Raw genomic sequence first — 144,179 nt, 5'->3', positions numbered from 1 at the left:
TTGAATGCCCAATACAGTGTAATTCACCTTAGTTTTTCATGTGATGTTATGTAAGGAAGTAAGATCAGCAGATCTTAAACATATTCTTAAATTTGGATTCTTCAGTCCCCCGTTTGAGAGTTCTTAAAAACTCTCACAAAATACAAATTTAAACACATAAAGTTAATTCTTGTAACTGGTGTAAGTTACAGGCACATCACATAAGTTCATTCTTGTAACTTGTGTAAGTTACAGGCACATATAACTTGCTCTGTGTTGTGTCCTTGATTTACATGAGTGTCATAGTTCTTCTCAAAACCATAACTGTTGACACCTGCGACGCAGGGTGTAAAATGTCACATGATTACACAGAAAACCATGTAGCATAAGAGTGGAAGTCTTGAAAGTCCATGGCGCCTGAATAGCTGTGAAGTCTGTTTCCTGTAGAGTCCATTTGTCATGTAGAGTCGCTCTGATGACTCATGGCATACATCATGGCATACACACATACCTGCAACACAATAAAACAAAGAAACGGCAGACCAGCAGTATTCATGCATGGACTTCATTCTTCCATAAGTCGCACATGTTCTGTGTTGATTTTCTGTAATTGCATGTTGACACAGAAACGAACATGCGATTAGGGTCCGTGGTGTCTCTGCGCTGTGTATTTTTCATTTTCTTTTATGGTTGGAACTAATTTTCTCGTGAACAAGTTTCTGAACCATGAAGAATTATCTTCAGTCATCTGAGGTGTAATTTTGTTGAAAGATCAAAATTGCTTGTTGGTTAACTTGACATTAACCCGGTGCAGCACTCAGATAATGGTGCAGGCTTGTAGTCTTGATCATATCGATGGATGACTGAAGGTTCTTTATCTCTGCGTTGTGTATTTTTTTCTTTTTTCTTTTGTGATTGGCTCGTTCAGCAATGGGTGTAGTTGTCTTCTTGAGGTTGTGGCTTCATATGCAGGTGAGACGTCATTGCATATGGATTTTTGGAACAGCCATCAAGTGTTTATCTGCACAGAGGAAGAAAGAAAACAAAACAGAGCAGTATTTCTTCAAAACACTACGGTTGTAGCAGTTTAAACACTATGGTTCTATCGTTTTCAGAGTCTACTGTTGTCGTTTCATTCTTTCCCTATTTCTTAATTTATTTGACACCTATGGACCAGTGAGGTAAGGATGGACTAAATGGGGAAAGGCCTATGAGGTTGTCTTCACCCTGGATTGGCCCCTGAGGCCTGTTGCGTCAGTTCTTTCCAGGGCCCTCACTGAACCGTGTCCTATTCTGTCCCTGTTGTGTGCACACTGTACAGTGTGTGAGAAAATTGGCACATCTCCATTCTCCAGTGAAACATCAGTCCTAATAAACATCATTAACAGAGGATGGTTGTCTAACTGCAATATTCTGTGGTATAACATTTTAAGGCTGTGAGTTTTCTGAATGTCCCCCAAACAAAGACTGTGACAGTCACTTTCCTTTTGTTCTATTAAACAAAAAAATAAGTCTTTCATCTTTGTTGTGAGTTACTGGGGAAATTAAGCAATCACAGCCCAAATTGTTAACACCTCAAAAAGCTTACCCACGAGTCCAGTGACGAGGGGAGGGGTTGCTTCAAAGTAGCAAACAAATGTAGTAAGAGCTGCATAACATTGTTAACTTGTCTTAAGTTATTTTTATTTTTTCGACATTCTTTTCCAAAATGTCCGTGCTTGCCACAGTAAGAACAACTGGCTTCTCTAGGACTTTTGCGTTTCTTTGGCTTCTCTGAGTTAACCTTAAAGGATGCTGCTGCAATTTTTACTCTTGCCTTGACATCAAAGTCTCTTTCCCAAATAGCTAAACTGTCCAAGTTGTCTTGCAGGGTTCTATTTGACCATGTAAGATCTAAGAAAGGCAATGCATTTCTATGTTCTGACAAAAGACCATCGGACCATGCGCGAACTAGAGGACCATTATGACCTAGCACCTTCTCTGAAGTGTCAGCAATCCCGCTGTAAGCGGCAGCGGTCTGGCAAAATCTGTCTGTGTACTCACAAACAGTTTCATCCTTCTTCTGTACACAATTAGTGAGCTTTGACCAGTCCACTTTCGGTCCAACAATGTTTTTTAACACTTTAACAACTTCCTCTCTTAATTCATCTTTACTGGCCTGTTGCAGTTCAGAATTATTTACAGCACTTTCAAAATCATTGAATTCTGACTCAGTCAAGATCTGTGATATTAGCTGGGTGACTTCAGCTAGAGTCATATCATAGAGCCGCATTTTGCTGATCAATGCTCTTCTAAACTTAGAAAAATTTCTTTGCACTGATGGCAAACTTTCAGCAATTCTCTCAATCTCTTTAGGACCTAAAGATGTTTTGATTGCTTGTGGCTGCAATATGGGGGTTGCACATGGAACTGTATCAACACCTTTTCCCTGAGGCTTTTGTCTGGCTACGCACACTTCAACTGCATTTACATCTGCATTGACATTGTCCTCTATACTATCAAAAGACTGTAAATCAGGATAGCTTTCATCTGACTGTTGGTCTTCTAAATCACATTTGGTTGAGGCTTTGTTATGGCCCACCTTTGTCTTGAGACAGGACATGTGAGTCTGCAATTGTTTGTTCTGATCGTTTAACGTAGCAATACAACGAGCTTGTTCTTGTGCAATGGATAAGCTAAATTCTCGGTAACAACAGATAATAGCTTTCATATCGTTCTTGCGAATACTTGCTCCTAGTACCTTCTTACAATCTTCAATTGACCAAACTTTGACTGCATCAATGCCAAATTTCTTTGTTAAATTCAATCTGACTTCCTCAGTCACGATTGAGTCCATGCATTCTCCTAACAAGGACTTAAACTCATTGTCTGTCCATAACGGGCTAGCTAATCCACCTTTCTCTGTCGTGGGTATCAGCCTAGCATTCCTTCTAACCATTTTGTGACTTCCTTTCTTACTTAATCACAAAACACTAAAAAAACTTCTCTCTACTGTCTTGCAAACAGAGGGTACAATCTTATTAGCACATGAGGCTAATCTAATTCTAAAGCTAATTCTCTAGCTTACAGATAGGTCTTCTCTAGCAAGAGCATACACACAATATTAACATGTAACTGTTAATCTTCCCTGTCAACAACAGAGGATCAATTTCATCTCTAAAAGAAAACTTTTTAGAGGCTTATCTTTAGTTAACCAAACTCTACAGCTGTTTGTTAACTACTTCTCTGAACGGCGCAGAGGAAAACATTTGTACTGGTCTGCATTGGTTCTTTTAATGGAGTGAAACTCACCGAGTCTTTCATTTGTAGAGAAAGATTCCGTCTGGAAAAATTCAGTCTTTGAGATTTTTTTGGAGCTTGAAGTTTCAAGATGCAGTCTGGGACTCAGTCACCTTTGTTAAGATCTTTGAGCTTGAAGTTTTCAAGGTTCCGTCTGGAAAGTTCATTCTTTGTTGAGTTTCAGTTTCTCCATCCGGGTCACGGCACCAAATTGTTGAAAACCTTTTTCTTTGTCGAAGCAAGAGACCAGGAGACGTTGGGGATCACGTTCAAACAAAGTTATTCTTTATTGAGGACTTTGCGTTGACGCGGCTGCAGTTCTTCCCAAATCAGTCTAACTAACATACTTCACATGGTTTCTTTATAGGCCTTTCAGTGGGCTGTCTTTAAAGGTGCTAAACATACACACAGCCTTAGAGGTAACCACTAAATCTAATCATCTAAAGACAATAGAGGTAATTGCCCCCAACTGACTTCCCCAAATGTTATAAACACAAATGGTCCCGAGAACTAAGACTAGGTAACATTCACACACAGTCCAACTCTTAGTTGGAAGATCAAAGGCTAACAAAACCCCTGACTATTACAATGTTTAGACAGCTGACTTAAAGCTGACTTCTGATCAGTAAATTGATGCCATCATGTTCACCTTGAATGCCCAATACAGTGTAATTCACCTTAGTTTTTCATGTGATGTTATGTAAGGAAGTAAGATCAGCAGATCTTAAACATATTCTTAAATTTGGATTCTTTACGTTTTACCACAGATTTTTAGTGACAGTCGATATGCATGGGCCACTGGCTTTGACCACAGCCACTCTCCTCTCTTCTTCTCACAGCCACCACGCCCATTTAAGTTGCTTTTTTCAAAAAGATTGTGAGCTAGACTTGAGCTGAAAGAGGGGGGTTTCATGACCCTTTAAGGTGGCAGTTCAAGGAGGGGTCATAATATTGTTATCATAATTATTGTTTATTATAATTATTATTAAATCATAATTTAAAGGTCACTATTATGAGTTAAAAAGTCTATTTAGAATTATAAATGTCTGTAACCAAATTGCAAAATGAAATTTTATAATTTTGACGTCATAATTATGACTTTATCTGTACCAGTAAAATTTTATATCAAGGGTTTGTTGACCCAAAAATTTAAATTCTGTCATCATTTACTCACCATCATCTTTCCTTCTTAAAGGTATAGCGGAGAATTTTTTACTTCCAGGTGGATAGCCTATACTATTGGTCCTCCTAATTGTCAATCATTCTGGTGATTCAATCAAACTTTTCAAAAAGTGGAGAGGGCGGGTCTTATCTAAAATTCGGAAAGATCCTCCACTATACCTTTAAGTTGAACATAAAATAAGATGTTTTAAAGAATGTTGTTAAAGTATTAGTTCACCTCAAAAATAAATTAAGTATTTTGAGGAAAACATTTCAGGATTTTTCTACACACAATTGACTTCAATGGCAACCAGAATGTTGAATTTCAAATCAATTCCGTTCGTTTCAAAGGGCTTTGAAGTGCTTCAAAGGGCTCTACATGATCCCAGTCGTAAAAAAATATATATATACTTTTTAACCTCAATTGTTCGTCTTGTGCTGGTCTGCAACGCGCCACGTACATATTACATCATCACGTTGGAAAGGTCACGAAAAAAAAGAAGAAAATATTTTACATTTTGAAGTTGAAAGAGAAAATGAGATGGAATTTTTCATCCTTTCCTACCTTTTTGAACCGGAGTTCACAGACAAATAACTTAGAAAGATGGCGTGACTCGTGACCTTTCCAACGTGATGACGCAATGCGTGGTGCATCGCAGACCAACACAAGACAAACAATTGTGGTTAAAGTATATACATTTTTTTTTTTTTTTTTTTAAATGATCGATCGTTTCGCTAGATAAGACCCCATTCCTCAGCTGGGATCATGCAGAGTCCTTTGAAGCACTTCAAAGCCCTTTGAAACTACATTGATTTGAACTTCAACATTCTGGTTGCCATTGAAGTCCATTGTGTGGAGAAAAATCCTGAAATGTTTTCATCAAAATGGCTTTGGATGGCAAAATCTTGGATGGCATTGGCGTGAGTAAATTATCAGGCAATTTTAATTTTGAGGTGAACTAATCCTTTAACCAAACCGTTTCAGTGACAATTGGCTTCCATTGTATGGACAAAAAATACAAACAAAACAAAATGATGAGCCATTTCTCAAAATATGTTTTAAGTTCAACAGAAGAAAGTCATACAGGTTTGAAACAACATTATTCCTCTTGACAGAGATGGGCATAAATACATAGAAATGTATTTAAAATACAAATACAAAATACTGTGTGAAAAAAATGTATTTAAATACAAATACAGTATTTTGTATTTTAAAACTACATAAAATACATGTGAAATTAGCCATCCAGTGCAGGTATAGGTCACAGTGAATGAAGAAACTGCATGGGCCTACTGATTTTTCATTCCTAACCACATCTCTGCCCTCTCTTTCTCTTTTTCTTTCTTTCTTTCTTTCTTTCTTTCTTTCTTTCTTTCTTTCTTTCTTTCTTTCTTTCTTTCTTTCTTTCGTTTCTTTTTTGCAATTACAAATAAACTAAGCAAAATAGCAGCCATTTATATAGGCTACTTATTTCTGGTTACATTGTAGTCTATTACTTGTGGTGAACACTATTAAAAAATTCATACTGTATGTAAAACTGTGGGAACCTTTTCTGCTATATCTAGCAAAGAATATGGATGGGCGATATGACCAAAATCTCAGATTAGTTTATTTGTTTCTATAAGTTTATTAAAATTAGAAAGTGTAACTTAGAATTAATTTAGATTCATTTAACACTATTTACCCCTTTTTAATTATTATTTTTTTATTTACAATAAAACTAAAAGCTGAAGATTTTTGTGGTGTATCATTCATCAGTGCTTCTTTGTCCACTCCAGCGTTCCAGTAATTCCTGCCCACTAAAAGCTGCACGGATAAATTTGCCTACCCCACAAATAGGTCCATCTATGTAAATGATTTAGAAAAAGTTCCATCAATTCAAACTTTATATCATCGCTATGATATGTAGTGTCATATCACCCAGCCCTAACATGCAGTAATGCTTTAAACACATTTGACAAGCTAGTTGATAAAAATTAACAACCAGTCAAGACTGATTGGCTTACGCTATTTTCCGTCTTGTCTGTGCTCTTTTATTCTTTCATGTTAATTTAAGTAATTTAATAATGCACTATATTTAACTTCAATCATCAAGTAGAATTGATCAAGACATTCTCACCTTATAAAAAAAAGAAAAAAAAAATCACTGATCCAATGCTGAGCTAGTGAATGTCAGAACTAGTTGATGCACAAAATCAGTACCCTGATAAAGAGGTTGACTGGCATAAAGTACAAAAATACTCATCTTAAATGTATTTAAATACAAATTACATTTGATTTTTTTCAAAGGCTTGAAAATACAAAATAGTATTTTGTATTTCAAATACGTATTTTAAATACATGTATCTGAAATACTGCCCATCCCTGCCTCTCGATCACCAAGCTTAAAGACCAATACTGAATAGATGAAGGAGATCAGGAAATGAAGGTATACTTCACTGCTGGAACGATGAATGTGTATTTAAATTGGGTCATTTATGTAGTAGTAAAGTTTTACTGTCGCTAGTGTTCAATTCCGCTGGAAACTGCAGTGAATTGTATGTATAAGTACGTTTCTGGAGTTTTACATAGGTGGGGGAGCGTTTTTCCAGTGACTTAAATATTGCTATTATCTTTATGTCAGGTTTTCATATAGCAATTATCTGTATCCAAACATCACAAAGTGACTGTGGAAGCACATAATCTAAAGTAAAGAATATGATCCCCATCTTTTTCAAATGTAAAATTGCTATACTCATAATATGACAAATACCTGTGTGTTTCTGCAGTCGACGGAGAGCTGTGGAAATTCTGATGCTCTTTCCAATGAAGACACTGGGATAGTGATGAGACTGTGAGAATAAGCACGGATATGGCCGAAAGAAGGGGTGGAGCTGAATCACTGATATAAAGGCTGATGCAAATGTGTTTTCAGAAGTTCCTCATGAAATCATGCAAAATAAACTGAGTTCCTGATGGAATGACCAGGGGGAACATGTTCCCAAAACACCTTGATATCCAGTACTATAACAGCTCCTCCAGTGTCCCATCTCATCCCAACCATGCTTACACCAGTCAACTTATCCAGTTTTGCTCAATCTCAGACTGTTGGCCTTTATATTCTCTCAAATGCTTGACAAACACAATAAAAAGAGGACTGCGTGCCAAACGTTATTCAGATAAACCCCATATTTTTGATGGAAGAGGTTCAGTTACAACCTGTAATGTGCACAATGTTTGTTTTGCATGTATCCTGGTAACAAATGAACACTTATCTCAACCACTGCACTGAGATGTTACTCCAGGCAGTGAGGACAGGTAATGTTGGTTACCACTATTGCTTTCAAAAGAGTTTTTATTACAATTCATTCAGCATCTTTCACCCTCTAGTGTTTATAATGCAGTGTGAATCTCACAACATGAATAAAAACAGAAATGACAAGTCTTTGTTGCTGAACACTCACCTGTATTGACCAGAACCTCAGTGAGCTGGACTGTGGTGGACGGACGGAGAACCATATGGAGATGTTTAATGGGGCGAAATGAAGCTGACAGATCTGTAAAAGGCCCAACTCTTACGGAAAGAACCCTTTTGACCCTTAAAGGGGTCATGACATGGTTTTTTGTTTTGTTTTATTTTATTATGTTGCCTTAGGTACAATTATATTATTACTATAGTTTTTTGGACAAAAAAACTTTAAAATGTAGTGATTTATGATCATTCCCCATAGGGCTGGGCGATATATCGCGCGATATTGTTATGCGCATCTCGTCAGTAAAGCCGGTTCTTTGATTAGTAGTAAATCACCATCACCTGCTTTCAGATGGAGCGGCATTTACTACAAAGAGCCGTAATTAACTGACAAGCTGAGCCATATCGCATTAATATCGCGGACGTGTCGGCAGCAATAATTAATGCGATATGGATCAGCTTGTCAGTTAACTACGGCTCTTTGTACACGGCAAAAACTCCTGTCAAATTAACACTCCTGGGAGTGTATGAGTCCACACTCAAGAGTGTTTAAGTTAATGAGATAATTAAGTGATTAATTTAGTGATGATTGAGCATTATTGAAGACACCTGATGTTAACAAGCAGAATCACAGAAGGAGAAAATCACAAATTGTAAGTTACCATTATTGTGATGGGTGTTTGCTTTAGTTGGGCTCTTGACCATTATATGTTTACTTTAGACTTTGTTTGTCTGCTATATCTGAGTTATAACTGCCAGATGAGCAAAGAAAAAAAAGTGATCTGATGGTGTTGGTTATATTATGATAATCATCATTTGAACTTGATCTCTGAACTCATTAAGATCCTTCTTTCTGACTTTGATGTTTGGTTTTGTTTACAGCATAACTGTGACTGCATAAATGCCCAGAATTTTTTTATATAATATGAAGGATTTCTTAACAGTTGTTTAAAAAAGTCTTTCTTTTAGGCACACACAGATGTCAAGATTCAGTCAATGTATCTCAACAATGGTGACGAGCAGAATATTCAATTAGGAAAAGTAAATTACATAGACAATTCAGATCATAATTTATTCATACCGCAATGCATGATGGGAGCCATTAATGAGTTGTGATTGGTGGCAGCCACTGCAACATGCTTTATTATTGTCACCATTGTTGAGATTCACAGGCTGATTATTGAAGTCTGTGTTTCTAAATAAATTCATTTGAAAGTCTTTTGATCAGAACAATGTTTATTAAATATTTTGAATAAGTAGAGTACTTTTAATCATAGGCTGAAGAATCACAAAACTGCTGCTATCAAGTTAAACCAAGCAATTTCAATAAATTTCATTTTTCAGATCACAGAATGATTATGTCAAAACATAACCAACACTATCAGATCACACTTTACTTTGTTCATTTAACTGTTATAAATCAATAACAACAGTCAAACAACAGTAAAAGTTAAAGTAAACATGTAATGGTCTAGAGCCCAACTAAAGCAAACACCCATCACCTTAATGGTAACTTACAATTTGTGATTTTCTCCTTCAGTGATTCTGCTTGTTAACATCAGGTGTCTTCAATAATGCTCAATCATCACTTAATTAATCTCTTAATTATCTCATTAACTTTAACACTCTTGAGTGTTCATTTAACACTCTTATTTTAACACTTTACACTCTTGAGTGTGGACTCATATACACTCACAGCCCCAGGAGTGTTAATTTAACACCGCTCCATCTGAAAGCAGGTGATGGCGATTTACTACTAATCAAGGAACCGGCTTTACTGATGAGATGCGCATAACAATATCGCGCGATATATCGCCCAGCCCTAATTCCCCATCCTGTTTCTCATCCTCTGATTCAAACAGTCTGTTTTAGGGGTGTTTCCCCTTTAAGAGTTAAGTGTTAACGCCCACTGTTATGATTGGCTAACGTCAGCGCTTATGCATCAGTTATTAACATAGATATAGAAAGCCAGAAAATGAACCATCTGTCCACCACTAACAACTAAGAATGGATTACCCCGTGTCCACATGGACAGTGTGAAGCTATTTTGAATTAATATGTCAGATTTGTAACCTGAGACACTTGAATACGGGTTATTTTGATGCATATGCGCGAGGGAGGGAGGGAGAGAGAGAGAAAGACAGTGAGAGTGCACGCGCGGCCGGGGCGCTCTCGCTCGCTCTCTCTGCTCGTTCAGTAACATGCGCCCTGTCACAATCGTCTCTACACATCACTCACCGATCAAATAAGGCTTTGGCGGCCCCATAGCAATCTTGTAAAGAGACCCACTCGCTGCACGTCGACGACTGAACTCCTGTGGGGCGCGTGACAACGAATCATGCGACGATGCGAAATGACTATGAGGCACAGTAGTTTTGTGCTGGAGGCGGAAATATGCAAACGACTGGTGCGTCACTTCGTACCGTGACGTCACTTCTTACCATGTATCCAGAACGAGCTGTATTTAGAGCTTGATTAAATAAATTATTTGTTTATAATGGGGAGGGCGTCTAAAGCTATGAAACTTGCAGGAAGTTTTAATGGTACAAAGACCTCTTATATGCCAAAAGATCAAGGCAATTTTGGTTTCTCATGTCATGAGTTTATCTCTGTCTATTGTGACTCACTGTTTTTAAAATACAATCATTAAGGCAAAAAAATAAATAAAAATAAAATAAATCTTGGGTATTTATTGATGATGATATTATAACAAACTCATACTTCTATGAGTAAATGTTTACTATAAATCTGAATAAATCAGAGGGGTCTACATACCAACTTGTCACAAACATTAAACTGGTTGCGGTCAAGAAAACAATAGAACAGAAAACTGATTTTCTTAGCAGAGATATATTATGGGGAAAAACAACAGTGAAGTTACAATAATAATCCAACAGTACAAATGACTCAAAAAATAAAATAATAATAAATACAAAAAGAATAGTCATGTTATAAAAATGTTGGATGCAATGAATGTGGTGATACTTATATGCCACAGTCCAGATGAAAGAACCCTTCTAGACAATATAGCTCTTCAACCTTGGTAACAGTCCAGAACAAATCCAATACTCCACACAGCAATTCTAGACACAAGCAGGAAACAGTTCCTCTTGATTAATATCCCATTTCGATGACCAAAGGCAATGAGATGTGAGATATAATGCAGGTAAATGAAGCCTAGCGCAAGTTCTGCCTGGAAGACTCAATCGTTCACGTCATGTATTACCTTCTCGGTTTATTAAAAATCTTTAAATTAACTGGCCTTTTATTAATGTAATGACAAGCGTCTGCGGTCTCCCAGTGGATTAGTGTTAAGTGATTAATTTACAACAAAACAAAAGATAACGTATGCCTCCGAAAACATGATTTGTGTCTTACATTTCATAATGAACTCAGATAAACTCAGTGCTGACTCGTTTTCCGTCAGATCTTTTTCATGAATAGGAATGTGTGCAAAGGATTGTGGGGGATTTAAGGATACAAAGGAAATTCTTATTGAATGAGCTCCTTTTGAAGTTGTTAAGCCTCATAAATTTGGTTAATGGCAAACTCTAGCATTCTCTTTCAAATTTATGAACAAACGTTCTTTAAGTAATATTTTAAGAACATTTGTTCAAAGTTATCTGGTCTTTAAAGGGTTAGTTCACCCAAAAATGAAAATTCTGTCAGTAATTACTCACCCTCATGTTGTTCCAACCGCGTAAGACCTTCGTTCATCTTCGGAACACAAATTAAGATATTTTTGATGAAATCTGAGCTACAGTATGTCTCACTCCTCCATAGGCTGCTATGTGACCGAAACTTGCTGGCCCAGAAAAGTCATTAAAGAGATCGTTAATATAGTCCAAGTGACTCCAGTAGCTCAATCTTAAGTATATCAAGCGACGAGAATACTTTTTGTGCACAAAAACAATGACTTTATTCCACTATTTATTTCCTTCTCTCTGGGCCTCTAGTTGGTTCGCGTAGTGTTTTTGCGCAGCACGTCTGTGTTACACGTCACCACGTAGGCTCACTATTGGCCGACGCCGGTCATGTGTGTGATGCGTGATGACGTGCAACACAGACGCGCAGCGCAAAAACACTACGAGGCCCAGAGAGAAGGAAATGAAAAGTGGAATAAAGTCGTTATTTTTGTTTGTTTTTGCGCACAAAAAGTATTCTCGTCGCTTGATATACTTAAGATTGAGCCACTGGAGTCACTTGGACTATATTAACGATCTTTTTAATAACTTTTCTGGGCCAGCAAGTTTCGGTCACATAGCAGCCTATGGAGGAGTGAGACATGGCTCAGATTTCATCAATAATATCTTAATTTGTGTTCCGAAGATGAACGAAGGTCTTACGCGGTTGGAACAACATGAGGGTGAGTAATTACTGACATAATTTTCATTTTTGGGTGAACTAACCCTTTAATAATGTTCTCAGAATGTTATTTATACATTGTTCTGAAACGTTGTAGTTGGACCAATGTATTTAAATGTTACTACTGTAACGTTTCCTGGGTCTGTGTTTATCAATGTTGTCATATGATACATTTCTGTGCCCATTGTCCATATATTCTCTTCCTGTGTTTAGTTCCTGTTTGTCTCCGTAGTTACCCTCATTAGTTTCCATAGTAACATATTATCCACACCTGTTCATCATTAGCCCTTGTGTTCCCGGTGTATTTATACCCCTGTGTTTCAGTTGTCTTTTGTTGGTAGTTGTTCTTGCATGTCTCTTTTGTAAGATGTTGTGTTCCCGGTTTCCCCTGTCTGGTTTATATCTTGGTGGTTCCCCTCCCCTTTTTGGAATATGTTCCTGTCTCTTTTTTGGATTATCTTGGTTTGTGTTTTTTTTGGATAAACTGCTGCTGCTGCTATAACAATTAAAAAAAAAACTGTACAATTTGAACGTTCAGAAAACATTTAGAAATAACATTTTCACACCTTAAAGGGAACGTTAGCAAAAGTTCTTTGAACGTTTTTTGTTGGCTGGGATGATTGATATATGCACACAACACCAGTTTAATCTTGATATTTATAGGTTTAATTCCTTATTGTAATTCTTATTCATTTATAGTAGTGTTTATATTAGTGTTTATTGGTTGACAAGTTTGAAAAGTTCATTCATCATCATTGAATCATGCATACTGTTTATTAAAACATATAAACAGTATATGTATATTGCACAGGAAATTAACAAGCTAATATTCCATTCTTCATTTTGTCTGCTGTTTTTTTTTTAATCCATTTTTTTTTTTTTTTTTTTACTAGCCTGACATATTTATTTTTGATGGTATACAGAAGTGAGCCAACGCTATCAGGGGCCTGTTTCAGAAAGGAGGTTAAGTGAAAACTCTGAGTATGTTAACCCTGAAATGAGGGAAACTTTGAGTTTTCTGTTTCAGAATGGGAAGTATGTTAAACCTGAGAAAGCAGAGTAAGTCAAGCCAGTTTCTGAAAGAGAGGTAACTTATACTCCGAGTCAGTTACCATGGTAACTTACTCTTCGAACCTAACCTGGTCGGGAGCAGGTTTTCATCGGTAAACCCAGAGTTTCTATCGGTCTCCTCCCCTTTTTTAAAGGGGAAGCGGTGTTTAAACACCTCATTCATTCTTTCAGTAAATTTTTATTACTAAAATTTATATTTTATTAATAAATAAAATATTGCTATTTTTACTGCAGTTTTTTTCAATTTTTTTTATAAGATGAAGTTTATATAACTCCTTAACTGGCAACTGAAAATACAGTAGTAGATTAGAGTTATATAATGTAGTTCTAAACAAATTCTACAGAATTAAACTGTGACATTTACTGGAAATCACTGAAATGTGTTCATCTGTGCAAGTGCAACAGAAGTTGATGGACCGTCCTCCTGCTGTTCTTCCACACACTGAGGGCACGGGGAGAGATAAGAATACCTGTTTATACTTAGATTTAAACTTAGATTATCCACATAAAAATTGGAAAAAATCTGAATGTGTAGATTGTTTGATGTGTAGACACATAATATTAACATTACCTCTGAAGGCCTCTCTGTGGCAGCATAAACTCTTTATCCTCATCGTCCTGTGAAGACGAGCATTTGGTCGAGTGCACTTTATAACACTATTTAATTTCTGGTGTATTGAGTAGGCGACTTACAACTGCCTGGGGTTCTGTTGGGACAGGAGGCTCCAAAAGACAGATATTACCATCAGAATCTGTTAGGACCAACAAAAAACCCAACCTCAAAGTAAAATAAATGGAAATATCAAAAATAGCCTATATAAAAAAATAACACATATGTAAACCTCTTACATTTTATGAAGGCCCTTGTATCTTCAGGAGTGACTGGCTCTGAAGTCCCTCCAGGAATTCCCTCAGCTGTAAATGCTGCTGCACTGCTAGACACTGGATGCTATTTAGTTATTTAATATGTCACATGTTTGTAAAGTCAGGTAGCCTTCACCCATGATATGCTCAAGCCTTACCTGATTGAATTATGTTTTTATATTTAATTTTCAGCTGCTGCCATGTTCGTTTAATGCCTGCAGGATTGCTCCACATGAAAATTAAAATTAGGTTGAATAACATACTGTTCTTCCAGTTTCACCTCTGATATTATAACAGTTGGGTAAGTTACTCTAAAATAGTTATCAATGTTATCTTCAACAGTGTAATTAGATTAATGTAATAATTACTATCTTTAGAAAGTTTTGGTCTACTTGTTACTAATTAATTACTAAATCCCATATCAACCTCAACCACTTGAACAATACAAGGAGAGACAAGTCATGATCCTGTCACGATTCTGGCTTTTCCTATCCTTTTCCGCCCTCTTCTGGTCACTTCATTCTTTACACTCACTTGTTTTACGCACGCAATCAATCACCCACTCTCTTTGTCCCAGCTGTTTCCTATCTTCTCCTGTTCTACCCTAAGTGCATCGCACCTGTCCCCTTTTCTCTCTGATTACGTTTGCTACTTCTTCTCTCTCTTTCTCCTGCCTCTTTGTCGGATTGTTCGATGACTTCAGTTGAATGAAGGACTGTGTTACTATCTCGCTCAACCTAAGTCCTGTCGTGTCCTGTCGGAGAATTCATCTAGCAGCAGGGGCGGATCTAGAAAAAATTTTATGGGGTGGCGAGAGGGGGGCAGGAATTTTTGAGGGGTGGCAACATATGGCAGACGTATACTGAATTTAATCACAGTTAAATTGGCCATAACTTGTAATTCATTGCTGCCAATAGGGATGGGTATCGTTAAGGTTTTAACGGTATTACTACTCTTACCGATACTCAGGGGCGCAACTACCCAGAGTGTCAGAGGGCAGAGCAGTGATGAATCCACTGCTGAGTGGACCTCTCTCCCTCTAGGGGGGTTCGGGGGCATGCTCCCCCGTAAGAAAATTTTGTGCTTTTTAATGTTTAATTCATCAATCTGGTGCACTTTGAGAGTTCAAAATTAAAAGCTCCAACCCATATTCAGTGTGCAAATTAAACAAAGAAAAATTCAAACCTTTTTTTTAGTAACAGTGTCTGTCTAGATTACACTACTATAATAATAGTTATAATATTAATCCCATGATAGTAATAGCCATATATTGCAAAACAAATGCACTGAAAAATAAAGGAAACTTTCATAATTAGTTTTGTACTAATTTCTATACTTCACATTAAAGATGTGATTGGGCCAGCCCAGTGTCAATTAAGAAAAGAACCAATGGGCCGCTGATCTACGGGTTTAATTAAAAATGTCAAAAAAACGCCTCGGTTACGACTGTAACCTCGGTTCCCTGAAGAGGGAACGAGCGTTGCGTCGAGAATGACGCTATGGGGAACGCTTTGCGTGATGACGTCTTGAAGCACATGTAAAATCAGTCCAATGGTGTGGCGGAACGTCAGAGGCGGGTGACGTCACGTACCAGGAAACTATAAAAGCCGGCCCGAAACAGAAAACGAAAGCTTCGTAAAAGTCTGAAGTCGAGCTGACAGGCATGAAGGAGATATGGCAAGGCGACGCAACGCTCGTTCCCTCTTCAGGGAACCGAGGTTACAGTCGTAACCGAGGCGTTCCCTTTCAAGGGAACTCCCGTTGCGTCGAGAATGACGCTATGGGGAACGTCTATACCAACGCCTCCATAGCTACGAATGTCTGTCCTGTGTGTAATCTAATAGAGCAGCACTAGGATGACAAAACATGAGACCCTGGAGCAGAGTCTAGATCCAGAGAGTAAAACCTGACGAACGTGTGCGGTGAGGACCAGCCTGCCGCATCACAGACGTCCTGTAAGGAAACTCCTGAAATAAGGGCCTTAGAGGCCGCCATACTCCTCGTCGAGTGCGACCGGACAGCCAAAGGAGAAGGCTGCCCAGCCGCCTCATAAGCAAGTGAGATAGCCTCGACCACCCACTTGCTCATCCTTTGCTTAGACACTGGACCTCCTTTGTTAGGGGACCCAAAGCACACAAATAATTGATCACTTTTACGCCACAGGGCAGCTCTGTGGACATACGCGTCTAACGCCCGCACAGGGCAAAGCAAATTATTAGCCTCCTGGTCAGCATTTTGAAAGGGAGGAGGACAGAAGGCCTGCAGGACAATAGGTCTGACCACATTAGTGGGGACCTTGGGGATATAACCCGGTCTCGGATGTAGAAAAGCTTTCACCATACCCGGAGCAAACTCTAAGCATGACGGAGCAACCGACAATGCTTGAAGATCCCCAATTCTCTTGAGAGAAGAGATAGCCAGAAGAAAAAGAGCTTTCAAAGTTAGAAACTTCTCAGGAACCTCCTCAATGGGCTCAAAGGGGGCCAGGGACAGGCCTTGAAGTGCAATGGACAAGTCCCATGGTGGCACCCTAGAGCGAACTGCAGGCCTCAGCCTCCAAGTGCCACGAAGGAAACGAGATACCAAAGGGTCTTTCCCCACAGACATTCCACCCAAAGGAATGTGGTAAGCACCTATGGCCGCCACATAAACCTTTAAGGTGGACGGGGTCAGACCTGCAGTGAACCGGTCCTGCAGGAACTCCAGAACTGTACCAATTGGGCAGTTGACTGGATCCAACCGACGGTCACTACACCAAGAAGTGAAGACTCTCCACTTCAGGGCATAAAGTTTCCTCGTGGAGGGAGCTCTGGACTGTAGAATGGTCTCCACAACCTCAGTTGAGAGACCTGACTCTATGAGCTGGGCCCCCTCAGAGGCCAAGCCCACAGGTTCCACAGTTCTGGGCGGGGGTGAAATATCGAGCCCTCCGCCTGGGACAGAAGGTCCCTCCTGACGGGTAGCTCCAGAGGAGGCCCGTCGAGGAGCGACACAAGATCGGGAAACCATACTCTGCCCGGCCAGCGCGGGGCTATAAGAAGCAGGCAAACCCGGTCCCTGCGAACTCTCTCCAGAACTCCCGGGAGCAGAGCAACTGGGGGAAAAGCGTACAGACGTAGCCTCGGCCATGTCTGCACCATAGCATCCAGTCCCAGAGGAGCTGGATGCGTGAGGGAGAACCAAAGTGGACAGTGAGACGTCTCTCGAGACGCAAACAGATCCACTTGTGCTTGGCCGAACTCCCTCCATATCAGCTCCACCACCTCGGGGTGGAGCCTCCATTCCCCGGGCCTCGGCCCCTGCCTCGACAGAGTGTCTGCTCCTATATTCTGGACCCCGGGGATGTAAGCTGCCCTGAGTGACAGTAACTTCCCCTGGGACCACAAGAGGATATGGCGTGCCAAGTTGGATAACGGGCGCGAGCGCAAACCCCCTTGGTGGTTGATATAGGCGACTACCGAAGTGTTGTCCGTATGTACTAGCACATGGTGTCCCCTGAGATCTGTGATAAAGCTCCTCAGAGCCCGGAAGACAGCTAACATCTCTAGGCGATTGATATGCCAGGAACGATGATGGTCTTCCCACAGACCTTGAGATGAGCGACCCTCCAGGATCGCTCCCCAACCCGTGAGGGAAGCATCCGTCGTTAGCAGTTTGCGACGACAAGGAGCTCCCAACACTGGGCCCTGGGACAGGAACCAAGGTTTCTTCCACATAACCAGGGCACGTAAGCATCGCCGCGTGACCCTGATTGTGCGAAATGGGTTGCCCCTCGGGGAAAACCCCCTGGTCCTGAGCCACCACTGCAGGGGCCTCATGTGCAGCAGTCCAAAAGGTATCACGTTGGAAGCTGCTGCCATGAGACCCAACAGTCTCTGGAACTGTTTGACAGTGAGTAGCTAGCCTAGCTTTACACTTTTCACAGCTGCAAGAATGGACTCTATACGTGGCGGTGACAGGCGCGCCTGCATCGACACTGAATCCCACACCACGCCTAAAAAAGTGGTCCTCTGTAGTGGAGAAAGCACACTCTTCTTGGCGTTCAGCCGTAACCCCAGCTCTTTCATATGGGCGAGAACAACATCTCGATGTTGAACCGCCATCTGCTGCGACTGAGCTAAAATCAACCAATCGTCGATGTAGTTCATAATGCGAATGCCCTGGAGGCGCAGTGGCGCCAGAGCTGCATCCATGCATTTGGTGAAAGTGCGGGGTGATAAAGCTAGGCCGAATGGAAGAACACGATATTGGTATGCTTTGCCCCCGAAAGCAAACCTCAGGAACTTCCAATGACACGGACGGATGGAAATATGGAAATATGCGGCCTTGAGATCTATCGTGACGAACCAGTCCTCGGACCTGATCTGTGGCACGATCTGTCTCAATGTCAACATTTTGAACTTGAGCTGCATGACTGACTCGTTCAGAACTCGAAGATCCAAAATGGGACGCAATCCCCCGTCCTTTTTTGGAACTATGAAGTACCGGCTGTAAAACCCGGTTTCCCTGTCGGAGGGAGGTACATATTCTATGGCCCCTTTCTCTAACAAAGTGTTTACTTCCTGTTCCATAACCAGAACCTGCTCGGGGCCCACCACTGTGGGCAGGACCCCCATAAACCGAGGTGGGCGTTTCTTGAATTGTATCTGATACCCTTTTTCTACGGTCTGCAGGACCCAACGAGAAACATTTGACAGTAGCTTCCACGCTGTCAAAGATTCTACTAGAGGTACCAGCCTCTCGAGACTGGTTTCTGGATTTTGTTGTTGTTGAGCAGTCAATTCGACGCCCTGTAACGGCGCACCGGCAGGGAGCGACCGAACAGACTGCTCTAACACCCTCCTCGGAGGGGGCGGGCATCCCGAGGCCACTACGTTTCCGGGTGGTCCTTGAGATATGTGCTCGCCGGAGACCGCTGCGCCCTGTAACACCGATGGCGGCAGGGTTGGCAGAACGGTCCCCTGAGGGTACCGAAGAGAGACGGGCACCGTAAAAAGAGGTGTTAACCGCTCTGCTCCGGGGGGAACTACCCTCATTAATCCTGAGCCCTCGGACATCAGGATTTCTTCCCAGCAGCCTTCTTGGCGGTAATAACGGTCCGCAGATCCGCTCTACCCCTCGAAGACTGCTGGGTTTGAGCGCGCCCTCCGTGTCCCCGAGATTTTTGTGGGGGAGCACGGGAGGACACACTCTGCTTTTGAGTGGCACGATGATCAGCGCTCTTTTTAGAGGAGTGAGGCTGCTCCCGCTCAGCAGCCTCAATGAATGAGCGGCGGGGGAGAAGTTTCTGGAGTGCAGCAGCCTGTTTTGAAGCTTCTTGCGATTTAGCTACCGCACTGTTCACTGCATCTCCAAATAGCCCAACAGTAGAAACCGGAGCATCTAAAAGAACATGTTTTTCTCTATCTTTGATGTCACTCAGATTGAGCCACAGATGCCTCTCAGTGGCCACCAGGGCTGCCATAGACCGCCCGATTGATTTAGCGGTCTCCTTGGTGGCCCTGAGAGACAAATCTGTGGCTCTACGCAGTTCGGCTACTGTGTCGGGACCAATACCCCCGCCCTCCTCTAAATCACCCAGTAATTCTGCCTGATATGCTTGCATAAGGGACATCGTATGCAGACACGCTGCAGCTTGACCAGCGGCTGCATACGATTTATGAATCAGGGAGGAAGTGAATTTAACTGGTTTGGTGGGAAGTGTAGGAGCCTTCAGGGAAGATGCCGTTGCTGGAGAGAGATAGCTAGCAAGCGTCTCTTCCACCTTCGGCATCTCCCCATAACCATCTAACAAGGACAGATTTCAACACAGAGCGCGACTGAAGACTCAGAAAGCTTTCGTTTTCTGTTTCGGGCCGGCTTTTATAGTTTCCTGGTACGTGACGTCACCCGCCTCTGACGTTCCGCCACACCATTGGACTGATTTTACATGTGCTTCAAGACGTCATCACGCAAAGCGTTCCCCATAGCGTCATTCTCGACGCAACGGGAGTTCCCTTGAAAGGGAACCTAACGCTGACTTTTTTTCTTTTTTTCTTGGCCAATGCAGTACAACGGCACTAACCCAGCGTTGCCAATTAAGCAAAACAAAACTAAACGAATGGGCCACAGATGTACGAGTTTTATGGGCCGTTAAGACAAAGACAAAAAAAAAAAAAAAAAATAGCCTATTAGATGTATCGGCCCAAAAAGCACGTTGACCCACCGGGAATCTCCTAGCCTACATGCGTGGACGTCACTTTAAATCGTACCTGTTGCCTTTGACCATCCACTTATTTAGCTGCTGGCGCATCAGTTGACATGCCATCTCATTTTCCCTCTTTATTTTTCTATTTTTAGTCCCGACAGCTTTTTTGCTTTATCCATCTTTTTCGACTCGTACCTGCTCGCTCAGCGCTCACTTTGCCTTTTGTTGTTTGATTCACATTAATGGAGCAACCGTCAGCAGGTTTATTAGACTGCTGCCTCTTTAAGACCAAATGGAGATCTATCATTATTACGCATCATATTTTCTCCTAACTATTAACGCCCATTTAAGACACAAACTGTATTTAAGTGAATAAACTGTTTAAGTGAATCTCCAAGACAGCCATTTTGACATATTTGATCGTTTAGATGTGCACACGAAGCCCAAAATATACATTACTTGTCTCGTTGCGGTGTGTTTCGGAGCGCGCGCCGCATTTGGAACAGCGTCTATTGCGTCAATTTTGGTACTTTTAATAGCCTTTTATTATCAAACGCATCCCGCAGTTTAGCAACAGTATAGACTAAATTTTACAACAATCACCGATCATGCAGATTCTGACGTTATGTTTGGGTTTTAGGGAGAAATGACAGTGCACCGCTGAAGGGAAGGAAGTTGCGCTAGAGAGAATGCAGCTTTAGTTTTTAATGGTATACCTCAAATACTGTATATTCTTTTTATAATCATTGGAAGCCAAAATCTAAATCTAAAATAAAATTTGTTTAATATCAAAGAAAGTGTAACCATTTAAATGTTTAGTTCTGTCCTCAATAACACATATAAAATCAGAAAGATTGATCACATGCACTTAGGCTATGTTAAGACTACTTAATCCTATTGTATTTCTTATTTCCCCATTAACCTGGTTTCATTGCTGTGATATCTGAGAGAAATTGGATTTAGGACTGCTTATCTAATCAAATGATCGATCTTCTAACTGACACTGTATTGTGTGTTGTAACGTAACGTCGGCGTAACGGCGACCATCAGTAAACACAAACAATATTTTATATTTTTTATTAAGCTGTTCTTGTCTTTACTAAAATCAAAATTAGGCTAATCAAAGGGAAGAGTGCTCTTACAAATCACGAGGGAGCGATTTGACAGCTGATTTTGGCTAACGTAATAGACTCGCTGTTTTTGCTGATGCTGAATCGTCTTTAGCATACAATACATTCATTACAAATGTAACTTTAAGTTAAACGTGTGTTTAAACTACACCTGGGGAAACTCACTTCACCTTCAGAGGCTCTGGGGCAGCTCAGTCTCTCCAGTCGGGTTGCAGGGCCACCGCACCGCAGCAGACTCGCTGTGTGTGAGCCAGACTGAGCGAACGCTCTGCACGTTTGAATCAGGGACGTAAGTATTTTCTACTCAAGTCATGATGCGTTTAGGGGCGCCCAGGAAACAAAGGTTTTTACTGTAAATGCCGTCTTATTTTCAGCCGGCCTGGCTGACATCAATGGGGTGGCAGCTGGGGTGGCAGCTGGGGTGGCAAGACCTTTACTAGGGGTGGCAGCTGCCACCCCGTGCCACCCCAGTAGATCCGCCCCTGTCTAGCAGCAAGTATTTTACAACTCATGCTCTAACCAGCTCTCTGTGTCCAGTGAAACGCTTGACTGTGCTGCTGCTGTTCCCCGCTGTGTGTCTACTATGCATCCATCTCTGTGACCCGAGGCTAGCCAGTAGCCACCTGCTGTGTTCTCGCATCGCCGCTGCCCGCTGTCTAAATACTGTTTGCAAGAGGATTATTTCTGTTGGCCGTATTTTTGGCTCTTTCTGTTGTCTGGTATCTACAAAGAAGATTTCTGTTAGACTGCTCTGCTGGAGGCTACCTCATTTACTTTCTATTAAAAGATTGATTCACTGTCACTCGCTATTGGGTCTTTTCTCACCTCATAACATTTCCATAATATTTATACGAGATCTATGCTGTGTCAGTGACATCCACATGTAAGAGAAGTTTAATTCTGTCACAGTCAAAGAATTGTTTATTTTCCTTGACTCATAATGTATTTAAGAGAATGCAGCGTAGAGGAACATACAAAAAAGGCATGAATGTTAATTGTCTTTACTGAGAATAGTTGCAGTCAAATAAAAAGAGCCAAATAATATAAAAGTTGTCTTGTATAAATATCTATCCGAAATACCCTGTCATAATCTAATAATCTAATATAATCATTTTTTTTTTTTTATTATTGTTGGGTACAAAAGTTTATATTCTGTTTGATTACATAACATTATCATACAGACATAAATCATATGGAGAATCAGTATACAACTGGACTTCCTAATTCAAAGAAAAATAACACCCATGACGTGACGAGACCATATGGGTTTCATTTTCCTTCTTAAAGAATGTCTTTTCATGACATGGTGTTATTTGTCTTTGAATTAGGAGGTCCAGTAATGTCCAGATGATGCTGGCTGAAAAGTTTTCTTTGCTTCAGAGAACCAGCTACATGCGTCTGTACACATGGACGAGGCTTTTACAGCTTGGACAGTGATGCTCTACGTCCTTGCAGGCATTCACACAGAAAGGAATCAAACAACATGGCCAGATCCTGCACAGAAAAAACAGAGGAGAATTAGCACGTTCTTAAAGTTCTTAAAGTGTTCCTTGTTAGCTGGGAATAGTTCCTTACCCAAAGATGGCAAGAACACCACAGATTACCCACACCATCGTCCCATTGATGTATGTCGTCTGTGTGACGATCTGCTGCTGGCAGTAAGGACATTTCATCTGCCCAGGAGTTTCAGTCAGATGTGGTGACACTATCACTTTACATAAAGAGATCATATTGATATGATCATAAACCTCTAACATACTATTCTATTCATATGCATCATGCATGAACTTCTAGTGTTTGACTGAAGCAGAGTCTTAGAGCTTTTCTGCTCACCCGGGGCAGGCGCACACTGGACCACCTGAGTGACGGTGTTCATGACGGGCGGTTGGTTGTAAATTACCATTGGAGCTGAAAGAGAAAAAAAGCTCATGATGAAAACCTACAAAATCAATCTGGCTTCTGATGTGCCCTTTATGTGTTGTTGAGTGTTTTAAAAGCTTTAAAAAATCCCTGAGATAAGGACATTTAGCCTGTAATCAGTTTTTATTCATGTTATAGTCTTCTATTAAGGGGTTCTGGTTGTCATTTAAAGGGGTCGTGACATGAGAAATCAAATTTGCCCTGATCTTTTGACATATAAGAGGTATCGTTTGTATCATTAAAACATTCTGCATAAAACCTCCATCATAGCTTTAAATATTCTCCTCAGTATAAGGGATCTGTGACGCCACATGGGAAAATACATTTGCATATGACTGCCTCTAAAGCAAGTTATTGACGAATAGTTATAAATCTTTGCATCAGAATGCCCCGCCCACTGGCGTTCAGTCTCCTAACAAATGACATTTGCTTACAACGGATGTGAGCGTCACATCAAGAGCAAAAAGAATCCATTATAATCACTGACGCTGTCTACACTGGAGGCTCCTTCAGTTTCTGCATCACAAACTATAAGCAAATGATTTCGTAATGGTTTGTCTGTAAATGACTCCGTATATATATATAAAGCCTATTTGTTTTTTGTGCAAACATTAAAAGTAAACCTCTTGAAATATAATAAAATAGTAAAATAATCCATGTCATGACCCCTTTAAACAGAGAGTCTCAAATCACAAGACATCAACACTCACCAACAGTTGAAGACTGGACTGATGGGTTAGCGGCCATTGGAGCTGGAAAACAGAAAGCCATGATTTACAAATGGCGGCACAACTTGAGGTTTATAAGTCAGAATTGAAAAGGCTTTTTCTCCAAGTTCTCTATTAATCTGCATTTGATCATTATTTATTTTTATTGTGTTTTGAGGTCATATTTATGGAAGCCCATTTCCGCCACATAAAAAAAATCATACATCATAATTATTGTTTATTATAATTATTGTTAAATCATAATTTAAAGGTCACAATTATGAGATAAAAAGTCTATTTAGAATTAGAAATGTCTATAAACAAATTGCAAAATGAAATTTCATAATTATGACTTTTTATCTGTACCAGTAAAAATTAATATTAAAGGTTTTGTTGATCCAAAAATTAAAATTCTGTGATCATTTACTCACCCTCATGTTTTTTCCAAACCTATGAGTTTCTTTCTTAAGTTGAACATAAAAGAAGATGTTTTAAAGAATGTTGTTAAAGGATTAGTTCACCTCAAAATGAAAATTTCCTGATAATTTACTCACCCCAGTGCCATCCAAGATGTTCATGTCTTTCTTTCTTCAGTGGAAAATAAATTAAGTATTTTGAGGAAAACATTTCAGGATTTTTCTACACACAGTGGACTTCAATGGCAACCAGAATGTTGACGTTCAAATCAATGCTGTTTCAAATGGCTTTGAAGTGCTTCAAAGGACTCTGCACGATCGCCAGTCAAGAAATAAGGCAATGAGGTATTACATCATCACGTTGGAAAGGTCACGAAAAAAAAGAAGAAAATAATATTAAGAAATTTAAACAAAGATGTCGGACAATTTTTAAATGTGGAAGAGAAAATGATATGGAATTTTTCGCCCTTCCCTACCTTTTTGAACCGGAGTACACAGACAAATAACTTAGAAAGGCAGACCAACACAAGATGAGCAATTGGGGTTAAAAAGTATATATATTTTTATTTATTTTTAGAAAATGACCGATTGTTTCGCCAGATAAGACCCCATTCATGCTGGGATCGTGCAGAGCCCTCTGAAACTGCATTGATTTGAACTTCAACATTTTGGTTGCCATTGAAGTCCATTGTGTGTAGAAAAATCCTGAAATGTTTTCCTCAAAAAAGACATGGACATCTTGGATGGCATTGGGGTGAGTAAGTTATCAGGAAATTTTCATTTTGAGGTGAGCTAATCCTTTAACCAAACCGTTTCCATTGGCTTCCATTGTATGGACAAAAAATACAAACAAAACAAAACAATGAGACATTTCCCAAAATACGTTTTAAGTTCAACAGAAGAAAGTCATACAGGTTTGAAACGACATTATTCCTCTCGATCACCAATATACTGAACAGATGAAGGAGATCAGGAAATGAAGGTATACTTCACTGCTGGAACGATGAATGTGTATTTAAATTGGGTCATTTATGTAGTAGAAAATTTTACTGTCGCTAGTGTTCAATTCCGCTGGAAACTGCAGTGAATTGTAAGTACATTTCAGGAGTTTTGCAAAAGTGTAGGTGGGGGAGCGTTTTTCCAGTGACTTTAATATTGCTATATCTTGATCTCAGGTTTTCATATAGCAATTATCTGTATCCAAACATCACAAAGTGACTGTGGAAGCACATAATCTAAAGTAAAGAATATGATCCCCATCTTTTTAAAATGTAAAATTGCAATACTCATAATATGACACATACCTGTGTGTTTCTGCAGTCGACGGAGAGCTGTGGAAATTCTGATGCTCTTTCCAATGAAGACACTGGGATAGTGATGAGACTGTGAGAATAAGCACGGATATGGCCGAAAGAAGGGGTGGAGCTGAATCACTGATATGAAGGCTGATGCAAATGCGTTTTCAGAAGTTTCTCATCATAATGCAAAATAAACTGAGTTCCTGGTGGAATGACCATAGGGAACATGTTCCCAAAACACCTCGATATCCAGTACTAACAGCTCCTCCAGTGTCCCATCTCATCCCAACCATGCTTACACCAGTCAACTTATCCAGTTTTGCTCAATCTCAGACTGTTGGCCTTTATATTCTCTCAAATGCTTGACATAAACACAATAAAAAGAGGACTGCGTGCCAAACGTTATTCAGATAAACCCCATATTTTGATGGAAGAGGTTCAGTTACAACCTGTTATGTGCACAATGTTTGTTTTGCATGTATCCTGGTAACAAATGAACACTTGTATTTGGACAGTAAGACTGGACAATGAAACTGGATACATGAATACCAATGGATGCGAAGACAATAATGTATTTGTCTTTGTGGGTTTGGTGTTTTATTCTGCTGTTCTACAGGAAGATCTCATGACCTGATCTGGGGTAATGACATTTCTATATGGAGAGTGTATAATAAATATTTTTTTAAGCGAAGTACAATGATGCACAGATTGAGCAACCACTGAGATGTTACTCCAGGTAGTGAGGACAGGTAATGTTGGTAACCACTATTGCTTTCAAAAGAGTTTTTATTACAATTCATTCAGCATCTTTCACCCTCTAGTGTTTATAATGAAGTGTATATAATAATAATGAAGTTTATAATGAAGTGTATTATAATCTCACAACATGAATAAAAACAGAAATGACGAGTCTTTGTTGCTGAACACTCACCTGTATTGACCAGAACCTCAGTGAGCTGGACTGTGGTGGACGGAGAACCATATGGAGATGTTTAATGGGGCGAAATGAAGCTGACAGATCTGTAAAAGGCCCAACTCTTACGGAAAGAACCCTTTTGACCCTTAACTTTTTAACATTCTATTGTGACTCACTGTTTTTAAAATACAATCATTACGGCAAAAAAAAAAAAAAAAACATCTCTTGGGTATTTATTGAAGATGATATTATAACAAACTCGTACTTCTATGAGTAAATGTTTACTATAAATCTGAACAAATCAGAGGGATCTACATACCAACTTGTCACAAACATTAAGAAAACAAGAAAACAATAGAACAGAAAACTGATTTTCTTAGCAGAGATTTATGGGGAAAAACAACAGTGAAGTTACAATAATAATCCAACAGTACAAATGACTCAAAAAATAAAATAATAATAAATACAAAAAGAATAGTCATAATATAAGAATGATGGATGCAATGAATGTGGTGATACTTATATGCCACAGTCCAGATGAAAGAACCCTTCTAGACAATATAGCTCTTCAACCTTGGTAACAGTCCAGAACAAATCCAATACTCCACACAGCAATTCTAGACACAAGCAGGAAACAGTTCCTCTTGATTAATATCCCATTTCGATGACCCAAGGCAATGAGATATGAGATATAATGCAGGTAAATGAAGCCTAGCGCAAGTTCTGCCTGGAAGCCTCAATCGTTCACGTCATGTATTACCTTCTCATCTATCCAATCATATCCTAATAGCCAGTATAATTGGGTGGTACTTACACATGTCTGAGTTCGCAGATGCTGTCGCTCCAACCACCTCCATCCTCCCCATCCACCACCAAGACGGGACTTTTCCTTCATCTCCCTAACATTTCTATGCTGGGTCCTCCCCTCCATCCTCCCCATCACCTCCAGATGGCCCCCTTCCTTATTTCGCAGGGGGTGAACTGCACCCCTGCCTTCGTCTTCAGGCAGGATATGCAGGTTCCGAACCCTAGGAATGCGAGTTACGGACGGGGCCTACGCCAAAGAATTTGATTGTTTGCTGAGCTCTTAAATAAATGTTCATTGTCACAGTATTAATTCTCCCGAGTCTTTCTGGTAGAAATTAGTCCTTTCTATTCCCAACATGGACCAAGCAGTAGCAACTGCACCATTGGTACAATTAAAGAGGGTAAGTCAAAGGAGTCCTTTTACAAACAAAATATTAAACATTAGTCTAAACCTCAACAATGGAATACATTTTATACAGCCACCATTGAATATGAAACAAAGGAACCTTACTTTTATTGAGCATAAAACGGTACGTTTCCCAATCAGGATATCAGTAAAGGGAAGGTTACCAGGCTTACCAAACAGCTCTCTCTTCTTCTACTCCCTACCTGTATTTAATCGTAGCCTAAAGGAACAATAGTGTCCCCTGCTAATGGGGGTAGTAGAATAGCACCATAAGTAACATTTAACTGTTACAATATCATCGAGTATTCTAGATCCTCACAGCTCTCATCCCAAGGTTTATCACTGATCGGTCATTAAACACAATCAAACACTTATTGTTTGTGTATTATAAACACTGTGATACTATAGCAATAGGTCCGGCACTGTTGTGGTAATCAGTTCCACATTGTGCATAAAACATTTTGAACTGCTACTATATTTAGACACACAGAGACCTCAAGAATCAGTGTATGAATCTCAACAACAGTGACATAATGTATGCTGGGAGCTACCATAGTATAAAACTGGTATCCAGCATGCATTACAATATATATATATATATGCACAAACACACACATACCAGTTATTTGTGATAAATAACGGTAATGTTATGAGTTTAGGTAAAAAAACAAACATTTATTTGGTTATTGTCACAATTAAGTTCTGTCTTGTCTGCACCTGTTCTCATTAGTCTCTGTGGTTTCCAATTAGTTAAGTCTTGTCAGCTGTTCCTTGTTTAGTCTGCTTGTGTATTTTTAATGGGCCATGTTTGGCTCTTCCAACAGGACAATGATCCAAAACAAACATAAAAATGTGTCAATGAGCACAAAATGAAGCTTCTGCCATGGTTGTCCCAGTCCCCTGACCTGAACCATACAGAAAATGAGTGGGCTGAACTGAAGAGAAGAAGCGCCAACATGGATCTGGGAATCTGAAGGATCTGGAGAGATTCTGTGTGGAGGAATGGTCTCTGATCTCTTGTCAGTTATTCTCCAAACTCATCAGGCATTATAGGAGAAGACTCAGAGCTGTTATCTTGGCAAAAGGAGGTTGCCAAAAAGGATTTAATAAAAGGGTGCCAATATTTGTGGCCAACGTGTTTTGGAGAAAAACATTCATTTCATAATGTGATTCCCCAGCACTTTCAATTCTTTTACTTCAATGAAAGGTTTGATTTTTGCACATTTTTTGAACGAAAGATCAAAAGGATAAGCAATGCAGATTTATTTTTTACAGCCATTTTTGATTAAATTTACCAGGGGTGCCATTAATTCTGACCACAACTGTGCATGCAGAATACCTTCAACCAAGCCAGTGAATAGCGTCATTGAAATACCATGCTTTATTGTTACTAGATAATCTTAATCTGATACAACAAATCTTGTTTTTTTAAGGATTTTTGAGAAAAAAATAGGCTTTGCAGAAGAAGAACATTTAATCAAATAAACAAAACACTGAAGTAAACATATGGGTTGAACAAAAATGGCAATAAGTAGTAAGATGTGCAATACATAATGAACTCTGCAGGATCTTGTATTGTTATCAGTAAGAAAATAGATATCATATTCAGTATCAATATATATATTTGCATGAATAAGGAAAGAGAAACCCACGTCGTTACATTATTTTTCTTTAAATTAGGAAGTCCAGGAATGTCCAAAAGATGATGCCTGTAAAGTTTTTTGTTTGGTCGTTCAGATTTTCTTTGCTTCCGAGAAGCAGCTACATGCGTCTGTACACATAGACGAGGCTTTGACAGCTCGGACAGTGATGCTCCACGTCCTTGCAGGCATTCACACAGAAAGGAATCAAACAACATGGCCAGATCCTGGACAGAAAAAAATAAGTTTAAAAAATTTAATTTTCTTTTCTCCTGGTATACCTTTGTGGTTAGTGGGTCATCATTAATTCAATCAGCAACGAAATAGAGATTTCTTTCTCTCCATTGACAGTCTATGCAACTACTACTCTGACGTTTCAAGAAGTTCATCAAGTAAAACTAATCCATATGGATTGAGCGATTTAGTCCAAAATGTCCTGAAGAGACACAATCACTTTATATTATGAGAATATTGAATTTAGGCTCAGATTTCATTAAAAATATCTTAATTTGTGTTCCGAAGATGAATGAAAGTCTTACGGGTTTGAAACAACATGAGGGTGAGAAATTAATGACACTAGTTTAATTTTTTGGATTAATTAACCCTTTAAACGGGTAATTCATCGCTCGCAAAATTTGCTTTAAATAAAAATTTGGCTGCCTATACAGTAGAAAGACGAAAACGTTTTTGCTGCCTGAATAGAGGAAACTTTTGCCAAATAGGTAGGAAAACTTCAACACCCATAATGCACTGGGCATATAAGCGTCCAAGGCCACTCCCACCAGTCTGCTATGGATACGCCTGACCAGAGTCAAATACCACCTTGCTTTAGTAGGAAATAGTTCTTAGCAAACTTTTAGTTATAATGCTGTCGACTTGTGTTGAATTCAAAGAGTACATGCTTAGCGAGGGTGATTTACTTTCGGTTTCCAATGAAGGATCCAGTGCGTTTTAGGCAGTGGCTAAAGGCTGCAAAGAATCATAAATATGCGCGCACTATGCACTATGCATTCAAAGGCGCATGTCTATAGACAAGACACGTAATATGCATGTGCATGCTGTCACCCTTTTCACAGATGCACGTTTTGAAGTTTACACCCGTTTTTAAAAACTTGCACTTTGAAATCTACTTTAAAGTTCACGTTATCAGGCCACCACGGCCAGAATGTTCATTCGTTCAATCAATCAATCAATCAATCAATCAATCAATCAATCAATCAATCAATCAATCAATCAATCAATCAATCAATCAATCAATCAATCAATCAATCAATCAATCAGCTTTAATAAACTTTTGTCATGCTGTAAAGAAGTACACATATTTTGATGTGTTGACTAACATACAGAACATTTAAAGGACTTGATTAACATTGTAACTCTAGTGTGTTATTTGATATTATATTTAAAGTAAATATATTTGAAATGTACTAATTTTCAAATTCATCATTATAAATGTGTAAATACAAATATATTAAAACACATGATATACAAGTTTCAATATATGTCTGAATCAGATTTTCTGTACATGAGAATTTGATGAATACAGTTCCTTACCCTAAAATGCCAAGAGTTCCACAGATTACCCACGCCATCATTCCGTTGATGTATGTCGTCTGTGTGACGATCTGCTGCTGGCAGAAAGGACATTTCATCTGCCCAGGAGTTTCAGACAGATGTGGGGGCATAATCACCACTGTGGCTACATATGCAGAGGAAAAAGGTAATACTGATGAAAATTTCTAATAATATGATCATAAACCTCCAGAATAGTATCCTGTACAGGTGCATAATGTGCATGCTGTAAACAGTGTTCGAATTGTGTCAAAGCCCCCCCCCCCCCCAAAACGTAATAATATACATATTTTCATTTATTTATTTCATATAATACTATAATTTCATTTACTTAACTTTTAGTGTTTCAGAACATGTTTTTGCAGCTGAGCATTAACTCTGTGAATAACTGATGAAGAAAGACTTTTCTCCACCCAAAATCTATATGCATAATCTATCCATTTATTCGCCAAAAATAGTTTTTGCATGCATATGATACGCACTTTATGGTGTGATACGCACTTTATGGTGTAATACGCACGTACTCCACACCCCTAATCCTACCCAAGGGGTTTGCAGTGCGTATCATTTACATGCAAAAAAAAAATAAAAATTATATATGTTTTTGGCGTATAAATGGCACGATAAATAAAATGTATCTGACGCAAATCTAATTTGAATTACTTTCTAATGGGAGCGGCAGCGCAATTCTTTGATAAAAAAAAAAAAAAAAAAAAAAAAATATATATATATATATATATATATATATATATATATATATATATATTACCTAATAAATTATGTTTCTATAATTTTAGTTTTAATGAAAAACCAGGGGACCCCCCAGGTAATTTTTTTGGGCCTTATGGGGGGTCCCTTGATGCTTATGGGAGATCCCAGCCCCCCCCAGCCCCCCCTCAATTCGAACACTGGCTGTAAATGTCTAGAGTTTGAGCGCATAAGTCTTAGTCTTAAGCTCACGCTGGGCAGGTGCAGACTGGACCATCTGAGTGACGGTAGACATGACGGGTTGTTGGTTGTAAATTACCGTTGGAGCTGAAAAAGAAAACACACAGAACCAGAAATTCCTTCAAACTTGAGATAAGGGAAATATTATCCTGTAAACTTTTAAAAACCTGTCAAACAGAGAGTCTCATAAATCAAGACATCGACACTCACCAACGGAAGGCATACTTGAAGAATGGACTGTTTGAGTTACGGTGGATGAAGACATGGGCTGTTGTGCTGTGAAACAAAACATGAGTTTTATAAGTCAGAACTGCCAAGGCCCAAATTTCCCCAAGTTCAAAACTGCATTTGGAGATTCTTCATTGTTTTTGGGGTCATATCTATGGAAGCTGATTTCCACCACATAAGAAAAAAAGCCAATGTTGGTGAAAATTGGACAAAACTTCTAGGATGAGTTCGAAAAAGTAATTTTTTATTCATCGTTCAAAATGCCGGAAGAATTTTAATGACGGAAAATTACGTCATAGGTTGCAAATTTGCACAGTTGGTTACGCTAGAGGGATTGAGGTAGAGACTCTGAATTTGCTGTGGATAACGTTCAAACTATGGGCTGCCATAAACTTCAAGAGTGGAAGAAGAAGAGCAGTATTGGATACAACAGGTGCTCGGCCCCTAACTACTTGTACATATTTATATCTTAAGGAAAACAACGCAGTTGGACAGAACAATATGTCATGTTTTTATGACTTGTCCCTTAATGTTTAGAAAGTATCGGCAGTGTTTTGGAATGCTGTAGGACTTGATACTTATTGTGACACGCAGAGACGTTCAAGTTTCCCTCTAAACACTGTAAACATCAGCTCTCACCCATGACAGAGGACTGGACCGTTTGGGATACGTTGGTTGACATGACTGACGTCTGTTGGGGCGGTGGATTGTATACAGTGGCCATTGGACCTGCAAAATAGATCATTATTGAAGCACTGTAGTTAGCTACCAATGACCAATAGTCTCTGAACTGAACATCAGTGTAAGGGGGCGCTGACCTGGTTGGGTTTGATAGAAAACCTGCTGTGGCTGGTTAGGAAAGTTGGTCTGGATTTGCGGTCCAGGATATGGAGGGGGGAACTGTCCTTTATCCATAATCAACAATCTGAGAATAAGAAAAACATAAGTGCTTTAATGGTATGTTGTAAAGGTTTTACAAACAACACTGGCAAAGCAACAATAAAAATAACAAATAGACTGACTGCTGCCTTTGTCACAAATCAGGAAGTAATGAAGTGGTTGGATTGTACAGATTCTTGTGGTTGCATCAATCAGTTGTTCTCAGTGATCAATCACACAGCATTTATCGGTGAATGGATCAAAAATACTTTCGAAATCAAACAGGTTTGCATACTTTCTGGGTTCACGAGGTCATGCTATTGAGACGAACAGGAATGCCAACAGTCTGATTTTACCACGTACGTTTGGTTAATGTACCATGTTACAATCAAAGCAGTGATTGGTTGGGCATTCAGATATGTATTTTGCTGCACCTTCGAACAGCAGCACTAACATTTGTTTTTTAGTGGACATTAAGTATCAACTTGATCCGCTAACGCTTCACAATACTTTTTGTCTTCATTTTGAACAATAAATATATTAAATCATTATTATATAGTATAACTTTATTCATTTAAAACCTGAAAAAATATTTTTTACTGTCATGACTTATGTCATGACTCTTTTAAGTGTGACTTACAGTAATTGTCCAGTGTTCATCATTGTCTAACCGTGTTATCATGAAATCTGATTTCCTGAAAGAAGAGCTCCTGATCAGCCAGTTTGACAACATTTTATCTTTCAGGAGTTGACAGATGAGTCAGCGGAATATGTGTTCGGATAAAGTGATAGACTGTAAAACCTACCAGTAATTTGTACTAAATTAAACTGAGTTCACTGCACTCAAATATTAACGAAACTTGTGTGGACACAATGACTGAAACAGAACTCAAACTGAATGAGCTATAGAACATTTCTAGATTCCAGAATGATAATCGAATAATAATTGTATAATCAAGTGATCAATTAAGTAGTGATTGAGCATTAGTGATGAACATCTGCTGTTAACAAACAAAATCACTGCAGGAGGAAAGAGAAACACAAGAACTACAATTGACTTCAGACACAGCCTTAGATGAAATCAACTGAAGAGAAAAGAAGACAGCAGAGGAGGATTAAACAACTCCACAAACAGCATTACAGCTTCACTTGTTACTAACCAGACTGACTTTATTTCTGACAGACGTCTACAGAAGTTCTTAGAATTAACAGAGGTTTAGAAGTTGATGATTTGAGTTTCATTTGATAGAGATCAGCGTTTGCTTTAGTTGGGCTCTTGACCCTTGACTATGGCACATATGTTTTTCTTTGGCTGCTGTAATTGAGTGTTTATAAAACACATTTGTTATGGCACTAAAGGAAAAGTATGATCGGGTGTTAAGGATTGATGATGACAATCATCATTCAGTGACTTGATTCTCTGATCTAATTCAGAATGTCGAATCTCTGATTAACAGGCAAAAATTTATTTGTTTTATTCAAAACTGTGGTTCTACAGCATAAAAGCCAGCAATGTTGTGACCATCTGATAATATGAAGGATTTAAAATCAAGTCTGTGCACAAAAAGTTGATTGAATTACAAACTCACACAGACATCAAGAATCAGCATATGAATCTCCAACAATGGTGACCATTAAAAAAATCGATTAATGCTGCAATGCATGCTGGGTACTAGCATAATACAAAACTTATCTATTTCTCCCAGCATGCATTGTGGCATGAATCATTTTTCAATGGTCACCATTGTTGAGATTCATATGCTGATTCTTGATGTCTTTGTAAGTCAGCATGATACCATAGAGGTTTTATAATCTGATTGTCACAACAATGGACCTTACAGCAGAATCAGTTCTATTATAATTAATAATATAATTAATACAATATCTTGCTCTGGAAAAGATCAGTAAATTAAGTCACTAAATGAAGATTTTCATAATTAAAACAACCATTGACACATGCTCATATTCTCTTTTGGCTTTTGAGTCATAACAAAAATGTTTTATAAACACTCAGTTACAGCAGCCAGAGGAAAAACTGGTATTACAAAGCCAATGGTCAAGAGCCCAACGAAATCAAACACTGATCTCCATAATGGTGACCTTAAACGAAACTCAAATCATCAACTTCTAAACCTCTTTTAATTCTCAATTACAACTTCAGTAGACGCATGCAAAAAGTCAAACTGGTTAGTAATAAGTGAAGCTGGTAATGCTGTTTGTGGAGTTGTTTAAACGTCCTCTGCTGAGATCTTCAGAGATTTAACGTCGTTTTTCTTCGGTTGATTTCATCTAAGGCTGTGTTGCCATAGAAATGCATAATTCCTTGCCCAACCCTGCATTCCAGTTCACCGATGTACACTATGCTATTTGTAAAGATAAAGTACATACTTTAGAGTATGTAGCAGAAGAGTAGGCAAGCAGGATATACTACTTCGTCATCAATGTATGTCTAGGACCGCTGTCACTTAGTTACATGCATCTGGCAGCTGACACCGTCCCGCTACAGGATGCTTGGCTCTCTTTTTTTATTGAGCAAATTTTTTTCCTATCACATATTTGAGTAATCATCACATATTAGGTATCATTCATAATGAAATCGGACATTGCTTTACCATGGTAACAGGGATTAAAAAAAAAGCTCCTCCTAGTGGGTGGAGTCACTTTTTACATAGTCTCGCGTTGCCAGACCTTCAGACTGACGGCTGAAGGTCTGGAATTCATGGCAGCTTTCTTTGGCCAAGGCCCGCCCATAAGGCCGTTTGACCGACATGTCAAACAACCAATTACAGTTTGTTTCGTTCAGCGTCACGTTTCGGGGCGTTGAAATGTCCCCACAACAACAGACCGGCGTGCAACATCCAACGTTCCGTGGGCGTGACGTCTGAGGCTGAGACTACTTTTTACATAACAAAATTTATTTAGTCAAATTGTTTTCTAATCTCAACAAAACACATATTGTCAGAAAGGCCTGAGACTTACATATTTGGCGACTGTTTTGTAATAGAAGTGATATTGTGACAGAAATGTATTAATTTGTTACAGGAGAACGCATTTAAAAAAAATGGAATGGAATGGAGGTGTCAATTTCAATAGAAGGTGTCTTATCCGGTGACTTTTATTGGCATTACGCCTAAACAAAATCTCATAGGAACTAACATTTTTGTGATATCAACTTCAAATTTGAAACACGACTTGGTCACGACATCTATCGGCTGACTAACCACTTCCGGAGAGATTCTGAAGTTGCATCCAATGGACACTTTACTATCCCATGAGGCTACATGAAGAGGGTTTGTGGATGGCAGTGAAGCGACGCAATGGCAGTGAAGTCACATGATAATGACAACATGTGGATGTAGAACATAGAACATACTTTTCAACAGTCGCGAAGTAAGTTTCAAACCAGACGGGGTCAGTATGCCATATTCAGACAGTATTTTTATTTGTGCTTATACTAATTCAAATCAGATCCTCGTACAACACGCAATGGGTTGTGGAAATTATTATCTGTTATCTGAGTGTGCACAAATCTCCACTTCGAATTTCCACCAAAACTAGTAAACCAACCAGTTACTTTTGGATAATCATTTCACCATACTACTATTTGGGACACAATAATTCCCAATACTATTTAGGATAATATACCAACTGGAACAAAGCACAAGAACATGAACAACTGAACAGATGCTGTGTTTAAACCATGACATGGTTTAAACACAGCATCTGTGTTTAACATTTCAAATCTGAACATTATAAAAGTGAGCAGGTTTTGACAATCGCAAAGGAAACAAGTACTAACATGTATTAAACACTACAACAAACTAATGGACAGGTATACTAAAGTGATCACTTTAGGCCACTTTTGACATTTACCTGATCTGTTAAGAAGTTCAACCTTCTTAATATTAAACTTAAAACACAGGTCAGAATTTGAACATCAGGTTTTATTATTTTATTATATATCCCAGGATTTCATATAACAACCTGTATCTGTATCCAAACATCACAAATTTGCAGTGGAAGCAAATAATCCAAGGTAAAGAATATCTAAAACACCCAAACTTATATTATGACACATACCTGCAGTTGGTGGAGAGGTGTGGAGATTCTGATGCCCGTCCCTATAAAGACACTTGGACAGATAGAGAGACTTTCAGAATATCCACTGACATGGCAGAAATAAGGGGTGGAGCTGAAAACTGATTCTACTGCCTAATCAGAAGTCCTGTACGTTACCTAAACCGCTTCCTGATTGAATGATCAGGTGGGAACATGTTCACAAAACACTTTGATATCCAGTACTAACACCTCCTCCAGTGTCCCGTCTCATCCCGACCATGCTTACACCAGTCAACTTATCTAGTTTTGCTCAATCTCAGACTGTTGACCTCTATATTCTCTTAAATGCTTGACATAAACACTAAAAAGAGGACTGCGTGAATTACGATATTCAGAAAAACAAACATATTTTTGTTGGAAGAGGTTCAGTTACAACCTTTAATGCACAAAATGTTTGTTTTGCATGTATCCTGGTAACAAATGAACACTCTTGTATTTGTACAGTAAGACTGGACAATGAAAGTGGATATACCACTAATGGATGCGAAGACAACAATGTATTTGTCTTTGTGGGTTTGATGTTTTATTCTGCTGTTCTACAGGACCATCTAATAAAAGCCTCCCATTCTATAAAGCACTCTTTAACTGCCTTTCTATCAAAGAGAGATTAATATTTATTTTTTAAGTGAAGTACAATGAGATATTCCTCCAGGCAGTGAGGACCGGTAATGTTGCTACTAGTTAGAAGCTAGTGTGCCATCTAATGTTTAAGCAAGGAAGCACATTAAATATTCAGTCACATTAACCTGTGAAATTTCTGCCTGAATTTGAAAGTGACTTCTGCGCTTTATACATCACTACAGTGTTGACAATGGAAAATGCCCTCGAAATTTCACCTAAAGTTTCTCTAATGTAATAGCATCTCAATGCTTTCAAAATGTGTTTTTTTAAAACATTACAAAATAAACAAACAACACATACTGCTAGAAGTGAACCAAAAATAAGTTCAGCAGCACAGATAAAACCAACAAGAATCAAGAAACTCCACAGCATAATCTATTCATGCCGCACTGCATGCTGGGTACCTTAATAGTAGGCTACATGTGCACTGTAGAAATACAGTAAGATATTGTATAAAGAAATTTCCTAGAGTGCAGTTAGATACATGAGAAGTCCTGCTGTGGAATTACTGTGAAAATCATGCAATTATTAACCTGGAATGTACTGTAATTTCACACAAAACTGTTTAACAGAGCACTAGACACAGGAGTTCAAATGTAAGAAACAAAAATGACACACTAGGACAATCTAGTGGCTGACAAATGAAACAGCAACAAAAGAAACTTTACTACAAACCTCAATCTGTTTTATTGTTTCGTTTGTATTCACCATCATGGTGATCAGTGTTTGTGTTTGGTGCGGGTGGACATTTTTCTGGGATTTGGCAACCCTGCGGTTAAGTTAGTTTTATATTTGGCATTCGCGTAAATGCCCATTATATTTTCAATTTCTATCGCATACTCAAGATAAACTAACCTGTAAATGCATGACTAGGTTTTCTTTGCCCAGCACAAAGTGGAACGTTAAAAAAAAAAAAAAAAAAAAAAAAAATTCATATAAATTTTAAGATCCCTATAAATCTATTAATTTAACCCTTTCTCATTATGATTGTGGAATTTACATTCTATTTGTTTTTAAAATAAATATAGTAGTGTAAATGTAATTCATTAATATAATTCTATTAAACTCAGTGACTGTTTGACCATGAAACCAACTGTAAAACACAGAATATTCTTTATTTAGCACAAGGCTTGTTATGGGTTGTACACCTTTAGTAATTTAATACAGACTCGTTAGTTATATAGTTATTCCTGTTAATCTATTTAACTCAATAACCATTTGACCTAGAGACATGAAACTGTAGGGATGAGCAAATATGGGCAGAACTCTTTACTGCCCTAGTACTTCAGAAATCCTTTTAAAGGTATAAACGTGGCACAATGGCCTTCATCGTCACAGCTAATACCTATCTAGTGCAAGGGATTTCATCAATATGCTGATTGAGGACAGTTGGGACACTCCAGGCACAGACATACTGTCTGCAAATTTAAACATGTAACTTAATAAATAAATTTGCCTGCTTTAAAGGCTTTGAGAATCTTTCCTTTTATCACTGATGATGTTTAAAGCTAAAGTGATTATAACTTTCGTTATCTAAACGTTCAGGTTAAATCCTACGTTTTCCTATCAATTATAAGAAAGACCTTTACAGAATGAGAGGTTAAAGAATAACAACAACTTTAATGGAGATAAATATTTGAATTAAACACGTCATCTTTCAACTGCCTTTTGTTCCGATTATTGGTTCAAAATAGCAGCGTAAGCTTCCAGCCTTACAAAACCAACTGTAAAAAGAAACTATTATTGTTTATATGGCATAAGAAGTCAGAGTTGTTTAGCTAGTTCTGTCAGTCAAATGATGTATACATGGATACATGACTTCAGAGGTTAGTTATTAAGAGAATGCAGCATAAAGGGAACACATATGCATGAATGATAGTCTTTACTGAGCATAGTTGAAATGTCATGATGACAGGAAATTGGGTGGGTAGAGGGGCACAGTAAAATCCTAAGGAGGCACTAAAATTTGGTCTATTTGTACTTGATCTAACTAACAAAAATTACTTTGTCGTTGATTGTAATTTGGGTTGATATAGCCAGATTAAATTACTTTTTTGACTTGCATGAAATCAGTTCATTTAGATGTTACCATACAAAGCACACCACATCAGAAAAAAAACTTTTCTTTATTTCCCAAGATTGTAATAACTGTGTTTACACCACCTAACAATAATAAGGTATACCACCATACGTTAAATATTCTGTGAAATGTGTCTTTTGATTTCAAACCGTATTCAACGCTTCAGATGCTCCATTCCTCTGTTTGATGAAAATCTAATATATTTTAGTATTAAAGGGGCTATATGTAAGAATTATCATGTATTAATCGCCAATTTCATTACCCATATGGGAACGGCTTGTAACAAAACTTAAAAAAACAAGACTTCCCTGACTTAGGGTGTCTATGAAAGCCTGTAGACTCATTTTTATGTGAAGGACTCTTCTGGGAAAATAAAAAAATATGACATTTATACACGCTCTCAAGAGCCTCTCTTCCATAATATGACACATAAAATGCTTCAGAAATTATGCTAAAAAGGATTTACTCATTTATGTAGTTTTTGTTGTGTTTATTTTGTTACTGAGAGGAATGCGCAGCACATATACGTATTCATAGAAACGTCTTTCTCAGCAGCTTTTACGCATTCTCATCCTAGGGCGTCATATACTGACGCTTTTGACATTTCGTCTACAAGGAACGCACATGGCACCCTTTAGCGTCAATATGAGACGCACAGAGCTGTGTTAGGTTATGGGTAGGTAGGTCTGGGGTAGGGTTAGGGTTAGACCACTAGGAGGCGCCTTCTGGCCCATATCTATCTGCATCTCATTTTGACGCTAAAGGGTGCTATGTGCGTTGGATGTAGACAAAATGTCAAAAGCGTCAGTATATGACGCCTTGGGATGAGAACGGGTATATCGCTTCAAGTAAGCTGCTGGTTGCAGTTCACTTAACAGCCACCAGTGTTATGGTGTGAACAGCAAGAGAAAATGTGATCAAGTATGTTGGCTTATTATTATAGTAAAGATATTATCATCTTGTAGCAGTCAGATTTAATCTAGTATCAAAACTCTGATATCAATTTTACATGATAATAACAATCCTGGGATTCTACATCATGAGATCCAGCAGTATTTTAACCAGAATATCTGGAGGCTTCAATATGAAAAAAAAAAAAAAAACTGTGCACAATAAGTGCGAATAAGTGTGAATCTCAATAACGGCGACACGCTTCGGTGCTCAGTGTTTTCTGGGTGCATAATACAAAACTCATCAGTGGCTCCCAGAATGCATTGTGGCATGAAGCATGTCACCATTTGTGTTGTGCTAATTCTTGAGGTTTGAGTGTGTCTAAGCCAGGGTTTCTCAAACTCGGTCCTGGAGGGCCACTGTCCTGCACAGTTTAGCTCCAACCCTGATCAAACACACCTGAGCAATCTAATCAGTGTCTTCAGGATCACTAGAAACTCACAGCTAGGTGTGTTTGATCAGGGTTGGAGCTAAACTGTGCAGGACAGTGGCCCTCCAGGACCGAGTTTGAGAAACCCTGGTCTAAGCAAAGGAGTAGTTCAAAATGTTTGATTATATCGTATTAAAACACCATTGAATCTCATGCTGTAGAAACATTCATTTAATCAGATATATGAAATTAGTAGCACATATGACGGTCTAGATGAGATCAGCTGATCAGAGCACTTCATGATGATTAAATCTTTATCATTAAATTGCTGACATTATCTTATCACAATTTATAACAAACAGTTATAGCAGCCAGAGAAAAACATCAAGAGTAAAACTGCCCAACTAAAGCAAACACTGATCACCACAATGGTGACACCAAACCAAAGTATTATTTTCAGTAAAACATCTAAACCTCTGTTAAACTCAATAAGAACTTTTCTACACATATGACAGAAAAAAAAGTAAATCTGCTTTGTAATCAGTGAAGCTGGTAATGCTGTTTTTGGAGTTGTTTAATGACGTTGGAGTCTGACGTCAAACAAATGTTTAGACATTTCTGGGATGAGCTCACATTGTGACCAAATGGTGAGATCACTGTGAGACAAATTGTTGACTGTAATAGGTAATGTTAATAGTGTGTAATAGTTTGAAAGAGTAACACCGCACTCACGAAAAACAAGGTGCCAGACAAACAAAACTGAAGATCTCAAAAGATAAATAAAACTGTCTGCACACTTGAATCCTTTCAGCAAATTTAATAGCCAAGCTTTCGGTCAGACGACCATCCTCAGGGCATACAAACAATCAATGTAACAATCAACTTAACTGTGTTCAAACACATCAGGACAATTAACAGTGATGACCACACCTGTGGAAGCCAGGTAGGAGAGTTGTAGTCCAATGGTGGGAGTTGTAGTTTTTCTTTAACCTACCCAACATATTGAGTCATCTACATAATTTACACATTTACTCCCCATAGTGAAAATCCCCAATACAAGAAACAAACATAAGTACAAATATACAAAAATACAGAAATACAAGCACATATATACATACATGCTGTATAAGTACATGGAGACTGCAAGGACATCAGTAAAAACCTTCATAAACGGCAGTATTCAAGACTTATAAAAACAGTACAGCTGTGACTATAGCATGACACTCATGTCGAAATCCACATTTAAACCTTTGGGATATAAGGCATCCAAAGTATGAATCCAGTACAGTTCCCTTTGGCATAGCACTTTGTCAATGTTGCCACCTCTAGATAATTTAATCTGCTCAATTCCCTGAAAACGGAGAGAAGAGACTGAGTGAGCACACTCTGTAAAGTGACAGGCCACAGGGTAGTTAGGATCAGCACGTCTGATAGAGCTTTTATGCTCACTTATCCTCTGTTTTAAACTACGTGTGGTCTTTCCCACATGCACTGACCACAACAGGAGCTGAGACCTTTGCCTACTCCATGTCAGATGCAGAGAGAATCCTGTTTCCTACTATCAGCCTTACAGGTATCCATTCTCTCTCAGCAGAAGATATGAAAATGAAACTGACACACTTAAAGAAGAAAGAAATTCGTATGAAACTTCATGGAAGTACACTGAGTGAGTACTGGAGAAGCAAACGCATTCCACAAGGTCTACGTATCCAAAAAGCACCTACAATCGGCAAAGAAAATGAAGATTTTAATAAGAAATGGTGTGAGATACTTAATAAATGCTCCATGGATTTAATGCTTTTAATAATTGAAGAGGTCACAAAACAAAAAGAGGACATTGAAAAAGACATTGTAAAACAAGAAACATTCATGAAAGAAAAGTTGGGTGTTGATTTTGCCCATGTCTGTGACTCAATTAAACAGACACTGAAAGAATTTGAAGACAACATGTTGACCACTAAACTGAGGAAATACAGGAGAGATGCCAACGATTATCAGACTGGAAAGGTGTATAAATGGTTGTTTGGAGAGGAGACCCAACGAGACATGTTAAGAGGACACCGTGTACAACAGTTTGGCTTTACATCGGATAGTGACTTCCCTAGCGACTCCGATTCCTCCCGCAGTGCCCATCGCTTTCAAACACGCCAGTTTCCAAAAAACGACCAATGGAACAAGGGAAGGAAGTCACAGAAAAACGGTCAAAAAAACAAGACAGGAAACCAAGGAAGACGAGGAGAGGACAAAAGAAACGGACTGGAGATGGGGCCAGTGACACGCCAACAGGCCAGAGTCCGGTCGTGAACTTGTCTGATAAGGTACTTACTCCTCAACATCTCTCGGCCCTAAGTAAGGGTTTGAGCTTTGTTCCCACTAGCCATACAAACTCTTTTGAAATTAAGACTGATTTGTTCCTTTTTTTTAGAAGGGTTAAATTGAGACATCTTTTTGGGACTGTGAATGAAAACCAGAGTTTAATTAAACCTAGGTTTAAGCCTAAAAGTACATTTGTACCTCATGTAAACCACCCCTCGATCGATACATTCTGTAGGGTTGTTGAACAAGAGATTTTTGAGAAGCTACAGACTACGCCTTACTCCCATCAGCAAAATTTATGTCAGGATGAAAGAAATGCCATTCAAGAGCTTGCTAAAGATACAGACATTATAATAAAACCAGCAGATAAGGGAGGGGCTATTGTTATCCTTAATACAACTGACTATGTAACTGAGGCATATCGTCAACTGAATGATGAAACATTCTATAGGAAGCTTAAGTGTGACCCTACGGCTGATTTTCAAAAAATAATTAGTGAGCTGATTACTCAAGCCCTAGAACAAAATTGGATAACCAAAGAAGAATTCAGTTATCTCAATAGACAACATCCGGTCATTCCGGCATTCTATATGCTTCCTAAAATACACAAAAGCCTTATTAAACCCAAGGGCAGACCCATAGTTGCGAGTAACGAGTCACTATTAGAGCCATTATCAAACTTTGTGGATTATTTCATCAAACCTTTTGTAAAAAATCTGCCTGCTTATGTACAAGACTCTACAGATGTTATTAATAAAATCTCTGAACTTCGGGATCTCCCTCCTGATACCATTTTAGCTACATTTGATGTAGAAAGTCTCTATACCAATATTTCCCATGAACGAGGTATTACAGCACTAGAATATTATTTGCAGAATCGCCCTGAGGATGTTAATCCTCCTAATACTTTCATCTGTGATCTGGCATCATCAATTCTCAGATTAAATTTCTTTGCCTTCCACCAGGGAGAATATTACCTCCAAGTTAAAGGCACAAGTATGGGGAGTACTTTTGCCCCCAGTTATGCGAACTTGTATGTTGGATTCTTTGAACAACAGTTTATTTTTAACGAGGACAGAAATCCCTTCTACAGTAATATCATCAGATATTTCAGATACTTAGATGATGTCTTGTGTGTTTTTAAAGGGTCCCAAGATGAGCTGAATGAATTCACTACTCACCTCAATAGGATGAGCTCAGATCTAAAATTTACTGTAGAATCTGACTCCAAATGTGTGCATTTCCTAGACATGTGGATCAAACTAGAAGATGGTAGATTGACCACAACCCTCTATCGTAAAGAGACGGATCGCAATTCGTTCCTTTTGGCAAGCAGCTCGCATCCCAGTGCCCTAAAAAACGGCCTGCCTAAGAGTCAATTCTATAGACTTAGACGGATTTGCCATTCAATTGAAGAGTTCAAGGAGAATGCTATAGATATGAAGCAAAGATTTCTAGCCAGGGGGTATCCCATTAAAAGTATTGAAGAGGCATATAATATCGCCCTCTCCACACCACGGCCACACCTTTTGAAAAAGAGTGTTAAAAAGGATAAAAAGTTTTCTGTCTCTTGCATAACTACTTTTACTCCAAGATCCTTTATTATTAAAAACACCATTATGAAATACTGGCACCTAATATCTGATGATTCTTCTCTTCAGGATAAATTTAAGGATCCACCTTTGTTTGTGTCCAGACGGGGCCCTAACCTCCGCAACAGGCTAGTAAAAGCATGCATAAGATCAGCTCCTACCCAAACACTCTTAGCACCTCTTAGGGATGGTAACTATCCCTGTGGCAGTTGTGCCCAATGTAATAATACACACAAGACCTGTAACTTTAAACATCCCAGATCCGGTAAGAGCTACAATGTGAAGGGCATTATTACATGTAAAACTAAGAATGTTATTTACATTTTAAGATGTCCTTGTGACATGGTGTATGTGGGAAAGACCACACGTAGTTTAAAACAGAGGATAAGTGAGCATAAAAGCTCTATCAGACGTGCTGATCCTAACTACCCTGTGGCCTGTCACTTTACAGAGTGTGCTCACTCAGTCTCTTCTCTCCGTTTTCAGGGAATTGAGCAGATTAAATTATCTAGAGGTGGCAACATTGACAAAGTGCTATGCCAAAGGGAACTGTACTGGATTCATACTTTGGATGCCTTATATCCCAAAGGTTTAAATGTGGATTTCGACATGAGTGTCATGCTATAGTCACAGCTGTACTGTTTTTATAAGTCTTGAATACTGCAGTTTATGAAGGTTTTTACTGATGTCCTTGCAGTCTCCATGTACTTATACAGCATGTATGTATATATGTGCTTGTATTTCTGTATTTTTGTATATTTGTACTTATGTTTGTTTCTTGTATTGGGGATTTTCACTATGGGGAGTAAATGTGTAAATTATGTAGATGACTCAATATGTTGGGTAGGTTAAAGAAAAACTACAACTCCCACCATTGGACTACAACTCTCCTACCTGGCTTCCACAGGTGTGGTAATCACTGTTAATTGTCCTGATGTGTTTGAACACAGTTAAGTTGATTGTTACATTGATTGTTTGTATGCCCTGAGGATGGTCGTCTGACCGAAAGCTTGGCTATTAAATTTGCTGAAAGGATTCAAGTGTGCAGACAATAGTGTGTAATAGTAAAATGGTGTGTAAATGTTTTTAACCAGTTGCTTGTTTTATGTTTATATGTTTTTTGTTTTTTTTGTATTTCGTAACTTTGATATATAACTGTATATGCAAACTCAACTGTCTATCTTGGCCAGGACTCTCCTGTAAAAGAGATTTTAATCTCAGTGAGTCTTCTGTCCCGGTTAAATAAAGGTTCATGATAGAACGTCATTTAAAGGTTGTTATGATGTTCCTGAAACATTCTGTCAGTCATTCGAACACCTGATGTTAACAAGCTGAATCACTGAAGAAAAGAGAAACAACAAGAACAGGAACTACAACTGACTTCAGTCACAATCAGCTGAAGAAAAAAGAAGACATTAAATCTCTCAAGATCTGATCAAACAATTCCACAAACAGCATTACCAGCTTCAATTACAAACCAGATTGGCAGATCAAAAGCCAAAAATGACATTTCTGTCATTAATTACTCACTCGCTCTCATGTCGTTCCAAGCCCGTAAGACCTTCGTCCATCTTCGGAACACAAATTAAGATATTTTTGATGAAATCCGAGAGGTTTCTGATCCGGTTTTCATCTCTTCCATGTCACTCTGCTATGCTGATCCTTTCGTTAACACAGTACAGCATTTCCTGGTTCTACGTCAGAACATATTAAAAAAAATTAATAACAAAACATACTTCTGAGCAGTGATTAGACTTCAGATATGATCAGTGAATCAGACCACTTTCTAATGATGTCACCATTAATTAAAAGTCAACATCTGGATTCTTCCGACAGAGTAAATGTGTTTTCTGAACAAACTAATACTGCAGCCAGAGAAAAGTTAGTGACCCTTAATATTTAAAGGACTTTTGAAGAATGTTGTTCAAAGGATGTTTTCTGCCAAGATTATGAGGTCAACTACACCACCATCACAGAGCTTCAGTACGTGGACGATAATGTCATCGCAGTGCACTCAGCAGAAGATCTCCAGGACATCCTATATGCCTTTGCCAAGACATCATTAGAAACTGACCTGATTTATATTTGAATATTTTTTGATTGTCACCATTGTTAAGGTTTTTATGATGTCAGCGTGTGTCTCAGCTATTACACAAGAGGTTGTGACACTAAAATGTAACATCAAGAAGACCCAAGTTCTATCAATCTCCACAAAAACCAGCCAGCTACCCAGCCAACCATAAAAGTGGACAACACCTCTTGAAAACATGGACCACTTCCCCTACCTCGGCAGTTTTCTCACCTCAAAAGCTGACATAGACTTTGAGGTTAAACCATCGTCTGAGTTGTGCCAGTGGAACCTACGCCAGACTCAGGAAAAAAAGTCTTCGAAGTCTGAGACCTAATAGCCAGCAGGACTATTGTCCTCTCCAGCCTGCTCATGGACCACCTACCTGAAAGCCATGGAACAATACCATCAAAGATCCCCATGAAAGATTCTGAGGAACAGCTGGGAGAGCAGAAATCATCAGCATCTTGGAGGAAGCCAACATGACCAGCATCACCACTGCAATAATACAGCACCAACTTCGATAGATAGGCCATACTATCCGCTTGTCCAAAACATGTCTCCCCAAACAGAACCTGTACTCCCAGCTGAAGGAAGGTAGTCGAGCATCTGGTGAGCAAAAAAAAAAACGTTTCAAGGACAATATCAAGAATTTCCATACCACATCGAACAACTGGGAACACATTGCACTCGACAGGAGCTCCTGAAAGGAATCAGTGAAGGAAGTTGCAGCACGTCATGAAATAGAAATCTGTACAGGTGGAGCTGGGGAAGGTGGAGGGTTTCTGAAAGCACTCTGCACCGCTAAGGCAAATGCTACCCATGTATTTGAAGGTTGAGCATGCGAGCTCATTGGCTACTGATACAGCAGGAACCAATCAGCTGTGCCCTATTGAAAATGACGTGATTAAGAGCAGGTTGAGTTAGGACCTATTAGCTGTATTTGTCCTTCTAATGTTTAAAGGATGTTCCATAAATGTTGTTCTACGTACATTTTCTCCCAACATTATAAGGAAAATTATTTAAAAAACCTTCTACAAACAATGTATAAAAAACATTTTTGTTCTAACATTTTGAGAACATTATTAAAGACCACATAACATTGAACACTCTATTAACATTACAGGAAGTACTGTTCATCATTTTTAAGCATTGAGCAAGGTAAAAGTATAAAAAATAAAACATATCTCTAGACCTGAGTCTCGTGTTTTTTAAAATTGCAAAAGGTGTTCTGAATGAACAACCCCTACTCTGTTTTTCCGTGATACATCATCTCTCCTGTCAACAAAATATTCCCAAACCACAGAATATGTTTTTTTGGTCCTTATCCTGCCCTGAATTCACATTCCCTGTTTCTGTGCTTTCTTCCATGTCTCAAGCAACAGTAAAATTGCTTTGTTCTAACTCTATGATTGAGCCAAGCTGCATTCAGATTTCACTCTGAGGTGGCCGGCAGAAAAATCCTGCTTTCTGTGATTTAGAAATCAGGCAGGCTCACATCGTGATTTTATTACGATTTCGATTAATTGCACAGTCCTATATCGTATTATATAGATTTGATCTGAAATAGCATGCTATATTATCAGATAAAATAATAATAAAATCTTGTAATTTTGTGTAACTGAAAAAAAAAAAAAAAGAAGCTGGCATGAACAGACATGGAAATAAGCTTGTGTTGTGCAAAAATGGCAGCAAGAAGTAAAAATGTATATTTTGCTTATTACATTGAATTGCAAGAATAATACAGTAAATCATAGTCTATATCAAGATGTTGCCATTTGCATGGTGTTGTTTTTCTTTGAATCAGAAAGTCCAGTAATGTCCAGCAATGATTCTGCCATTTCAAACACTCCAAAGTTTTTCTTTCGGTTTTCCAGATTTTCTCCGCTTCAGAACAAGCTACATGCGTTTGTGCTGTTATGGAAAATTTTGATTTTCATTGATTTGCAGTAAAACATTGAAATGACCTTCTATACTTGGTCTACGTGGTAAAACTGACGTGTATGTGTTTCTCTTAATGCTGGGTAACAGGTGGGACGTCAGGAGGCGGCAGAATGAGAAGGGACCTCTGACTTCTAGGGTCAGAGGTCGCCCAATTTAGAATTTGTGAGTTTGTAAGAACAAACTTAGCAGTATCAGAAAACTAGCAGGGAAGCCTCTCCTTGTTTAGATAAGGGCCTGTAAGCAGGAGACCTTGAAAGCAGTATAAAGACTCCTCTGCCCTCCCTCTCGTCGTCGCACTTGTTTCACAGACTTCTGTGTGGCAACTGGGCCTTCTTGCAAGAATAAAATAATTTTTAATGATCATTTGAATTTCAGAGTGTCTCTTACGCAGTTGATGATTGTTTAATGAATTTTTGCCACAACAGTGCACATGGAGGAGGCTTTTGCAGCTTGGGCAGACATGCTCTACATCCTTGCAGGAATCCACAAAGAGCGGAATCAAACAACACGGCCAGACCCTGGATTGAAAAAAAAGTGTGGTTTCTTTTCTCATATCAATGTGATCAATTTGAAATCTGATGAATGCGGTTCCTTACCCTAAAAAGCCAAGACTGATACAGATGAGCCACACCTTCATGCCATTGATAAATTTCATCTCCGTGACGACCTTCTTGTGGCAGTGAGGACATTTCAACTGCACAGGGACATCAGTCATCCGTGGTGTAATAACTACTTCTACAAATGCATATAAAGCGATCATACTGATGAAAATTAATAATATTATGATCATAAACTTCTAACATACTATTCCATACAAATGCCTATTGTACTTGCTGAAAGCTTCTAGTATTTGAATGCAGAGCCTGGGTAATCTAGGGCTTTAGTGCTCACCCGGGGCAGACACAGTAGGCTGGACTGTGATGGGCGGTCTCTTGTGTGTCCACTGAAGCTGGAAAACAGAAAACGTACTTGGTTATTAACATAACCTCGGTTCCCTGTGTCTTCGCTATAGGCGCTTTGGGAAAACTCCTTTTTTTTCGAATGCTGAATCCTTATTTAATCACACAGTGAAACTGTACAAGCCAATGGCTGAGCAGCGGACCTGCACAAACCTTCATAAGCAGGCATTTTGTCGTAGGATCTCAGACTAATTCGACTGAACCAACTAATGCTGAGTCGTGCATCATGATAGCATGGCCAGCTACGCAATACTTGTTAGCGTGTTGCGCTATAATTGCAGAACGACAATCGTTCTATGGCCCTGGCCTAAGACTCTTGAGGAAAAGGGTCCTGAAGGCAGCAAGGTTACCCACAAAGCAAAATTATTTTCAAAAGACGTCTTTCAATGTCTTTGTCAAAAAGTCGGACGTTGAAAAGATGTCCAATGGGGGGCCAGAATGAACGTTTTTATGACGTCTTTTTTTGACATGTTCTGTTCATGGAGCTTCCGTGCAAGGTTAAAAACTAGTTCAAATGTGGTCATTTTGGACATATTTTCAAAGTCATTTAAAGTCTCATTTAGACAATTTATACTAGTTCTGCACCAAATAAACACTCTCAGGATGCATTAAATTAGACAGTCTGTGTTTTTCCAAAAATCATGAAAATAAAATAAACCACGCACCCCTTTAGACAACTTAGCATCTATTTGAAGTCACCACTGTAGTGGGCAGTGTTTGCTTTAGTTGGTCCCTGTACTTCTTGTGTTATCTTTTCTTTGGCTGCTGTAGCTGTGTGTTTGTAAGACACAATCAGGTGTTATCAGCTCCTTGTTGCTTTGATTTTCACCGTTGTTGTGATTTATATGCAAAATCTTGATGTCTGTGTATGACTACATGGTACACTTGCTCAAAACTTTCAGATAAGTGCAGTATTGGCACTAATAGCTTTAAAATGATCAGTTTCACGAGGTTGGCAACTATAAATTCCAAATATAAACACAAAATTAAAAACACAATATTTGATGCTCATGTTGTGATGATTTCGTCATCATCAACAAGGAGTTGACAACATCTGATCTCACTTGATCTTGGCTTTCTTTGCCACAACAATTGTGTTATACAAGCACACAGTTACAGCAGCCAAAAACAAGCAAACACAAGTAGTATAGGGGCCAACATCCCAACTAAAGCAAACACTGATCACCAAAAAAAAAAAAAAAAAACACCTGGACAATTTGAACATTCAGAGAACATTTAGACAAACGTTAGCAAAAGTTTTTTGTTAGCTGGGATGATTGATATATGCGCACAACACCAGTTTAATCTTGATATTTATAGGTTTAATTCCTTATTGTGATTCTTATTCATTTATAGTAGAACGCTGTCTTTTGTTATATTACACTCATCCACCATATAAAACAAATGTGTTTATTGGTTGACAAGTTTGAAAAGTTCATTCATCATCATTGAATCATGCATACTGTTTATTAAAACACATAAACAGTATATGTATACTGCACAGTAATTAACAAGCTAATATTCCATTCTTCATTTTGTCTGCTGTTTTTTTTAATCCATTTGTTTTCTTCTTTTTTTTTCATTACTAGCCTGACATATTTATCTTTGATGGTATACAGAAGTGAGCCTATGCTATCAGGAAACTGAATCGATTGGCAAAGGATGATTTTGTCACACAAAAAAAAAAAAAAAAAAAAAAAAAAACCTTTCCATAATATTTACACGAGATCTATGCTGTGTCAGTGACATCCTCATGTAAGAGTAGTTTAGTTCTGTCACAGTCAAAGAATTGTTTATTTTCCTTGGCTCATAATGTATTTAAGAGAATGCAGCGTAGAGGAACATACAAAAAGGCATGAATGTTAATTGTCTTTACTGAGAATAGTTGCAGTCAAATAAAAAGAGCCAAATAATATAAAACCTTTGTGTTGTCTAAAATTGCATAAATTCGATCCGAAATACCCTGTAATAATTTAATACAACAAATCTTGTTTTTGTTTTTTTTGATTGTTGGGGAAAAAAAGTTTATATTCTGTTTGATTACATGACATTATCATACAGAATAAGTTATTATTCAAACAGAATAAGAAAAACAAGAAAGACATAAATCATATGGAGAATCGGTATACAACTGGACTTTCTAATTCAAAGAAAAATAACACCAAGACGTGACGAGACCATATGGGTTTCATTTTCCTTCATTTGCATAAAGAAGGAAAAAGAAACCCATATGAGTCTTTTCATGACATGGTCTTTAATTTAGGAGGTCCAGTAATGTCCAGATGATGCTGAAAAGTTTTCTTTGCTTCAGAACCAGCTACATGCGTCTGTACACATGGACAAGGTTTTTACAGCTTGGACAGTGATGCTCTACGTCCTTGCAGCCATTCACACAGAAAGGAATCAAACAACATGGCCAGATCCTGCACAGAAAAAACAGAGGAGAATTAGCATGTTCCAAAAGTTCTTAAAGTGTTCCTTGTTAGCTGGGAATAGTTCCTTACCCAAAGATGGCAAGAGCACCACAGATTAACCACGCCATCGTTCCACATGTGTATGTCGTCTGTGTGACGATCTGCTGCTGGCAGAAAGGACATCTCATCTGCCCAGGCGCTTCAGTCGGACGTGGGAACACTATCACTATACATAAAGAGATCATATTGATGAAATACATTTAATATGATCATAAACCTCGAACATACTATTCTATTCATATGCATCATGCATGAACCTTCTAGTGTTTGACTGAAGCAGAGTCTTATTAAACTAGAGCTTTTCTGCTCACCCTGGGGAGGCGCACACTGGACCACCTGAGTGACGGGCATGACGGGCGGTTGGTTGTAAATAATCATTGGAGCTGAAAGAGAAAAAAAGCTCATGATGAAAACCTACAGAACCAATCTGTCTTCTGATGCGCCCTTTATGTGTTGTTGAGTGTTTTAAAAGCTTTAAAAAATCCTTGAGATAAGGACATTTTAGCCTCCATCATAACTTTAAACATTCATGGGAAAATACATCTGCATATGACTGCCTCTAAAGCAAGATACTGACGAATAGTTATAAATCTTTGCATCAGAATGCCCCGCCCACTGGCGTTCAGTCGCTCAACAGCTGACATTTGCTTACAATGGATGCGAGCGTCGCGTCAAAAGCAAAAAGAATCCATTATAATCACTGACGCTGTCTACACTGGAGGCTCCTTCAGTTTCTGCATCACAAACTATAAGCAAACAATTTCATAATGGTTTGTCTGTAAATGATTCCGTATATATATATATATATATATATAAAGCCTATTTGTTTTTTGTGCAAAAAACTTAATTAACATTAAAAGTGAACCTCATGGAATATTCTAAAATAATAAAATAATCCATGTCATGACCCCTTTAAAAAGAGAGTCTCAAATCACAAGACATCAACAGTCACCAACAGTTGAAGGCTGGACTGATGGGTTAGCAGCCATTGGAGCTGGAAAACAGAAAGCCATGATTTACAAATGGCGGCACAACTTGAGGTTTATAAGTCAGAATTGAAAAGGCCTTTTCTCCAAGTTCTCTATTAATCTGCATTTGATCATTATTTATTTTTATTGTGTTTTGAGGTCATATTTATGGAAGCCCATTTCCGCCACATAAAAAAAGTGTTTATTGTTTCACGAGGTTGGCAACTACAAATTACAAATATAAACACAAAATTAAAAACACAACATTTGATGCTCATGTTGTGATGATTTCGTCATCATCAATAAGGAGTTGACAACACCTGATCTCACTTGATCTTGGCATTCTTTGCCACAACAATTGTGTTTTACAAGCAGCCAAAGATAAGCAAACACAAGAAGTATAGGTACCAACATCCCAACTAAAGCAAACACCGATCACCATAATGGTGACTTCAAATGAACCAAATAACAACATCTAAACCTATGTTAATTCTCAATAAGAACTTCTGTATCTGACTGAAATAGTCAAAGTATCTGTACTTTATGTCTGTGATTAAGAGCAGCACGAGTGTCTTTCGACTGCTTCTGAGGCTCAGGATCCAGCGTTATCTTAGGACAGGGACCCTGGCGCTTAGAAAAGGGGTAGCGCTTAGGGAGCGGGAACGCTGTTGAGGCTCGGCTTGGACTGAGCGTTCAAAGATGAAGGCTTCATGGGCTGCTCAGTCTGCATACTTCTCTGGCTGCTTGAAGCAGCTGAAGCGCTCTGCAAAACCATCCACCATGGGGCCGAAGAGGCCGGTAGGGGAGACTGGGGAGTTGAGGAAAGCAGCCTTGTCTGTGTCCTTAATCTCTGTTCAGTTTAGCCCCAAGTGGTGTACCATTCCTGCACCATTCTCCTCCACTGTGGCTGCAAGACAGCATGTGGAGGGCACTGCAAGTGCTGTAAAGCCAGAGTTCGTTGCACTTCTACACTCACCTAAAGGATTATTAGGAACACCTGTTCAATTTCTCATTAATGCAATTATCTAATCAACCAATCACATGGCAGTTGCTTCAATGCATTTAGGGGTGTAGTGTTGGTCAAGACAATCTCCTGAACTCCAAACTGAATGTCAGAATGGGAAAGAAAGGTGATTTAAGCAATTTTGAGCGTGGCATGTTTGTTGGTGCCAGACGGGCCGGTCTAAGTATTTCAGAATCTGCTCAGTTACTGGGATTTTCACGAACAACCATTTCTAGGGTTTACAAAGAATGGTGTGAAAAGGGAAAAACATCCAGTATGCGGCAGTCCTGTGGGCGAAAATGCCTTGTTGATGCTAGAGGTCAGAGGAGAATGGGCCGACTGATTCAAGCTGATAGAAGAGCAACTTTTACTGAAATAACCACTCGTTACAACCAAGGTATGCAGCAAAGCATTTGTGAAGCCACAACACGCACAACCTTGAGGCAGCAGAAGACCCCACCGGGTACCACTCATCTCCACTACAAATAGGAAAAAGAGGCTACAATTTGAACGAGCTCAACATAATTGGACAGTTGAAGACTGGAAAAATGTTGCCTGGTCTGATGAGTCTCGATTTCTGTTGAGACATTCAGATGGTAGGGTCAGAATTGTCAGAAGGGTCAGGCTGGTGGTGGTGGTGTAATGGTGTGGGGGATGTTTTCTTGGCACACTTTAGGCCCCTTAGTGCCAACTGGGCATCGTTTAAATGCCACGGCCTACCTGAGCATTGTTTCTGACCATGTCCATCCCTTTATGACCACCATGTACCCATCCTCTGATGGCTACTTCCAGCAGGATAATGCACCATGTCACAAAGCTCGAATCATTTCAAATTAGTTTCTTAAACATGACAATGAGTTCACTACTAAAATGGCCCCCACAGTCACCAGATCTCAACCCAATAGAGCATCTTTGGGATGTGGTGGAACGGGAATCGTGCCCTGGATGTGCATCCCACAAATCTCCATCAACTGCAAGATGCTATCCTATCAATATGGGCCAACATTTCTAAAGAATGCTTTCAGCACCTTGTTGAATCAATGCCACGTAGAATTAAGGCAGTTCTGAAGGCGAAAGGGGGTCAAACACAGTATTAGTATGGTGTTCCTAATAATCCTTTAGGTGAGTGTATATGTGCATGTGAGGGTGCTTGTACAAACAATGATGGTGGAGATGATGAGTGATCCAGTGATTGTGAGTGATAGGCATGTAAACTGGAGAAACTGGAAGAACTAGTTGAGGAAAGACCACTCACCGAGAAGACAAAGGATCTTTCTGAAAATTAACATTTGAACTCACTCTTGTGAAGTTAGCATCACCATTTGAGACACAAGTCTCACCTAAGCAATCCTAATCTACATTTCTTCCTCCATCCCTCATACTGAGATCACCAAAATTTCCCCTCAAGAACCTTTATGGTTTAATATGAATAATTATCATACAGTTTTACACGTTTGGTATCATTTGAAATGTCTCAGTGCAACTGGTACAAAGGTCTGATTCCCAAATAAGTAAAACAAAAGGTAATAAGGTTTTTAAGAGTTTAGAGATAACTGGCACACAAAGGAGGGTGTGTCTCCAGGCAAACGGCCTCCTGTTCTCAAAGGAGTAAAGTCAATGTAAATTCCCATTGATAGCAAATGTTTCCATAAATTGCCACTGTGAACTCATGTTTACATTTGAAAAGAGGTTTCTGCCTTGGTCTATCTATATAAAGAAATGCAACGAGGTCGGCGTGATTCTGTACCTCATATCAGCCCGTGATGCAGCGAGCCGCCGCCAAAAATACTTTGCCACGAGAAAAGACAGTAACACCCAGAGACATTCCCCGCTGGTCAGATGCCTACATTGGGCCGATTGATGAGACCATGAGAATGAGAATTCATGAGAGAGACCATGATAATTCACTGTTGTTTTTCTTTTGCTGCTGTGACAGTGAGTTTATAAAGCATATTTGTTATGGTGAGAAAAAGCCAAGAGAAAGATCCTCGGGTGTTTTTGGCTGTTGTGATGAATCCATAATCATCATGGACTTGTCTGATTCTCTGATCTCATCATGTCTCTAATCTTTGATTTTATGGGTCTTTTAATTTTATATCTGTTGATTATAGTATTTATGTGATCTCACAATACGATATCCAGCGGTGATTTGGTAATCAGTTTTTTTGAAGAATTTTTAAAAACTTCTAGTGCATAAATCATTTAGAGGTACTGCAACATTCAGACAACAAGAATCAGCATATGAATCTAAAAAATGGTGACAATCAAAAGTTTCATGCCACAATGCATGCTAAACACCCAGCATGCATTGTGGCATGAATAAATTATGGAGCTGAATGGTCTTACTATTTAGCTTATTAGCTTTTTTTTTTGCTGTTTTTTGTGTGACTTTTTGTTGTTTTGTGATGTTCAGTTTATTCCCTTTTTGTTTATTGTAACCACTGTTGAGATTCATATGCTAATATTTGGTATCTGTGTGTGTCTAAAGATTTTTTCTCCGTAATTCTCACCCGGGGCAGGCGCAGTCGGAGTGACGGGGGACATGGGCACCTCTTGTTTCTCCACTGAAGCTGCTGGAAAACAAAAAAGACCTGATATCCAAATGGCAGTACAATATGGTATTTTCATTGTTGTTTTTTTAAGGTAAAATAAATAAATCATGCTTTGGCTCACTGTAAAACCTTTCTGTAAAAAAAAAAAAAAAAAGGCCAAATTCTGACAGTAACGCCATTTTCCACTAAAACAATAATATATGTGTTCATCACACCCTATACCCTCCTTCACTATTCCCTTCATTATTTCACTAATATAGTCCAATTGAGAGACTGAATGAAAAGAAGTGAGTAAATTCAGACACTGATGAACACCTGATAAGCAGAATCACTGAAGGAGAAAAGAGAAGAGAATCAATTTCGAATTTTATTTATTTTAATATATATATAAATGAATGCTCTTACTATTTAGATTTTATTTAAAAAAATAATAATAATAATAAATTATTTTTTTTATTTTTGTGTGACTTTTTGTAGCCTGTTTGTGATATTCAGTTTATTCCCTTTTTGTTTATTGTAACCATTGTTGAGATTCATATGCTAATATTCGGTATCTGTGTGTGTCTAAAGATTTTTTTCTCCGTAATACATTTTATTTGCAGTTGATTTCAGTTGAATGGCAGTTTATTTCAGGCCGTGTGGCTTTAAGTCAATTGTAATAATTGTAGAGTACAAGCATGATGTGGAACCAACATCACATTGTAACATTGATTCAATGATGAAATTGAAATATTTTTTCAACATAAATTGCTTGCTATCGGACAGCTTTCAAAATGAAAGTTTCGCATCAGAAAAACATTTAGAATTACCCCTTTTCTGTTGTTTCTTTTTTGGTTTGCGGTCCACATGCTGCGGCGTCTGAGTGACGGGGGACATGGGCTCCTTCTCCACTGAAGCTGCTGGAAAACAAAAAAAGCCTGATCTCCAAATGGCAGTACAATATGGTGTTTTCATTGTTGTTTTTTAAGGTTAAATAAATAAATCATGCTTTGGCTCACTGTAAAACCTTGCTGTAAAAAAAGAAAAGAAAAAAAGGCCAAATTCTGACAGTAACGCAATTTTCCACTAAAACAAAAATATATGTGTTCATCACACCCTATACCCTCATTGACTATTCCCTTCATTATTTCACTAATATAGTCCACTTGAGAGAATGAATGAAAAGAAGTGAGTAAATTCAGACACTGATGAACACCTGATAAGCAGAATCACTGAAGGAGAAAAAGAAATTGAAAAGAGAAGAGATTGAATTTTGAATTTTATTTATTTTAATATATGTGTAAATGTATAAATTATGGAGCTGAATGCTCTTATTATTTAGCTTATTAGCTTTTTTTGTGACTTTTTTATAGCCTCTTTTGTGATGTTCAGTTTATTCCCTTTTGTTTATTGTAACCATTGTTGAGATTCATATGCTAATATTTGGTTATCTGTGTGTGTCTAAAGGTTTTTTTCTCCGTAATGCATTTTATGTGCAGTTGATTTCAGTTGAAGGGCAGTTTATTTCAGGCTGGTGCTCTAAGTGATGTTGGGTGAAGTCACTTCTTGTTGATGTTCAAAGTCTTGTCAAACAAAACGGAGGCTAGCTTGTTATGTTTCGTGGTGCAGGTTGGCCCAGTTTGTTTTTGTTGCTGTTTGTGGAGCCTGGCCGCATTTTTTTACAGTGTGTTCAGGGGAAAGGCAGCTAGCGGATAGTGAGGAGATTGCTGTATGTGACAAAAGATGTTTCAGCCTAAAAAACGCGTGGCATCGCTTAGAGCACCTTTAAAAGGGTTAGTTCGCCCATTTAAGACATGAAGTTGTATGCAATCCTTACCAGCACTATAGTGCATACACACTGACCCACTCTGTGGTCACCTCCCTGGTCAGAGTTCTGGCCGCTGGAAGTTTTTCAAGAAAGTATTCCCGGTTAGTTTCCGGGGCCTCAAAACTGTGCGTTTTTACGTGAAAAAATTATATGCGTTTCAAAGCTTGATTAATTTACATCACAAAAAACACGCCAGACAAAATTCATACCTCAGTTTTTAATCGGCACTATTTTCTTTCCATTTCTATCAATCCGCGCTGATGTCAACGTCAACAGTGCGCACGTTCCGATCAGCTGTTGATAGCGCGACTCGCTGACAACATGTCTGACTACGAAACTTCTGATGATGAAACCAATTTTAGCACAATGTCAGACGGAACAGATGATGATTAAAGTAATTTTAGCACAACGCCAAAGGGATACCTTTATGAACTGGAGTATACCGATGCCGAACTTCAGCAGATGGAGATAGAACGGGAAGAGAGAGAGAGCGAGAGGACAGAGATGAAGTTGTCCAAGTTGATGCTGGGCCCACAGCTGTAGCAAGAGCCAGGATGAACGACAAATGGTGGTGCACTTGTTCAAATTGTCAAGTTATGCCAAGCTATTGCTGCCACGAATGGGAACTCATGCCACAGATGCAAAACCTATCGATTGACGAGGAGGCCAACTGCATTACAGGTCTGTCTGCATTACATCCAAATAATTTTCTCAGCAAATTGTACCTATATCCCTATATACTGTTTTTATATTAGACCTCTTTTCACGTGATTTCCACTGCAAGGTTATTATAGTTTTGCTTTTTTTAAATTAGTTTTTATTTTAATATCGTTTTCAATTTTGCTTTAAATTTAAGTTTAGTTTTAGTTAGTTTCATTAGTGGTTTTGTTAGTTTAAGTTTAGTTTTTATTTTGCAAACACATTTCTATTTAGTTTTTATTTTATTTAGTTTCAGTTTTAGTTTTAGTAATTATAGTTTAGCAGAGCAAACAGAACACTTCCAAAGCGAGACGCAGAGTGACGCTTTTTTCAGAGTGACACTGGTACATACAACAAAAAAACAGCTAAATTAATCTGACAACCTGCTGTGAAGCCAGTGTGATTAAATAATGAAGTATCTATGCAGTGTGTGAGTGTGTACATGTTTTTCTAACGTGGTGGGGACTTAAACCTGAATGCACACACACTCATGGGGACCTGTGTCACTGTGGGCCTAAATTAAATCACACAGAATGAGTTTTTTTTGCAAATGTGTGTGATGGGTCGGGTGTGTGTGTGTGTGTGTGTGTGTGTGTGTGTGTGTGTGTGTGATGGGTCGGGTTAGTGTGTGTGTGTGTGTGTGTGTGTGTGTGTGTGTGTGTGTGTGTGTGTGTGTGTGTGTGTGTGTGTGTGTGTGTGTGTGTGTGTGTGTGTGTGTGTGTCTGTGTGAGTGTGTGATGGGTATGTTTAGGGGTCGGTTTAGTGTAAGGAGACAGAATATACAGTTTGTACAATATAACAACCATTACGTCTATGGAGAATCCCAACAAAGATAGTGTGAGAGAGAGAGAGAGAGAGAGAGAGAGAGAGAGAGAGAGAGAGAGAGAGAGAGAGAGAGAGAGAGAGAGAGAGAGAGAGAGAGAGAGAGAGAGAGGCTGAGGCTCTCTGCAGTAACCAGTACCCAACAGCCTCAGGACAGCAACGCCAAATCAAGCAGACCAAACCAAATTATCAACAAGCAGAAAGAAAAATATATTGATTACTGGAAAGAAACGACCAAAACACAAAGTAAAGTACAATGTTATCTGACCCTAAAAAGAGAATTCACACTGGCAAATTACCTGAGTACGATAAAATGTCCTAAACTAAGAAAAATGTTGACAACATACAGACTGAGTGAACACAGCCTGGCCATAGAGAAGGGTCGCCACAGACACAAGAGGAGAGACTCTGCTCCCAGTGTGACAGGGGACAGGTCGAGACAGAGCTGCACTTTCTAACCCTCATGCCCCAAATATAATACACTAAGACAAAAACACTTTGCAAACATTTCCCAAATATACCCTGAATTCGAATCCATATCAGACACACAGAAACTCCCATATGGGAGAAATGCCCAAATGTGAAATAATTGCTGCAAAATATGTCTCTTCATGCCATGAAATGAGGACAACCAGTGGAACCTCAGATGGATAAATTGTACAAATTTTCAAATAATTATTTTTTTGATTGTTTGATATTTTAGTAAAAAAAAATTATAAATGTATTCATGCATTTGTTTACTGATTAATTTTATTGATTATTTTGTTCATTGCCTATGTAATGGCCAATGCTTTGGCAATACTGGCAATACTGTACAAGTCATGCCAATAAAGCTCATTTGAATTGAATTGAATTGAATTGAATTGAGAGAGAGAGAGAGAGAGAGAGAGAGAGAGAGAGAGAGAGAGAGAGAGAGGACATGTCTCCACATGGATAACAATATTATTAGCAGAAAATCTTTTATAAAAACAAAGATAACAACAGCACCTTTCAGCCTGTCAACCTTCATGAAAGCATGACATCACAACATTAAAGGTATTTTTGTGCTTGACGGACTTGTTTTGCTGTTGCACCCGCGTCTCGCACGCAAATGAAAGGACATTCTAAAAACGCTTCGCTCAAGTTAAAAGAAGTTCAACTTGCGTCTCATTACCTTGAGTTATTATTTCCCATTCCACTGCCACAGACGCATCCTTTATGAACAGCCGCTCAGGACTAGTGATGTGTACGCTGGTCCTTCATTGAGCGCGTCACAGGACAGCGGTTAATCGCCTCAGCAACTTAACGCGTGTGAACAGGGCTGGACTGGGACAGAAAATCGGCCCTGGCATTTTGGCCCAGACTGGCCCACTACATATGATCATAAACACCACCCATCTTTGCACGCCTTTGAATATGTTTTTGTTTAACTCCTATTCATTAAAACCGCTAATGCCATGTAATGAGTGAGTATAAACGAGTGAGAGTTAACAGATGAAATAAGTACAAAATTATAATTTATTAATACAGTCGAACTATACTCCACAGTGATGAATCCAAAAAACAAGCTATAAGCTGCATTGACAGTGTTTCTCAAAGGAATTTTGGTAAAACTGTGGTGGGTGGACCTCTAGGGGGGTTTGGGGGCATGGTCCCCCTAAGAATTTTTTTTGCATTTTAATGTTAAATTCATCAATCTGGTGCAGTTTGAGGGTTCAAAATTAAAAGCTCCAACCCATATTCAGTGTGCAAGTATAACAAAGAAAACAAATCAAACCTCTTTTAATAACAGTGTCTGTCTATATTACACTACTACATAATAATAGTTATAATATTAATCTCATGATAGTAGCCTATATATTGTAAAAAATAATGCACCGAAAAATAAAGAAAACTTTCATAATTAGTTTTGTACTAATTTCTAAACTTGAAAGAGATAAGCACATGATCTTTTATTTTGACGGAAACTGCATCGAGCTTTTATTTTGGCGGAAAACATGGATACAAACGTGTCTCATTAAACTTCTAGTAAATTGCTGTAATTGTCAACTATGCAGATGTGGAAATAATCTGTAACCGGGTTATGGGTTCCTACACTCATAGCCAAAGTGTTTTGAAAGTAGTTCTGCTTACCGCGGACTCTACGTTACACTTTCTCATCTCTCTCTCCTGATCCTCCTGCTTGAAGGGCCTGTATCTATTTTTCACGCTATTTCTCTGCACATTCCTTGCGTTTCCTCTCCATCTCTCAGACTATTTTGACAGATACACACTTGACACTGCACGCTCACTCAAAGCCCAAAGGGGGAGGTGTTTAAAGATGTGATTGGGCCAGCCCAGTGTCAATCAAGATAACAACCAATGGGCCGCTGATCTACGCGTTTCATCGGCCGGTCTGTCAGTGGAAAAAAAAACTAACGCTTACTTTTTTTTTGACCAATGCATTACACCGGCACTAACCCAGCGCCGTCAATTAAACAAAACAAAATTAATGTGCCGCCGATGTACGAGTTTTATGGGCCGTCAAAAAAAAAAAAAAAAAAAAAGTATGAGATGTATCGGCCCAAAAGCACGTCGGCCCACCGGGCATTTGCCCGGTATGCCAGATTACCAGTCCAGCCCTGCGTGTGAAGCGCCATTTACAGGCATTTCCCTAAACAGCCAACGGTCAGACTTTCCACCAAAGTAAAGAGCTTATTAAATACGAAAACGATTATTTATTTTTGCTAATTATTATTTTATTTCAGTTAGTTTTTCAGTAACTGTTGTTAGTTTCGTTTAGTTTTAGTTTTTCATTTATTATAAATTTCTAATTTTATTTCAGTTTACGGAAATGTTTTTTGACCAATAGTTTAAGTCTTAGTTTCAGTTTTCGTTTACGAAAATAACCTTGTTCCACTGGAGTCTAAACATTGTTTACTGTACAGTTCAGACATGGGATCATAAAGTTAGTAAATAGAGCTTACCCGTGGTACTGGTACAGCAAAACTCTTTCAAATCTGTTTTTTTTTTCCTCCTTGGTTGGGGATGTAATCGTCTTCGCTGAAGTGAGCGCTGCACACACGAAAATCCTTGATTCTGGATATTTTAGCTCCCGCAGAGTAGCCGATGGCAACCAGCCAAAGCTGTCTCATATTAGCTATATCCGAAACAGGAAAACGATGGAATCTGAACGGTGATCCCGGCACATTCTTGTGGTCACAACCTGGGAACTTACAAGTTCGCACCATTGTTAATTTTCTACTTCTTTTTACGTCGTTGTCATTCGATTGTGTAAACACTATGGAACAGCTGATCGGAACGTGCGCACTGTTGACGTTGACATCAGCGCGGATTGATAGAAATGGAAAGAAAATAGTGCCGATTAAAAACTGAGGTATTAATTTTGTCTGGCGTGTTTTTTGTGATGTAAATTAATCAAGCTTTGAAACACATATAATTTTTTTCACGTAAAAACGCACAGTTTTGAGGCCCCGGAAACTAACCGGGAATACTTTCTTGAAAAACTTCCAGCGGCCAGAACTCTGACCAGGGAGGTGACCACAGAGTGGGTCAGTGTGTATGCACTATAGTGCTGGTAAGGATTGCATACAACTTCATGTCTTAAATGGGCGAACTAACCCTTTAAGTCAATTGTAGTTGGTGACGTGTTACATTTTCTGAGAGTACAAGCATGATGTGGAACCAACATCACATTGTAACTTTGATTCAATGATGAAATTTAAATATGTTTTCAACATAAATTGCTTACTATCAGAGCTTTCAAAATGAAAGTTTTGCATCAGAAAAACATTTAGAATTACCCTTTTTCCGTTGTTTCTTTTTTGGTTCGCGATCCACGTCTTCTTTCTCCACTGAAGCTGCTGGAAAACAAAAAAGACCTGATCTCCAAATGGCAGTACAATATGGTGTTTTCATTGTTGTTTTTTTAAGGTAAAATAAATAAATCATGCTTTGGTTCTCTGTAAAACCTTGCTGAAAAAAAACAACAACGGCCAAATTCTGACAGTAACGCCATTTTCCACTAAAACAATAATATATGTGTTCATCACACCCTATACCCTCCTTCACTATTCCCTTCATTATTTCACTAATATAGTCCACTTGAGAGACTGAATGAAAAGAAGTGAGTAAATTCAGACACTGATGAACACCTGATAAGCAGAATCACTGAAGGAGAAAAGAGAAGATATTGAATTTTTAATTTTATTTATTTTAATATATATAAATGAATAAATTATGGAGCTGAATGCTCTTACTATTTAGCTTATTAGCTTTTTTTGTGTGACTTTTTGTAGCCAGTTTTGTGATGTTCAGTTTATTCCCTTTTTGTTTATTGTAACCATTGTTGAGATTCATATGCTAATATTTGGTATCTGTGTGTGTCTAAAGATTTTTTTCTCTGTAATACATTTTATTTACAGTTGATTTCAGTTGAATGGCAGTTTATTTCAGGCCGTGTGGCTTTAAGTCAATTGTAGTTGGTTTGTTCAATTATTTGAGAGTGCAAGCATGATGTGGAACCAACATCACATTGTAACATTGATTCAATGATGAAATTGAAATATGTTTTCAACATAAATTGCTTGCTATCGAGGCAGCTTTCAAAATGAAAGTTTCACATCAGAAAAATATTTAGAATGACCTTTTTTCCGTTGTTTCTTTTTTGGTTCACCATCCACCGGTTGAGAAACATTGACATCCTGCGGCGTCTGGACCCCTGGGAATTAAAAAAAAATACATACTAAGATGCATATTGTGCTTGCTGAATGCAGAGTCTGGGTAATCTAGGGCTTTACTTCTCACCCGGGGCAGGCGCAGTCTGAGTGACGGGGGACATGGGCACCTCTTGTTTCTCCACTGAAGCTGCTGGAAAACAAAAAAAGACCTGATATCCAAATGGCAGTACAATATGGTGTTTTCATTGTTGTTGTTTTTAAGGTAAAATCAATAAATCATGCTTTGGTTCACTGTAAAACCTTGCCCCACCCCGCCGCCAAATTCTGACAGTAACATAATTTTCCACTAAAACAATAATATATGTGTTCATCACACCCTATACCCTGATTCACTGTTCCCTTCATTATTTCACTAATATAGTCCACTTGAGTGGACATATAGTTCACTCACTCAAAGAAATGAGTGAATTCAGACACTGATGAACACCTGATAAGCAGAATCCCTGACAGAGAAAGAGAAAGAGAAAAGAGAAGAGATGAGCAGAAACACAAGAAATACAACTGACTTCCAGCCAAACTAAGTATGAAACCAGTTTACAAACCAGTTTGACATTATTTATTTTCATACATGCACAGAATCTCTTGTTGAGATTTAACAGAGGTTTAGATTGTTAATGTTTTATTTAAAAACAGTAAAGTTTTGCTTTAGTTGGGCTCTTGACCCTTGACTTTATAACAGTAGTTTTTCTTTTGCTGCTGTGACAGTGAGTTTATAAAGCATATTTTTTATAATTACCTTACCTTATCTTACCTTTTTTCTGTTGTTTCTTTTTTGGGTTGCAACCCTTTTTTGGTTCGCAATCCACCGGTTGAGAAACACTGAAATTCTGCGGCATCTGAGAGGGAATGTTGGGCTGGACCCCTGGGAATTAAAATAAGATGATCATAAACCACTAACATACTATTCTATATGCATATTGTGCTTGCTGAAAGCTTCTAGTATTTGATTGCAGAGTCTGGGTAATCTAGGGCTTTTCTGCTCACCCGGGAGCTCATCCAATGGCAATCCAGGATATGGAGGGGGATCTAGTTCTAATTCCATTATCAGCGATCTGTGAATGAGAAAAACATAAGTGATTCAATGATGTGAGTTCTACACACTGTAAAACTTTGACCTGTACATTAATGGTAAAATACTGGCAACACTGTAACCAGTATTTTACTGTTAATTGTACAGTTCTTTACTGTAATTTACGGTATGTTACTGTAAAGATACCATGCACTAAATGAAAATTCGAGTTAACTCATTTCATTTGCAGAAATCGACTGCCTTAAATTGACCAACTGCCATGACATTTATAAACTAATATTTATAATGCTCTAATAATGTGAGCATATTACTACTGTGAACTTATTTCTTTTGAGTCCACTTAAAAATATTTTAAAGAAAGAGATTTTCACCGGTTCAGCAACTACACAGTCACTGCCTGTTAAATAAAGCAATATGCAGTATTTTCAATGTTTCTTGGTCTTCTTTGGTAATGTTTCTATTACTGTTAAAATACATTTTGTGGGTGTGTGTTTTTTATCCTACACCTTTAACGCTTTTAACCCTATGGGAAAATCCTGTAGTGTCCACACTATAAAGAGTAAAAAAAATTTGCCCAATGGAAACTCGTTAATTTCGCAAAAACTGCCGTTTTTCCGGCAATTCGAAAAAGAAATATTTCTCAAAACTGCAATGGTTTCTCAAAACTGTCAAAACAAACAGTTTTTGCGCATTTACAGGTCACCTGACGTAGATGACGCGGTATGTTTGGACATAATACGAGACAGAGTTCTTTACAGGACAAAAGAATTACAGGAATATTAGATTCTAAACCTCAAAGAAATGGCACAATCAAGACCTTTGAGCAGATATGAGGGAGAAACACCCAGAAACACCAGCCGCTCCAAGTATAAGGGTCTTTCCTTACCATTAAAGCTTCACTGTAAAAAAAATTCGTAATTTTAACGGTAAAAAACTGTAAAAAAGCAACGGAAAAGAAATGTTAATTCCTTAACGGTATGTACCCTTACTATATACAGTGAAAAACTGTAATAGCTCTCACGGGACATTTCATGTAATTTTACAGTAATATATTGTTAAATGTACGGATTTCACTGTAAAAAAAAAACTTACCGTTGCATTTACCGTACCTTACCATAAAAAATACGGTAGCAATTGTTTACCACTGTAAAAAATGTTCGTAATTTTAACGGTAAAAAACTGTATAAAAGCAACGGAAAAGAAATGTTAATTCCTTAACGGTATGTACCCTTACTATATACAGTGAAAAACCGTAATAGATCTCACAGGACATTTCATGTAATTTTACAGTAATATATTGTTAAATGTACAGATTTCACTATAAAAAAAAATTACCGTTGCATTTACCTTACCTTACCGTAAAAAATACGGTAGCAATTGTTTACCACTGTAAAAAATGTTCGTAATTTTAACGGTAAAAATCTGTAAAAAAGCAACGGAAAAGAAATATTAATTGCTTAACAGTATGTACCCTTACTATTGTCAGGATTCCATCACCATCTCCTTCCACTCATTCCCTCACTCCGCCCACTCAGTCATTCACACGTTCATTGTCACCTAATTACTAATTAACGTCACCTGGACCTCATCATCAGTTCACCCATATATACCTGCTACAAACATTCAGTTTGTAGCAGGTATATATGATCTCGTCTATACATGACACACACTCTCTGTCATACTTACCTGTACACCTACCTTCGATCCAGATCTTCTCAGCCAGTCACCATTCCGTCTTCTAAGGAACTCCTTCATCATCATCTGTAAGAGAAAGAGAGAGAGAGACTTGGTTACACTTCAGTTAAGCTATCATCTGAAATTCATCTTACTGTTTACTCACCTGTTTCGCTGTACCGATCCATTCTGCAAATTAAAGCATTTAACTTACCATTCTGTCTGCTTCGTCTATGCCAAACCTGACAGAAGATCAGACCACCATGCAGAATCCTTCGGAATCCACAGCGTAGTCACTTGTCAATCCGATCGCCATTCATCAACACACCTCTTCAGCTTTACTTCCTCAAGCGCCCGTTGCTTCGTTCACTGCCTCAGCGTGTCCCATGGCCCGACCAGCGACATTCTCTGGTGAGGCGGAGGACTGCAGTGGGTTTCTACTTCAGATATCTTTGTATTTCTCCATGCAAGAACATCAATTCATTGAGGATTCAGCTCTTGTTGCTTTCATCATTTCACTTCTGTCTGGGCAAGCACTTCAGTGGGCACAGTCTCTGTGGAATTCGGATTCGGAAGTCGTCAAATCCCTCTCCGGTTTCATACAACACTTCAAAGAAGTTTTTGGTCAAACAGCTGCCGATCTATCAGTACATGATTAACTCTACAATCTTCGTCAAGGGCAATCTTCCGTGAGTACTTTCTCCTTACGATTCCGCACTTTAGCGGCATCCAGTGGTTGGAATGAGGCAGCATTGATCACAGCTTTTCGTCATGGGTTGAACCCTAACATTCGTCAGTTGATGGTGGTTTACGACGACAGCCTGGGAATTGAGAAATTAATTCAAAAATCCATTCGAGTTTTGCAAAGACTATCAGCATGTGATTCTCCGATTCCCACTGTATGTCCTCCGCCCACGGTTCCATCAGTCACTCCTCCAGCACCAGAGCCTATGGATCTCGGCTCAGCCCATCTTCCAGCTTCAGAGCGTCAACGACGAATTCTTCATAAACTCTGTCTCTATTGTGCATCTGATAATCATCTTCTCAGCTCTTGCCCTGTTCGACCTCCAAGCCCAGCGGTAAGCACAATTCAAGTCTCACCTAAAATTGAAGCTTTAAATCGCACCACAGTACATGTATTAACTTCTCGTATTTGTGTCTCAACGCAAGCCCTTATTGACTCTGGTTCGGCGGGGAATTTCATCTCCACACAACTTCTCTAAAAATTGAACATTCGCAAACATCGCAATTCTCAAGACCTCCATGTACAAACCATCCAGGGAAAACCGCTGGGTCGAGGTCGAATTTGTCATTGTTCACCTACTCTGACGCTGCGCATTGGTTGTCTTCATTCCGAGGAGATTTCTTTTATGGTGCTGTAGGAGTCCACCGCTGAGCTCATCCTGGGACGCCCCTGGTTATTTCAACATCAGCCGACGCTCCACTGGAAAACTGGTGAAGTATTGCGTTGGGGTGAGTCTTGCCATTTGTCCTGTTTATCATCCATCAAGAAAATCCCTTCTTCATCATCGACGCCTCAGAAGAGGTCCAAAGTTCCTGTTTGTTCCACCTCGGTTGAGAGCCCTGAAGTAGAGCATCAAGTAGAGATTCCAGTGGAGTACCAGGCGTACCAGGATGTGTTCAGCAAGAAACTGGCTACTAAACTACCACCTCATCGGCCATGGGACTGCGCAATCGACTTGCTACCTGGAGCCACTCTACCTAAAGGTCGTATCTATCCACTGTCCATCCCGGAGCAGAAGGCCATGGAGGAGTATGTGGAGGAGGCTTTACAACAACAGTTCATCCGCACATCGACCTCCCCTGCCGCTTCAAGTTTCTTCTTTGTGGGTAAGAAGGACGGAGGCTTGAGGCCCTGCATCGATTATCGTCATCTCAACTCTCAAACCGTCAAATACAGCTATCCCCTTCCTTTGGTCCCAGCTGCCTTGGAGCAGGTGCGTGGGGCTCACATATTTTCGAAACTGGACCTTCGGAGTGCATACAACTTGATCCGTATACGGCATGGAGATGAGTGGAAGAAAGCGTTCGTCACCCCATCTGGCCATTATGAATATCAGGTTATGCCCTTCGGGCTGTCCAACTCTCCAGCGGTCTTCCAAGGGTACATGAACGAAGTGTTCTGTGAGTACCTCAACCGCTTTGTGATTGTCTACATTGACGATATCCTCATCTATTCATCTTCAATTGCTGAACACCATCGTCATGTCATTCAAGTACTAGATAAACTGAGAGAACACAAGCTTTACCTGAAATTGCAGAAGTGTGAGTTCCATATCACCTCTGTTCAGTTCCTGGGTTACATCATAGATCAGCATGGTATCCAGATGGACCAGAGGAAGGTGGAAACTATCCAAGACTGGCCATTACCCACATCTGTCAAAGAACTTCACAGATTCTTCGGTTTTGCAAACTTCTACAGAAGATTCATCAAGAACTACAGTCTCACCAGTGCTCCTGCCATAATCAGCATGTCTTATAAACACAGAGTTACAGCAGGCAGAGAGATACTAATGTTAGAAAGTCAAGGGTCAAGAGCCCAACTAAAGCAGTCACTGATCTCCATTATGGTGACTTCAAATAAAACAATAAATCATCAACATCTAAACCTCTGTTAATTCTTAATGTATGACAGAAATGAAGTCAGTCTGGTTAGTAATAAGTAAAGCTGGTAATGCTGTTTGTGGAGTTGTTTAATCCTCCTCTGCTGAGATCTTCACAGATTTAATGTTTTTTATCTTCAGTTGATTTCATCTAAGGCTGTGGCTGAAGTCAGTTGTAGTTCTTGTGTTTCTGCTCGTCTCTTTTTTTTTCTGTTCTTGTTGTGTCTCTAAATTGACATTCCCAGAATTCCTTGTGTGACACTTCACATTTGATGCTATTTCATTCAAATAATTATGTTTCTTCTTGGTTTTTGTTATCAGTTATATACATTTGGGGTTTATATTACATCATATAGTGTTTAATGAATGTGTATGGCATTATTTGGAGTCATGTGTGTCTCACCATGATGGTGTTTTGTATTTGTGTGTATGACACTGTGCACCTTCTTAATATTAAAGTCCCCGTGAACCGGAAGTTGCAAACGACTTTTCTTCAGTGTTATGACGTATTTCCCAGTGAAAAGGAATATTGAATAGAGGGCAGGGTTTTACCCTAGCGCTCCTCCTCTCCATCTCTGCTCATAGCAGACTAACGGTTTGAGGGGAGTGGTTAAGTGTTGCCCAAACCAATTCCTCAAACCTACGTCATCAGAGAAGGTCCTCCAATGCAGAGGGGAGGGGCATTTTCAGATTTTGATTAAAGATTACCATGGTAAAAAATTTTTTTTTAAATATTTTCTTGCAATATTTTCTTCTTCTTCTTAATTGTTCACCACAAGACTAGTAATATGCGCTAACAAAGTAAATAGGGTCAATTTTGATTTCATGGGGACTTTAACGTGCCTCAGTTTGTGGAAAACTAATGGTGTACTTTAAATCATCATGTGCTTTTCTTTTTAACCATTTGTATTATTATGATGGTTATCAGTATATTACAAAGATATAAAGCAGACTTTAATACTTTAGTGAAATTAAATAGTAACAATTATCGGTTTATGAAATATAAGTGTTGTCCCGTGAAAACTAAAAGTTTACTACTGTATTTTTTATGGCAAAGTACTGTAAACCACAGCTGATGTTTTTTACCACACATTTAAATCCTGCTGATGTTTTTTTTTTTTTTCAAAGCAAGTTTGCTACCATTTTTTTTACGGTAAAATACTGGCAACCAAGCTGACGCTTTTTTACCGTAAATTTCACAGTTTTTTTTATATTGTGTTTTTTTGCCCGTAAATTTAAATCCCGTAAAAACATAAACGGTTGCCACCATATTTTGTACGGTAAAATACTGGCAACCACAGCTGCCGTTTTTTTACCGTAAATTTCACAGTTTTTTTTTAACAGTGTTGGATAACACACATACGTCTCCTTCGATTAATAATAATGGCCAGTGCAGTGGCTGGGATATACGTAAACCTACCAACATCTGCCGCCATGACTTTTGTAATGACTTATCGTATGAGGAAAAAATTGCGTTTTAGTGCATAACATCGGTTAATGGAAACGGCGTAATTTCGCCATAATTTCGCAATAGTTTTTTGTCGACATTTCGAAAAAAATCGCTTTTACGCCTATTGACGCAGTGCAATTAGATAATTAATTAAATATGTAAGTGATTGTTGAGCATCAATGATAAACACCTGCTGTTAACAAGCAGAATCACTGAAGGGACGAGAAACAAGAACATAAAAAAGAGAAGAGACGAGCAGAAACACAAGAACTACAACTGACTTCCAGCCATTACACATTATTACACTTAGTTATTACTAACCAGTTTGACTTATTTCTGTCATATGTCTTCGGAAGTTCTTATTGAGAATTAACAGATGTTTAGATATTGATGTTTAATTGAAAATGTTTGGTTTGAAGTTACCATTATGTTTGCAGTAAAACTGTAAATGTAAAACAGAGCTACAGTCTCATTTAAGCCACGTTCACACCCATTCGCGAGTCTCTGTACTGTGAAGTTGCTTATGGGTATTGGTTGTCGCTCGCGAAATTCGTTTCTCATCTGCATAAAGTTGACATTTCTGAACTTTTGTTGCATGTCTCGTGTCGCTTGTCATGCCCACATTCTGTCGCCAGTGGTCACTGTCACTCGTGTCGCCAGCACTCCATTGAAATGAATGCGATCATGTCGCTTTGTCGCTGCGTGTCGCTGGCGGTGTGTACGGGGCTTTATACACACAGATATATCAAAAATCAGCTGTTTTGTACCCAGCATGCATTGCAACATGAAACTTTTGATTGTCACTATTTTTGAGATTCATGTGGTGATTGTTGATGTCTGTGTGTGTCTAGATCAGGTATGGGCAAACTCGGTCCTGGAGGGCCACAGCTCTGCAGATTTTAGCTCCAACCCTGATAAACTCTCCTACCTGTAGCTTTCTAGTAATCCTGAAGACATTGATTAGCTGGTTCAGGTGTGTTTGATTAGGGTTGGAGCTAAACTCTGCAGAGCTGTGGCCTTCCAGGACTGAGTTTGCCCATCCCTGGTGTAGTTCATGCAGGAGTTTTGTTTCACACACTATATGATTTCAATATCCTTCAAAATGACTGATTACTGAAACACTGCTGGATCTCATTCTGTAGAACAGGGTTCCTCAAACTCGGTCCTGGAGAGCTGCTGTCCTGCAGAGTTTAGCTCCAACCCTGATCAAACAAGCTCTGCTTCTCTGTTCTTCAGTGATTCTGCTCACTCACTTATTTTTATTCACTCTCTCAAGTGGACTATATTAGTGAACTAATGTAGGGAATAGTGAATGAGGGTATATCCAGGGTGTGTCTTATTTTATTTGCAGTTGATTTCAGGCTGTGTGGCTTTAAGTCAGTTGTCAGTTCTCCTCTTTGAGTTGTGTGGGTCATCCTCCTGTCAAGCTCCTACGATCCTATTTTGGTTTCACTATTTAAGAGTGTTAATATAATTGTCTTCTGTAGTGCCTGTTTTACTACCACACCAATACGTGACACTTTGTCCAATGAGATCTGATCTGTGCCAACATATTATCTGCCAGGGGGGTATTCCAGAAAGCAAGGTTAACTTACCCTCACATATACCCTGAACTCTCGGTTGATTAACCCAAAATTTGTTTCCAAACTGTTTTCAAAAGCACATCCGGGAGTAAGTTCAGCCAAGCCATAGCATTTTCATGGTTAACACAAAAGATATTCTCAACAGAGCGACGAATCAACGAGTCACAATGGAAATGGACACTAAGAAAAAGCATGCAATGCTACTTCTTTCTTCTTATGTTTAATGGCAATTTACCTACTTAGTGCATATCGCCACCTATTTGGTGGTTGTGCAATCATTTTTCAATCTTTTCGTTTAATAATCTATAATCACTGTGCATAAGAACAGTGATAATAAAACTTAGATAAAACTATGATAAAACTAATGACAACTGGAGCATGTAATGTTCAGAGTTGCTACAGAGTTGCTATGGCTGCGTACACCCTGAAAATTCCTTGCATTTTTGGAAAAGTTGAGGTTTTCTGCCTACCCTTGAACATACTCAGGTATGTCACATAACCTGTTTTTTTGGAATACCCCCCAGGAGTTCATGTTTAAATCAACTGAATATGTGTTTGGTAAAAGTGAGAGAATCTGTGCCAAACATTTAATATTTTTAAACTTTAATATTCTAAAAGTGAGGGCTTTAATGGTTGCTGCCAACAATTACGGACATGCGTTAAACACAGCAGCATAAGCCAGTGGACAGATGGCAATGAATACGCAGGTGAATATGGCCACTTTTGACATCGACAAGATTTGCCTGTTTTTACACATATCATCTGTAAATAAGTTCAGCTTTCGTTATAGCACACAGCACAATCATTTTTTAATAATGCTGTTATCTTTATCTCAGGTTTTCATATAACAATTATTTGTATCCGATCATCACTGTACACTCAAAAAAGACCTAAATTGTGCAGTTAAACGTATGAACAGAATATGGCTAGCTGTGGAAGCAGTATTCAATTAGTTAAAATTAATGAAACAAAGTGGATTTATTGATGATTATAAAAACCTTGCTACTGAGTATTTAAAACACGTTCTATTTATTAATATAATTACAGAAATCTTACGTTTCATTTATGTATGACTGTCAAATATGCATCACATTAAGTTTATTAGTTTTTGAGTGTGACTGTGGATCACAGATAATCCAAATTAAAGAATATGATCCCCATCTTTCTAAATTAAAAATTGCTATACTCATAATATGACACATACCTGTGTGTTTCTGCAGTCGATGGAGAACTGTGGAAATTCTGATGCTCTTTATGAAGACACTGGGATAGTGATGAGACTGTGAGAATAAGCACGGATATGGCCGATATAAGGGGTGGAGCTGAATCACAGGTATGAAGGCTGATGCAAATGCTCATCATATGATGCAAAATATTTCTGCTTATGTCTGTCAGCTAATGCATTTTTGCTCAGTCTCAGACTGTCAAAATTCATATTCTCTTAAATGCTTACAATAGGAACGTGGGTGTTGTCAGGCTTCCGGGTGGATGAAGTAGGAGGCAAACTCGAAGATGAAGTATTCCAAGGTTTTAATTCTCAAATATAACAGATACACAAAAAACAGGGAGCGTGTGCTCAGAACAGGAACCTAACATTAAACATTAACAAACCTAACATAAGCATTGACTGACAAGTGAAGAGTGAAAACCAGGAACTTAAGTACACACACAGATGAACACAAGACATGTGATGCAGATAATGATGATGAACAGGTGGGTAATGAAGGGAGTGAGTTCAGGTGTGGAAACAAGGAGGATTCTGGGAACTGTAGTGCAGACCGGACGATGACAGACAGTGAATGTGACATTACTCCCCCCTCCCGGTAGGCGCGTCCTCGCGCCGTAGAAAGACCAAAGGGGTGGGCGCCCTGGAGGCTGACGGGGAAGACAAGGCAAGGGAGACAAGGCAGGAAGCCTCCAGGGCGGAGCAGACTATGGGTGTAGTCACGGTGGAGCAGGCTGTGGGCGTGGCCAGGACGGAGACGACCCCTCGGGCGGCCACGGCGGTGAGGACCCCTCGGGCGGCCACGGCGGTGCGGACCCTTCGGGTGGCCAAGGCGGTGTGGACTCTTCGGGTGGCCATGGCGGAGAAGACCCTTCGGGTGGCCATGGCGGAGAAGACCCTTCGGGTGGCCACGGCGGAGAAGACCCTTCGGGTGGCCACGGCGGAGAAGACCCTTCGGGTGGCCACGGCGGAGAAGACCCTTCGGGTGGCCACGGCGGAGAAGACCCTTCGGGTGGCCACGGCGGAGAAGACCCTTCGGGTGGCCACGGCGGAGAAGACCCTTCGGGTGGCCATGGTGGTGAGGACCCCTCAGGTGGCCATGGCGGAGAAGACCCTTCAGGTGGCCATGGCGGAGAAGACCCTTCAGGTGGCCATGGCGGAGAAGACCCTTCAGGTGGCCATGGCGGAGAAGACCCCTCAGGTGGCCATGGCCCCTCGAGTGGCCAGGACGGAGCCCTATGGCCCCCCCCCAAAAAAATACTTGGGAAAAGTCCCGGGTACCAGAGAGGGCTCGGTGCTGGGCAGCGATGAGGGCTCGGTGCTGGGCAGATCCAGCGATGAGGGCTCGGTGCTGGGCAGCGATGAGGGCTCGGTGCTGGGCAGATCCAGCGATGAGGGCTCGGTGCTGGGCAGATCCAGCGATGAGGGCTCGGTGCTGGGCAGATCCAGCGATGAGGGCTCGGTGCTGGGCAGATCCAGCGATGAGGGCTCGGTGCTGGGCAGATCCAGCGATGAGGGCTCGGTGCTGGGCAGATCCAGCGAAGAGGGCTCGGTGCTGGGCAGATCCAGCGAAGAGGGCTCGGTGCTGGGCAGATCCAGTGACGAGGGCTTTGTGCTGGGCAGATCCAGCGATGAGGGCTTTGTGCTGGGCGGAGCCAGCGGTGAAGCCTCTGTGCTGGACGGGACCAGCGGTGAAGGCTCTGGGCTGGACAGGACCAGCGGTGAAGGCTCTGGGCTGGACGGGACCAGCGGTGAAGGCGGCTCTGGGCTGGACGGGACCAGTGGTGAAGAGGGCTTTGAGCTGGGAAGGACCAGCGGCGAAGAGGGCTTTGAGCTGGGCAGGACCAGCGGCGAAGAGGGCCCCGAGCTGGGCAGGACCAGCGGCGAAGAGGGCCCCGAGCTGGGCAGGACCAGCGGCGAAGAGGGCCCCGAGCTGGGCAGGACCAGTGGCGAAGAGGGCCCCGAGCTGGGCAGGACCAGCGGCGAAGAGGGCCCCGAGCTGGGCAGGACCAGCGGCGAAGAGGGCCCCGAGCTGGGCAGGACCAGCGGCGAAGAGGGCCCCGAGCTGGACAGGACCAGCGATGAAGAGGGCTCTGAGCTGGGCAGGACCAGTGATGAAGAGGGCTTTGAGCTGGGCGGAACCAGCGGCGAAGAGGGCTCTGAGCTGGACAGGACCAGTGATGAAGAGGGCTTTGAGCTGGGCGGAACCAGCGGCGAAGAGGGCTCTGAGCTGGACGGAACCAGCGGCGCAGAGGGCTCTGAGCTGGGCGGAACCAGCGATGAAGAGGGCTTTGAGCTGGACGGGACCAGCGGCGAAGGAAGCTCTGAAAAAAGGTCAATTAAGTCCTTCTCGTCCGGACTCTGGCTGAGGACAGGAACAGGAGATACTGGGCGGTAAGTCTCTGGCTTGACGGGCACGACGCTGTCAGTCACAGTTGCAGCGGGCATAACGCTCACAGTCTCAGGGGCGGCGGGCATGACGCATACTGCCTTGGCTTCGGCAGATCTGGCGTGAAGTGCAGGCTCGGCTGGACTGGCGTGAAGTGCTGGCTCGGCTGGACTGGCGTGAAGTGCAGGTTCAGCTGGACTGGCGTGAAGTGCAGGCTTGGTTGGGCTGATGAGAGGAGGGAGATCAGAGAAGTCATCCCTGGAGATAGGTTCGATTGTGCAGATATATCGCCCATATCCTCCCCTGTGACCTCCACGGATACCCCGGAACACAGCTTGGCGGGTTCCCACAAAGGCCTGCCTCCATATCTCCATCTTTTTCTTTATGGTCGGTCAATCTGTCAGGCTTCCGGGTGGATGAAGTAGGAGGCAAACTCGAAGATGAAGTATTCCAAGGTTTTAATTCTCAAATATAACAGATACACAAAAAACAGGGAGCGTGTGCTCAGAACAGGAACCTAACATTAACAAACCTAACATAAGCATTGACTGACAAGTGAAGAGTGAAAACCAGGAACTTAAGTACACACACAGATGAACACAAGACAGGTGATGCAGATAATGATGATGAACAGGTGGGTAATGAAGGGAGTGAGTTCAGGTGTGGAAACAAGGAGGATTCTGGGAACTGTAGTGCAGACCGGACGATGACAGACAGTGAATGTGACAGGTGTATGCAATACAAACCCAATTTTTGTGTTGAATTCAGAAGTAAGAGAGTTTATGAATAATGCATGTTTGTTTTCTTTGTGGGTTTGGTGTTTTATTCTGCTATCATAAAGGACCATGATCTGAATATTTTAGTCAAACAGCTGCAATGATGTTTCTATAGAGCATAATAAATCTTTTTGTAAGTGAATTACATCAATGGAGCGCTGATTGAGCAACCATTGAGATGTTCCTCCAGGCAGTGAGGACAGGTAATGTTGCTGGTTTGAAGCTAGTACACTCTCAGAAATAGGGGTACAGTAGGAGTCCATTTCTGTCCCCCAAGGTACATATATGTACCTTTTTGAGGGTCAAAAAGGTACATATATGTCCCCAAGCATTAAAAGGTTCATATATATATACACCGTTTCTTTTAAACGTTACGGTACAATATCAAAATACAGCCTTTTTTTATTTTTTAAAGGTTGTAATGATACCTTAATCATTTAAGGTAGATTTTAACTTATCACTATATTTGAGTATAATAAATAAAAGTTTTGTAAGTCAATTTACTGATATTAAATCATTATAACACAGCAAAAACTCCAGTGTTAATTGAACTCTCCTGGGAGTTTATTTGGCTCCAGACTCAAGAGTGTTAAAGTGTTAAAATATGAGTGTTAAATTAACAATCAAGAGTGCTAAAGTTAATGAGCTAATGAAGTGATTCATTGAGTGATGATTGACCATTATTGAAGACACCTGATGTTAACAAGCAGAATCACTGAAGGTGAAAATATATATTTTTAAGACACCATTGTGGTGATCAGTGTTGGCTTTAGTTGGGCTCTTGACCCTTAAATCATTAACTTTAGATTTTGTTTGGCTGTTGTATCTGAGTTATAACTCTCAGATGAACAAAGAGAGAAGTTGATCAGGTGGTGTTGGTTATGTTGTGACATAATCATAATTTGACCTGAATCACTGAACTCATTTAAAGTCTAATCTCTGACTTAAATGTATATTGTTAATTACAGCATCACTGTGATTCTACAGCATAAGATCCAGACTATTCAAACTAAAGTATTTATTAAAAGTTGTTCTGATAAAACAAATATTTACTTTAGGCACACACAGACATCAAGAATCAGTGTATGAATCTCAACAATTGTGACAAACAGAATATTCAATTAGGGAAAGGAAATTAGTAAAACAATTCAGATCATAATTTATTCATACCGCAATGCATGATGGGAGCCATGAATGAGTTTTGATTGGTGGCACCCAGAATGCACTGCAACATGTTTTATTATTGTCACCATTGTTGAGATTCACAGGCTGATTATTGATGTCAGTGTGTCTACATAAAGTAATTTTCAAAGTCTTTTGATCAGACCAACTTTTAAGAAATATTTTGGATTATATTGAAAATGCTGAAAATCATTTGCTGTAGAATCACAAGCTGCTGTAATCAACAATATACATTTAAAGGGGAAATGAAGCAGTCAGTCAAGTTTACATGATTTACAAGATGGATTTCCACTATAATCAACAATTATATAAGAAACATGACAAATGTAAACATATAAAAGAAAAAAAAAGAAAAACCTTTATATAGTATTCTAACGTGTGACGTCACGGGGTTGGTTGGCTTTAATAAACCTGGCTGAATGTAGGAATATCAAACTGTCTACACACCACGGAGTTTTGACCGCGAACAACTAACGACGTCTAACGTTATTTGTTATATACAGCAGATGGACTCTGACACGGTGGGCATCGCATTACAACAGCCACACTGAAACCAGGTAGCGAACCCGCCAACCCGCTCTTCGTCCCAAACCACCACCGGCTGTTCGACATAACGTAACTTACCACTGCTCGGTTCCCACGCCGTATCGGCTCAAATGCATATATTAATACATGCTAACTTACATGGTGTTGACAAGAGACAGGAATATGATGGCAGACATCGCGAACAATGTTTCCATGTGCAGTTTGTTAACATATAACGTTAGACGTCGTCTTTTTGTCTGGTACTAATAAACTTCACTAAAGTTAGCTAAACACTAAGTTAGTGTTAGCTAGTTCATGCTTACAGCTGTTAGCTAATAATGACTGTACCTAACATTAGTTGTTTGCGGTCAAAACTCCGTGGTGTAGACAATTTGATGTCGGGATATTCCTACATTCAGCCAGGTTTATTAAAGCCAACCAACCCCGTGACGTCACATGTTAGAATACTGCACAATGGTGGCGGCCTGGCCGCGAAAGATATAACGTTTTTTTCTTTTTTTTTCTTTTATATGTTTACATTTGTCATGTTTCTTAAATAATTGTTGATTATAGTGGAAATCCATCTTGTGAATCATGTAAACTTGATTGACTGTTTCATTTCCCCTTTAAGTCTGAGATTAGACTTTAAATGAGTTCGGTGATTCAGGCAAATTATGATTATGTCAAAACATAACCAACTCCACCCCCTGTCAAAGCCAATTTTGTACCATTTTTGAAGGGTCCATTTTTGTACTGTTAAATAAAGGTACAAAATTGTCACCACAGGTACAAGACTGGTCTCTTAAGGTACAAATCACAAGGGTACAAACATGTACCCTATGCCAAGGGTACAATATTGTACCCTTGAGGGTACAGCCCCAGTGACAAGCCATTGTACCCCTAAAGGTACAATTATGTACTTTATTTTCTGAGAGTGTATGCCATCTAATGTTAAAGCAAGGAAGCACATTAAAACAACATCTTTGATTTGGAGTTTAAGCAGTGTTTTCTCAAATCTGAAAGTAAATTACTCTTAAGTTTGAAAACGGTGCCTTGCAAATGAAAAGCCACAGATGGCCCAGGTATTTTAGCAGAAGCTTTTCAGATCTGACAGTCGGTTTCAAGTTCTCACAAAAAAAAAAAAAATTGAGCATGAGGCATCAAATAAAACATTACATCTTTGTTGATCCTCAGTGACTTGTTTGGGTCATGTCCAAGAGAGGCGTACATGACATCTCTCTAAAGAGTTTGTGCCTGATAGATAAGCCAAATTATGTATACTGGCCTTTCATTTTTCTCTATTATTTTGAATATATAGCATGACTATACGGTTAGAATATAAAGTTTGGCTTTATTTCTGTGATACATCTATAAAAAAAAAAGCTCTCCTTGAGAATTAACAAAGGTTTAGCTCTAGATAATGTTGATGTATTATTGAAAATATTTCATTTGAAGTTGCCATTATGGTGATTAGTGTTTGTTTCAGTTGGTCTATTGACCCTTGACTTTTTAAATTCTTTTTCAGCATTTGCAATAGTGTTTCACAAAATGCCTTGTGTTTTTTTATCTCTCTTTTTTAGCAATGCACACAAGCGGAAGTTGCCTGTTGACATTTAAAAGAATGTCACAAAGTGGATTTTTTTTGTTTGTTTATTGACTCAATAATATTGAAGTCGAGGTATTACTATATTGTAAAAACTGTTCTATTAAACAGAAGCCGCTGTTGTGATCAACCACTGTAATACATTAACACTGAAAATAAACAAACATCATCATTGAGACACTTAGACATAAACACACATTATACAAACCTCAACAATGGTGACAATCATCAAAATATTCAGAAACAGATCAACTCTGAACATCCTCTTCAGTTGATTTCATCTAAGGCTGTGGCTGAAAGTCAGTTGTAGTTCTTGTTTCTGCTTGTCTCTTCTCTTTTTTCTGTTCTTGTTCAGCTTTCCTTCAGTGATTCTGCTTGTTAACAACAGGTGTTCATCACTAATGCTTAATCATCACTCAATTAATCACCTGATTATCTCATTGACAGCAAATCTGCCGCAGTGTTTCTTTAACACTTTGTAGATTGGGACAATATGTACAGAGCAGTGTTGATTTAAAGGCGGGCGTACACGGTGCGAGTTCGGACCAGGATCGGACACTCGGGAGGTCGTGAGATATTGCACACGTTGCGAGTCAGTTTAACTGATAATCGCGTCAATGCAGCTGGTACACGGCACGACTGTCCTGCACGAATTTTATCCCGAGCCGGCAGCAATCACGTGAGCTTTCGCGCTAAACACAGAGACCGTCAATATTGCATGCAGGCAAAGCTTCAGATAGAAAAAATGACAGAAATGTGTGTGCAAATGATTTGTTGTAAAGCAGAGAACAGTAGCCATTCAACATAAAAACTAGAGAGAGAGAGAATTATTATTTTTATTTAATATTATTATTATTATTTTCTGTAGTACAATGTTCAAAATAATTTTCTATGCTGTTTTGATGCTTTGGCAATACAATTGTATTTTTGTCATGCCAATAAAGCTTTATTGAATTGAACAGAATTGAATTGAGAGAAGTGTGTGTGTGTGTGTGTGTGTGTGTGTGTGTGTGTGTGTGTGTGTGTGTGTGTGTGTGTGTGTGTGTGTGTGTGTGTGTGTGTGTGTGTGTGTGTGTGTGTGTGTGTGTGTATGAGAGTGTGAGAGAGGAAGAGAGACATGTGTATGCGCACGCTGTATGGTTGCTGCCACTGAGGTATAGCCCCACGTGGTTGTGTATAATTTGGAAATAGGGGACAGCTGGTGAAAATCGGGCCGACTCCCCGAATTTTTTAAACATGTTTAAAGATGATCATGCGAGCATCACCGATTCCACTCGATTTCTCCCGAGTGAAAAAAAATCATCTGCGAGCTCGTAAAAACAGCAAAAATCGCACCGTGTACGCCCGCCTTAACTCTAAGGATATGTTTCAGTTGTTGAGGGGAAGTACACCTGGAGCTTCAGGTGTGCGTGTGTAAAACAACTGATTTTTCACTGCAAATAGAGCTAAAATGGAACTTATTTTATTCATGCACACATATATACACATATTATAAAAACAGGCCCAATGGGAAGTTTGCAACTTCCCTCCAGAGAAAGTGTAATTCAATTATTAGATATTTCTGTCATAACTTTTGATCTGTGAGATAGTAATTAATAATGCATCTGTTCTAGATTTCACATTAAATTACAGGATCTTAAAATGTTAAACTCCCATATGAAGCATACAAATGATACAGCTTCGATCACTCAATTAATTCGTTTGTAAATGCGAATGATGTTTTTGCAGTTTGGACAGGTGTGTTTCACATCCTTGCACGAGTCCATACAGAAGGGAATGCAACAACAGAACCAGCACCTGAAAATCACAACAGACAATCTCTAAATCAGCAGTCTGTAAATTCAAGCAGGTAAACGCTCTAAAGCTTGTACAGTTAGCATACTCACACAAAGAGCGCAAGAACTCCGCAGATTAACCAGGTGAGCAACCCGTTTAAATATTCGATTTCCGTGAGGACCTCTGTCATGCAGTGAGGGCAGATAACACGGCCCGGGACATCAGTGAGACTCATAAGCGCCGGCTGCGTAACTGCACATGTACAAATGCATCTATGACATGCGGAACGAAACAGTATAATATATATATATATATATATATATATATATATATATATATATATATATATATATATATATATATATATATATATATATATATATATATCCTCTTGCAGATGTTTAAAGTGCCCATATTATGCTTTTAGGATATTCCATTTCATAGTGTGCAATAGAGCTGTTTGTGAATGTAAAAGCTCTGTCAATTTCCAATGATCAAAGTGCAGATAAATGCAAAATAGGAGAGTTATTGTCTCCAAAAGAAAGAAGCGCCTATAGGCAAATAACTAGAAGAATAACAAAGTACCGTACATTTTTGTTACCAATGTTGAAAACAGTTGTGCTGCTTCATATTTTTGTGGAAACTCTGATACATTTATTTTTTTCAGGACCATTTGATAAACAGAAAGTTCTAAAGACTAGCATTTATTTGGAATATAAATCTTTTGTAACATTAGATATGTCTTAAGATATAAGTTTTACTGACTCCAAACTTTTGAATGGTGGTGTATATAATTTATACGTCTGCAAGAGTAATTAATTAATTCTGGGTGACATGCAAATGTATTTTGAAGATTGTTTTTTTATTTATTAATTAAACATGAAAAATGTCCTCCAAACACCCTATATTTCAAGGTAGGATTTTAGACAATATCAGCATAAATCTTATTTTTCAGAGTAAATCCATTAAAGTAACTTGGAATTATTATCAATGATTTTCTTTTTGGTTACACAAGTATATACACAAAAAAACGAGATTGGTTGAAACATCATTGAAACAAAATAAGGATTTATGCCAATATTGTTTGTCCAGGGCGTTCACAAACCTTTGAAAAGCACTGTAATGTATTAAATGCAAGAGTACAAGTATTCAGTTTCAATAGTACTCAAGTAAAGTACAAATTCTTCAAAGTAATAATTAAGTACTTCACACCTCTAATCACATCAAAACATGCAAAGTTCAGGGAATAAAGAGGAATTAGGTAAATGGCGGCTTTCTGATTCAGAGGAAATCTTCTGTGAAAATTCAGAAGTTTGCAGGCATTATCAGTTCCCTCCGATTTATATGGTTTATCCTCGTCGTGCTACTACATTCTAGAGTTTACCACTCATGAAATGAATAAAACATGAGAAATGATGGGTCTTGGGTTCTGAACACTCACCGACAGGAACCATCATGGGCTGGACGTTGGTGGGTGGAGCCCCGAACCCATATGGAGGTGGTTGGTAAGGTGCAGCGTGTGGACCTGTAAAAGGGCCAAAACACCAGTTAGAAACACTGAAACCCACTGCACTGGAGATTTAGAGGATGTGAGATCATCCGTTTTATTTAAAACCCAGACAGCAACATAGTGTCGGCACAGATCCGGCCCACATCTGGTACGTGTGGATTCCATGTGTACCAGATGTGGGCCGGATCTGGGCCAACACTATGTTGCTGTCTGGGAAGCGAATTCATCTCAAATGATCCAATTAAACAAGTGAGGAAATAACACTAGACATGTTAACATGCACTCAAATAATCTGCTGGTAATTGGATTGATGGCTCAATCAGAATGAAAAGCCTTCATTTAAACACCTCAATCGACTCAACTGAGCTCGATCTCAGTGAAATTGTGATTAAAAGGGGTAGATTTGAAATAATCAGATTAAGAGGAAAAAATAAGCACGTAAACACTTGAATATGAGTATCTTCTCGATCAGATTTTAAAAAAGGTTAGTCCCATTTAAAACATTACTTGGGTTTCAATTGTTCAGCTGTTGATTTATTTGTTTCCAGGATCAATAACATGCTATATTATCCAGTCTTGGGTGGACACGCATTGCTGGTAAAAACTGATATTCAATGTTCTGTGAGTGTGAGATGGACAGTGCCTGAAACCCAGTGTTTCTGTTTATGAAGAACATACAATTATATTTACAGGCTTTCACAGTCAGAGATGTTCCCACCCACTACAACAGTATCCATCCATTAGAAAGCTAATCAACCAGGCCATTACTTAATTGAGGTCAACATCTTGTAAAAGTGTCATACATGTTTCTTGAGGTCCTCTGTAATCGTGAAGCTCAAACTATATCACCACCCAGAGTCTGTATGTTTTACAGGTAACGTCCTTTAACACACATCTGACGTCAATGATGTGACCTTTGCCCAGTGCATGATTTCCTGATAACCCGTCCATAAAACAGATCTTAATGGTGCACTTTCTTCAACAAAAACACATTCAATGAACTGAAGTAGAGAGACTGAAATAGTATTTTCTTGTAAAACATACTCCAAATACTATAATCTTTGTTTTACTAACAACTTGAAATTTTTTTGAAGTTTTTGGATCTTTTTCTATCTAATAGTATTAATACTTGAGGGAACACTGACTTGCATTTGGGTCGAATCACAGATTAAAGGCTTCAGAAACGTTCTCCTACTGTAAGTTGTTACAACTAGGTTCCATATGTTATTATTAGTTAGCTGCGTTAGTTAACAAGAACAAACAATTCTTCTATTAATCTTAGCTATTGTTCATATCAACATTTACTAATACATTATTCAAATAAAAAGGTGTGTCTGTTCATATAATTGAATGGACCTGAGCTAACATGAACCAACAACGAACAGTTATTAACTAATGTTGAAAAAGATGAATAAGTACTGTAAAAAATGTATTGCTCATTGTTTGTTAGTTGTATTAACCAACATAGCTAATGAACCTTATTGTAAAGCTTTATAATTCGTTCTGGTCTGTAATCCTCTTGTTAGTGAAGATGATCTGACCTGTTTGAGGAGGGTAGGCTGCCTGCGGTCCAGGGTTGTATACGCCTGTCTGGGTCGGCTGAGGACCGGAATAAGGAGGGGGGGTGTATTCCTTCTCCATGATCAAAGACCTGGGAATGAGAATACATGAAGATGAGGAATTGCAAACGTTTCTTTATCTTTGTAACATTCTAATCTTGTTCTACTAATTTCCCTATATCTATAATAAAAACCACACACTATACAAAGCTGAATAACATGCACTAGACATTTAACAAAAGCATAACTCTGAAGTAAAAATGTATGCTCGAACCTGTATGCAGTGTGAAACGTGCGGTTGTGTTGCTTCCTCTTTTAGAGAACGAACGGCAGAACATGGATGACTATGAGTGAGAGCGAGAGGGTGCGGTCCATGACAACACCAGTCCAGTCATAAAATTACAGGCAGATAACAGCGCACTAACTGTGTAGGCAGGGCTATCTTTGGCTAAATGATGATCAACCGCCCCGTTTTCCATGACAATAAAGGGAGAGAGAAAGCAACATTACCAGTTTAGCAAAATTTAGTTTGCACTGTTAATCTTAAAGCAAATGTTGGCAGGTCAGCAGACAGACTCAATCCACGAACATATTAAATCAGGACTAGTCTAAAATTATGTCACTTTATGTGTGTCACAGTTTAAGCAATGTTACATTTTATGTTGTAGGGAAAAATAACAGGAATAATTAGAATATATTGCATTTGGATGTTAAAAATTATTATTATTATTATTATTTTTTACATTTGATATGTCTAAAACTTTATACTTCTCTTTTATTATGTTAATTGTATGTATTCAAATTGAATAACTAGCCCGTTCATGGAAAATGCCATAGGCTATGCAGATTATAAGCCATTTAATCATGTAGTTGGGCTTTATAAGGCTGAATGAATCCTTTAAGTGTGCTCATACATTGCTTATGTAGATTTTTCTTTGACTAAATCATGATTTCATCACAGCTGAGTCGAGTTCCTGGCTTTCAATTCTTTTGGGTGATGTGCACACTGTAAATGCATGGTTATATTTTACTCTGTCAGTTTGTAGGCTACTCAATGCTCATAAAACTTTAATGTGATTGTGGGAGAAAGTTTCCATTAGCTCTGTGCTGTGCTGTTGTAATCTGTTTATATTAATATTACCTCAATTTGAGTCCAGCATTTCCTGGAATTGGTCAGTCATTAACATTTAGATAGAGAGAGGGCAGCTTATAAACAATTTACCACGTCTCCATCTTCCAACTTGCAATGCTGGAAATTATTTTTTCTTTTATTTGATGTGTAGAGCCTTGATTGTTCACACTAACTGAAGCCTCAGCCTTTCTCATTCAGTATACATTCAGAAGTGCATTGAATATGAAATATAACATCAACTAACTTGCCAAATCATATATGGAGTTTATCCTTTCTCTCATCCATTTTTGAAACTGTTTTTAGGGAAGACATAAGGAAATTATAACTTTTTATATTTATTTTTTTATTCAGCATTAATTTAATAGCATTAAATTAATTAATTAATTGGTTAAAATCCTAAGTAAGAAACAATGTTGCAAGAAATTTCTCTCTCTCTCTCTGTGTGTGTGTGTTTGCGCGCCTGTGCCAGAAAATCGCGTCCATAGAAACCGGCAGTATCCAGGCTACGGAAAACAAACATTCGGCGACTTCGACCGCTACAGGAACCGATAAATCTATTTAACAAACCGATTTTTTAAATACAGGCTAGTAAATACTTTTTTACTTTACACCAAATTATGATGTCATCCCAAGTTTTAGTGTCACGACCCCATTTTGACACGCGGGTAGTGGCACAGAATGGCTCACAGCCGCCGGTCACAAACCCGGAGACCACCGTTAAGGAAAACGTTTACGCGGGTACATCCGCCGGTCTGGCCACCGCGGGCTACCGGAGTGCCAAATACACCCCCGAAGAGTGGCTCACCAATAACTCTGCTCTCTTAAACCGGGCCGTCGCGGACCGGGACCGGGCGGAGAATATTTGCCACGAGTCCAAAGCACTGAAAGCGGAGACCGACGCCGGGACTTTACGCACGCAGACCGAGGGCACCAAGCACCTGGGCGAGCGGCTGCAGGACATCCACCGCTGGAGATCCGAGTTGGCGCAGTTTATCGAGCGGCTGAACGCAGAAACACACCTGCTGATTGGCTCCAGGAGGCGGCTGGAAAAAGCGCTGGACGCCACGGAGATCCCCTTCGCCATCGCCACTGATAACCTGACCTGCCGAGAGAGACGCTTCGGCCCGGATCTGGTGGTGGACCCGGTGGAAGAGGAACTTCTAAAGGTATGAAAAACATACAAAAAAATCGAAAAATATTTTTTTTTTGTCTACTCGTATGGAAATTTGTCTTTGGCTCCCTACAAAGTGAAAATTATGTAAAATGGTCTATTTTTGTCTTTTCTTTGTTCAAGAGAATAATAAAACAATAAATATATATTTTAGTAGTTCCCATGGCAGCGAACAATTTTTGGTTCCCAGGCAGAACGTAGTTGTGGGTTCTCTGAACGATCTGGGAAAGGAACGTTTCCAAAACGTGTTAGCCTATTTGTAACGTTTGTTTTTGGTAAACAATGACTTTTTTAAAATATGAATTGTATTCTTAGACATTAAAAATGAATAATAATTATGTTACTAACAATAGGATAACATTACAATAATTTTACCGTTGAATTAGCGGATCGACGAGCTTCTCTCTCTAATAATCGCTTAATATTTTTAGCTAATTGGATTTATCTGAAAATGAAAATGAATTTTGACTGATCAAATCCAGGTTTTAATAAACTCTATCTGCAAAAAAAAAAAAAGACATTCAGCATAACATTATATAAAAAAATAAAACCTAAAAATAATCTGCATGGAATAAAAAAAAGACAGAGAAAGTAGACTGTTCTTATTTGGTTCCCCCAAAAAATAACCAAATGCGAACCATATGGGAACTTTAGGGGAATGTTCTGTGTTTACTAATTAGTAGTAGGCTAGTAATAGTAGCTACTGAGTAAGGAAGATGCCACAAACAAGATAATATTTGAATATATATATGTGAACAACAGATCCTAAAACAGTTCATTAAATGATTTTCAACAGGAGGTGGAGCTGATCAGAAGCATCCAGGCCCTACTGAAAAAAACTCTGGATCAAACTCTCAACCAGATCAGGCTAGTTATCTAGCATTTTGTCATAATTTACTACCTTTGAGACTACAGCACATAACTGAGATGGATTTTATTCGGATTGCAGAATGCAGATTAAAGTCATAAAACTGTTTGTGTGTGCCAGGCTGAACCGGGAGGTGACGCAGACTCTTGAGTTCGACTGGTCTGATAAACAGCAGGCCTACACCCTGGATGACCAGTGCGGACGTTATAACAACCGGAGCATGGACACACAACAGCATCGCAGCTCAGCAGTGCTGCAGGATCAGTGCGTGCCAAAACTCACAAACACAAACAGTATTTTCATTTCACACACACCTTGCACAATACATTATATCAGCATATCAAAGGTGCCGTTTAGCTTAACCAGATCATTCTGAACAGTTTTTGGCTGTATTGGATTCTTGACAGCATCAGTGGCGGCACTCTCCGGTGTGTTTCTCTGTAGGGTGTGTGATGAGGAGGTGTGGCGTAAGTTTACTGTGGATAACCTGCGGCTGGCGGAGAGAGAGGAGACGGCGAGCCAGGCCCTGAGGAGGCTGTCTGAGCGAGTGCTGCAGGAGACGACTGAGGACCTGCGGGCGCAGTGTGTTACTGTAGATCAGGCTTTCATCCAGCGCTGCATGGAGCTGAGCCAGTCCAAAACACAGCTGGAGCTGCACCTGGGACAGGCAATACACACCTATACAAAGCAAAAGCCCATACAGTGCATGATGTATATAAATGATCACATACAATGTAAAAAACAACAACAAAAAAACGGTAGATGTGAACTTTACAGTAAAAAAATGTAGAGGCATTTTAAGTTTTAATGGAATGAACATTTCAAAGTAGAATAACTGGCTGTAGCATTGTTTTTCGGAGAAACAAGTATGTGAACAGCATGTTTCCTAGATATCTGCAAACATATGGTATTTTTATCCTTTAGTACAGCCAAAAAATAGTTAAAAAATACAGCACCTTAAACTCAAATAATTCAATAAACATTTATTTAACAGCGTAAGATAAGAACATAAACACTAATGTACATAACTAATAAGAAAATCATTTTTAGATCATTTTTTACAGTGTATGATAGAGCCTATAGAATCTTTACGTTTCATACTTTATACAAAAACATGAAATCACTCTATGGTTGTTTACCGTGTGTGTGTAATAGATTCTGCATCAGATCGGGGCTCAGGAGAAGAATATAGCATACTTGCAGCAAGCTGTGCATGATAAAGAAGCTCCACTCAGAGTGGCTCAATCCAGGCTGCATAACCGGACCTTCAGACCCAACATTGAGCAGTGCCGAGACCAGCCGCAACTCAGGTACAGGCACTCACTCACACACTCACTTACTCACACACTCGCTCACTCACACACTCACTCACTTACACACTCACTCACTTACACACTCACTTACTTAAACACTCACTTGCTCACTCACACACTCACACATTCACTCACTTACTCACACACTCACTCACACACACACACTCACTCACTTATACACACACTCACTCACTCACACACTCACTCGCACTCACTCGCTCACTCACTCACTTAAACATTCACTTGCTCACTCACACACTCACTTACTCACACATTCACTTACTCACACATTCACTCACTTACACACACACTCACTTAATCACACACACTCACTCACTCACTTGCTTACTCACACACTCACACACACACTCACTCACACACACACTCACTCACTCAAACACAATCACTCACTCACTCGCACTCACTCGCTCACTCACTTAAACACTCACTTGCTCACTCGCACACTCACTCGCTCACTCACTTAAACACTCACACACACTCACACACACTCACTCGCACTCACTCACTCACTCGCTCACTCTCGCACTCACTCACTCACTCACTCTCGCACTCACTCAATCACTCGCACACTCACTCGCTCACTCACTCACTCTCGCACTCGCTCACTCACTCTCGCACTCACTCACTCGCACTCACTCACTCGCACTCACTCATTCACTCTCGCACTCACTCGCTCACTCACTCTCGCACTCACTCACTCGCACTCACTCACTCACTCTCGCACTCACTCGCTCACTCACTCACTCACACTCACTCTCGCACAATCACTCACTCGCACACTCACTCACTCGCACTCACTCACTCACTCTCGCACTCACTCTCGCACTCACTCGCACACTCATTCACTCACTCACTCACTCGCACTGACTCACTCTCGCACTCACTCGCTCACTCACTCACTCTCGCACTCACTCACTCACACTCACTCTCGCACACTCACTCACTCGCACACTCACTCACTCACTCACTCTCGCACTCGCTCACTCACACATTCGCACACACACTCACTCACTCATTCGCACTCACTTAAGCCTGGTTCACACGGCAGGATAATTAGGCCGATTTTAGCCCCGATTCACCCCTCCCGACAATCTTAAGGATGCTCTGATTATCGTAAAATAATCTAATCAGATATTCCTGCCGTGTGTGGTGGGTTAAGACTGCTCTCGTCTGTTCGGAAGGACATCGGGACCGCTCCGATCTCAAATCGGGGATATCCAACATGTTGGATTGTTTTGGCCCGATTTCTCCTCCTGTGTGGTGTCCCCCGGGGACAAACGAGCACGCAGCCTGTGGACTGTGGCGTGTAGATTTTTTCTTTCATCCATTGGCTGCTCTATAGTATTTTATCACGCTATCATTCATTCAAGTGCTAAGAAACAAGCGTGATAAAACGCAAAAATAAGAGCTTAAATCTGTACTGGCGGCGCGCTGTCTGTAAAGCTCCTCTCTGTGTGATACACACACACACACACACACACACACACACACAGGACTCACTGAGTTCTCTTTCACGCTTGAACGGACAAAAACACACAAAAGTATGCCAAAATGTTCACTTTGTCGAGTATCCTCGTAAGCACAGTATTAAATTACATTTGATCTCGAGGGATGTTGCGAGATTTCCCGTCTGACCTGGGAATGCTCGGGAGTCAAATCGGTTCGTGTGTGATGTGTTGATTTTGCCGTGTGGCTGCGCACCACACTGTACGACCAAAACTGTTAGACCCATGATTTTTTATCGCCGTGTGTGGGGTCTCTCAGGTTTAGAAAATCAGCCGACAATTTTAAAATCGTCCCGTGTGAACCAGGCTTTACTCGCTCACTCACTCACTCGCACACACACTCACTCGCTCACTCACTCACTCACTCACTCGCTCGCTCACTCGCTCTCACACACTCACTCACTCGCTCACTCTCGCACACTCACTCGCACACTCACTCTCGCACACTCACTCACTCGCACACTCACTCACACACATGAACCGATCTGATGCGTGTGTGTTTTGTAGTCTGTTAGGTGAGGCATCAAAGCTCAGCAGTACAGTATCAGCCCTACAGCAGCAGCTGTATGAAGCACGCAAATCTTTGTCTGACCTTGAGGAGAGTCGACTGGCCCTGGAGAAAGACATCGCTTGCAAAACAAACTCTCTCCTCATCGACAGAGAGAAGTGTATGACGCACCGCACACGCTACCCTACTGTCACAGTGCTGTCTGGATACTGACACACTCTCATAACATTCCCTCCTCAACAGGAGGTCCGGGTCTGTTAGACTGTTACTTCCAGTGGCCTGCAGTGTCTGTGTGTGTGTGTCTGTTTTATTTTTTATGCAGTTATTATATATATATATATATATATATATATATATATATATATATATATATATATATATATATATATAGCCTCTGGTTTTAAATAAAAACCTTATTCAAAAGCAATCATTCTAGTTTTAATGATAGATTATTATAGTTATTAATTATCTTTATTATTTATTATTATATATTACATGTTTTATTGTGTCATTTAAATTTGTTTCTACATATTATAAATAAATTAAGAGTGACCAATCATAAGGTTTTAGTCCTACACAAATTTACATTTAAAGGGATAGTCGGTACCAAAATGACAAATATGTGCTTATTATTAATATATCATTTTCTGTGTTAAATCAGGATTTGAAAGTCATTACAATAAATTAATCCTGAAATATTTCTGAAAATAACATGGACCCTTTTCACATTTCCGGGGTTCTCAGAAGCGGATGTTGTCATAGTTGGGTAAACTTTAGTGGTGAACAGGAGATGGCAGCAAATTTAATTTTTGTATTCCCGTTTGCTCCAATAACAAAAGAAAAAAATCCATGTTAGTGTTCTGTGACTTTCCAGAGGAGGGAAAAATATCGAGATATTGATTACAGCAGTCAGAAGAGAGAAAGATGTGAAATTTGCCATTACTCCCTCAGCCGTTGTATTAGAAACACCCTCACAGCAGCGTTCATTTGTGTTTTGTAATTTACTGCCAAGGTAATTTAACACAAAGTATAGCGTTATAATTGTATATTAAATATTTAAAAAATGATAATACTAAAAACTATATTTGCAATGTTGATAACTGTGGAAACGTGTCATCACCGTAAGTGAAAAGGGTCCATTAAAAAAAAATTGCTGCCTCAATGAACTGGAATTTGTGGAAAGACAAAAGGTATCAATATGGTAGGACTAGTTTCAACTTACTTACTAGTTTGATGCAAATACAGACAAAACTGGTACGTACTATATAATCTGATTATATGGCTTATGCAATTTACAAGAGTAGAATACTTAAATCTGCCTGTGTTTACTAAGTATTGGGTAAATAAAGTGAGTGTTTTTTAAAATGGTGTTGTTGTTTATGTCTCTACAAGTGCATAAGAATGTTAATTCCATTCAGGAAGATTGGAACCTCAACACTGCATCTTAGATTGACACTATGAACGCCATCAACATGACCGGTGTCTTAAGTATGTGTGAAAACACAGCAAATGTTATTGGCCGACGATAGTCCATGAGGTCATTGCAGAGCGCTCGTGAGTATAAGAGGGCGCATGTAATGCATGTCATCACCTTTTTTTTGTCTTCAGGAACAATTTGTTTGTAAAATAGCACGTGGTGAAGGCAAACTAGAAATGGAAAATCCGAGCAAGCGTTTCAGGAAGTGTGTGCCTCCGTGCCCCAGGTTTCTGACTCCTAACTTTCATCAAGATGTCCTGTCTTTGGCATCATCATATCCAGCAGACAGCATGTTGCTGGTGCCATCAGGCCAGGGAGAGGTGGTTGAGGAGGGCAAGGATATTATTTGTACTGAGCCCTCTGAGCATGCAAGCCCTGCATACGGGGAGCTGTTAGATGTTATGGCCGTGTCATAACCAGATCTGGAGAATATATATATATAAAAAACCAAATCTGGATCTATGGTATGGGGCGTGAAAAACAGGAAGTCGCTCGTGGCAGACTTGACCCATTAGCCCTCCCCCATGAGCCAACCAATTCTTACTGAACTCCATGCAGAGGTGAAGTCGCCGTAAAAGAAATCATATTCAGCTCGCATTTATCCATTCCAACATTCAAATTATGTGAATGTAGAGGGGTTACGAGAGCAAGGATATGTGAGGATGCCCCTGTCGAAGAGACGCTTGTCAGCTATCCCTCAAAGGGTGAATCATCCTCTCTGAAGGCTGTGGCATGTCATCTTAACATCTTTGCTCCCCTTTGATCCTTAGGGTTGATGTAGGGTGAACTGAGTATTGTAGGGCATTCTACATGTATGTCCCCTCTACTTGTGTATGGTCTCCGCTGGATGGGTGGGCTTTTTAGGCCTCTCTAGTTGACCCTGGTTGAATATGGAAATAGATGATGCTAATAAGTCGAAGAAGTTTGCCTGGGGGGCATCCCTCCTTGTTATCTGTCACTTACAATGGCTAGCACTAATAAAGAAATACTAAGCGCTGGCTATAGCAGGTCCTAGATTAATGTTTTACCTAAAGTGGGGTTCGAGCTGCCTACCCCAGTATTCTGAGATCTTTAAGTAGTGTTAAGCTCCCCTATGGGTTGAGCCTCTACTGTGCCTGAGGCTCCCCCTTTGGAGGAGCAGCAACATTGAAGGTCGTAGCGGCTGCGGTTTTAGGGCCGTGCATGCTCCCTTTGGTGAGCTGCTCTTTAGGACCTTAGGGTTGAGTAAGGTGTTTATTCCATCCCCAACTGTGTTGGGTCTTAAAGTAGGGTCCTTCGCTCCCCTTTAAAGCTCAAGTTGATCTATCTTCTTATTCTGCACTCTTTCTTTAAAAGAAGTTCACATAGCTGAGCCAGTTATTCTTTAGACCTCTGCTCTTGGGCCCGGCTTATGGACTGCAAGGAAGGAAGGTTGTAAAGGCCAAGACTTCCCTTGTTATAAGAGCATAGAAGCTTGGATATCGCATATAATTGGCAGTGTTGAAGTTTCACTTCGAAAGGGAACATCTCAGGTTACGACTGTAACCATGGTTCTGAGAAGGGGAATGAGACAGCGTCTTGTTGCCATGCCTTAGGCCTACCTCTGTGTCTCATTCAGACAAAAGAGTTGATGACGTGTATTACAGGCTCCCTCTTATACTCATGGCACTCCACTAATGACGTCATGAACTGTCGTTGACCAATTAAATTGGTCATTTTCACATGATGTCGTTACCCATATATATATATATATATATATTTTTTTTTTTTTCAGTGAAACATCATAATGATTACTAATGCCCTTATGTGTGTCATTGTGACTGGATAATTTGGTTTTGATGGCTGTCTTCAGTGAATAGTGAGTGTTTACTTGTGTGTTTACAGTTTAAACAATGATTATGGGCTTTGTCTATATAGGGACAATGGTAAATAAATCTATAAAATTTATTCATGGAAGTGAAAATACTGTACCACAATGTCAAAGTATAGTTTGACTTATTTAATTTGACTTGCACATTATTAAATCGTGAATGTTTTGTTTTTTTGCACAGCAGTATTACAAGGTAAGGTTACAGCATCAGAAGCGCATATATATATATACACATATATACACACACACACACACACACACACACACACACACACACATATAGATATAGACAATTCTTTAAATAAATAATCAAGATTATGACAAAAGTTGCTGCAATTAGTGTTGGCTATGGTACTTCACTTAGGTCTACTCTCATTGCATCAAATGTTTCTATTTACAATGTGTTTTGCCTGGTGTCCTAACCAAATAGAAGCTTGGATATCATGGCCTCCTTTCAGTCATGGCCTCCTAATCATTTAAACAGATTGACCACATCTCTTTCCTCTGATAGCTGGTGGGTGTCCGGGTAAGCTATGACTGCCTTTGTATCACTTGGATAGATGCTGCATACGGGTGGCGGTAGAGGAAATTCCACTATTTTGTTGAAAGGCTTCTCTCCAGTGTGAATTCTCATGTGAATTTTAAGGCTTTGTTTCATTGTGAAACTCTTTCCACACTCAGAGCAGACAAAGGGCTTCTCTCCAGTGTGACTCCTCATGTGACTTTGAAGGTGTCCTTGTTGCATGAAACTCTTTCCACACTCAGAGCAGGAGAACGGCTTCTCTCCAGTGTGAATTCTTATGTGTCTCTCAAGGCTTTGTTTCACTGTGAACCTCAATATACAATAAGGACAGGTGAAAGGTTTCTCTCCAGTGTGGATTTTCATGTGTCTCTCAAGGGTGCTGTTCATTGTGAAACTCTTTCCACACACAGAGCAGGTGAAAGGCTTCTCTCCAGTGTGAATTCTCATGTGACTATCAAGGTTTTGTTTCACTGTGAAACCCTTTCCACACTCAAAGCAGACGAAGGGCTTCTCTCCAGTGTGACTCCTCATGTGACTTTGAAGGTGTCCTTGTTGCATGAAACTCTTTCCACACTCAGAGCAGGAGAACGGCTTCTCTCCAGTGTGAATTCTTATGTGTCTCTCAAGGCTTTGTTTCACTGTGAACCTCAATATACAATAAGGACAGGTGAAAGGTTTCTCTCCAGTGTGGATTTTCATGTGTCTTTCAAGGGTGCTGTTCACTGTGAAACTTTTTCCACACTCAGAGCATGTGAAAGGCTTCTCTCCAGTGTGAATTCTCATGTGATTTTGAAGGTGTCCATGCTGCGTGAAACTCTTTCCACACTCAGAGCAGATGAAATGCTTATCTTCGGTGTGAGTACTCATGTGTATCTTAAGGCTCCTTCTCACTGTAAAACTCTTTCCACACTGAGAACAGATGAAAGGCTTCTCTCCAGTGTGAATTCTCATATGAATGTTAAGCTTTTGTTTCTCTATGAAGCTCATTCCACACTGAGAGCAGGTGAACGGCCTCTCTCCAGTGTGAATTCTCATGTGTCTCTCAAGGACATGTTTCAATGTGAAACTCTTCATACAATAAGAGCAGATGAAAGGCTTCTGGCCAGTGTGAATTTTCATGTGAATTTGAAGTTGACCTTGTTGCATGAAACTCCTTCCACACATAAAGCATGAGAATGGCTTCTCGCCGGTGTGAATTCTCATGTGACTCTCAAGGTTACTCTTCACTGTGAAACTCTTTCCACATTGAGAGCAGGAGAAAGGCTTCTCTCCAGTGTGAATTCTCATGTGACATTTCAGCTGTCCTTGTTGTTTGAAACTTTTTCCACATTGAGGGCAGGAGAAAGGTTTTTCCCCAGTGTGAATTCTCATGTGAATTAGAAGTTGCCGTTGTTCCATGAAACTGTTTCCACACTGAGAGCAGATGAAGGGCTTCACTCCAGTGTGAATTCTCATGTGACTCTCAAGGTGTTGTTTTACTGTGTAACTCCTTGCACACTGGGTGCAGGCAAAAGGTTTCTCTCCAGTGTGAATGCTCATGTGTCTCTTAAGGCTCCGGTTTACTCTGAAACACTTTCCACATTGAGGACAGGTAAAAGGTTTCTCTCCGGTGTGAATTCTCATATGAATTTTTAGCTTTTGCATCTCTATGAAGCCCATCCCACACTCAGAGCAGGAGAACGGCTTCTCCCCAGTGTGAATTCTCATGTGTCTGTCAAGGCTTTGTTTAAAAATGAAACTCTTTCCACACTGAGAGCAGATGAAAGGTTGCTCTCCAGTGTGTATTCTCATGTGAGTATTAAGCTGTTGTTTCTCTATGAAGCCCATCCCACACTCAGAGCAGATAAAAGGCTTCTCTCCAGTATGAATTCTAATGTGTCTCTCAAGGCTTTGTTTCAATGTGAAACTCTTTTCGCACTGAGGGCATGTGAAAGGCTTCTCTCCAGTGTGAATTCTCATGTGACTCTCAAGGCTTTGTTTCACTGTGAAACTCTTTCCACACTGAGAACAGGAGAAAGGCTTCTCTCCAGTGTGAACTCTCATGTGACGTTTCCGCTGTCCGTGTTGTGTGAAACTCTTTCCACATTGAGGGCAAGTGAAAGGCTTCTCCCCAGTGTGAATTCTGGTGTGAATTATTAGTTGTCGTTGATCCATGAAACTCCTTCCACACTCAGAGCAGGAGAAAGGCTTCTCTCCAGTGTGAATTTTCATGTGACGTGTCAGCTGTCCTTGTTGTGTGAAACTCTTTCCACACTGAGAGCATGTGCAAGGCTTCTCCCCAGTGTGAACCCTCATGTGAATAATAAGCTTGTGTTTTTCTATGAAGTTCATTCCACACTCAGAGCAGGAGAAAGGCTTCTCTCCAGTGTGAATTTTCATGTGACGTGTCAGCTGTCCTTGTTGTGTGAAACTCTTTCCACACTGAGAGCAGGTGAACGGCTTCTCTCCAGTGTGAATTCTCATGTGCTTCTTTAGACTTACTTGTTCGGTGAAACACACCCCCCATTGATGGCAAGTGACAGAATCTTCTTTCAGTTCCTTCAGATCTAAAACAAACATTGAAAGATTGATGTTAAAAGTCAATTCAAGGGCAGCAAAGATGAGATAGCCAACGTAATAGATGTGCACCCCAAACAATAAATTAAGATGAACATTGCTCAAATCCAATTGAAACTGAACATTTTATACAAAGTTGTAGGCCTGTTACTATGTATCCTGATTCATTACAAATGAACGTTTTGGGTTACTTGACTGTAACCCTGTTTCCTGAAAAAGTGTGAATGAGATGCTGCGCTTGATTCAGCGCTCTGAGAACACTTTTTTGTGTGACCGGCTGTGAATATACACTATTACTAAAAGTATTGGGACACCCCTCCAAATCATTGAATTCAGGTGTTCCAATCACTTCCATGGCCACAGTTGTTTAAAATCAAGTTCCTAGGCATGCAGACTCTCATCGCTCTCAGGTGGCCACCTGTGCAATAAGTCCATTCATCAAATTTCCTCACTACTAAATATTCCACGATCAACTGTTAGTGGTATTATAACAAAGTGGAAGCAATTGGGAAAAACAGCAACTCAGCCACAAAGTGGTAGGCCACGTAAAATCACAGAGTGGGGTCAGCGCATGCTGAGGCGCACAGTGCGCAGAATTCGCCAACTTTCTGCAGAGTCAATAGCTACAGACCTCCAGACTTTGTGTGGCCTTCAGATTAGCTCAAGAACAGTGTGTATAGAGCTTCATGGAATGGGTTTCCATGGCAGAGCAGCTGCATCCAAGCCTTACATCACCAAATGCAATGCAAAGCGTTGGATGCTGTGGTGTAAAGCACGCCACCACTGGACTCTAGAGCAGTGGAGACGTGTTCTCTGGAGTGACGAATCACGCTTCTCTGTCTGGCAATCCGATGGACTGGGTATGGTCTGGGTTTGGCGGTTGCCAGGAGAGCGGTACTTGCCTGACTGCATTGTGCCAAATGTAAAGTTTGGTGGAGGGGGGATTATGGTGTGGGGTTGTTTTTCAGGGGTTGGGCTTGGCCCCTTAGTTCCAGTGAAAGGAACTCTTAATGCTTCAGCATACCAAGTTATTTTGGACAATTTCATGCTCCCAACTTTGTGGGAACAGTTTGGGGATGGCCCTTCCTGTTCCAACACGACTGCGCACCAGTGCACAAAGCAAGGTCCATAAAGACATGGATGAGCGAGTTTGGTGTGGCGGAACTTGACTGGCCTGCACAGAGTCCTGACCTCAACCCGATAGAACACCTTTGGGAATAATTCGAGCGAAGACTGCGAGCCAGGCCTTATCGTTCAACATGGTGGTGGTTTGAGGAGAGACACCTGATATGATTGTAAAGCGCTTTGGGTGTACAGTAGTACATATAAAAGCGCTATATAAATGCCTCATTCATTCATTCATTCATTCATTCAACATCAGTGCCTGACCTCACAAATGTAGTTCTAGAAGAATGGTCAAAAATTCCCAAATAAACACTCCTAAACCTTGTGGAAAGATTTCCCAGAAGAGTTAAAGCTGTTATAGCTGCAAAGGGTGGGCCAACTCAATATTAAACCCTACCGATTAAGAATGGGATGTCATTAAATTTCATGTGCATGTAGGCCTAAAGGCGGACGTCTCGAAACTTTTGCCAATATAGTGAAGTTAGCATCTTGAGCTTGAGCGGCTTGACTGAGAAGTTCAAGCCTTGATGATCTAAAATCGGATGCAACCCCCCATCCTTCTTGGGAACCAGGAGGTATCTGCTGTAGTAACCTGACTCTTTCTCTGGAAGGGGAACATGTTCTACTATGACCAGAAGAGATTACAGCTCTTTTGACAGTAAATGCGCCTCCTTCGGCTTCATGGTAGTGGAGACCATGCCGCTGAAATGCGGAGGACGGCGAACTAATTGGATTCTGTAACCTTTTTCTACTGTCCTTAGAACCCAAGTAGAAACCATCCTTAGTACATTATGCTGGAAATCGCTGCCCCCCGAAACCCCAGAGGTGGCGGGGATGGTACAGAGGTTTCATGGGGGTGTCGGGAACAAGGGGGTAGATTTACATGCCCCGTACCAAGGGGGGGGTACCCCCACAGGGCTGCAAGACCATCAGGACATCTTTTTGAAAATTATGGTCAAGAGGTCTTGCCTTTTTGGAGGTTGCTGAGAGCAACGAGCCGGTCCCCAGTCTTGTTTCTGTGCCTCACGTTTTGAAGGACCAGGGCAGCCCTGGCAGCCCCTCCCCCTGAGTGTGGCGAGGAAGGAATTGCACGAAAGCTTCCTCGGTTTTCTTCACCTACCGAGACCTGCTAACAACTGTGTTACCCGAGTCGCCAAATGGGCCAGAAGGTGAGATTGGGGCATCAAGCAGGAACACCCTGTCCCTGTCTTTGATGCCAGTGAGGTTCAGCCACAGATGCATCTCCGTGCTAACCAAAGCACCCATTGAATGGCCTATGGCACAAGCAGTTTGCACGGAGGGGCAGATCTTTAACAAGCAAGATGAACATAATAAATATGAATAATAAAAAAAAGTTCATACAGTCTGTGAAGAAATTGTTCAATTGAATTAGATCTTCACCGAATAGGACTAGAACTTAGGATGGGCTTAAGTGCACAAGTAACTTAAATAGCATGTTGTTTTAAATTGTTATTAAATGACTTATTATGTAACAACAAGGGAACTCAGTATTTTAGTTTGTTGATGTGGGTAAATAAAACCAGCTACATTTTCATATGTCTCATAACACACCATAAACTTGAATGCTCTAGTTTAATACAAAAGCAACTGAGGATTCAGTATCAATATTACTGTAATATTTGTGCAGCGTTCACCTTGTTGTGACATCGATTTTTTTATATTGTTGTGGACTATTTATTTACTATTTAAACTCAAATCAATATTTCATGTCCACATATTTATTTTTATGGTCAGTAGCCATAGCTAAGCAGAATCAGTAAGCAATAAGTCAGGAGCAGAAAGGTTTTGAATTGTATCACCACAAAAGTGTTTACTTTGCAATAATGACCTGCTAACTAACATACATTCTAATGGTTTAAGGGCCAGTATTCCTTAAAACACACACTCTGGACACATTTACTCTCGCATTTAAAAAATTATTAAAACAATGGTAAAATAAAAAACTATTACCAAAGCCATTTTACCATTAATGAAATACAATGTTTTTTTATATGATCACATTAAAGTAACTTGCACTGGATATGTTAGCAGGCTAAGCTAAGGGGTTCCAGATACAATTGTAAGGAAAGGTCAGGGTCCGAAATTAACTTTTTGGCTTACCTGCCACGGGGACTGGTAGATGAAAAAATCCACCAGCCAAGCATATTTTTTACCGGCCAAAATAATAAACAGCCTTTTTTTTGTCACATATATATTCATTTCAGTACTTTTAATTGAGATACTGTAATAAGGTAGGCCTATTATGTTGAATACAAACATAAAAAATTGTCCAGAGCAAAATTTGAAATGTATAATAATAATAATAAAAAAAAATCTATATATGAAGAGTTCAGATGCAAAAGCCTCTAAGTTGCCATCTGAAATTTTCTTCTAAAATGATCATTTTTATCAAGCTCATTTATTTAAGTTCAGTAATTTCACTTAAATGGCAATTAATATGTAATTTTCATTGCCATTTAAGTGAAATTACTGAACTTAAATATACGAGCTTCATAAAAATGATCATTCTAGAAGAAAATTTCAGATGGCACTTAGAGGCTTTTGCATCTGAACTCTTCATATATTGTTCAAAATGAGAGAAATATAAATATTAGCCTACTTTCATTGGGGTAAAATAAAAATGTTTTTTGTCAGTTTTGTTTCCTGACTCATGTGGAAGGGAAGGCAGAACTTAGGCTACTCGGTTAAGTTACTTACATAACCTCGGTTCCCTGAGAGATAAGGGAACGAGTATTGCGTTGCAAACGCTATGAGAAAACTTCTTTTCTCGAGAAAAGAACGGTCATGGTGTGTAAAGCAGAAGCAGCCTAGCCAGCGGCGGAGTATGCACGATCCGCGAGTGCTGAAGACGCTCTGCACGGCTGTGATGAGCAGGACACAAATAGGCGGCGACCGCTTCTTCTAGTCGCGGGAGCTTCACATATCCTTTTTCCTCAGCGCCGTCAACAGATAAAGCGTTAACTGTACGTACACACCGCCGCCGACTTGAGCTGCAAAGAAGCTCTGGCCGCCCTGTCAAGGACGCTTATCAAAAAGTACGGGGAAGCTTGACGCTTAGCCGCTCTGTGCGTGCGCGCGCGCGGCCGGGGCTATCTCTCTGCTCGTAAGAGGCAGAAGACCGCGTGCGCGCTGAAAATGTTATATTTTGGTATGAACATTCACCCGCCACTGTGGCGGATAGCCTTATGAGATTTGAGACTCGCCAAACGGGAAATCTACCCGCATTTGGCGCTTGGCGGGTGTTAATTTCGGACCCTGGGAAAGGTTAATAAAAACATTGTACAATACAACATTGTCTTCAACAAACTTTTTGCAACAATTTCTTGTAATGCCATTTTCAAAAAAAAAAATTCTCAACATATAATACTTTTATTTTTATTATTATTAACTTTAATTGATGTTCTTGTTCCCCAGTTTCTCCGAATTCAATGGTTTTATCTGCCACTAAATATATGTATTAGAACAAAACAAAATTCAATTGGAACACTTTTGTAAAATGTTGCATTATGTGAATAAACATTTAATGATGCTAAATATTATGCAAAATAATAACCTGAAAAAACATTAGGAAACGTTCTGTATAAGCGATTTTTAGGTTATTTAAAAATAACCTCCCTACAATGTTCTGGTTCTAGTGTTAGGGGAATGTTCTGTGTTTGCTGGGTATGAGGCTTTTAAGAAAACCTTTGGATTATATTGAAAATGCTGGATCTCATGCTGTAGAATGAACCACAAGGCTGCCTGCTGTTATCAATAACTTAAATATAACTCAGAGATTAGACTCTAAATGAGCTCGGTGATTCAGGTCACATGATTAGGCTATTATGTGAAAACATAACCAACACCACCTGATCACCTTTTCTCTTTGCTTGTCTGGCAGATATAACTCAGTTACAACTCAGTTATAGCAGCACAAACAAAATCTGATATTAAAAACTCAAGGGACAAAACCCCAAGTAAAGCAAACACTGATCCCCATTAATGGTGACTTAAAACTGTGATTTTCTCCTTTGGTGATTCTGCTTGTTAACATCAGGTATCTTCAATAATCATCACTCAATTAACTCAATAACTTTAATGTGAACACTTTTAAGTGTTCATTTAACACTATTATTTTAACACTATTGAGTGTGGTCTTAAATAAACTACCAGGATAGTTAATTTAACACTGGATGTTTTTCTGTGTACTATTGTGGACATGAGAACATCAACTATTTAAGGGATAAATAATTTGATACATGAGGCTTTTTATTAGTCACGATTAACAATAAACAGAATTAACAAATTATTTTTAATAGATTTGTTGCATTGTAAGTGTCTTACTCTGTGTTTTATTCTTCCACTCTTGCATAGGTGTCGTCTGGCAGGTCTTCGTCTTCACATCTGGTGCCTGTGTGGTCTGGTTGTTTTCAGGCTGCTCCATCTTTATCACTAGAAATGTTCGATGCAGCTTATTTCATCAGTATCCATCAGTCAGGTTTCATTCAATCTATTCTCTAACAGATATTCTACAACCAAAATTGATTTGGTTTGAAATCAGTGATTTGGCGTTCAAAACGCTGCTTGAATAAGCTTCGAGACGTTTGTGGACCCATGGCTTGGAGAGCTCGTCCAACTGGCCAAGTCACGTGATCGTTACGTCATATACTGTGTGTTCGCCGCTAGGAGGCGTTCATCTGCAGATCCAGTATGATCTCTGACTGAACCCATGAACCAGTGTCTGTATTGATATGATTTTACCAGATCTCGGTTCAGTTTTATAATTTAGGTTCTAACCTGCAAACATAGACTATATGCAGAAGGGCAAAATGGAGAGTGATATATTTAATTGGACCGATTAGCCAAACTCTCCCAGAAAATAAACAAAAACAATAACAATTAATAAAAGAATACAAATGATACATACTTCATATTAATGCCATTTAATGATTTTTGCTATTTTTGCTCAAAACATTTGCTATTGGTTTGTAATGTCATAATAGCCTACATGTTTGGGCTGTATTCTTGTTGCATTTAGGCCTACATTGTGTTGACCAGCAGCAGTCTCCAGCGTAAGGTGTTTTCAGCACTTAATCTGTAAAATCTGGCCGAGAAAAGGATTTTATTCAGAGATCTGAATAATCTCATTAGCAAATGCATAATCTTGCTTTTTTAAATATAAGCAAAAAGCAATCAGTGTAGTTTTAGGATAGAGTAAAATAGCTTTAAATGTTTTATTGTGACATTTACATTTTTTACTAAATATTATAAATATATTTACAGTGAAGGGTTAGTCCATCCCAAAAATGAAAATGCTGTCCTCATTTTGCTAATAAACTATTTATGGTTCACGCACCTCTGTGAGTCTCCTTACACATACGTGGCATTAGAACACTGTCATTTTATTTTAAATCTATCTTTGTAAAACATGACACTAAAATAAGCATGAAATATTCCTAAAAATTGACATTTAAGAAAAAAAAATTTTTTAAGCAGTGACAGGAGCAGACTCACACTGGCATCGGTGAAAAAGCAACTGGTATTGCTTTAGTAATTTTCTTTTTCCAAAAGATCTCTTTATTGTTTCAACAAAGCCTGTGCCAGCTAAACATCTAACAATCTCAACTGCAGTTGTCTCTTTACACTGTTTTCTGACCAATGATTGTGCACACGGGTACTTTCCACTTTTATAGTTTATGGATATGATAAGACATGCACGGTTGAGTGACACACAGGATGTAGGCTACACAATTTCCAGTGAAAACCCTTGCACAAGGTCTAAAATATAAACACAGGCAAAGTTATGTCAATTAATTGGTCAGGCATCGCCCACTTTTACGAGTTGACATAGCTGCTATATGCAATGTCCAAGCTTAATGAAACTTGAGACACAAAGATTGCTGGACATTCTGAGGACGCACACCAAGTTTTGTAAAATTCTGCCAATAGAGGGCACTACAACTAAAAAACAATTATAACTTCGCAACCGTATCCATGTAGTTAAAAATTGGAATGCGACTTCTTTGGCAGACGTTCTCAGATACTTATAAAAATATCCCCACCAGCAGCCAATTAAATTTCAGCACAATAACATCAAATCTGAATGGCTTACCATTAAAAAATGGATATATTTCTACATTTTGTGAAAATGAATGTTTTTGTGAACAGAATATGGACAGATTTCTTAAAAGAAAAGCTCCAGATGCTGGAACTTCATTCTCATGTAGCAGTGCAGAGCGGGTATCTGACAGCAGGAAGAAGAAGAAGAGACAGTTACTTGTCTTATGTCTTCACCTTTATCAGAGATCTAGTGTCCTCTTCCTCCATGTCTGGTAAGTTGGGACAAACTGTTGAATCAAGCAATGGTTCCTAGCAAACTAAAACAGCATCTGACACACACCAAAAATCACCCATTACTAGTAAGAAAGGATGGAGAATATTTTATTTGATTAAAAAGGCAACTCAAAAACAAGAGGAAGTTAAGATGAAGAGTGCAAAAGTGTCCGAATAAGCACTGAAGGCTAGCTATCTTGTGGCTGACATAGTAGCCAAGTCGAAAAAAAAAAAAAAAACGCCACACAATTGCTGAGACTGTAACCTTACCAGCATGCAAAGCCATTGTTAACACCATGCTAAGACCACAAAGAAAGCAGCGAAATCAAATATCAAAGGTTCTCCTGTCAAACAATACAATTACCAGGCGAATAGATGACACATCTTCAGATATAGAAAGTTTGGTTTTGAAAAAAAAAAAAAGATATTAGTGGGTATTCTCAGCTCTTGGCAAATGTTCGATTCATAGATGGCGATAGTATTAGAGAAACTTGTATTTTGTAAATCAATGCCTGACAAAATAACAGGAGAAGAAGTATATCGTGTGACAACAGAGTATCTGGAACAGTGATGGCACAAAGGACTGTCTCAGTTTATGTGCTGACGGGTACGGACTGCGAAGGGCTTCTTTAGCCCAGTCAGAGTGCAAAGCCCACATGTGAAAGCCACTCGCTGCTTTTTACATCCAGAAGCACTTGTAACAAAGATACAGATATAGTTCATTTCATCTAGGCGCACCCACTGAAGAGGCATCTATTTTCGATTTTTTTTGTGAGGAAATGGGAGCAGAACATCAGATCTTATTACATACAGTCATTTGATGGCTATTGCGAGGACCAAAGTCCAAGCTCACCCTCTTTTGTTGAATAGGACCAACTTGATGTTTCCCTTGTGTAATGCACACTCAAAACAGCAAAGTCCTTTGACATCATATGACATAAGATTCATCTATATACAAGTCCACACGTATTAAGAACAAACTCTAACTTTCAGTGAAGATTCAGTATGGACTATGCTATAAACCACATCATAAGATACATTTCAATAAGATTGTTAATCATCCACATGGGCCATTAGTGCTTGGACCCTGACTATTGCGGCTATATTTGTTATTAGGGATGGGTCCGATACTGCACTCGTACTTATTAAAATGCTCCGATACCAAAAAACGATACCATGCAGCCCAGGACAGTGTTTGTAAACCGTAAACAGTTGGGAAAGAAAAAGCGTGTGTAACAGTATATTGGATCCGTGCAGCTCTTAAAGTGACAGCAGCCTTATATAGGACTACTTGCTGCTCTCTGTGTCCTTAATGTTAATCTAACAGCAAAGGCCAAAAAGAGAAAATCACTCACTGCTTTTGATTGAATAACTTTTGTAACTTTAATAAAGTTTCTGTACATGAAAACTCCTGTTGAGACCTACCTGAAAAACCTGAAAAGCAGTGTTTTAAAAATTACAAATGCACTGATAATAAAGGTATCGCATCGGACTCGTTTTGAAAAAAGAAAATGGTATTGGTGCATCCCTATCTGTTATAATAAAAGTGCTGAGGATGTTGCAGAGGCTCCCTCATGAAGGAGTGTTCATCTGACCAATCTTCCCATCTTTTATCAGGCCTCCTAATCACATAAACAGATTGACTACATCAGACCTTTACAATAGCTGGTGGGTGCTATGACTGCCTCCTCTGATGATGCACACAGAGACTCGTTGAAAGGCTTGTCTCTTGTGTGAATTCTAATGTGAATATCAAGCTTTTTTTCATGTTGAAACTCTTTCCACACTTGTAGCATTTCCATTCTCTCCAGTGTGAATTCTGATGTGACATTCAAGGTTGACTTCTTTTGTAAAACTCTTTCCACACTCAGAGCAGGTAAAAGGCTTCTTTCCAGTGTGAATCCTCATGTGTCTCTCAAGGTTTTGTTTCACTGTGAAACCCTTTTCACACTGAGAGCAGGTAAAAGGCTTCACTCCGGTGTGAATCCACATGTGTCTCTCAAGCTTTTGTTTCATGTTGAAACTCATTCCACACTCATAGCAGGTAAAAGGCTTCTCTTCACTGTGAAGTATCATGTGACATTTAAGGTGGTTTTGTTGTGTGAAACTCTTTCCACACTGAGAGCATGTGAACGGCTTCTCTCCAGTGTGAATCCTCATGTGAATATGAAGTTTTTTCTTCTCTGTGAAACTCTTTCCACACTGAGAGCAGTTGAAGGGCTTCTCTCCAGTGTGAATCCTCATGTGACTGTCAAGGTTTTGTTTCACTGTGAATCTCTTTCCACACTGAGGGCATGTGAAAGGCTTCTCTCCGGTGTGACTTCTCATGTGAATCTCAAGGCTTTGCTTCATTGTGTAACTCTTTCCACACTGAGAGCAGTTGAAGGGCTTCTCTCCGGTGTGAATTCTCATGTGACATTTAAGGTTTTGTTTCTCTGTGAAACTCTTTCCACACTGAGGGCATGTGAAAGGCTTCTCTCCAGTGTGAATTTTAATGTGGCTATCAAGGTTTTGTTTTACTGTGAAACTTCTTCCACACTCAGAGCAAATGAAAGGCTTCTCTCCGGTGTGGTTTCTCATGTGAATATCGAGGTTTTGTTTCATGTTGAAACTCTTTTCACACTGAGAGCATGTGAACGGCTTCTCTCCATTGTGAATTCTCATGTGAATATAAAGTTTTTTTCTCTCTGCGAAACTCTTTCCACACTGAGAGCAGGTAAAAGGTTTCTCTCCAGTGTGAACTCTCATATGAAAATTAAGGGTAGTTTTCGCTGTGAAACTCTTTCCACACTGAGAGCAGGTAAAAGGCTTTTCTCCAGTGTGAATTCTCATGTGACACTCAAGGCTTTGTTTTACTGTGAAACTCTTTCCACATTGAGAGCAGGTGAAAGGCTTCTGGCCAGTATGAATTATCATGTGCTTTTCAAGGCTTGCTTGCTTGGTGAAACATATCCCACATTGATGGCAAGTAATGTAATCTTCTTTCAGTTCCTTCAGACCTAAAATAAGCATAAACAAAAATTTTAAAATTCAATTTAAGGACAATAAATGCGAGATAGCCAATGTTTTAGATTTGCACCCATTTTATTTGCAACAGATGTCATTGTTTTATCTTTGACATACTAAAGGTTAAATATTTCATCCTCAAGTTCTTGTTATTAAATCTGAAATGGCGTATACAAGGGTATTATCTTTTAGATGCATTTTGCTATAGCCTTTTCCTCTATTAGACACTGTTAGGCTCAAGTTACACCTGGTACTAACATCCATCTCATTTGTCTAGGGCTGCAAAATATTGGAAAAAAAATTGATTTAGAAAATTTTGTTTTTCCTGTGATATAAATTGCGATATGAAAAAACTTGGGATTTGAGTGATTGGGTGTTCACAACTCAAACCTCTGAACAGAGCTTTCTCAAGAACCAATGAGGTTCATTTTCATGTAATGCAGCACGTTTGAGCTTCCTCAAGAACCTATTAGGTTCATTCTTGTGTTACGCAGCACATTTGAGCTTCCGCATCAACAAATGAGGTTCATTCTCGAGTGTTACGCTGCACGTTTGACACCTCCACAAGAACCAATGAGGTTCACTCTCGAGTGTTACGCAGCACCTTTGAGCTTCAACGGGAACCAATTAGGTTCATTCTCATGTTACGCAGCACTTACACATTTCATTCTATAATTATTTTACTATAATAAAATGTATGAATCATCTCAATTATCAAAAACATTTTATTCATATAAAAATCACTTTTTTTCTACAGCTATTGGATTATTTAGTTTAAAGTAGTCAACTAATGTAAAATAAAAAGTCGTTGGTCTGAGAAATTCATATACTCTAAAACATGCTGAGTTAAAAACAACCGTGTCTGGGTTATTTGGCAACCCAGTGCTGGAGAAATATTGGACAGAACATTAGATGGGTTATTTTAATTTTAATTTAATTTTGCTGGGTTGTTTTTTGACATAGTGCTGGGTCAGTCAGGCTTTTCATTTAAAAAAAAAAATCCAATGGCAAGTCAGTGTTTTACTATCAAATACATAATTACAATTAAAAAGCATTTTTAGTAAACGTTTTAGTATGTGACAGGAGCAGCAAGAGCAGCCTATGGGAATCTGTGGAAAGAAAAAAAGCATTACCTTGTGCCATCTTGTCTGTCACGGTCAGACATTAGTTTCAGCCGGTTCAACCCGTCAAACGCATAGCGCGAACACAGCTGCGAGTCGACGCAAGCGCACTAGATCAATAGCGCTCCTATTATACTATTATGGTCAGTGGAGCGCACGGCAGCTTCTACACATGACATTGACCAACGCTGGGTTGGTATGTGAGGGGGTTCATCATTCGTATTGACAGTAAAAATGATCCAGCAGCTGAGTTACAGAATAACTATTCAGCACACGGGTAAAAAATATTAAGAATAACCCAATAAAATTACCCAACAGGCTGAACCCAGCATTTGTGTTTTTTAAAAAAGAAAAGAAAAAGAAAAAAAACCTTACACGGTTCTTCATTCGTCCAGTCTTGCCTGGGTGATGACTGGCATGTTTTCGTCTCCACATCTGGTGTGGTCTGGTTGTTTTCATGAAGCTCCATCATTATCTCCAGGATATGTTCTATCCAGTTTATTTTCCAGATCGCTCAGTCAGTTATTCTTCCTCTTCTTCTTTAGGAATTAACGGCAGCTTGCATCCAGAGGCGTTACACTACTGCCATCTTCTGGGTTTTCCCCCCGTTATTCCAATTACATCATATTCTCCTCATCAGATCTGTCATTGTTAAAAAAAATATATTTTGTCTGCAAATTATATGTTCTATATAGTTTCTAAAACCTGACAATATCAGAAAAAAATAATATATATATATATTAGTTTTAGATTAATACAATCCTTGATTTTCTTCCTTTTAAAAAACAATGGAAAATGGACAATTTAAAACTCCATTTTCTCCCCCATTTTTCAACCTGCTGAACAGTGTAATAGCGGTGTGATTCATGAGATATTGTTTGTTTATTTAAAGAGCAGACCACAAGGGCAGTTGTCTAATACAACCAAGTTACCAATACAAAGAAAAAAAATAAGAAGCAGACTGAAAAGAGCGTGTGCCACATACGTTTATTATTTATATTCATATAGCACATTTAAAATATTCATTATATATTATTCAAATAAACTAATATTAAAATTGTGTTATTTTTCCTCACAGATAAATCTCTATCTGGTATGTTTTTTTTAATAGTCAATAAAATAAAACAACAACATACATTTCACGTGTGTTTACTATAAGAAAACAAAACCAGACCAAAGCTGCAACTTTTGTGAAACGGTTTATTAGCTGTTAAAATAATGTAATCTGTACATTGGAATAAAGTATTCAAAAACATCATGATGGTATCAAAATCTTCTAAGGAATGTTCTTTGAAGACTCTTTTGAGTACACATACAAAATAAGATTAAATAAACAATTTGTCTGACCAACGTTTCTATGTATGAGTACAACTACAGCACCAAAACAAGGGAGTAGTAATTTCCATTTAGGAATGGACAGAAAGAGTAAAAGTGATGTAAATAATAAGCCATTGATGTAATTTTTTCTTTCTGTCAATTCACTACTGGTAAAATGGGCTTTCAATAAAACTTGGCTGTCTATGCAGTAGAAAGGCAAAAAAATAAATAGGTGCTACCTGAATAGAGGAAACAGAGAAAAAAGGCTGTTGTCTTCTCTTTTGCACAATGGGTAGGAAAACTTCAACACCCATAATGCACTGGGCATGTTGCCGTCCAAGGCCACTCCCACCAGTCTGCTGACGCCTGACCAGAGTCAAATACCGCCTTGCTTTAGTAGGTAATACTTCTTAGCAAATGTTTTACTTTTAATGGTGTCGACTTGTATTGAATTCAAAGAGTAAACATTTATCGAGAGTGAGTTATTTTCAGTTTCCAGTGAAGGATCCAGCGCATTGTAGGCAGTGGAAATTGTAAATATGGAGAGAACGCCACGACTGAAAATCTGAAAAACCTCTTTGTTTGTAGTCAATTATAATCAAACTCTATGACTACGAACACAGTGTTTTAGGCCAAATGAAGGGGAAAAACTGAAAGAAACCGCCGTTCTGTCATTTCAACCCAACCCCCGAAGTACACCGTGGCATACAGGCAAGAAAGCTGTTGCTACAGTGTTGAATTTTTTACCATAATGCTGTTTAAAGAGTAGACATAGTACAATACAATTTTCAGTGATAAACCTACCTTTACAACAATAACAGTTCAGTTAATAACTCTCTGTCTATCCCGCTGTCCCAGACAGCAACATAGTGTCGGCCCAGATCCGGCCCACATCTGGTACACATGGTCCTTGGGCGGGAATACAAAAATCCAGAAGTATAACATGTCTTTTTCACAAAAGCCTCAAAGCTGTCAAAAGTCTGCCAATAAACGTGAAACAAATAAATGTGAATTTATTGGTCCATGTAACTCAGAGAATAAGTTGCTCATTTACACATACTACCAATATTGTAACAATACAAATTGGGTTGAAAATTGGCAAAGTTACACTTTAAGTAAAGATTTGGCTTGATCAATTTAAATGTGCATTCTCACCTCTCCTACTATGATCATTTTTAATCAAAATAATGTCTCTGGGTTACATTTGTAAGAGTGAAGCTGTGTATGGTGTTGGTCCTCATGAGATCCGTTTTTAGTGGATGTTTTCCTTGGGAAGTGAAAGGCAATTAAGAGCAAAATAAGTGGCATTGAACGAGAGAACGAAGAGCTCCATCCCTGCTCCAAACACAGCCTTCCTAGCTTCCTCATGAACCACCCAGAAATGTGTACTATCACTTTTTTTTTTCAGAAGGAGTGGGCTCCCTCCAAGCACTTATGCTGGGTCCAGAGTAAGAAGAGGTCTAGGACTCGTAGGCCTTGCCCACCAGTCTAGATGTCATCTGACATGGTTTAGAGGGCAAGACCGGAGCCTTCAGAGAAGACGCCGGATGGGCTGAAGGAGCCTGAGACCCAGGCCCGGCGCCACGAGGGGGCAAAAGGGGGCATTGCCCCCTCAGATCTGATTTGTGCCCCCTCAGTTTCATTTTTGTATTTATGGTTACAAATGAAATGTTTAACCTTTTGAGCGGTACAGTCCCATATATGGGATTTTTTTTTATTTCAGTGCCCCTGAGAGTACGGTCCCACATATGGGATTTAGAATGTTCGGTTACGTGACATAACGGCCAGATTCAAACTGTGCTTTCGCGCGTTGGTTGGCGCTGAGCCAGAGTCGGACGCGCTCAGCGCTGTCATATATCACAACTATGCAGTGTTTTCAACCTCACAATTTTTATTTTAGGTTTCAGACAATTAAATACACATTAAGCACTAGTAAAACAATACATTTGGAGTTTGTAAAATACACACTGATGTCTGTGGAAGCAGCAATAACAATCTATTCAAATATAATTTGCCGACGTGTGTTATTCATCATATCAGACAAACACAGTGGAAGTAACTATAAAGTAGTTTACTCTATTCTTCTATTCCACTTTCTTGCATGTATTTCGGGAGAAATTGATGACTCACAGGATTCTCAGAACGCGGCGCAAAGAAACAGCCATCTCACGTTATAGATCAAGATCAAGATTATTTATAAAGGTTTTTAAATGACCAAACACACTCACATACACATTTTTTTTATCAGATAGTTGATGACATGATAAGCAAGTTTGTGAGTATTTTGAATCAAAAAGGGAAAAGGAAATAAAAGCGATATATCCGCGGTGTGTCACGTGACAAATATGACGCGTTGCCATGGAAACATTAAGGGGGAACGTTCTAAATTCTAAAATAACAGTCGCCTTGAAAAAACTCAGAGTCAGTTAGAATATTAAAATTAAGCGTGAAAGGGTTAATATATGCATAATAAATGAAGCTGGCTTATCTTTTTTTACTAAGCAAGTTATTGTGTATTGTTCATTGATGGTATAAAGTTAAGCCCCCTTAACAATTTCACATGCCCCCTCAGTCATTTCATTCTGCAGCCGGGCCTGCTGAGACCTAAGAGGGATGTAGCATTTGAATACCGCAGACTGAACCCTAGCCTATCTGAACCACTTGACTACTGTGTCAAGACCGGGACATTAAGGAGAACGAATTTCTCTTTCTCCTTTCTCCTTGAGAGGTTCAAGCTCAGATGCCTCTCCGCGGTGACCATTGCAACCATGGGACGGCAGATGGCACGGGCCGTCTGCTTGGTGGCGCGGAGGGTGAGAGGTATATCAGGAGGTCAGCCTGATAAGCCTGCAACACCACCATAGTGTGCAGAGCCTGACCTGCCACCTCATAGGCCTTGCCCACCAGTCTAGATGTCATCGAACATGGTTTAGAGGGCAAGACCGGAGCCTTCAGAGAAGACGCCGCACCAGGGGAGAGATAGATCAAGTGCCTCTTCAACCCAGGGCATCTTCTCATACCAGTCCCTCCACATTCGAGGAAAATCAAAGCAGTAGGTGTTACTAAGCAATAGTTCCCACAATCTCGAAACCACAGAATGTATATTGGAGAGAAAGGTTCATGAGTGAGGAGCATCTTTGACCCAACAGGAAATGCTCATAAAATCTACCTGAAACAACTTCTTTTTACTTCTTCTAACATGGGGTTAACGGTGAAGGTGGGCCCACTGAAAGTGTCCGCTTCAACTCTTGTTACATCTCATTGTTACATGCCATTAGCATGCCCTCGGCCAGGGGTGCATTTCCCAAAAGCATCGTTAGCCAACTATGGTCGCAAGTTCCATCGTTATCAGCATAGTTCAACGTGTTTCCCGAAACCATCGTTCTAATGAACAAATTCACAAACAGCATCGCAAAGTTGTGGCTGAAACGACAGCTCTCGACCTGTGGTCAGAAGCAGTTTCTTGTTTGCATGACATGTAGACTCAATAAATCCTTATCTGGGGCCAAATAAGCAAGCTGACATTCAGTACAACCTGTGTCTTTTATTTAGAATACATACAAATGTCATTTACCTCTTTTAGTTTGTTCAGAGATTTGAAGCGTCATTTTCGAAGTGCGCATATGCGAACGTGCTCTACTACGTAATAACGAGCCTATAATCTGGAAATAAAGCAAAGTTAGTCCTCAGATGCCATGTCCCTAATTTATAGCAAAAAGTCTAGTATTAATTCGATCTCAAACGATTAATTAAAAGTAGTTATTACTTCTTATTACAAACTTATTAAGTTTGTGACATCATTAACCAACGTGGTTGAACGACAACTTTGGACAATATGGTTTCAGGAAAACAGTTTTGACTAGCTAGTTGATTTCTTCAACGATGCATCGTACTATGGTAGTGAAGCAGTAGTTTTCCTTGTATCAAATGTTTACAATTTACAATGTATTCTTGCTGAGGTTCAGCGTCTCCCATTATAATGAACAACAGAAACACTTGCTTGAGTAGGGGAGTAAACGTGGCATCCCGAACAAATTGTCCCATTGGTCTCTCATCAGTTAAGGCCTCCTAATTACATAGAATATCGACTACATCACTCTCCTCTGATAGCTGGTGGGGTTTCTGGTTCACTACGACTGCAGTCTCTTCATTCTGATGGATGCTGCACACAGGCGGAGGAAGAGATTCCCCCACTCTGTTGAAAAGTCTTCTTTTCACCAGTGTGAATTCTCGTGTGTCTCTCAAGGCCTTGTTTTACTGTGAAACTCATTCCACACTCTGAGCAGCTGAAAGGCTTCTCTCCAGTGTGAATTCTCATGTGAATCTCACGGGCATATTTCACTGCGAAACTCTTTCCACACTCGGAGCAGGTGAAAGGCTTTGCTCCAATGTGAATTTTCATGTGTCTCCAAAGGTTGTTTTTCATTGCGAAACTGTTCCCACATTGAGGGCAGACGAAAGGCTTCTCTCCAGTGTGAATTCTCACGTGACACTCAAGGTTTCGTTTTACAGCGAATCTCTTTCCACATTGAGGGCAGGTGAAAGGCTTTTCTCCAGTGTGAATGGTCATGTGACTGTCAAGGCTTTGTTTCAATGTGAATCTCTTTCCACACTGGGGGCAGGAGAATGGCCTCACTCCAGTGTGAATTCTCAAGTGATTTTCAAGCTTTTGTTTTACTGTAAAACTCCTTCCACATTGAGGGCAGGTAAAAGGCTTCTCTCCGGTGTGAGTTCTCATGTGACTTTCAAGGCTTCGTTTCACTCTGAAACTTTTTCCACATTGAGAGCAGGTGAACGGCTTCTCTCCTGTGTGTGTTCTAATGTGACGTTTAAGGTATTCTTGTTGTGAGAAGCTCATCTCACACTGAGGGCAGGTGAAAGGCTTCTCTCCAGTGTGAATTCTAATGTGAACTTTAAGGCTTTGATTGGCTGTGAAACTCTTTCCACACTCAGAGCAGTTGAAAGGCTTCTCTCCCGTGTGAGTTCTGATGTGAACCTCAAGGCTTTGTTTCAATCTGAAACTCTTTCCACACTGAGGGCAGGTGAACGGCTTCTCTCCAGTGTGAATTCTCATGTGCTGCTTAAGGCTTCCTTGTTTTGTGAAATGCATCCCACATTGTTGGCAAGTGATATAATCTTCCTTCAGTTCATTCCGATCTAAAATAAACATTGAAAAAATCAATGTCAAAACTCAATTCAAGGACAATAAATTTGAAATAGCCAATAGCCAAAGTAGCAATAGCAGATCTGCAACACAGACCACTGGCAGAATGTGACATAGGTATGTCACAGTGAGGAAATTTTCCCACCGTATAAACTTGCAACAACAACAGTTTTACCGATAACACCGGAGGGACAGGGGGATTTTGAATGCGTGCTCGCTTTTCACTTTCGACTTTGAATTTGCTATCATGGGTGCTCTATGGATAGGCCGCTATCTATATGCAGGGTATTGAAATCACTTTAGAATGCGCGCTTACTTCTGCATTTGCATGTGTACTCTGTGTATAGGGGCTTTGTACACTGTAAAATCCAACAGTTGTTCAAACTATCTGTACTCTTGACATACTGTTCCTTGTTTACTCCAAGCTACCAAGTTAAGAGTAATTGATTGGTTTGAGTACCATTTTGTCAACAACAACAAAAAATTAAGTTTTAAGGCGGGGCAATTCTTCATTCTCATTCCCTCAAATTCTGCACTGTTTGAACTCACCATTGTGGTGATCAGTGTTCCCTTTGGTTGGTCACTTGGAACTTCATTTATATCATTGTAATGATCTTCCTATTGGTGGAGCGATGCAACAAGAAATCTGTTATTTGGTTTCAAAGGAAGGGAACTACTAAATAGGTTGCTTTTAAAAGGTTACCTATCTTCTAACTAAATCCTTAACTAATCTATTTTTCATGTTGAATTATGATCTTTAAAAATTTCAGAAAGTTTTAAATGGGTTGATATAATGCCTTTATTTGTGTGACAATATTTTCACAAATATAAAGTCACAAACAGATTTCAACATTCAGCATGCAAAACACAACAATGGTAACAATTAGCCTACATTTCTTTAAGGTAATGGTTTGCATGCTTTTTTTAAGACTAACTAATTATATTTTACAGTGACTGCACATTTTACAAGATAAGATACTTGTCAATGACGCTAAGGATCTGTTACGCACCAAATCCACCGGCATCGTCCTGTCAGTCATCTCTCCTTACTCGTTGCGTCACGTGATAAGGAAAATCTGACTCCAGCTGCACTGTGTGCATCCGTTGTCCAACTGAACTAAATAGTTTTTATTTCTATAAAAAAATCAAAACAACAGTGCGCCACGGAGGCCAGGTAATGTAATCTGTGTACAGCTGAACACTGCGTAACAAAAACTACCGCAGCAAGCCTAATGTGACAGTTTGTCTTTGACAAACAAATGGTTAAATCTGTCATTCTAATGTTCTTGCTATTAAATCTGGCAAGACTCATACAAGGTTATTATCTTTTAGATTAATTTTGCAACAGCATTTTCCCTCTATTAGACAATGCTAGGCCCCATTTATCGGCTACTACCAAAATCCAGCTCACTTGTTTATCAATAAACTGGATCCAAAATGTATAGGATTTATTTGTAGATGGTGCCCTAAAGAAAAACTGCATTATCCACATATATAGAGTGGACGTATTGTTCTCAATTTTTTGATTGCAGTGATTTTTGAATTATGTTTCTTGTTGCTATGCGGATTTATAGGTAACTATTATGTTGTGTAAATTTTAAGTCAATATAGGCCAATAGGGGTAAGATTATAAAATAAAATATATATTTTTATTTCATTTTATTTATTTGGTGAGTAGCTTTATATGTGTAATAAACATGATATATACTGTCAGGGATGGAGGGATGTAGTAGTATCACCCTTAAGGTTGATTTATTATTATTATTCTGTGAAGTAACTTTAACTTCACATAATCACAAATTCTTTATAGTAAGCAAGCTATAGATCAAATTCATCACTATGTCTATTACAATGAAATTTTGCAGCTAGCAAAATTAGGCAGTCAATGAAGAATAATGTGTTTGCTAGCAGAGTGTAGTTATGATTTTTACACACACAAAAAAGGAATGAATTATCAATTATCCAAACATCTAAAAAGATCTTTTTCTGCGGCACTTGCCTTCATGGTTTCAGTCAGCTAATTTAAAAACATATAGTTCCTCTGACAAATCCACAACTATTGAGGTCAACTGAACATCTGAAGTAACAACACCTTTATAGGCTTAGTTTATACAGGCATAAATAATTTGACACACTTGTATTTATTAGTCACGAACAACCAGAATTAACACATTCATTTTTTAACATTTTTGAGTCTTTGTAACTTACAAATAACCAACTTACACAGTACTGTATTCTTCTGTTTAAGGCTAGGCGACTGGCAGGTTTTCGCCTTGACATCTGGTACCGGCTGTGTGGTCTGGTTGTTTTCATGCTGCTCCATCTTTATCGATCAAGTTTATTCCACAGATAGCTCTCCATCAGTCAGTTTTGATTCACTCTATTCTCTAATCGAGATTCTACAACCACAGCTGGTTTGCTTTAAAACAACAACAGCTTTAATGTAGTCACGGGCGCTTTAAAAACACTGCTTCAAAAACACTGCTTCGAGAAGATCCGAAACGTGACCGTTCTTTGTTTCGAATCTGTGATTCGGAGCGCGAATCAAACTGGGCAGGTCACGTGATTTCAGCAACGAACGAGGCGTCGTTACGTCACGTCATGTATACTGGTTTGCGAGGGCATTGATCTGATGAACCCATGAAAACAAAAAAAAAATTGAAGTAAATAAGCTGGATAAATACATTAGTCATAAATTAGTTCTATTCAGAGACGGAGACTGTAGCACTATGAAGTAGTGAGTGACACTGACCAGCACCGTTTGTTGCTAATGCTTGGGAAAAACAGCTGAATAATAGTTTGAGATGCGCCATGCCTGAAATATAGCCGAGACTATAAGGCTGTGAATGAAAAAGGAGTGAAAAAGTGGATCAGACACCTAGGAGATCAAAGGCGGATATCCCGGGATTCACACTGATGCACGGCATTGCTAATAAACTGGATGCAATTTAAATTATGTTAAATAACTATGAACAAGACTCCAAAAGTACTTATTTAATTTAATTCGAAATTCCTGTTTCTCAATCATTTCTGCTTTAATACAGACATGTTTTTATATACTTTTAGAAATATGAAACAATCGTATCCCATGTAAAGAGATTGCATTGTCCGAGAGTTTGGGAATATTAACACTCACACATAATTTATGTAGCAGATTGGGAATTTCCCTTTGTTTCTCCCCCTGGTGGAGAACTGAATTATCTGCCCAGTAAATTTAGTGGTGTCAGGTAACCGTCTGGTGACTAATTACCATGATTGCACTCTAAATAAAAATGCAGCATTCAAATGGCTGGGGATGTTACTTTTTGCATCCTGGTTGCCTGTTCTTAGTGGAGTCGTGTGGTTCGGGGCATTTAGTCTGCTCATTGCGTGATCAGTCACTACACAATTTGAGTGCAGCGAGAACCTGTAGGCTACAGTCGTGTTAGAATCATTGAAAACGCAGTTGGAAGGAACGTGCATAACAGGCTTGCTTCCAGCTCTGAGCGGTGTAAGCTTATCGTTAATGGCAAGACGCACGGCCCCGGATTACGCTGCTGTTTTGTTTCTATTTTGAATGTTTTATTTTCATTAATGTTTTTGTATTGTGGTATTTTCTTTAATTGTTATAATCTGTATGATTTGATTTTCTTTCTTTGTTTATATAATTTGTAATTAATGTGAGCGCTCGGGTCTCCTGTGGCCAATGGTAAAAAAAAGGGTACTTTGCCCACCTCTCTTTTTGGGGGTATTGTGTTTAACACTTGAGTGTGAGTTTCTCATTCTCTTTCTAGTGTGCAACACCAGTGTGAGTGGTTGGTTGTAGTGAGCGATTACTGTTTGAGGTGGGGCAGGATTCTTTTTCCCTGTTAGTGTCTTTTGAAGACCCAAGTGCTGCCTGTAGTCTTTTTTCTTTATTTTAAGTACCTTTTTTTGGTATGTGTCGATAATGTAAGAGGTAAATGTATTGAAGGTACTTATTAGTGACTGTCATGTGCAAGAACCTTTTTCTGGAATGTGTCTGTAATGTAAGAGGTAAATGTATTGAAGGTACTTATTAGTGACTGTCATGTGCAATAAAACAAATTGTTTTAATTTGCAGAGCTGTCTCAGTCCTCTCTGGAAAGAACGAACCTGGGGTTTAGATTTTCTGAGTACTAGTATATCCTGGGGTGAAAGTCCCTAGGTGGCGTAGTTGGCTACTGTTAAGACTTTGAGTATCTTCATGTGAGCTTTTGCTTGTCTTAGTTCTCATCTTGCTCTCTGCCTGACCATCGTGCCACATTTATATATAAAAACATGATATCAGAGTTTTAAAATCAAACCTTTTAAAAGAACAATACATCACGGTTGTTTAAACCAATGAGCGATAAGCTGTGTCATCAGCAAGTCAATACCCATCGGGCTTTTGATCAGCGCCGTCGGTGGAGAGCATCTGCAGAACCCGACGTGTCCGCCTCGCTGTCGCAAGAGTTTTTTGACATACGTGTGAGCATTTATTCATCTCGCTATTCCTCAAAATGGATGAAAACAGTGAAACGCAAACTCAGAAAATTAAACAAACCTGCAATAATTAAATATTTTAAATTACACAGATACACTTAATGTATTTAATCTCACTTTGTTAATCATTGTCTTTGCTGCTGACCTTCGATGATCCAAAACATCACATTTGTGATTCATTTTTTGTTTGTTGGTTTGTTTTTATTGCACTTTGAAGAGCTTTTGTCACAGATATTCTTGAGATACCAATGTCATACCTGTAGGATTTTCTCTTCTAAAATTTCTTCAAACATAGTCAAGTAAACTATTCTGCAGAATTAAGGCTGATGTATTATGAGGCAAAAAATGAAGTGATAAGAAAGCAGTTTATTGAATAACCTTAGATATTTGCGATGTCAAAGCTCTGCCTGCATCTAAACATAAATATGCATGTTCTTCACAATTATATTCTTATAACAAAAAAGGTCATAGTAATTCTGCTTTACTGTGTCTAATCAACTTTGAGATTGTGATTTCTCATGTGAATATTAAGGTTATATTTCACTGTGAAACCCTTTCCACATCGAGAACAGATGAAGGGCTTCACTCCAGTGTGAACTCATGTGATGTTTAAGGTGTCCTTGTTCTGTGACACTCTTTCCACACTGAGAGTACGTGAAGGGCTTCACTCCAGTGTGAACGCTCATGACGTTGAAGATGTCCTTGTTGTGTGAAACTCATTCCACACTGAGTGCAGGTGAATGGCTTCTCTCCAGTGTGAATTCTTGTGTGATTCTCAAGGTTTCCTTTCACTGTGAAACTCTTTCCACACTGAGAGCAGGTGAAAGGCTTCTCTCCGCTGTGAATTCTCATGTGAATCTCTAGGCTTTGCTTCATTGTGAAACTCTTTCCACACAGAAGGCAGGAGAAGGGCTTCTCTCCAGTGTGAACTCTTATGTGATTCTCAAGGTTTCCCTTCACTGTGAAACTCTTTCCACACTCAGAGCAGTTAAAAGGCTTCTCTCCGGTGTGAATTCTTATGTGATTTTCAAGGTTTCCTTTCACTGTGAAACTCTTTCCACACAGAGAACAGTTGAATGGCTTCTCTCCGGTGTGAATTCTCATGTGAATTTCAAGTCTTTGTTTGGCTGTGAAACTCTTTCCACACACAGAGCAGTTAAAAGGCTTCTCTCCAGTGTGAATCCTTATGTGATTCTCAAGGTTTCCTTTCACTGTGAAACTCTTTTCACAGAGAGAACAGTTGAATGGCTTCTCTCCCGTGTGAATTCTCTTGTGAATTTCAAGTCTTTGTTTGGCTGTGAAACTCTTTCCACACTGAGGGCAGGTGAATGGCTTCTCTCCAGTGTGAATTCTCATGTGCTGTTCAAGGTTTTCTTGCTCTGTGAAATGCATCCCACATTGATGGCAAATGACAGAATCTTCAGTCAGATCTAAAATGAACATTAAAAGATCAATGTCAAAATCAGTCCAAGCACAATAAAGCTGTGATAGTTCTAGATCTGCAAAAAAATCTTCACTTTGGGCGACTAAATAATGTCTATCATTAGCCATTAGCTATCTTACACCCGGCGCAAGTGTTTTTTGCTGGTATAATTTTCACCTCCAGCGCCACGTTGTTAAATAGCAAATGCTCTCTGGAGAAGCGTTCAGTCTTTCCACTATCAAATTCCGCCATGTAAATAGCGAATCCGCCATGGCGCGAGCGCAACTGGCTTTTAAAGGGAATGGGAGATGAGACTCTGGTTGGTTTATTTCACGTTACGTCCAAAACACACCCATTACTCATTAAGAGAATATGGACAACCCTTTTAGACCATGCGCCGGGGGCGTCGACCATTTTTCTCGTCATTAAACTAGAAAAAGTGGATTCGGACCCAAACTGAACTACAAATCTGTGTTGTATTTTCCTGTCAAATTATGAGAGTACATTTGGAATTATTCAGCTTTTAAGAAGATTTGTCGGTTTCTCCAGTAGTGGACGGAACTAATACTAACGACAATCTCATTGGCTGGCGTTCAACCCTGTTTTGATTTCAGCCAATCAGTTCGAGCAAAGGCTGACAACGTGATTAATATTCATGAACCCAGCAGCTCATCAATCCTTAGTGTGTTGTGTGTTGTAATTAGTAGTATTATAATCTTTTTATAATAATTACTATTTTCTACCTAACCCTAAACCCACACTGAATGGCCAACAATATCTTAAAGTCCCCGTGAACCGGAAGTTGCAAACGACTTTTCTCCAGTGTTATGACGCATTTCCCAGTGAAACGGAATATTGAACAGAGGGCAGGGTTTTACTCTAGCGCTCCTCCTCTCCATCTCTGCTCATAGCAGACTAACGGTTTGAGGGGAGTGGTTAAGCGTTGCCCAAACCAATTCCTCAAACCTACGTCATCAGAGAAGGTCCTCCAATGCAGAGGGGAGGGGCATTTTCAGATTTTGATTAAAGATTACCATGGTAAAAAATTTTTTTTTTAAATATTTTCTTGCACGGATTAATTGTTCACCACAAGACTAGTAATATGCGCTAACAAAGTAAATAGGGTCAATTTTGATTTCATGGGGACTTTAAGCAGCACTACCATTCCTAAGTTCAGTTAAAATGACAAATATGCATGCATACATGGTTACCATGTTTTAGTTCTAATTACTGAAGTTCTATCATTAAATAGGGCTTGATTATCATTATCATAATATAATGCTTGACTGACTGATGTTAAGAGTGCGTTGAGATGTTTAGCATCTGTACATTCTGTGCCATTTCACAAAGATAAGCTGATTTGGTGGAATAAATATAAAATAGTATATCAGTATGGCGAGTAAACTAAAAAATTTACAAGCCAATGGCAATTCTATTGCCAAGGTGTGCGTAGAGGGTTGTGTAAGTTAAATGGTTAGTTCTCCCAAAAATGACATTTCTGTCATTACCTTCATGTCGTTCCTAACCCGTAAGACCGTTCATCTTCACTAGGGCTGCACGATTAATCGCAATTAACATGAAATCGTGCCTAAACCGATTTGATTCGTCAAGATTATGAAATCGCAAAGACTGTGATTATTTTTTAGCTTGTCACTTGTGACGTACGGCTCTGTTATCAGTGGTATCATTTGAAAAAGCAACACGCGTCAAACATCTTTTCAAACTTGAGAAGCATTTATGAACCTTTTGTCCAACAAGTGTCAACATTTCATAACATGTTTTTACTCAGAGCTGTGCTGCACTGACAAGCTGCACATAAAATAATCACAGCCTTTGCCAAATTGCGTGCGGTATCATTTCGATTAATCGTGCAACCCTAATTGTCAGAACACAAATTAAGATGAATCCATAGGCAGCAACATCATTGCAACTTTCAAGGCCCAGAAAGATAGTAAAGACATGGTTAAAATAGTTGCGCACAAAAAGTATTCCCGTCGCTTCATAACATTAAGGTTGAACCACTGTAGTCACATGGACTATTTTAACGATGTCTTTACTACCTTTCTGGGCCTTGAAAGTGGTGGTGATTACGTTAAAATCTATGGAGGGATCAGTTTTCTTCTGGATGCATGTGTGTTGAGTCAGAGTGCACTCATTCACTCTAGATCATATCATAATCATAACTCCTGCCCATCCAGACAACAACGTCCTGTATACTTCCTCGTTCTGAGTTCTGTGCATAAACAATTAAGGAAAACGTAAAGACAATACAACGATATATATTTCTGTATGTGTTTTTCAATTTGGTTCAGGGTATTTTTATAACAATAAAGAGCGTTTGCATGAGAAATTCATCTATAAAACAAATAATGCACGTCTGGGCATTACATTATCAAAATCCAATTAAGATCACAATTGGAAGTTTATACAAGGTCTCGATGCTCATGGTTTAAGGGGTTTTTTGAGCATAAACAGTCATTATTTCAAAAATTAACTCGATACTACTTATTGTAGCTCTAATGCACTTGTTACCCAGCTGTGATTATATTTTATGATGTATTTGGATCTAAATAATTCTCGTAAGGTCTAGTAGGCATTATAGATAGTTTGTGTTATTGGTATTAGTATTAGCACCAAACTTTATTTATCTTATTTTACTGCAGTATGTTGTACAGCGGACGAGGTTAAAGTAGAGGTTGACGAGGTTGAAATACATCACTGGACACGGTCACCTCTGATAACAGATAACTCTAAATTGTAGACAGGTGCATTTTCTGTAAAGCTGCTTTGTAACGGTATGTAATGTGAAAAGTGCTATACAAATAATTATGAACTGAATTGCCAAATGGAAAACCCTATGAGATACATGCTTTCTCGGTTCAGTACCACCTATCGTGCTGGTGTGAATTAGCCGAAGGCGATCAACTGATTCACGTTTGTTGGCGATTTGCTAAGTTTCATCATGTCGTGCTCAGTGTGAAAAGACCTTTAGCCTCAATTTACACCAGAGACTAGCATCCATCTCACTTATATCTGTTAATACAGAGGTAAACACAGGATCGGAAACGTTTTGTGATTTGCTGACTGAAATCACATTTGTCACAAGATGCATAGGCAGCGATTTGCTTTTCCTGCTAACTGCATTTTACAGAATAATGTAATATGAACAAAATAAAACCGTTCCCATGGTCTGTGAAGAAACCATCCGTTTAAACCAAAACTTAAGACTCTGGAATACTTAAATAATAGATTTTTAAAAAAGCTTTGTTTCTTTAACGTTAGTTATAATGTTTTTGCTCCCAGTTTCTCTACCCTGTTTTACCTGAATTCAATTGTTTACACACGGAGGAAGGCATCAAGCGTTGTGTTGGGAAAACTTTTGGTTTTAACAACTTTGTAAAATTGAGCATTATGTGATATGTAAGGGATAATGTATAGAGAGGCGGTCGTTATAGCGAATAACAAGCCCGTTCTCGTTCAGCCTGAAGGGCTTGTTATTCGCTATAACGCCCGCCTCTCTATACATTATCCCGCTTATTACATGGCTACCTACAAAATAAATAATTAATTTGACACAAATTATTGATTTAAAAAGGAGTTTATTGTTTTAAAAACGATTGTATTGCTTCCGCCAAAGAAAATAGTCCGTTCCGCGTCCATAGCAACGCGCTGTTTTGCATGGCAACGGTCTGTTATAGCTCGCAGCGGTCTGTTATCAAGAAATAACAGACCGCATTCTACATTGGAATTCAGCAAGCCATGTAATAAAGATATTTAAATGCTGCATTTATTTTATAATTTTTAAAACAGTGGCAATTTACAATTTACCATTTTTCAGTAGATACTAACAAATATGAATGAAAAATCGCCGTTTCTGCAGCAATTGGATCTCTGGTTCAAATTTAGTCGGCTAATTTTAAAATGGATAATTTGTTGATTTGAGAATTACCCAATTCTTTTTACTTAATTGATTCTTTGTAACTGAATCACCAAACTTACACTGTGTTTCATTCTTGAACTCTTCTGTTGACTCGAAGGTCTCTGTTATCCCGTCTGGTGTCTGTGTGGTCTTGTTGTTTTCATGCTGTTCAGTCTTCATCACCTGGAAATGTTCGATCCCGCTTATTTCACAGACCGCTCCATCAGTCATTTTGTTCACTCTATATCTTCTAATACAAATTACACAACCAAAACTGATAACTGGAATAAGCTGGAACTGAAAAACACTGATTTATGAAGCTCCGAAACTTCTTCTTCTTCTCGAGGTTTATCACGATTTGGCAAACCAACTTTTAAGGTGCATTTCCTCAACCTACTGGTCTGGAGTGTGAAGCGCACAGAGGTTTAACCCCTTTTTTTACAGTCATGGTTTAACCTCCAAGCAGTTCTCTATGGAGGTGGGGTAATAGAAAGACACGATATGGCAGAAAAAGTATGGCATTTTATTAATGTTAGCAATACTTATGATGTTTAAAAATTGATTTAGCTTTCACATTGATGGCATTTACCAAACGCTTTAATGACAACAATAGGAATTAAATCTAACTACAATTAAGTATTGACCCAGCTAGATTTTTTTTTGTTGTTGTTCTAGTAATGTTTTCATCAGAAAGTAGTATTTTGTTCCTGCAACGTTTTCCTAAAGGTATAGGATAACATTCTCTAAAAACACTCTAAATATGTTTAGTTATAACATTAGTAGAACATTATCCCCTAACATTCTTATAAAGTTTTTAAAGGGAGGTTTCCCACTGGGCACTGGATGTGGACAACTCCACAAACAGCATTACCAGCTTCACTTATTACTAGGGGTGCATGGTGTGCGTTTCCCAAAGACAACTGTAGTCACGATTTCTGTCTTTAAAGGTCCCGTTCTTCGTGATCCCATGTTTCAAACTTTAGTTAGTGTGTAATGTTGTTGTTAGAGTATAAATAATATCTGTAAAATTATAAAGCTCAAAGTTCAATGCCAAGCGAGATATTTTATTTAACAGAAGTCGCCTACATCGAACGGCCCGTTTGGACTACATCCCTCTACTTCCTTCTTTAATGACGTCAGTAGAACCGTTTTTTGACTAACCTCCGCCCACAGGAATGCTCCCTCAACTCTACCGAAATTCGTTTATGTACTTGCGCACTTCTTATAACTTACTGTGTTTACTCAGCTCTTATGGTGATTTTCTGAAGTAAAACTGACGCTTCATCTTTTGTGTGATGTACAATAAACTTTATTAAACTCATCAGTACATGTTTGATCATCATTCGGACCTGGTCCGAAACCGCAGACTTGTAGGCTATTAATAAATAATGGATACATACAAGCAGATGACAAATACGTTATAATAACCGTAATTAAACTACTAAACTATACCTGTTTCATCTCTATACAGCACTCTGACTCTGTAGGCATTATTGTCCGACTCGAAATGAACACGTTACTGAGAGTTTCTGATATTATCATCATTCCGTGAGATGAAATTGTCCTGAGAGACTGAGCGCGAGCTCGTGAAGCTCCGCCCCCTGTGCCGTCCAGCAGCAGTTAATTTGCATTTAAAGGGCACACACTAAAACAGCGCGTTTTTCTGTGACCCAAAAGATGACAATTTAAACATGCTGTAAAAAATGATCTGTTGGGTATTTTGAGCTGAAACTTCACATACACACTCTGGAGACATCAGAGACTTATTTTACATCTTGTGAAAAGGGGCATAATACGGGACCTTTAACAACACAATTCAACGGAACTTGTGACCATATTTGGGTAATGCTTTTGGCAAACACCAGTTTGACTTTATTTCTGTCAGACGTCTACAGAAGTTCTTATTAAGAATTAACAGAGGTTTAGATGGTTTAAGAGGTTTGTTTTATTGAAAATGCTTCATTTGAAGTCACCATTATGGTGATCGGTGTTTGATTTAGTTGAACCCTCGACTGTTTGACATTAGCTTTTCTCTGACTGCCGTAACTGTGTGTTTATAAGGCACATTTATTATTAAAGGGATACTTCACCTCTGGGAAGATGAATGTGTATTTAAAATAGGTCATTTTAGTTGAAGAAATGTGAAGAAATTTTTGAATTTGGAGCTTTCTAGACTGAGAAAAGCCAGAAAATGTATTTTTGGCTTATGTGGATGAAAGACAACAACTCCCAGAATGCACTTGCTTCGCTGCCTTAGGAGGCCACGGCTACCGGTAAGAGTGTACAGTTGAAAACAACAAAGCTAGCCTATGTGATGAGTTTGCGAGGGATTCAGAGATCGTCCAAAATATCCGGGATTCGGCTTTTGCGTTCTACAGTCGCCATTCATCATGTTTACTGTGGCGAGCAGGACGAGGCTGACGGCCGCGGGAGAACGGCGCGAGGCCGGTGGCGTGATTACTGAGACGCGCCGGGTCTCGCATCTCTCACGGAGGAGCGGGAATTTTTCTTAGCAATGGTAAAACGCACATCAACCGATCACTTCACACACTACATTCAAATTCACCAATCGGAATGAATTCAGTTAGATTGAAAGGAGTGCATGTAAACAATGAATGGCGACCGCAGAAAGCAAAAGCTGAATCCCGGACATTTTGAACGATCTCGCCCGCCGGACAAGTCCGGGAAAAGGAGGATGGTTACTCAGCTTTCTCCTACTATTCAGCTTTCTCCACAGAACAAGAGCCTGCTAGCTTAGCTTCCAAAGAAAGACACTTTTTCTTCACATTTCTTCAACTAAAATGACCTATTTTAAATACACATTCATCTTCCCAGAGGTGAAGTATCCCTTTAATGATGGTGACAGTCATCATCTAGTGATTTACTGATTTCATCTAGTGATCATATGGGTATGTTACTCATTTTTATGTTGTTGATTACTGTAGCCCTGTGATTCTACAGCATGTGATTCAGCAGTGTTTTAATCAGATAATCTGAAGGAATTTGAAGACATATTTTAAACTCCTGTGTCTAGAAGACTCACTTAGACATCAATAATCAGTGTATATGACTCTCAACAATGGTGACATGTTTAATGCTGCAGTGCATTCTGGGAGCCATGGATGAGTTTTGTATGATGCACCAATTAGCGCTACAAATGAATAAAAAACCACAAAACATACATACACTTCATGTTTAACGGTATCTGACTAATAAATTACTTTTAATAGGTTACTCTTTCATGCAATTCGCATTTGTTTTGTAAAAGTGTCTTGCACATGGTCTTGACCAGCAGGTGTCGCCAGCGTAAAGTGTTTAGTCCGCTTCAAATGAAATTAATTTTACAATGCAATTGCTTCACCTGATTCTAAGTGTCTAAAATCTCTGTTCTCCTATCACTACTTTAATGGATAAAAGCTGTCTCTATCCAAACTCCGAGATCTGTTACAATCTACAAAGGAACAGAAGGAGTTATTGTAGTATCTTACATCTTTGAAAGCAAGTTTGTGAAGAAACTGAAGACTCAGTGCTAATGAAATATATATATATAATATATATATATAAACATTGCAAAGTATCTTTACCTTTACCTTTTTTTCTCTATATGCATTTTCCACTGTGTGAACAACAAATGAAAATCTATTATTATTACCTATGTATGGTTATTGCTGAGCATCAGCTGTAGCATGTATTCATACGGAGATGAAAATGTTCTTTGCCCTGTTTTTTTTTTTTAATTATACTCTTGAGATGAAATGAGATCTGGAGATTCTCAGATGTAACCTCACCGTATCTTGTTTAGTGAGCAGAGAGCAGAACAGAAGCACAAAGACTGGGTCGTTTTGAAGGGATGATGTTATATACAGGTCTTCGAGATGAGAAAAGAAATGAAAACCTCACATTTGCTCTGTTTTACAAACACAAACATTTACTATTGTGTATCCATCCAGGCTTCCAGTTCAATCTGTTGTAACTAAGATGATAATATACTGAGCCTAACACTAAAATATAACATTTTGCATTATTAAATATAAATTATAGCAGAATTTTAAAGTTTATTTATTTATTTGTTTTTTAGGGACGTGCTCAGAATGTGTTTTAATCCTCTAAGAATGTGTTTTAATCCTCTTAGACCATTTTCTGAAATTTCATTCCCATTAGGATAATAATAACTTCACACACACACACACACACACACACACACACACACACACACACACACACACACACACACACACACACACACACACACACACACACACACACACAGCGAGTTAATTGTCACTGTAAGGCATTATCTGAGTGTTCCTCTTGCTCATTCACTCATGTGTTATTCAACACTAGTGTCAAAAATGACAATTACTTGCTGTGCAGCAGATAACAGCAAGAGCTCTAGTGTGCGAACCAACACACAGAGCCGTTGTTAAATGTTTTCATTTCTAGTCACTAATGCGTGGTTGATCATTCACTTCCGCTGATGCAGAGTCTGAAATAAACTAGATTTTTACACTTTCTTTCAGTGGTAACAGAATCAAGGCCCGTTTATCCCAAGAACGATAAAGATATAGTTATAATAATTGTTATAAAAGTAAAAGAATAGCAGAGACACACATCTATCTATCTATCTATCTATCTATCTATCTATCTATCTATCTATCTATCTATCTATCTATCTATCTATCTATCTATCTATCTATCTATCTATCTGTATGTCTGTCTGTATGTCTGTCTGCCTATCATATTTATATTGAATATAATATAATATTACCATTCATTTGAATTACAGTTTACCCTAACTAATAAATAAATAAAAACATGCAATTCAAATACATAAATCACACATTTGTACTCTGACATCCTATTCATTCACTTACTTCGCTTTGCATATTATGAAGTAGGGAAGTTGGAACCAGGATCTTGACTTTTTCTCTGGATGTTTATTCTGATCGACAGGATGGTCCGAAACTTCATACAGACTTTCTCATCAAAGTCAATACTGGGACTGCGGGGTCTCAGTGACACACGACGCGTATGTGTGTGTGTGTGTGTGTGTGTGTGTGTGTGTGTGTGTGTGTGTGTGTGTGTGTGTGTGTGTGTGTGTGTTTTCTGGGCCACTCACTTCACTTCAAAACTTCTCATTCTAGCCTCTTTTTTCTCCTCTTGTCTTCAAAGCCATCATTCATATTTCTGTCTATTCTTTCTGTTACTTCCATATGATATTCAGGCTAGGTTTGAAAACACACACTACTGTAGTAATCATACTGTTTCTGCAGTATATATCTTATGCTGTGCACAACATTTCAGTATGCATGGAATTTCCAGATAACCTGCTGCTTTTGAAAAACATGTGCAGTAAACAATATCAGCCATGATTTTAATACGATTTGACTGGCCTGCCAAGAGTAAAGGATATTCTTAAACAAAAAAGTGGATAAAAAATGCAAAATATTAAGTTTATTAACTTCTGAGACGACAGCTTGATGACACAACATGCAACATGTTGAGGTCCGTTGTGCATTGTTTTATTCTACAAAATAGTAGACTAATATATGCTATTCCATTCCGATCACGGCCTTTCTGCTGTATTCTTCCTGTTTTGCAGTTTAGTGAATGTGTGCAAGTTATTTCCCTTATCATCAGCATCATTCACACAATAATGCCTAATCATAAACTCCCTAGATAAGAAATCAAATTCACATGGATATAGACAGAAAAGATTCAACTCAAGAGAACCCTCATACACGTGTGTGTGTGTGTGTGTGTGTGTGTGTGTGTGTGTGTGTGTGTGTGTGTGTGTGTGTGTGTGTGTGTGTGTGTGTGTGTGTGTGTGTGTGTTTGTTTCTATCATGCCCACTCTGATAATAATGTCACTTTATCACTTCTCACACAAACCTATTGTTCATTAAGATGTTATTTATTACGTTTGCTATATTTTTCTTGAGGGGACATTTTATCCTCACAACAATGTAGGTAAAACATGACACATTATATAATTCTCTTGATTTTATATTAAACTAATAATATTTGCTAGGAAACCAAGCCCTTGCACAAACGCGTAATATGTTCATTAACACATCATTTGGTCACTTCTTCCAGCTCAGGGTGAAACCGCCTGCTGAAAAACAGGTTTGAATCAAAAGGTGTTCGAGAAAAATCACTAAACACAAACACAAGACTCACAAGACTGTCTTAAGATACACACACAGACGACAGACGTATTGAGTGAGGGCCACAAAAGCTGGATGATGCAGATTCACACACACGTAATACGGTGCACAACCTTTATAAAACACCATGCTTTGACAACAACATGAAATGACACTGATGATAAGTATTTTACAACATATTTTGCAGTTAGAATTTCAGTCGTTTGTGACACAGCGTTCTAAAAAACCTGGAACATTCTAAAATGGAACTTCTTTTAACTTGGACTGCATTCAAGGCCAATTTTGGACTTTAGAAGTGCATTCAACTTCGTCAAGTGGCTTGAGGGAAGTTTACTTGAACAGGCCCTCAACCCCTCGATTTTGACAGAGGGAGCGAGTCTACTCAACATGTACACATCAGGCAGATCCATAGACCACGATGCAACACGATTGTGATGTCCCAGCAGGTCGCGCTTAATTGAACCCCATCCCACACAACTCTAGTGTATGATATTGGAGTTATTTTGGCATTTAACTGCGTGAAATACTTGTAACTACCTTAAACGTACAATATGTGTTTTTTTTTTTTCGCCGCTAGGGGTCACTAACCTCTTTACAATAACAAAGGCGTAGTTTGATGACGCAACATTTGCTAAGAATTATGGATCTTGTCGTCAACGTCAAGCCAGCCGATCTAATAATGTTTACGGATGACTGAATACATCGATGTTTTTATCATGACTGTGATATGAAGCAGGTCGGGACTGCTAAGAGACAGCTATCAGCTCCACACGCGACGCGACGCGAGTCCCACGGATATAAAAGGAATACGGACATTTCATTCTACCGAACTACACGCAAGTGCAGAATTACTACTCACAGGTCAGTTAATTAGACAAATTAAACTTGTGAGGTAACGCAGCGCTGTTTCACTTGGTCTAACATTACATTAGCACACTAAACTGCATTTGAACGTGTTGAAATGAATGTGTTAGTTTGTCTGTATGAGACTAGCAGTAAGCTAGATCAACATTAGAATAACACATCATATTCTGACATTTTATCATTGTTGAACTGTATAGCATTGATTGTTTTTATGTAAATGTGCTCACCTGTTTAAAAAAGTAAGTTTAAAACATGTAGGAGTGGCCGAAGTCTCGGACGTGGAGCTCTCGTTTATATACGGTCTATGGGAGCTCTCGGCATCTCGAAAACACTGCGCTGATATTGATTCTCGTTTTAGTTCTCCTTTTTTATCCAGAGTCTGCTTGCCATGGTCCATAATGTTTGAACGAAACAACAACAGCGTGCAAATAGACATTGCGAACTACAAAGTTGTCCGCGTCAGTCGCTTTGGTTACTATCAGAGGGCTCTGGTTCATAGCTCTGGTTGCTATGGCAGTATGAGCGGAAACCAGGGAGAATGCGGATATGACGCCATTGACGGCGACAAAACGGAAACAAAGAAATGGTACGTGTCTTCATATTAAATTACAAATTTCTCCTGGTTTGAAAGTTTATGGAAAACAGTCGGGATAATGTAAGTACACAACTAAAGAAATACATAAAGATATAGTGATTTTTGCTATTTTTAAAGCAAAAAAATACATATTGTACCTTTAAGATGACTGTTTTTGTTTAACACAGTCATAGTTTGTTATAATGTCATAATATGTTAGAAAATATGTATTTATGACTAAATGGGTAGCCATAGTGGAAGACATTATACTTTACTCTGCAGAAATCAGTCACGTGCGCAGGGCTGCAGTTAGCAAATTAATTTTACATTCTGTTAAGTCTGGCAGGTTAAAATCGTAATCGCAATTCCTTCAAATCTATTTACTGAATAGCATGCACTGTAAAAAAAACAGTAAACTACTGGCAGCTGTGGTTGCCAGCATCATTTCGTAAAAATTGAAATTAACAGCTAAATACAGATTTGTCAGCTGCATTATAAAACTGTAATTTAACAGCATATTGCATTACAGCATTTAAAACGGTAACACACCGTATTTTTAGGATGCTGGCAACCAATAGTTTACTGTTTTTTTACACAACTATTTTTTACAATGTGTCTCTCACAGAGGTCAATAGTAATTTTCTATTCTGTTCTTAAGGTTTTCTGGAAATATAGACTTAAACATTTCCATATGTTTTTACCCCATATGTAAAAACACTTGAATGCCCAGAGACTTCCAAACCCAGCACAGTTCATTAAGCATGACATAAACATGCGATCGTGAGAACCATTAGTGTGACACATGTGCTTCTTTTGCATGTCATGAATCTGTCCGCACTTCTGATAATGCTGTGGACTGATAGTGGCAGTGAATGTGTGGATAAACAGTGCGTTCTGCTACTGTAAACAGCGTATGTTATCATTGAGCCTCTGAGAGTCACTCTGTTTGCGTTTGAACGTGTGAATACAGTCTAATTGTGTCTCTGTTTTGTTTTTGTCAGTGCTAAAAATAATGGTGACATGTAATGTACTGTCTCATGACCTCGCCGTGGGTTTCCATGCTCTCGCTGGTACGGCAGATTCACTGGATTCCCTAATGATGGCCTTTATGATGAATGGAACCAAAGCCACTGAAAGGACAGACAATTAAAGACAGTAGGACTGTAGAGGGACGGGTGTAGGAAGAGATTGTGGGAAGGAATCAGTCTTTTACGGGGTTAGAGAAATCTGCACAATTCCCACCAGTCAGACTCTTTCTGGAGAAAACATTACAATTTCATGGAAATGTTTTTGAAGACAGTCCTGAGCCCAGCAGTCAGCATGTGATCCAAACACCTTTTTCCATTCACCTTTCCACCTTTGTGTGAAAAACAAACCAAATTTAAGTTGACAGTTAGCACCATTATTGTTCTAAATGTCATGAATTATAAGAATACACAGGCTTACAGTATTTCAGGAAAGTGGATTAGATTGGATGTTTTCTCATTTTTATTTAATTATCTTTTTTTTTTTTTAAACAGTATCCCTTGAGAACGATGTCAAAACACTGTTAACACTGAACTGAAGTCAGAAAAAAATGAAATTGATATCATTCCACACTGGGGTAAAAACTCCTTTGTTGCCATCTAATCGAAAGCTTTTTTCCACTCCGATGGAAATGTAATCAGTATTTCTCATTCCATGTCACTCCAGAACCTTCTGTCCGACCTGAAGCGTGTCCGTCATCTCTGCGTCACGCGCGGGAGATTGTGCCCCTCTCTGCATCTTATCTCAGAGACCTGCTGACTGACACTCATGGTCATACTCCTCTTTTCCACTATTTTCCTTTCCAATTGCACTCCCCGCTCAGGGAGGCTCAGGCGCCCGAGTCTCTGGCAGCAGCTGCAGTTCTGGACAGACATCAAGATCAAGATCACTCTGCCACAGGAAATTACAGAAGCAAGAGAAGAAAAGCCATCAAAATCTTCCTTTAGTGCATCTATCTATCTATCTATCTATCTATCTATCTATCTATCTATCTATCTATCTATCTATCTATCTATCTATCTATCTATCTATCTATCTATCTATCTATCTATCTATCTATCTATCTATCTATCTATCTATCTATCTGTTTATCTATCTATCATCTATCTATCTGTCTGTCTGTCTGTCTGTCTGTCTGTCTATCCATCCTTCTGTATGTCTATCTATCTGTCTATCTATCTATCTATCTATCTATCTATCTATCTATCTATCTATCTATCTATCTATCTATCTATCTATCTATCTATCTATCTATCTATCTATCTATCTATCTATCTATCTATCTATCTATCTATCTATCTATCTGTTTATCTATCGATTGAAACAAGTTGGATGTATCGATAAGTATATAAACCTGGTTATTGTGTAGGCTATTACAGTTTTTCTCCATTGGTTTGGCTCATTTCTTGAAACAGAAATTACATTCTCAAAACTCTAAGATCATTTGGCAAAACAGTCTTACAGTTCAGCACAACACTATAACTCACTTGCAAGAGCTCATATCTCTCCCAAAACTGTTCACTCATGCTTCAAAACTAAATTCGTTTCCCATATAAAGAGTCAGTGCCACGAAAATGGCAAAGATCCTTCTCAATTGCTTTGGCTCATTTCTTGAAACAGACCGGACGTTCTCAACACTCTTGGTGCTTTTGCCAAAATAACGTGGATGGTTCGGCACAACACCATGGTTTACCTGCAAAAGCTCATACCTCTCCCAAAACAGTTCACTCATGTGTCAAAACTAAATTTCCTTCTCATTTAAACAGTCAGTGCCCCCAAAATGCTTCGTCCCTTTGGCATTGTGTAAGCACTGCAAGTCAAAATGTTTAGATGTTTTGTCACTATGGCAGAGGACCATTGAAATATCCCTCATGTCCACCTTTCAGTCTTAGCCCAGTCCTTCATTGACAGTGGTTACTGTACTGTTTTTTGTCTAACAGAATACAATTGTGTATAAAACTGAAAAAAAGAAATAGGATTTTAGGGCAAGAGTAGCCTCCAAGGTTTGACATCACACATTGCACTCATACTGCCAAGGAAATTGTAACCATTATCATTCACACACATAAAGTTACTTGCATACATCAGAGTAAAAAGACCCTACGAGACCTCTCTGATTTTCAGGGATCAAATCAAAATGTAGGCGGTCCAAGAAGATGAGGAGCTTCTGTGTATTGTATGGGCCAAGACTGGGGATGTGAGTGGCCACACCATTCTCAGATATGGCAGCACACATAGTTATATATATATATACACATATATGGTATTCATGGTATTATGTTCTTGACTAATTTTGACAACTGAACAGACTATTGTGATGACTTGACGCTGACACGTTTTGGAGCGAACAACCATTAGACTGAGAATCAACAATCAGTTTAGATCTACAAGATCTATTCACTTGGAAATTGTGCTAAATGTAGGCTACCTGTACTTAATCATTTGCAAAGATGTACTGAGACATTGAGACATGTACTTAGACATTTGCAATTTGATGAAATGAATGAGAAATTCAATTCTGTTGTGAACAATTGCCAAGTGGTTTGGAGGTTTGTCCATGTTGTTTTGAGAATGTCAGTTCTGTTTCAAGAAATGAGCCAAACCAACGGAGAAAAACTGTATAACAGTCAGTATATTAGAACTACTAATTAGTATATGTTTAATTCATGCATGGCTGACAAATATGCATCGTATTGTTTTATTAGTTACTGTAAGGTTAAAACCATAAATATCCAAATGCATGGAAGGTTTATGTGTAATTCAAATATACAAATCTTACAGTAAAATCAGGCATAAATATTTTTTTGAATACGCATTCAAACAGATTGAGACTTGAGTGACTTTCCATGAGAAAATCGTGATCGTCGAGAAAACAAAACCAAACAAATAGGGCTTCGGTAGATAAATAAGGACTGTCACTCAGCATATATTCACATTACACCGAATCTGTGCTTTTTCATCAATAAATGCTGTACGTTTCATATTTTCATTGAAGGTCAGTGCCTGTGAATCAGTGTAGGTGACAATGCAACATAAGTCTTTTATATATGTACAAGAATGCATTGTGGATTTGTACAGACCAGAAATGAACCATTGAGGCCTGCAAACTGACATCTATTCAGTTTATTCCAAAGCAGAGTTGCATAAAACATATGGATAACCAAGCGCATATGATCCATGGCCAGTGTTTGAGGAAAACCATTTATTTTCGTAGTCCGTTTCGCTTCATTTAGTGCGTCCACAGTGTTTATCCGGGACTGCAGCTCTCATGAACCCCACACATTTAGCCCTGTCGTGGGTTTACAACTAGTGGAGACATATTTGAACTCTCAGAAGAGATCTTGACGAAGTCTGCGTGACTGGAATGTACACGGGTGTCATTCTCTATTATAATCAATCCTTACCTTTTTTGGGTCTGCAGAAAGAAAGATTCATGCAGTGCAGACGGACCGTAAGTGACATCGGCTGATGGAGGGCGAGACAAGCGCTTCAGCTTTGCCATTCTCCAGAGGAATTTAGGTTTGAATCTAATTGAGCTTTATGTGGTGGTTTACAAGATGTGGGAAAACAGTGGCCTCTCTCACACACACATGTATATTTATCCTAGTGTCTTATCGGGACTTCCCATTAGACTTCCCATAGAAATACCTGCTTCTACACAGTTTCACACAAATTAAATAGACGTGCATAGTTTTTGTAATCAGCCGAGTTTAGATCTAAGGAGTGAATTTGAGGCGTGGAAGGTCAAAGACAATATGCTACTTCCAAAAGCTAATTTTATTGTAAGACCTGAAGGAAAAATACAATTGAAACTGTTAAACCACATCAAGGAAGTTAATGCATTTTAAAATTGCATGGTAGAATTATGAATTATGTATATTTAAATGTTGGATCTCGTGTTTTTGTGTCTGCTCAGACTTTTCACATTAGCAGGAATGTCCAAACTGCATGAATTTAAAAAAGAAAACATGCACTTAGTCCAAAAATATGCGATCAAAGGAAGAAAGATGAAGAAGTGCTTCATGATGAGTTATCCATGCAACTTTTTAGCACGTATTCACTCAGTCAAAGCAGGACTCTATAGCCGCTACATCAAAGTGATTATAACGCTCACTATTAGGGCAGGAACATCTGTGACGCACAGAACCGTAAGAACATGATGATAAAAAAGTCATGGAAATAAGCAGGAACGATAAGTCATCTATCTATATAACTACAGTTCAAATGTGTGGGGTCATTTGATTATGTTTTTGAAAGAAGTCTCTTCTGCTCACCAAGGCTGCATTTATTTGTTTCATTTCTATTAAAAAAAATCTTGAGTAAATATCATGAGGTGTGAAATGAGATATGTGTAATGAGTGCTGCATGTCCTGCTCAACCTTTCTTTTGCTTTCATCCTCAAACCAAATGTTCTCCCTGGTCTTTCATTCCCATTCACCTCAATCTTTCTGCTCATTCCCTCTCTCCTTCTATAAAGCAGTCAATCAGTTGGGTTTTCATCCCCTCTCCTCTGTATTCTCTCATCCTCATTAAAATGTAAATGAGTTTGATTGTAGAGCGCTAAACAGTCAACGCAGGTGAGAAACCAGAGATATTACTTTTTTCACAATTGTTCTGGCTTTACCATCAAAATGATGTGATTGTCATGAAAATTCTCTTCTTTTTCTTTGTTCTTTTTGTACCTTGACATGCAAATCAAAGTAGGATTACTGTAGTTCCACTTCCTCTGTAATAAAAAAAAACTGCAATTAAGCCGATTTTTTTATTTTTATTTGGTAAGTCTTTCCGACAGTTGCCTCACATTAATAGAAACATCACAAATTAACACACTGGCGACTTGCATACAAATGTGAAAATAATGAAGAGTTATTGCGTTTTGTTGGGGCTGCATGTGGTCACTCTCACGGGATGTTCTGTGGTGCTCATGCGGGTGGCGTGAGTTCGAATCCGGCTCATGACCTTTTAAGGCAGTTGTTGTTGGTTTTTGATCATATAGGGTTAGTGATAAATAACAACCATAAGTATTAAACTTCTGTGCATTACTCGTCCAATTATAGCTGAAATAATGCTGTTTGTTCACTTTTAAAAATAAAGGTTCCAAAAGCGTGTTTTCACAGCAATGCGAGACAAGAGCCATTTTGTGTTCCCCAGACTTTCAGTGAACAGAACCTTCACATTCTTATGGTACATTTACACGACAACGGTGTATTAAAAATGGAAACGATTTTCCTTTAGTTTTTTGCAAACAGACGACAACGTTGTCAAAATGATCCCCGTTCACACCGATCCGCGAAAATGACTAAAATCGCGTGTTATTCTGCTGCCAGGCCAGTAGTTGGCGATGTCAATTTGTAACCCAGACAGCAACATTGTTTCGGCCCAGATCCGGTACATGTGGATTCCACACGATCAAGATGTGGGCCGGATCTGGGCCGACACTATGTTGCTGTCTGCACTCAAAAAAATTAACTAGGAAGGTTGTGCACTTTACATAGTATATTTAAATTTAGTTTACTTATAATAATTGTGTTTGTTGACTTGAAATGTTTTTTTCTGTTAAGGTCCACGTAATTATGTCTCAACTTAACAGTACAAAATCCTAACGTGTTGTCTAAACACAAACCATTTATGTTAAGTAAAAAATTCTTACATCCAGATGGTGGCAGTATAGTGCGACGCCAACTGACATTTTGCCCTAACTTAATTTGATTGTGTTCAATCTGCTTAATATGTCAAATTTAAGTTTACTTAATCCGTTTGTGTTGGATTACATGAATGATTTGTGTTGCATTAACTGAAACTGGGCAGTGCTTGTTAGTTCCCAGCATGCTTTGCATATGGTTGAATTAAGAGAGAATAAATGTTAAAATTAAGTGTTATTTTATGTTTTTTTTTTGAGAAAATGAGAAAAGGGGAAGACTAGTGTGTAATTGTGTTTAATGTTCAATTACATTGGGATTATTAGAACCATTTAAATTACAGTGGGTTACCATTGTGGAGAAGTGTGGAGCATTTTGTTTGGCTGTGGACTGATTTGATTACTATTACCTGCTTTGGTTGAAGGAGCATGTAAATCTTAGCATTTAAGGTGCTAATATGTGCTACTGCTAACAAATAGCTAGCTATAGTCTATCAATTTAATTATGTGTCACTAAAAAAATGAAATATTAATGGATGAATGAAAATAACAAACACATAAGTTGAATGCAAATTAAGTAAACTAGTTGGGCTGACACTATTAAATTAAGCTGTCCAACCATAGTAAATAAGTTGAATCAACCTTAATAAATTAAGTTGACCCAACGTAAGTACATTAAATTGGAATAACAGAACTGCATAATGCTGAAATAAAGCAAGGTAATCATGTGGAAATCCTTTCCATGATTTTTTTTTATGTTCATTCAAAGAGTTATTTTTTTGAGTGTGGTGACACACATGCACATGACGTCACCGTTTTCACAAATTCACATTTTTGTAGTTCACACAGAGACGATTAAAAAAACGTACACTTTAAAACACGTTTTCACAAGTTTACTTTTTTGTAGTTCACACAGAGACGATAAAAAAACGTACACTTTGAAACACGTTTTCACAAGTTTACATTTCCAGGCCCCCAAAACGCTATTGTCGTGTAAACGGACAAAACGCATTAAAAAAGTTTTACGTTTTTAGTTGAAAACGGTGTTTTGTAAACGGCCCCTAAATGTGAACATTTTACAATTCGAAAGAACCTTTTTCCACTATAAAGAATGGAAAGGTTAATGGAATAGCATTAATGGAAACACTGATGCCATTATTTTTAAGAGTATTGAGGAAAGGCCATAAAACAGGTGGAAAAATACCAGATTTGGATTGAGGGAAGGACCCGAGCCAGAGACTTGAGTAAACGACCAGCCAGAACACACTACACTCTTAAAACTAAAAGTTCTTTATTGGCATCAACAGTTCCATCAAGAACCTTTAACATCCATGGAACCTTTGCATTGGACATAATATTCTTTGGAAAAAGGTTCTTTAGATTATAAAAAAATGTTCTTCACAAAAATATATATATATATATTTTAAAAGCTATTAATTGAAAGGTTCTTTGGGGAACCCAAAATGTTTTTTTTTTTTTTTTCATTTTTGAGATCTTTAATTTTTAAGAGTGTAGGAATACTTTAGCATTGAATTGTCAGCTTTTTAAGAGCAAACACCACTCATAATTTCTTCAGAATCACTTTTCTAAAAATTTAGAGAAAAAAAAAAACATTTACACATTAAAGTGCCATTAATGCTAACATACACCTAATTTATGCTGAGCACGGGTTTAATTTCTGATTTAAAATTCATTTTGATATTTTTGGAGGGCAATAATGTCAACAACAACAAAAAATCACTAAAAGATGAATTTTCCTGTTTGAATCCAAGCCAAACTCTTTCCTCACACCAGACAGATTTTGCAGAGTGTGTTATCCTGATTGTGTAACCAAGTGTTTCTCCTACACTTGAATGACTAAGATGCACAACCATCTGCAGACAAGTGGACATCTTGTTCGTTTTTGGAGCTTGATAGACATTGTAACTATGTGTAAAGATTTATAAAAATCTTTCTTTTTTGTGTGTTTATCCCAGAAAAATGGGTTTTGAAAGACACGAGGGTGAGTTAAACTGCATTGTGATTTTGGGGAGAGCTCTAACGAAGGCGAGAGACGGTGCGGGTCGATTACTCAGTGTTCCTGCAGAGGAGGAACGCAGGAGGTCAAGGTGTTTGAAACAGGTGCGTCAGCTCCTCGGGGAGTATCGCTGTCTGGCCTTCTCATCCCACACCATCAAAATAATCACACATTACGTAAGAGCATCTTCATCACCAAAGATTTCAGTCACAACTCATTAATCACAATGCTTTACCTGAACTTCACACCACAAGGTCACCAAGACAAGGCCTTTAGAGAATGTCACTTACAAAGTGAAGGGACCAGCTGAGCCAAAATAAACAGCTACGACTAAACAATATATAAATCAATGTCAGAACGCCACTGCATTAGATAACATATCAAAGTGTCTTTTATTTTAAAGAAAGAATCACAAGCACAGTTTTGAAGCCGAATGTGCATATAAAGTCGCAGACATGTAATGTTCAAGCAGATGAATATCAACCAGAAATAACTTTTGGCCTTATTAACTGAAAGTTTAAATAAAGAAGAGGGATATATTTAAAGAGTTGTGCACATGCAGACTATAAATCAATGCAAACAGCCCATAAAACACAAGGACACAGGACAAACAGAAGCTGTTCTTGAGATTGTTACCAGTGATAAACACTCGGACAACAGAAGATGATTTGCAGGGTGTGTTTACTTTCCTCTGTGAATGCAGGGAAGATGATGAAGAAGAAACAAAGCAATGAGCCACAAGAGGTTGCGCATTATTAGTGATTTTAAGACCATTTTTAGGTTATTTACGGTTTATAGGCAACATAGCAACTTGCCTCAATATTAATGTGCGGTTAAAGATGTGTAATCACGCATATACATTATATATATATACATACATATACAT

At 39.1% G+C, this 144,179-nt stretch overlaps 8 protein-coding genes across 10 annotated transcripts; 1 reads left to right on the top strand and 7 right to left on the bottom strand.

The window, feature by feature from the left end:
* Nucleotides 1-29,317: 29,317 nt before the first annotated feature.
* Nucleotides 29,318-51,039, bottom strand: LOC308688861 (lipopolysaccharide-induced tumor necrosis factor-alpha factor homolog). Of its 2 annotated transcripts, XM_081362300.1 has the most exons (12): nt 50,178-50,460; nt 49,883-50,021; nt 49,674-49,804; nt 47,728-47,951; nt 46,805-46,968; nt 37,306-37,357; nt 33,165-33,271; nt 32,986-33,075; nt 32,329-32,394; nt 32,131-32,205; nt 31,153-31,297; nt 29,327-29,825 (listed from the first exon to the last, which is right to left on the bottom strand). In XM_081362300.1, the coding sequence occupies exons 7-12, from the start codon at nt 33,259-33,261 to the stop codon at nt 29,720-29,722; spliced, it is 579 nt and encodes a 192-aa protein (XP_081218426.1). In that variant the 5' UTR covers nt 33,262-33,271; nt 37,306-37,357; nt 46,805-46,968; nt 47,728-47,951; nt 49,674-49,804; nt 49,883-50,021; nt 50,178-50,460; the 3' UTR covers nt 29,327-29,719. The 2 variants fall into 2 exon arrangements, with proteins under 2 accessions (XP_081218425.1, XP_081218426.1); XM_081362299.1 differs by lacking the exon at nt 49,674-49,804 and having other exon boundaries at nt 29,318-29,825; nt 46,805-47,951; nt 50,178-51,039.
* A 980-nt stretch (nt 51,040-52,019) lies between these two features.
* On the bottom strand, nt 52,020-66,330 carry LOC308687902 (uncharacterized protein; the record flags this gene model as incomplete). The annotated part of the gene is made up of 10 exons (XM_081360727.1): nt 52,020-52,668; nt 52,750-52,885; nt 53,031-53,102; nt 57,201-57,263; nt 58,052-58,141; nt 64,353-64,412; nt 65,225-65,269; nt 65,356-65,418; nt 66,040-66,150; nt 66,273-66,330. 10 exons carry the CDS (start codon nt 66,328-66,330, stop codon nt 52,563-52,565), a joined length of 804 nt encoding a protein of 267 aa, XP_081216853.1. The 3' UTR covers nt 52,020-52,562.
* Nucleotides 66,331-82,790: 16,460 nt separating this feature from the next.
* Nucleotides 82,791-88,454, bottom strand: LOC308688412 (lipopolysaccharide-induced tumor necrosis factor-alpha factor homolog). The gene is made up of 6 exons (XM_081361430.1): nt 88,346-88,454; nt 86,469-86,642; nt 86,177-86,286; nt 84,567-84,650; nt 83,236-83,377; nt 82,791-83,146 (listed from the first exon to the last, which is right to left on the bottom strand). Exons 3-6 carry the CDS (start codon nt 86,274-86,276, stop codon nt 83,038-83,040), a joined length of 435 nt encoding a protein of 144 aa, XP_081217556.1. The 5' UTR covers nt 86,277-86,286; nt 86,469-86,642; nt 88,346-88,454; the 3' UTR covers nt 82,791-83,037.
* tekt4 (tektin 4) lies at nt 87,944-92,925 on the top strand (the record flags this gene model as incomplete). Its single annotated transcript, XM_081361429.1, has 6 exons — nt 87,944-88,492; nt 89,294-89,364; nt 89,486-89,629; nt 89,810-90,032; nt 90,521-90,675; nt 92,712-92,925. 6 exons carry the CDS (start codon nt 87,944-87,946, stop codon nt 92,923-92,925), a joined length of 1,356 nt encoding a protein of 451 aa, XP_081217555.1.
* Nucleotides 92,926-96,147: 3,222 nt separating this feature from the next.
* LOC308688205 (uncharacterized protein) lies at nt 96,148-104,880 on the bottom strand. Its single transcript, XM_081361131.1, has 2 exons — nt 104,587-104,880; nt 96,148-99,107 (listed from the first exon to the last, which is right to left on the bottom strand). The coding sequence occupies exons 1-2, from the start codon at nt 104,684-104,686 to the stop codon at nt 96,511-96,513; spliced, it is 2,697 nt and encodes an 898-aa protein (XP_081217257.1). The 5' UTR covers nt 104,687-104,880; the 3' UTR covers nt 96,148-96,510.
* Nucleotides 104,881-106,667: 1,787 nt separating this feature from the next.
* Nucleotides 106,668-111,252, bottom strand: LOC308689035 (uncharacterized protein). Of its 2 annotated transcripts, none has more exons than XM_081362586.1 (2): nt 111,078-111,252; nt 106,668-109,574 (listed from the first exon to the last, which is right to left on the bottom strand). In XM_081362586.1, exons 1-2 carry the CDS (start codon nt 111,172-111,174, stop codon nt 108,340-108,342), a joined length of 1,332 nt encoding a protein of 443 aa, XP_081218712.1. In that variant the 5' UTR covers nt 111,175-111,252; the 3' UTR covers nt 106,668-108,339. The 2 variants fall into 2 exon arrangements, with proteins under 2 accessions (XP_081218712.1, XP_081218713.1); XM_081362587.1 differs by lacking the exon at nt 111,078-111,252 and adding an exon at nt 110,715-110,805 and having other exon boundaries at nt 107,938-109,574.
* A 2,535-nt stretch (nt 111,253-113,787) lies between these two features.
* On the bottom strand, nt 113,788-119,717 carry LOC308688203 (uncharacterized protein). The gene is made up of 2 exons (XM_081361130.1): nt 119,407-119,717; nt 113,788-117,176 (listed from the first exon to the last, which is right to left on the bottom strand). Exons 1-2 carry the CDS (start codon nt 119,504-119,506, stop codon nt 116,167-116,169), a joined length of 1,110 nt encoding a protein of 369 aa, XP_081217256.1. The 5' UTR covers nt 119,507-119,717; the 3' UTR covers nt 113,788-116,166.
* Nucleotides 119,718-121,871: 2,154 nt separating this feature from the next.
* LOC308687690 (uncharacterized protein) lies at nt 121,872-127,406 on the bottom strand. The gene is made up of 2 exons (XM_081360401.1): nt 127,088-127,406; nt 121,872-123,095 (listed from the first exon to the last, which is right to left on the bottom strand). The coding sequence occupies exons 1-2, from the start codon at nt 127,236-127,238 to the stop codon at nt 122,275-122,277; spliced, it is 972 nt and encodes a 323-aa protein (XP_081216527.1). The 5' UTR covers nt 127,239-127,406; the 3' UTR covers nt 121,872-122,274.
* Between the last annotated feature and the right edge of the window lie 16,773 nt (nt 127,407-144,179).

The sequence above is a fragment of the Scardinius erythrophthalmus genome, assembly GCF_964197995.2.
Source record: "Scardinius erythrophthalmus genome assembly, chromosome: 3".
NCBI lineage: Eukaryota > Metazoa > Chordata > Actinopteri > Cypriniformes > Leuciscidae > Scardinius > Scardinius erythrophthalmus.
This window is presented reverse-complemented; position numbering and strand designations above follow the sequence as displayed.

Bases quoted from the DNA above. Each gene is read 5' to 3' on its own strand.
- LOC308688861 (XM_081362299.1), bottom strand. From the start codon at position 33,261: ATGGATAAAGGACAGTTCCCCCCTCCATATCCTGGACCGCAAATCCAG. The intron at 32,395-32,985 runs GTGAGAGCTGAT...TTTGTTTCACAG, and splicing joins GGTCCAGTCCTCTGTCATGG to CACAACAGCCCATGTCTTCA. The intron at 29,826-31,152 runs GTAAGGAACTGT...TTTTCTGTCCAG, and splicing joins GGAACTCTTGGCATTTTAGG to GATCTGGCCATGTTGTTTGA.
- LOC308688412 (XM_081361430.1), bottom strand. From the start codon at position 86,276: ATGGAGAAGGAATACACCCCCCCTCCTTATTCCGGTCCTCAGCCGACC. The intron at 84,651-86,176 runs GTCAGATCATCT...GCCCTTTTACAG, and splicing joins AGCCTACCCTCCTCAAACAG to GTCCACACGCTGCACCTTAC. The intron at 83,147-83,235 runs GTGAGTATGCTA...TGTGATTTTCAG, and splicing joins GGAGTTCTTGCGCTCTTTGT to GTGCTGGTTCTGTTGTTGCA.
- LOC308688205 (XM_081361131.1), bottom strand. From the start codon at position 104,686: ATGGAGCAGCCTGAAAACAACCAGACCACACAGGCACCAGATGTGAAG. The intron at 99,108-104,586 runs GTAAGACACTTA...TGTTTGTTTTAG, and splicing joins GTGGAAGAATAAAACACAGA to ATCTGAAGGAACTGAAAGAA.
- LOC308689035 (XM_081362586.1), bottom strand. From the start codon at position 111,174: ATGATGGAGCTTCATGAAAACAACCAGACCACACCAGATGTGGAGACG. The intron at 109,575-111,077 runs GTAAGGTTTTTT...TGCTTATTTTAG, and splicing joins CTGGACGAATGAAGAACCGT to GTCTGAAGGAACTGAAAGAA.
- LOC308688203 (XM_081361130.1), bottom strand. From the start codon at position 119,506: ATGGAGCAGCATGAAAACAACCAGACCACACAGCCGGTACCAGATGTC. The intron at 117,177-119,406 runs GTAAGTTGGTTA...TGTTTATTTTAG, and splicing joins ACAGAAGAATACAGTACTGT to ATCGGAATGAACTGAAGGAA.
- LOC308687690 (XM_081360401.1), bottom strand. From the start codon at position 127,238: ATGACTGATGGAGCGGTCTGTGAAATAAGCGGGATCGAACATTTCCAG. The intron at 123,096-127,087 runs GTAAGTTTGGTG...TGTTCATTTTAG, and splicing joins GTTCAAGAATGAAACACAGT to ATCTGACTGAAGATTCTGTC.